Source organism: Oryctolagus cuniculus, chromosome 3 (genome assembly GCF_051225735.1).
Source record: "Oryctolagus cuniculus isolate XC-2025 breed Fujian yellow rabbit chromosome 3, ASM5122573v1, whole genome shotgun sequence".
Classification (NCBI taxonomy): Eukaryota; Metazoa; Chordata; class Mammalia; order Lagomorpha; family Leporidae; genus Oryctolagus; species Oryctolagus cuniculus.
In genome coordinates, this window is record NC_142869.1 from 107,240,473 (window position 1) to 107,361,909 (window position 121,437).

At 41.1% G+C, this 121,437-nt stretch overlaps 1 protein-coding gene, 2 long non-coding RNA genes and 2 pseudogenes across 4 annotated transcripts; 4 read left to right on the plus strand and 1 right to left on the minus strand.

Moving 5' to 3' along the window:
- Positions 1-4,907: 4,907 nt before the first annotated feature.
- On the plus strand, positions 4,908-4,997 carry LOC127491948 (U2 spliceosomal RNA; annotated as a pseudogene).
- A 323-nt stretch (positions 4,998-5,320) lies between these two features.
- Positions 5,321-10,827, plus strand: LOC138849005 (uncharacterized). The gene is made up of 2 exons (XR_011387307.2): positions 5,321-5,731; positions 10,580-10,827. It is a non-coding gene; the product is annotated as an uncharacterized LOC138849005 (long non-coding RNA).
- A 9,994-nt stretch (positions 10,828-20,821) lies between these two features.
- Positions 20,822-94,840, plus strand: DARS1 (aspartyl-tRNA synthetase 1). Of its 2 annotated transcripts, none has more exons than XM_089329252.1 (16): positions 20,822-21,115; positions 23,046-23,103; positions 27,944-28,036; positions 39,052-39,154; positions 61,427-61,529; positions 65,781-65,861; positions 66,814-66,873; positions 76,606-76,717; positions 77,479-77,613; positions 80,690-80,837; positions 81,992-82,138; positions 83,419-83,461; positions 84,726-84,806; positions 86,910-87,021; positions 87,168-87,239; positions 94,194-94,840. In XM_089329252.1, exons 1-16 carry the CDS (start codon positions 21,050-21,052, stop codon positions 94,283-94,285), a joined length of 1,506 nt encoding a protein of 501 aa, XP_089185378.1. In that variant the 5' UTR covers positions 20,822-21,049; the 3' UTR covers positions 94,286-94,840. The 2 variants fall into 2 exon arrangements, with proteins under 2 accessions (XP_089185378.1, XP_089185379.1); XM_089329253.1 differs by having other exon boundaries at positions 20,899-21,186.
- LOC108176835 (small ribosomal subunit protein eS27 pseudogene) lies at positions 57,123-57,528 on the plus strand (annotated as a pseudogene).
- Positions 90,595-97,612, minus strand: LOC149127455 (uncharacterized). The gene is made up of 2 exons (XR_016231590.1): positions 93,875-97,612; positions 90,595-93,500 (listed from the first exon to the last, which is right to left on the minus strand). It is a non-coding gene; the product is annotated as an uncharacterized LOC149127455 (long non-coding RNA).
- Between the last annotated feature and the right edge of the window lie 23,825 nt (positions 97,613-121,437).

The window sequence follows — 121,437 nt, forward strand, 5'->3', positions numbered from 1 at the left end:
AAGCAGAAGAAAAGTACCCACAGCAGCAGGTAAAGGATTGTGGGAGTGGGACAAAAAGAAACAATGCCTTGCAACAATCCCTGCATCACAACCACACAGACCCTGCCAAACCTTAGCTGATGTCCATTTCATTAAGTCCATAAAAACCACAAGTAAATTATATATAAAACCAGCCGCCTGTCTCATGGAATTGGACTCTAGTAGCAAATAGGGTTAGGAGCAAATAAAGGTGGAGAATTACTGAGAGTTTGGTTTAATTGTTTTCACTAAAGATCAGTACCATTTGTACTTACCCTTAGGCTCTCCAAGAATATGCTTTAGGAGTGAGTGGCTATGAACTCTAATTCCCATTTTGCTGTTTTCTATCATAATTGGTTCTCAAATATTGGAAGCTTCAGAATCCCCTAGGGAGTTTTTCTTTCTTTTTTAAATCTGGAATTTTAGCGCCCCAGTCCTGGTGATTTAGCAGGTCCAGGGTAGAATTTTAACAAGAATGTGACATGGTTATGATAAAAAATTGTGTGACCATCAGCAAATAGAATCATTTCTCAGGACTCAATTTCTTCATCCATAAAAGGGGAATAATGACACCTGCCTTGCTTATCTTTCACTACTCTCTTGAAGTCCGGAACAACAGTGATACACGTAAAATGGCTTAGAGGCAAGATGTTGATGTACTGGGGGCAGTGCATCAGACAGCTTGGAAAAACTCCTTAAAGAACAGATTGCTGGAACTCATCATCAGGATTTCTGATTGGGCAGGCCAGGGGTGGGGCACTGGACTATGCCTTTTGGTCAAGTTCCCAAGGCATCAGGTTTTGAGAGCCACTGATCTGAAAGCTCAAAAGCATTGCTCTTAGGTCAGTTAACTGAAAGATGTTGGATTGGTTCAGAAAATGACAGGTTTTTATCTTAGAATTGTTTGGGCTTATGTTCTTACAGTTCATGATCATCAAAAGTTTTTCATTCACCCAATAAATAGTTACCGAGCACCTGGAACATGTCAAGCACTGCTTTGGGCACTGAAAATACAACCCTGAATAAGGCAAACCTAAATGTGAATTAATAAAATCATTTCAGATGACAATACATGCCATAAAAAACGTAAAACAGAATGGAATAGAGGGTGGCTGGGCTGGAGATGGTTCTCCAAACATAAAGGTCAGGGAAGCCTCCTCTGAGGAGGTGGGGTTTAAGCTGAAAATGCAGTGAAGCAGAGGAGCTGGCCACACAAAGATGGGCAAGAGCACTCTACTCAGAGGGAACAGTGAGACGAAGGCTTGGGGGCTGGAACAAGCAGATGAGTGGGACTGAAACTACAGAATGAGGTAGAGTTATGTGGGATGAGACTGGAGAAGGGGCAGGGTCAGAGGCTATAGGATCTCGTAAGCCCTGGGAGTGCAGCTCAGGAGTCAGTCTGTAGAGCAGGTCTGGGTAGATCAGCCCCTCCCAAGCTTTAATGTGCATGCAAATTACCACAGATCCTGCTAAAAGGCTGATTCTGACTCAGTAGGCATAGCATGGGGCCCAAGAGTCTTCATTTTTCTCCAGCAAGAAGCTGGGATCCAGACCACACTTTACGCAGCCAGAGTTCTAGAAGAAAATACTAGGAAGTAAGTAGGTACTACCCTCCATCAACTGGGGTAAAGTATGAATAAAAGTTAAGGGAAATAGGAGAAGATAGAGACTGAGAAAAAATCATGATGTTGGAGAAATGTGGACACTTCCAAAATTACTGTTCGGGAGGACCCATAATATTTCCTTTGGCAAACAGATGGAAGGATTAAAAGATGGCCACAAAATTGAGGAATCCAAATGATTATAATCTCTTGGCAGTTTATGTAGAAGCAGCCAGAATAGATTTTAAAAAAAGATGTATTTATTATTTGAAAGGCAAAGTTACAGAGAGGCAGAGAGAGAGAGAGAGAGAGAGAGGTCTTCTATCCATTTGTTCACTCCCCAGATGGGCACAATGACCGGAGCTGCGCCAACTGGAAGCCAGGAACTAGGAGCCTCCTCCCGGTCTCCCACTCAGGCTCAGGGGCACAAGCACTTGGGCCATCTTCCACTGCTTTTCCAGGCCATAGCAGGCGAGCCGGATTGGAAGTGGAGCAGCTGGGTCTCAAACACATGGGATGATGGCACTGTAGGCAGTGGCCTCACTCACAATGCCCGAATAGATTTGCAAAGTAAGTGTGTTCACAGATTGGTGTTGCTGCTTTATCTTTGTACTACATCAGCCCTACTTGCGGAAGTAATTTTTTCCACAACTCTTTAACGTTTTGTGGCTCCCTGTGGCTACTCCTGCCACTGACCCCCACCCACATCTCTCCAGTGCTTTTAATCAATATTGCTGGCCCTTCTCCCTCCATCTCCCAAGTTAGTTACTTGGATGGGATGAAGGGGAAAACAGAGACCTAAGGACAGCAGGGAGAAGAGGACATTTTAGAAATCTGTCTGTTGCTTCTACATGACTGCCTGGAATGCAGCCATAAAAATACAGCCACAATCTATTTCCCCTCCTCCATGCTCTTCTGGGGGGTGGGGTGGGAACTGAGTAGTCCTACGTTATAAGCCATATGGCTTTTTCTTTTAAGGAATGATCTTCCTAGAGTGCATCCAGCAGCCTAGCACAAAGGAAAAAAAAAAAAACTTAACATCAGATGCCTATTTGTGTTAACTTCTGTATCACAGAATTGATCCCTTGTTTGTTATCATAAGCACGTGTTTCCCAGAAATTTCCTGTTTTTTAGGTGATTTGTGAATTGAAAATTTTGTCTGTGGAAGGAAAAGCACATTATTGAAGCCATAAACAATAGAATGACTGCAGCTTTAATCCTTTGAATAAGGCTTTGTTTCTCATTGACTGAAAACTTCCTCAAGGAAGGAAAGCTAGGAACATTCAGGAAGGATTTGTATTTTATGTTACAACAGCTTTGTGAAAGGAGAACATCACTGAGAAGCCTTAGAGTCCCTTTCCAGTTGATGGGCATCAGAACACTCAGCGGGGCTGGGCACAGGCTGCATACGGTGGTACCGCCCACCAAAGCCTTCCCCGTGCACTGCCAACTTGGTTTTGTTATTGTTATACTGACACCAACAGACGTTCATCCTGTACTGGAGTTCCACATATTCCCAGGACATAACTAGGAACAGGTGCACCCTCAGTTTCTCTCCGTTTATTTGCGTGGATCAAACGTTTTCCTAATATATTCCATGAGGCATATACTGGATATGCCTTAATTCCGATTACTCATTAATTAAACAGATGTAATTACAATTGCAAAGATAGCCATCATCCATTGATCTCTTAAATTGTTTTACATTACACTTCTATCTCTTACTCCAACAGCATTTTCACTTATTTTGTATAACAATAATAATTTTCTAAAAATCATGTGAAGTCAATGAATTGAATCTTTCTTACAATGTGTGTGTTGGGGGGGGGGGGGGCGGGTGAGCTCTATGGATAAAAGAAGCCGGTTTTAAATCCCAAAATGCTGATGTGGCCATTTCTGCTTTGTGCAGATTCTGTGCCGCAGGCATAAATTATGGAGCTCAGTGCACAGGCTGTCAGGCCCCGTTGCAGAAGTCAAAAGGGTCTCATGGACACCTGCCCCTTCCAACCCTCTGAGTGATATCATCCTCATTGATTAATCCCCACTGAGTGAAGAATACTACACGCACCCCTGATGGCCGTCAGCCCTTAGGATTTTGCCTCAGGTGTGTGTCTGGGGACGTAATTTAGATATTCAGCATCCTGAGAATTACATTTCAGGTAGCAAATCCTAATTACAGGTCTCCTCCATCAGTGACTTTCCAGAGACAGAAGGTGCACCTGAGGTTAGGCTTTGGTCTTTGTTAGCCTTAATTAGGGAAGGCAACACCTCTTCATTACGCGTCCCTCTCTCTAGCACTACCTGTGCCAGCGGAAGCAGTCAGTCTCATTGTACCCTGTAAGACACGGTGGGGAAAAGAGACCAGTTCTTGGCTGGGAAAATCAGGATCTGTTTCCAGCACTTTCCAAAGCTGTGCCTGCTTTGTCTTAAGTCAGGGAAGGCCTCCAAGTTACTTTCAGTAGAAGATTTAAAAGGATATTTCTATATTAAGGTTTTCAAGTCTTTTGTCCAAGCATGGACCCCCTTGAGAGTCTGTTGATAATTATGAGTCATCTCCCCTCAAAAATGCATGTGCGTGTGGACATGAACAGTGCTGCAGATAATCTCAAGGGCTTCATGGACCTCAGAAACGTGACAAGCTCAGAGCCTCTGGTGGAGACTTAGACACTTTGTGAACTTACAGATGTCAGTTTCGTACTACATAGCTCTGAAGCATCTAGAGGATGAAACTAAAATAAGAAAGAACATTTCTAAAATAGATGGTGGTAGTTGTCTTTTCCCTGAGCAAATATAGGTTGCTTCAAATATAGGTCTGCAGAAATATGGAACGGACAGATGAGTTTATTTTGGTGCAAAAAATTTTTGAAATTTTTTCTTACTACACATTTTCCCTGAAATTTTTTTTAAGAGCTCTGCCCTTTGCAGCTTACATTCTAAGCCCACATGGTGAGTTCATGGCCTTCTAGATACTAACATACACTGTGTATGTAAATAATGCTACCCTGGGCAGGCGCTGTGGTGCAACGGGTTCAGCCGCTGGGTAGGATGCTTGCATCCCATATTACAGTGCCAGGTTCGAGTCCTGCCTGCTCTGTGCTTTCATTGCAACTTCCTGGGAGGCAGCAGATGGCCCAAGTACTTGTGTTCCTGAAACCCACGTGGAAAACCTGGATGGAGGTTCTGGCTCCTGGCTTTGGCTCAGCCTGTTCCAGGGACAGTGAACCAGAGGATGGAAGAGGAATTCTCCCTGCTGCCCTAAAACTCTGCCTTTCAAATAAATAAATAATAATCTCTTCTCAGCCTTTTGGCTAAGATCAAGAGTTGTGTCTGTTCTTAACAAATAAATAAATAAATCTGTTTTAAAGATTGCTACCCAGATGGTTGCTTGATATATATGAGGCCAATAAGACTGACATATTTCTTACAAAAAAGTACTCGAGACTATTCCAATCCACATCTAATGACACGGAGTCTCAGAGAAGAAAGCAACTTTCTCATAGCCATGCAGCAAATAAGCGGCAGCGATGGGACTCTGACCCAAGCCGTCTGGCTCCAAAGGCCTTGCTCTGAACACACCGTGAGAATACAGGCACTCCTAAAGCTTATAATTAACTTTTTCGTTTCCTTCGGAGGCTCCGGGTTTGTTATCAAGCAGGCAGGAAGCAGGCGGACTTCAAGGGCCACTTGAAGTAAAATGACACCCCGTTTGCAGTGACAGCTCCAACTCTGCCCAGGAGGGAGCTGAGGGCGGCAGCGCCGTTGGGAATGGCGCTGGGGAGCGTGCCCTTCCTGCGCTTCCAGCCTGACGGGCACAGGGCTGGCTACCCCGGTCACGGTGTGCCGCAGGCCGTGCTGATGGGGACTGAGGCCGGCAGCGAGGTGGCTGCACACCGCCTCTGCCCAGCCTGGCGCCGGTCCAGCTACTCCACTGCTCCAGGCCCCTCGTCGCCTGGCTGTCGCTCTGCTGCCCTCTGCGGTGACCGCAGGGAGTGAGGGCCCGGGAAAACAGACGCGCTCTGTCCTGCCTGGAACTGTGAACGCAGGAAGAGGCCGACGTGGAGACCCTTCTACCTAAGGGTGGTGGTAGCCTGGGACGCAGCCCTCCATCTACAGTAAGTGAACCCAGGGCTCCAGGGACTTTCTTAATCAAAGTAGGATCAAGTAACATTTAGATGTCATACTTTGGAACCAGCGCTGTGGGGAAAGGGTGAAAAGGTTACCTGCAGCGCCAGCATCCCATTTGGGCACCATGGAGTGGCACCTGGCTGCTCCACTTCCATCCAGCTCCCTGCTGAGCACCTGGGAAAGCAATGGAAAGGTGGTCCAAGCCCTTGGGCCCCTACACCCACATGGGAGATCGAAAGGAAGCTCCTGGCTCCTGGCATCTGCCTGGCAGGGCCATTTGGAGAGTATACCAGCAGATGAAGGGTCTCTCTCTCTCTCTCTTTCTCTCTTTGTCTTTCCTTCTCTCTGTGTGTAACTTTATCTTTCAAATAAATAAAATCTTAAAAACAAAACACAAAAAACAAGGGTGTAATACTTGAGGATCCGTTTGATGAACTTGAGGCCTTGTTTAGGAGAGGCAGGCATCATAGTGGCTGAGCATGGGGCTTTGGGGTTTGATGCTTAGGTTCTGATGGTGATTCCAGCACTTCCAATCGCCTTGGCCTATCTGGGTCTTCACTTTCCCATCTGTAAAATAGAATGATAACCTGACAATTTTTAGCTTCTTGACTAATTTCTTCTTCACTTTCTAAGCTTTCAGATGCAGATGCCAAAAGTTAGATTGGCTCTGAATTCACTTTTATTCAAATACTTTAAAAATCTCTTTTAAATAGTTACTGAAAAATTAACATATAGTATATATTTCTCTAATCTGTAGGTGCCCTGGTCTACTTGTGCTATTATAATAAAATATTTGAGCCTGGGTAAATTTTAAAAAAATAAAATAAAATGGGATGATAATGGTACCTAGCTCAATAACCTGTTCTAAAATTTAAACATACAGAGAAATATACGACACTTCAAACAGTGCCTGGCCTATAGTGATTATTCAAAAAGTGTTAAATACTCTTGTAATTATTACTTGGGCATTGTCATCATCACTGAATGATGGGCCCCTTTGTTCATAAAGCCTGAAGGTGTTGTGAAGACTCAAGCGCTCTGTGGCAGTGGAAACAGCAAGTCTCACCACTCAGTTGGAAAATGGTGAGAACAGCCAGTAGGTGGCTGGTTGCAGCCATCTATGGGAACAAGCCTGCCCACAGCTAGGGGAATAGTGACGAGCTGGTTTTTCTTGACAACATTTGGACTGAGTGACACAGGAAAATCACAGTTTCCTGCTACAGTGAAGAAGTAAATGGAACCAAATGTTTTAAGTTTAGCACAACTTGCGCGTACGTGACTTAGATAGGGTTATTTCTTAGAATAAGGCAAAATAATTTCTTCATGGGCAAAATCAGATTCACAACCATGAATAAAAATAGATAAAAGGGGGACAGCATTGTGGTGCAGTGGGTTAAGCTGCCATCTGTGATGCCGGCATCCCATATGAGCACTGGTTTGAGTTCCAGCCATTGCAATTCCAATCAAGCTCTGTGCTGATGTTCCTGGGAAAGCAATGGAAAGTGGCCCAAGTACTTGGGCCCTGGACACCCACGTGAGAGACCCAAAATGAATTTCCTGGCTCTCAGATTTAACCTGGCCCATCCCTGGATGTTGTGGCCATCTGGGGAGAAAACCAACAGAAGGAAAACATATCTCTCTCTCTCTCTCTCTCTCTCTCTCTCTCTCTCTCTCTCTCTCCCCCTCTCCCCCCCTCTCTGGGTCACTCTGCATTTAAATAAATAAGCAAATATTTTTAAAAAATCTTTTAAAAGACACTAGGTTAGAGAAAATAAATAGCCATAAAAATCCATCTCTAAAAGAACCTTTCCTTTAAAAAAAAAAAAAGGTAGATGATAAAACCACAAAACCACATACTTTCTAAATAGTGACAATGGTGAACTTATAGTGAAAACCTGAAGGGTACTAAGTTAAGGTGAGCAAAGCAAAAAACAATAAAAGGGAACCTGGGTAATGACTAGAGAGAATCAGACAAGAGCCCGTGAGAGTCTTGTAATTGCAGTTCCAAGGTTTTGGCTTTGTTAGGAAAATGGTGCAGTCTTATCTATGGCGCAGGCCTAGGCTCTAGCCCCTGCAGCCCTTGCTGGAAGCCAGGTGGCCACATGGCCCAACCACCAGTATCAAGCTCCACCCCCATCCTAATGGGATTCGCTGCTCCTGCTTCCCTGCCCACCCTCCAGCAAAGTTTTAAAAGGACCTGTTCCTGAACAAGTGGCTCCCTCTTGTCTTCTCTTCTCTCATCTCCTCCTCTCTCTTCTCTCTCTCTCGTCTCGCTCACTCTTGCTCACTCAATCTTCTCTCTGCTCTCTCTCGGCTCCTCTCTCCTCTCACTCTCCTCTTCTCCTCTCCCTCCTCCCCTCTCTCCTCTCTCTCTTACTCTCTTTTTCCTTCTTTGCCCCTTCCCTCCAGTCTGCTGGGTTTTCCCCTTAAACCCTTTCCCTTACTACAGTGTTTGAGGCGTTTTGTGATGATCTTACAGACGTTCCCTCACCTCTTCTCTCATGTATAGGTAGTCTTTTAATACGTATCACATGCTTTACCTTTGCTTTGTATTTTACTTTGCAGTTCACTGGGGACAGGAGTTTTTAAGGCTTTATAGAATTTCTAGCTATAACTGCAGTGATATATGGAATTACAAAATAAGACTGAAGATAATCTAACCAAATGAATTATTATTTACCTTGGACTCTCCAGTTCTCCACAATTATAGAAAGTCTGGTCTTTGAGATAAGTTAGAGATGGATAATGTTACAAAGGGAAAAATGGAAAAGATTGTGGTTGATTTTTGAATGTTAGGGAGAAGACAAGGCAGTAAGAAATGACACCAAGGTTTGGGGCCTAGGTGATAAATGAATGGTTATGTTTCCTAGAGTGATTAAGGAGGTGAGTGGAAGGGAAGGAGAGCTGTGTATTGCAAAGGAGGATTACAAAAACAAGTTTGAGCCTGATAGAATATATTAAGGGAAAATAGCAGCATCCAGCATTTTCAGAATATCCTGATATCCCTGGCCTACTTCTATTTGGGAGAGGGTCCCACTCATTCTCACTTTATGAGACTATAACTTTTTATTATTCATTTTACTGTTTGTCATTTATTGAGTTGTTTCTACCCAGTGTGTTTACAACTCACATAAAATACTGAACACATTCAAATATACAGAAACAAGGCTGGGAAATGCAACTTGCCCAGCGAAAATGTCATTAGTGTCTGGTGACAGCTGCATACTGTAAAACAATTGGAATTGCCTCAGATGGAAGGCAGATGAAAAACAAGGGAAATGAGTATCTCGATGCCTTGATGGAAAGTTTTTTTTTAAGAGGAGGTGGTTTTAAATGGGCCATCAGGGAAGGAGGATAAGTTGTCCAACTGAGAAACGAGACAATCCATCAAGAACAGAATGCAGAGCAGAAAAAAGTCAAGTTCTCATGGGAACAGGATATAAAATTGATGACAATAGGCCATGGTAGAGGATGAAGAGCAACATAACAATGTGTATGATGTATTATTTGCATAAACACCAAAGAACTTGGCACCATCTATATTTTCCACATCACAATCATAAACCAGGAAGTAAGGGATAAAGGGATTTCAAGCAGCCAAAACCGGGATTGGAATATTCAGCTTTACTCCAGGGAGTCCTCAGGTCCTCACTTTAGAAGTAATACCAGTAAGCTTGGCTATCTGTTTTTCCAAATTCAACCACTTAAAATGAGATGTGGAGTCAGGATTTGCATGCTATCTGCTGTAATAGCTCCCACTATTGCTGGATGAGAGCCCTGTATGAAGCACTGTTCCAGATTCCATCCAGACTCATTCACCACCATGGCAGCCTGAGAGGCAGGAAGTGGACTTACTTCCATTTTATAGATGAGGAAATTGAAACATAGCAGGGTTTTCAAAGTATTTCAGAGTACACAGCTGATTAAATGGTAATGTCAGGATGTGAACCCAGCGCAATCAGGGTCCTACGTCATTAACAAGCAGACCAACTTTTTGGAAATGTATAGAAGGGCTTTTAAAATGCAAATTTCTGGGTTTTACCCTCAGAATATCAAATCTTGTAGGTCTGGGCTGGGGCAAAAGATCACATTCTGACAAGCCCCTAGGTGTATTAGTTCACTACAGCTGCTGCTGCTGCTGCTGCTTCTTCTTGTTTTTAAGATTTATTTATTTGAGAGGCAGAGTCACAGATAGCGAAAGGCAGAGAGAGAGAGGTCTCCCATCCGCTGGTTCACTCCCCTGATGACAGCAACCGCCGGAGCTGCGTCGATCCAAAGCCAGAAGCCAAGAGCTTCTTCCAGGTATCACACATGGGATGCAAGGGCCCAGATAGTTGGACCATCTTCCACTGCTTTCCTAGGCACACCAGCAGAGAGCTGGACTGGAAGTGGAAATTGTACTCAATTTGTACTCTATTGCTCAAATTGTAATGCGATTTACAACCTACAAACTATTTCTAGATTTTTCCATGTAGTATTTTTAGACTCTTGTTGACTATGAGTAACTGAAATCTTGGAAAGCAAATCTATGCATGGGGGACTACTGTATCATTTTCCTGTGGGTCCTGCAGAAACCGACAACTGGATTACAAGTTGTTGTGGTTTGTCATCACCTGGTTTAGACCAATAGATTAAGGTTATATAGATGGCAACACTGTGAGAAATTGCTGAAAGTTATGTGAAAACTGTCTGTATGCTTTTATTGTATAATCTTGGTTTGTTAAGATCTCTTGGAGGGGCCGGTGCCGTGGCATAGCGGGTAAAGCCGCCACCTGCAGTGCTGGCATCCCATATGGGCGCCGGTTTGAGTCCCAGCTGCTCCACTTCCCATTCAGCTCTCTGCTATGGCCTGGGAAAGCAGTAGAAGATGGCCCCTGCACCTGCATGAGAGACCCAGAAGAATTTCCTGGCTCCTGGCTTCGGATTGGCACAGCTCTGTCCATTACAGCCAATTGGGAAGTGAACCAGTGCATGGAAGACATCTCTCTCTCTCTCTCTCACCCTCTCTCTCTCTCTCTCTCCCTCTCCTCTCTCTTTGTAACTCTGACTTTCAAGTAAATAAATAAATAACTCTTTAAAAAAAGAGATATTTTTTAACTTTATTGTGTCCCTTTAAGTCTATCAGCTCTTACATTGGCACCATGATCTTTTAATCCAATGGGGCTTTACATTTTATTTTGAAAAATTTTAAAATGTATTTATTTGAGAGGCAGAGTTACAGAGAGAGAGAGATGGAAAGACAGAGAGGAAGAGAGAGGGAGAGACAGAGAGAGAGGTCTTCCATCCATTGGTTCACTCCCTAAATGGCCACAAGGGCTCAAGGACTTGGAATAATCTTTCACTGATTTCCCAGGCACATTAGCAGGGAGCTGGATTGGAAGTAGAGCAGTTGGGACTTGAACCGTTGCCCATATGGCCACAGGCAGAGGCTTAACCTAGTACACCACAGTGCTGGCCCTTACAGCTTCATCCGTAGCAAGGCATCACACACTGAATGGCTTAACCAGCAGTAATTTATTTTCTCACAATCCTGGAAACTAAAAGTCCAAAACCAAGATTTTGTTTTTTTTTTCTAAGGCCTCTCTCTTGGGCTTGTAGATAGCTGCCTTCTCCTTGTCTTCATGAAGTCTTCCCTCTGTGTGTTTTGTCTAATTTCATATTCTATTAAGGACACCAGTCATATTGGATTGGAGCCCTCCCCAATTATCTCATTTTACCTCAATTACCTCTTCCAAGACCCTATCTCCAGGTATTGAACACATGGATTGGGAAGGTAGAGATGGAAGACTGGGGGAGACACCACATTTCAACCCATAACACGGTGCTAATGTTGATATTGTAGGCCTGGAGACCACAACTGAGAACCACTGGACTAAGCACTATCATGTACTGGGGACTATCCTGGGCGTTTTTATGTTTGTTTTCTCATTTCAATTATTATGTCACTTAATCCTTATACAAGTAAAATACTATAATTCTCATTTTCTTGAGAGAACTGAGGATCCAAGACATTAAGTGAGTTTTCTGAACTTGTGCAGCCAATGCAATGGACACTGTTGGCTGTCTACTCAGTGCCCAGTCTCCCTTTCCCCCTTACTAACAGAACTTGATTTTGTTTATGTTCCCCCCTACCATGCATCCATGTGTTTCAGTGGAGACAACACCCCCATGTCACCCCTGAAATCCTGTTGCATACCTGGTTAGTATGTTGATCCCATTTCTCTTGCCAATAAATTGTTCAAACATAGGCATGTAGTCCTTCCTGACCAAAGAGGCATCACAGAAAGCTTGCTGCATGGATCTGGTGGAAGGATTTCCATGTTTAAGAAAGGGGCAGACGCAGGTAGGGAGTCTCTCCCCTTCTCTGACGTTTTTGTGACTGGATGTGATGCCTGAATCAATGGAAATCATTTTTCTACCAACTGACAATGAAGCCTATAGAGCTGAAAGAAGGGAAGGGCTGCGTGGTCCGTGATGTCTTTGCTGAAAGTCTGCATTAGTCAAACCTGGATTCTCCCTGGTTTCAAATTTCCTACCCACATAAGCAGTGTATTCCTTTACTTTTTGAAGCGACTGAGTCAGGGTTTTTCTTCCTCACAGCCAAAGGCATTCTATTTGATTCAGCTGGTAGGAAAGTTATGATTTAAATTAATGCTGACAAGAAAGAAGTAATAGCTATATTCAGTGTGATGGCAAGGCTGGAGCCAGAATGCATTTGCAATACAAAAACTCAAAAACCTTGGCCACTTACAACAGGGTAAATATAATTCCTTTTATGTGAGTTATCCAGACTAGTCAAATCAAGAAAACAGAAAGGAGAATGATGATGGGAGAGACTGGGAAAAGGAGAAATGAGTTATTGTTACATGGTATCTTAGTCTCTGTTCTGAAGCTATAACAAAATACTTGAGGCTTGTTGCTTTATAAAGAAAGGAGGTCTCTTTGGTTCCTGATTTTGGTAGGTGTGAAGTCCAAACAGCACAGCGTCTGCCATCTGGCTATATCTCAATATAGCAGAGAAGTGGAAGTGGAACATTCCAAAGGGGCATGTGTCGCTCCCCCTCTTCGTGGAGGAGCAACACAGGACCCTGCGCTGTTCTTTCGTCTGCTCGGCCCTCCCCGGGTTTGCTGCTGGTTCTTCCCGGGTTGGCTACTATCCCTTCCACCTCCGTGGAAGGGCAGTTCCCCCTGGCCGCATTCCCCACTTCCGCAGGGGAGCGGCACACCGTCGGCCGGCTCTTCTCGGGGGCTGCACGGGTGTTCCCTCAGCTAGATGTTCCCCATAGATGTTCCTGGTGCATGCCGTCTCTCTCCTCCTTTATAGTCCTCCTCCGCCAATCCCAACTCGGCTGCCCACACGCCGAGTACGCTGCTCTCCTCCAATCAGGAGCAAGTCCTACAGTTAATTGGTTGAACTGGAGGCAGCTGTGCGGAAGCTGTTTACTTCTCTCCCAGCGCCATATTGTGGGAGAGCAGATGCATAGAATAAGTCTTAATTCCAGTAACAGTCTAGTCCGAGCTGCTCCCCACAGATCCCCCTTTCTTTTTATTTTTTTGGCGTTGATACGCGCCTGTCTTCGGTGTCCCACAGCACACACTCTGCTCTACTTGCTAGAGTTGCCACAGGCTCTTACAAGTCCTATCCATCAGGCAAACCGAATCCGGGTCCTCTCTTCGCCATGTTGTGAGGAGGTTTTTAGGCGCTGATGCGTGCCTGTGTTCGGTGCCCTGCAGCGCATGCTCTGGTCGAGCCTGCAGGGGCTTACAAGCTCTATCAGGCAAACCGAATCCAAGCCTTCTCATTGCCGTATTGTGGGGGAGACTTATTAGTGTTGGTTCGTGCCTATCTTCGGTGACCTGCAGCTCATACTCTGGTCGAGCTTTGCTGGCGCTTACCGCCTTAAATCAGGCAGACCGAATCCAAGCCTCCTAATTGTTGCATTGTGGGGAAGCTTTACTGATGTTAATTCGTGCCTGTCTTCGGTGACCTGCGGCTAGCCGCCCAGGTGCTCATCGCCTCACTAATCGGGCAGACCGAATCCAAGCCTTCTAATTGGCATGTTGAGGGGAGGCCTTATTTTTCTCTATTTCTCTATCTCCGGGCATTCCTACCTCTCCCATTTCACTTCTATCTGCCAACATTCCCATTTCTCTCACTCCACTTCCAAACTTCTGTTTCTCTTATCCCCGCGGCTTTCCGGCACCTCGCCCCGCCGGCGGGTTCCCGGCTCTGCGCCGCTTCAGCCCGCGCGCCTCTCTCATCTGCGCAGCTTCCCGGCTTTGCGCGGCTCGGCTTCGCGCGCTCCGCGGTCTCCACGCTTAACCCTTTCGCGTCTGAACCACGGCCTACGCCAGCGTTCCCTATCTATTCACGCCCCGTGCTCTCTCTGCACGCGGCGGCTTCCGCGAGTAACACAGCGTAGCTTGCGTCTCCACCACTAGCATTCAATCCAAGTCCCCCGGGCTAGCCTGGCGAATTCAACCCAGCGTACGTCTCCGCCCCACGATTTGGCTTCCCGTCCTTTGCTCCCCGGGCTAATCAGACGGATCCCAACCTGGCTCACGTTTCAGCTTCTGGTTTCAACTTTTCGCCCCCTATTCCCGGGCTAACTTGAGAACCCCAAAGTGGCTTCCGTTTCCGCCTCGGCCTGCCCCCCGCGGCTTCAATTTCCCTAACATTTTTCTCTACCCGGTATGTTTCCCCAAGCTTTCCTCCAACGATATTCCTCCCTCATTTCTCCTGGCCTCTCCCCACAGTCTGCGTCCGAGTCTGTCTGTTCTAGCTTTCACTTTCGCTTTCGACCTTAGAGATTTCTCCCAGCTTCCCCCCGTAGTCCGTATCCGAGTCTATGCCTAGGCTTTCAATAGCTTCTTCCGGCTCCTTTTTCGTCCGGCTTTTCCCTAGGCTGTTTGCTAGTCTCTCCCTCCGATATTTTCCCTAGGCTGTTTGCTAGTTTCTCTCTCCGATATTTTCCCAGTTCTTCCCGTTTCTTCCCTCCTAGGTTTCCTATCCGTCCTAAGTTTCCTATCCGTCCTAGGTTTTCTATCCGAGTCAGGTTTCCTATCCGAGTCACGGCACCACTATGTCGCTCCCCCTCTTCGTGGAGGAGCAACACAAAACCCTGCCTAGGCTTCATATCCGAGTCACGGCACCATTATGTCGCTCCCCCTCTTCATGGAGGAACGACACAGGACCCTGCGCTGTTCTTTCGTCTGCTCGGCCCTCCCCGGGTTTGCTGCTGGTTCTTCCCGGGTTGGCTACTATCCCTTCCACCTCCGTGGAAGGGCAGTTCCCCCTGGCCGCATTCCCCACTTCCGCAGGGGAGCGGCACACCGTCGGCCGGCTCTTCTCGGGGGCTGCACGGGTGTTCCCTCAGCTAGATGTTCCCCATAGATGTTCCTGGTGCATGCCGTCTCTCTCCTCCTTTATAGTCCTCCTCTGCCAATCCCAACTCGGCTGCCCACACGCCGAGTACGCTGCTCTCCTCCAATCAGGAGCAAGTCCTACAGTTAATTGGTTGAACTGGAGGCAGCTGTGCGGAAGCTGTTTACTTCTCTCCCAGCGCCATATTGTGGGAGAGCAGATGCATAGAATAAGTCTTAATTCCAGTAACAGTCTAGTCCGAGCTGCTCCCCACAGGCATGTGTGTGAGTAAGGGAACATGAGAATGGGGAGGGACCAAGCTTACTCTTTCATAAAAACTGCTCTCATGGGAACTAATCTGGTCCCGTGAGAACTATATTAATCCCTTTTGAGAGTGGTGCCCCATGATCTAATCACTTTTCATTGGGCCCCTGCACCTCAACACCATTATATTGAAGACCAAGATTTGAACACATGAACTTTTCAGGTACAAACCAGATATAAACCAAAGCACATGAGTATGGACTTTCACTTTTGCAAGATGATAAAGCTCTAGAGATTTGCTATACAATAATGGGAATATAGTCAATATTTTTGAACCATACATTTACAAAGTTTAAGAAAATAAATTTTATGTGTTTTTTTAACCACAATTTGTTTAAAAGGCTTGGCAAAATGAAGTCATTCAGGATAGAGACAAAGAAACCTATGACTTCAGACACCTTGAAGACTTTACTAGTCATTTTTGTAGAGCACTGGCCTCTTTGTTCTTCCACTTTAACACCTTTGCACTTACTATATCTCTGCCTGGGATGCTCTCCTCCATCCTACCCTGGCCCCCAGATTCACTCATGGTCACAACTCTCACTGCATTCAACTCTTCAAATGTCAATTTCTCAATGAGGGCCCCCCTGACCACTGTATTGATGTTGCAACTCATTGTCCCTCCACCCAGCACTTTTCCATTCCCTTTACCTCGATCTATTTTTTCTTTCTTTGTTATTATCACTAATGTTATATAACCTGTTTCATTTATTATTTATTTTCTTCCTCCATCCTCTAAAGTTCCACAAGGACAAGGATCCTTTGAAAAAGTCTATCTTTGCTTTCATTTATTTGAAAGGCAGAGATACAGAGAATAACCGACAAACAGAAAGATCTTCCATTCACTGCTTCATTCCGCAAATACCTGCAACAGCCAAGGCTGGGCCAGAAGCTTCAGACTCAATCTGGGTCTCTTTCATGGGTGTCAGGAACCTAGGTACTTAAGCTGTTACCACTGCCTCCCAGAGCGCACCTTGGGAGGAAGCTGAAATTGGAAGTGGAGCTGGAATTTGAATCCAAGTACTCCAATAAGGGATGCCACAAGCATCCTAACCACTGTACCAAATGCCTATCCTGAGAACAAGGATCCTTATCTACTTTGTTCTTTCATATATCCCAAATGCCCAGACTAATGCCTGGCATAGTCAGCTCTCAATGAACACTTGTTGAAAGAATCAGTGAGTGTTAGTGTTTGTTATGGTAACTACAAATTATCTACTAGAAAGTTCATATATACAAAAAGTGACTTCTGTGCTAAAATGGCAAATCTAATTTTGTTCCCACCCCTAATGCCATAAACTATAATCAAGACAACGGGAGAACAGGAGACAACATTCCCCAAATGTGGGATGCTAGAAAGAAACAAGTGAGTGGTAACCTATCTCACAGATATGACACCTGAGAAATGACCTAATTTGTGCTACAGAAACCTCAAAAGACTCAGGACAAGCAGCACCAAGTACCTCTGGAAATGAAGGTGAGGAGTGAGTGTTCTTAAGAAGGAATATTCAGGGAAATGCATATGAGAGGACTGAGCCCTGATTCTTCCCTAATCCACCCTTTTGGCAAAGATTGTCTCCCACCCCAAAAAGATGTCAGGAAAGGGTACAAGCATGGGTCCTTGACTTCAGGAACTGGGTACTGTACCAAACCTAGAGAGATTCAGTAACCACATGCAAATTGCTGCTAGGTATTCCCACAGGACATTGGTAGTCAGACCTTTATTCTTCAGGCAGAAAATCAGATGAGTTTTTTGCCGAACAACCTACTAGCCAAAAGGAAAAGATCTACAGGTACCAACGTCTGGGGCAGCCCATCAGATGAGCCAAGCAGATCATGGTACAGTGAAACTCAAACTTGACAAACCCTATGCAAGGGCTCGGAGCTTCTAATCAGCTTTTCGGTCCCCTCTTTTTTTTTTTATAATTGTTGATCAAACACTATTTTATTTATTTATTTACTTATTTGACAGGCAGAGTGGACAGTGAGAGAGAGAGAGAGACAGAGAGCAAGGTCTTCCTTTTCCGTTGGTTCACCCCCCAATGGCTGCTGCACCAGCTGGTCCCCTTTCTAATGCAAGCAGACTATTAGAGATCCACAGAGAGCTGTGGTAGGTCTCTAATACAGAAGACAGAGAAGAAAAACAAAAAACTAAACAAATACAAACAATTTGTAAGGAATTGGCTATGTAGGTAGAACATTTTTAAAAAAGATTCATTTATTATTTATTTGAAAGACAGAGTTACAGCGAGAAAAGGAGAGGCAGCAAGAGAGAGAGAGAGAGATCTTCCATCTGCTGGTTCACTCCCCAGATGGCTGTAATGGCCATGGCTGGGCCAGGCCAGAGACAGGAGCCACGAGCTTCATCCAGGTCTCCCATGTGGGTGGCAAGGGCCCAGGTATTTCTGCTGCTTTCTCAGGTGAATTAGCAGCAAACTGGATCAGAAGTGGGGCATGGCCGGCCCCGCGGCTCACTAGGCTAATCCTCTGCCTTGCGGCGCCGGCATACCGGGTTCTAGTCCCAGTCGGGGTGCCGGATTCTGTCCCGGTTGCCCCTCTTCCAGGCCAGCTCTCTGCTGTGGCCCGGGAGTGCAGTGGAGGATGGCCCAAGTGCTTGGGCCTTGCACCAGGAGAAGCACCTGGCTCCTGGCTTCGGATCAGCGTGATGCGCTGGCCACAGTGAGCCAGCCGCGGCGGCCATTGGAGGGTGAACCAGCGGCAAAGGAAGACCTTTCTCTCTGTCTCTCTCTCTCACTGTCCACTCTGCCTGTCAAAAAAAAAAAAAAGAAGTGGAGCAGCTGGAATTCCAACTGGGGCCCATAGTGGATGCCAGTGTCACACGCAACAGCTTTACCTCCTACGTCACAATACCGATTCTGAGAGAACATTGTTAATTACCAAAAAACCCACCTTATTAATATGCTCATTAAAATGAAAAGATATTATATGTACATTAAAAGATCAGGACCATTTGAAGAGCAATTAGGAAATTATAAACATGATGTCAAAAATGAGAAAATCTCAACTGAAAGATTAGAAGATAAAGTTTGAAGAACTATCCCAAAAGCAGATTTTGAAAAAGGTAATGAGATGGGAAATGGAGAGAAATGATAAGAAAATTAGAAGACCAGCTGAGAAAGACCAATAATAAGAATTCAAAAAAGACAAAAGGAAATGGAAGGGAAAGAAACATGAAAAATTTTTTCAAGAAAACAGCCGAGAACTAAGTAAGTTTTCAGATGGAAAGACTCTTTGAATGTCCAGCACAAATTTAGACCTGAAGGATGGCACACGCAAATTTCCAGAGCATTCAAAAGGTCAGGACCAGTTTAACTGACTTAGCAGATAGCCAGTGAGTTTCTTTTTACTAGGATGGAAAGAATCACATTCAAAGGATCACGAATCACAATGGTGTTTCAAACCTCTTAATAGCATCACCCTGAATGGGCTTAGTAAGCCTATGGGTCTACCTGTATGTGATTTAGATCATAGCATTTCTGTGGTCTAAATGCAGGGTTTGGAATGGACTTCTTGGTAGTTGGCAGAACACCCATTGGTTCCTATCAAGACAGGAACACACAGACAAGGAAGGGCAAGCTCAAGGCTAATTTAATTGGTAAAGCTATAAAAGTCAGTTTTAGACAATGTATTACTTATGTAAGGCCACCACAAAACACACCAAACACCAGAGTAAGGGAAAGTGTTTATTGGTGGGGAAACCCGACAGACTGGAGGGAAGGGGTGAAGAAGGAACAGTGGGAGAAGAAGAGGGTAAGAGAGAGATCATGAGAGAGAGGGAGATAGAGGGAAAGAAAGAGGGAGAGAGAGAGCGCCACGTGTTCAAGAGCAGGTCCTGTTAAACCTTTGCGGGGGGGGGGGGGAGGGAAATAGGAGTAGAGAATCCCATTAGGATGGAGGTGGAGCTGACACTGGTGGTTGGGCCATGGGGTCACCAGGCTTCCAGCCATGACGGTGGGGGCTAGAGCCTAGGATGGTGTCCAGGGTGTAGATGGCACCATAGAATAATCTGTCAGAAAAAGTGCATGGAGAAACTACATGGACAGATGGGAAGATGAGATCTCTAACCTGACAAAGGGACACCAGGTAGGATCTGTATTCAGATTTCTGGCAATTCCTATGTTAGGATTGTTCCCAACTGAGGGAATAAAAGCTTTTTAAAAAATCTGAAGATGCAACAACTTTACCCATTAGCATAATAGAAAAAATATATTTTAATGGAATGTATTTTGATCACATTCATTGTTGCTCCCTGAGAAATGAATAAATTGTCCTAACCCCTTAAATTTGGGAATGGTCATATGACTTGTTTTGGCTAATGAAATAGAATAATGTGTGTCACTTCCAGGCAGCCACTTCCAAGCTAGGTTCTCTTTCTGCCTCCAAGATCAGGAAAGCATATATCAAGACAGAGCATCCATCAGCCAGGGTCCCTGTGTAGTATTAAAAACAGAAACCACGGCTTATCTGTTTTATTGGTAGTGCCTAATATAACACCTAGGACAAAGTAGATGCTTATAAATACTCACTGATCAATTAAGCGAGGCTAAATTTTATTCCACCCACTGTCAGACGGTAAGCTACACAAGGGTAGGGACCATGTCTGTCTCATCTCTACCGTATCCCAAGACCTAAAGGAGGGAGCTTGGGGAGAGCTTTCACTGGCGTTGGGGTCTATATGAACCCCCTGACAAGTACTGGCTGTGCCACTTTGTGTCGACCTAAGGCAATAATACAGACAGCTGAAACTCGATGGAGGGCAAAGATTGGCAGAGTAAACAGTATTTAATCAAGTCTCCCAAGTTACTACCCATTTCGATAAAAGGTTCATTAGCGACAGTGTTTTTCAGAAAAAGGTTAACTTGGTAGATTCATTCATGGAATAATCAACGCTATGCATTGACTAAGGACGCCAACAGGTACAGGCAACCAGTACAATTGTGCGGGTACTGGTTATTGCTGCCATTGTATTTACACCCGTCTGATGATTAGATGCCGGGACCCCATCCGGCCTCAGAGGCCAACCCATCACTCTTCTGGGTCCCAATACGTAGATCAACAAGTTTTCGAAGAGGCCTTTGACCCCAGGCAGAGTGAAATTGGGGAAGCGCAAGAGGAAAAACCGAGACCGGACCTTGGGTGGATGTTTTAGTGACCAGTCTGAGGTGAACGCCAACGCCGAGGGGAATTGGAAGGGTTGGAAAACAAAGCCGAGCTGCTACAGGGCTGAAGACACCAACAGCGCACAGGCTACCCTGGGACCCCACCCTCCAAGCCAATCCCGCGAGATTCTAACGAATTCCCGAGGATTCCCTTCAACTCCGGAGAGAGCCCCCGCGGGGAAGGGGCAAAAAGGCGGGGCAAGGGGCGGGGGCAGGCGGCGGCGCACGGTCGTTCGCGTCTCGGGCCTCTGGGATCTCGCGAGAGCTTTAATCTCGCGATCTTTTCGGAGCTGACCCTCCACGCGGAGTGCGGGCGAACGTGCTGAGACCGCCGGGCCGGGAGGGCGGAGACTGAGCGGGGAGGGAGAAGCCCGTTTAGCCTGCCCTACGGAAGCCTGCGAGGGAGAGTAGTGTCCACTGCCCCGTTTGCTGTCGCGATGCCCAGTGCCAACGCCAGCCGCAAGAGTCAGGAGAAGCCGCGGGAGATCATGGACGCGGCGGAAGTGGGTTTCCTCCTTCGCGGGGCCTGGGAGGACAGACCCCTGGGCCAGTCCGCGCCGAGGGAGGGAGTAGGGTGAGCGGGGCCCTGCCCTCTGGGTCCTTGTCAGTTCTTTTCCGACAGGCCGCGGGTCAGGGGTGCCGGCGCCCAGAGCCCCTGCAGGGCCCTTGCGCGAGCATCGCGGCCAGCCCCGCTCGGGCCCGCATCTCTTACAGGGTACTTGGGGGTCCTGGCCTGCGAGAAGCGTGTCCTCGGGGTGGGGTGGGCGTGCAGCCCCACTGCCCCGGAAGTAGGAGCGGCGCTGCCACTCTCAGCGCCCCTCTGGGTTAGGCACGTCCTGCACGTAATACCCCCTCCGCCGGGAAACATTTCCATAACCACCAGTAAGCGACAGGGCGATTTTGCTAATGTTTTGGCAGGTCATGACGGCCCTCCCCCGAACCATCTGTTTAATGACCAATGTTCCATGTGACAGCGTTAAAGAACCTGTCATTCCTTTTTCCCTTCAGTCACTCAGGGAAGTTTAGTAGTTAAGGTTGCAAGAGAACGCATCTGAGATCAAGTGTCCCAAAATCACATGGGTAATGCATAACACCCAGTGATCTTTTCATTGCTTTTTCAGAAATGAACGTTTGAAGCCAAACAGTGAATTATGTGTGCTATGGTAATACTGAGCCTTTATCCCTATGAGGCTCCTGATTTTTCTACTAAGGAGTTAGGAATTTTTGGTAAACTACACAAGAAATAGTTCATCTCAGAATACTAAAAGGAATATATATATATATATATATATATGAATAGTACTAATTAGAATGGTTGGGATCTTTTTTTCTTCACAAATTTTGGCCTGTTTGTGCTGCTTTCAGGCTTCATTATGTGACTGTATCTCTTTACTGTGGCTCAGGTTATCCTTGTTCTTAAAGAGTGTTTTATATTTGGAAAAAAAAATCCAGTAAGCACCAAAATGTTTTCTGGATTATTTTAATATAGACATAAAACCCAGTGTCTTCCAGATCTAAAGGAAAGGATTCCAACAGGCTATGAAGTAACAGAACCTAGTTTTGTCTTAACAGAGCTTGTTACCTTGTAAAAAATCTGAGGAGATTATTGTTTATTCTTGACCTTTTGAATTACATAAACTAGCAGTGCGTCCTTGCACATAACCTAAGTCTAGATATAAGAAAAAAACTGTGGCAGAGTTACATGAAGGATCTTAAGAGATGGTTTTAGTGGTTCAGTATGCCTAAAGGCCACTTACATATTGAATAAATATAGTTTATTAATAGTCTAGACTCTGGGTTTCTAGTTTCCTGTTCCTAATTTTAAATCTAACAAGAAATTTGATATTATTAGGTTGTCATTTTGAGCTCTTGTAACCTGGTATCCTGAAGCTGGTTTTTGGGTACAGGAAGCTGGTGAATTTTTTGATGATATTTTACAGAAGGAAAGTTGCTATTAATATCCAGCATCCCCAATTTTTAAAAACTGTGGACATCTGGTGCTCAGAAAACTTAACTCAAAACGTTGGGTCTCTTTAAAAATCTCTTCCTGGGAGATAGGAAGTTAATAAAATGGTGGTATTTCATCCTACTCCCTTCATAGAGGAAATTTATATGCTTGCTTTGAAGTATTTTGATCTCCTTTCTGAAGAAGATAGTTAAGATGTGTTGTACATGTGTATAAACTTCATGAGAATCGCTGTTATGTATGATCTATCCATTTAGGAGTGGTGATCTTCAAAAGTAACCAGAAACTGGATGATTTTTTTTCATTGAGTATTTATGTAAATAAATGGCAGATTTCCACATTTTAAAACTACTGGCACTGGAATAATGCTGAAAGTTAAATCCAATTCAGTTTATCTTCTGTTACCGATTATGTGTTTACTATGTTATTAGTGTTTAAATAAAGTCATATGCAAACTTTTTTTGTAGGATTATGCTAAAGAGAGATATGGAATATGTTCAATGATACAGTCACAAGAAAAACCAGGTTAGTAGCTATGCAATAAAAAATAAACGCTTTTTTCTAATTCTAAGCTTTTCATGAAATTTTATGTAAGGGGGCTAGTGTTGAGGTTCAGCAGGTTAAGCCACTGCCTATAATACAGACATCCCACATGGATGCTGGTTCATGTCCTGGCTGCTGCACTAATGCACCTGGGAAAGCAGCAGAAGATGGCCCAAGTACATGGGAGACCTGGCTGGAGTTATAGGCCCCCGGCTTCAGCTTGACCCAGCTCCAGCCGTTGCAGCCATTTAGGGAGTGAATCCATGGATGGAAGATCTCTTTCTGCTTCTCCCTGTATCGCTGTAACTCTGCCTTTCACAAATAAGTAAGTAAATTTTTAAAAAGAAATTTTAAGTAAGGTTGAGATCATTAAAAATACTTGAAAAGCTTAAATGATATTAATAATTCAACTAGATACCATACCCCTTGTAAACATCAGTTTAGACGATCTAGAAAAGGAATAAGATAGGTTAAATGGATATTGTAGATTCAGTGATACATTTCAAAGTGTAGGTCATTATTAAAATATTCCTAAATAATTAGGAAGATTGGCCTGCGCCGCGGCTCACTAGGCTAATCCTCTGCCTTGCGGTGCCAGCACACCGGGTTCTAGTCCCGGTCAGGGCGCCTGATTCTGTCCCGGTTGCCCCTCTTCCAGGCCAGCTCTGCTGTGGCCAGGGAGTACAGTGGAGGATGGCTCAAGTCCTTGGGCCCTGCACCCCATGGGAGACCAGGATAAGTACCTGACTCCTGCCATCGGATCAGCGCGGTGCGCCGGCCACAGCATGCTGGCCGCGGCGGCCATTGGAGGGTGAACCAATGACAAAGGAAGACCTTTCTCTCTGTCTCTCTTTCTCTCACTGTCCACTCTGCCTGTCAAAAAAAAAAAAAAATTAGGAAAATTTAATTCTGGTGTAGGGGATAAAATTCTGGTTAGTTGTTAATAATAACTGCCTTCGACCGGCATCGCGGCTCACTAGGCTAATCCTCCGCCTGCAGTGCCAGCACCCCAGGTTCTTCTCCTGGCTGGGGCACCGGATTCTGTCCCAGTTGCTCCTCTTCCACTCCAGCTCTCTGCTGTGGCCGGGGAAGGCAGTGGAGGATGGCCCAGGTCCTTGGGCCCTGCACCCGCATGGGAGACCAGGAGGAAGCACCTGGCTCCTGGCTTTGGATCGGTGCAGCGCGCCGGCCGTAGTGGCCACTTGGAGGGTGAACCAATAGAAAAAGGAAGACCTTTCTCTCTCTCTCTCTCTCTCACTCTCTCACTGTCTAAACTCTGCCTGTCAAAAAAAATAAAATAACTGCCTTCATCACATGCAGCCTTTCTGCTTGCTTTATTGACCTTATCACCCTTACTTTACCCTAAATCTCTGACTAGTTTTGGTTATTATTTATTAAACTTCCATTCCGCTTGAGTCTTTCTAAAAATCTATTTTCCCACTCAATTCCTACAACATCCTTTAAAATTCTCAAAAGTTGAAACACAAGAAACTACCCCATACAACCAGAAAGAATATGCCAGACCTGGAATACTGGAACCAAGTTTGTCTGATCCCAGAGCCTGTAGGTCTTTCCACCCCTCTGTCTTCTTAGCCCAAGTTGTAATTTTTTTTTTTTTTTTAGACAGATTTAGACAGAAAGGTCTTCCTTCCATTGGTTCACCCCCCAAATGGCCGCTATGGCGGCACGCTGCGGACGGCGTGCTGCGCCTATCTAAAACCAGGAGCCAGGTGCTTTCTCCTGGTCTCCCATGTGGGTGCAGGTCCTAAGCACTTGGGCCATCCTCCACTGCCTTCCCGGGCCACAGCAGAGAGCTGGACTGGAAAAGGACCAACCAGGACAGAATCTAGAGCCCCGACCGGGACTAGAACCCCGGGGTGCCAGCGCCATAGGCTGAGGATTAGCCTAGTAAGCCGTGGCGCCAGCCGCCAAGCTGTAATTTGAAACTCAGTCCCCTCTCTCCACAAAATTTTTTTTAAACTTTTATTTAGTAAATACAAATTTCCAAAGTACAGTTTATGGATTACAATGGCTTTTTCCCCCCCATAACTTCCCTCCCACCCACACCTCTCCCGTCTCCTGTTCCCTTTCCCATTCCATTCACATCAAGATTCATTTTTAATTATTTTATATACAGAAGATCAATTTAGTATATATTAAGTAAAGATTTCATCAGTTTGCACCCACACAGAACATTAAGTGTAAAATACTGTTTCATATTAGTTATAACTGTTCTTGAACTTTATCTTATTACAGCTATCTTTAAAAAAAAGTTTGTATGTATCTTTATATTTCTTTGAAATTGATTTGACTCACATTAATTGTTTCAGATCTGTAGGTTTTGTTTTTGGAGGGAGAGGAGGACATTAGATTTATTTATTTGAAAAGCATAGTGGCAGAGAGAGGGTGAGACAGGGAAAGAGAGCTTCCATCTGCTGGTTCACTTCACAAATGACTGTGACATTTGGGGCTGGGCCAGGCCTAAGCCACAGTCAGGAAGTCCATCCTGGTTTCCCATGAGGGTGGCAGGGGCCCAACTATTTGGACTGCTTCCACTATCTTTCTAGGCACATTAGCCAAAAGAGCTGGATCAGAAGCTGAGCAGCTGGGACTTGAACCAGTGCTCCATTATGGGATGTCAGCATTACAATCAGCCACCCTACAGGTTTTTTTTTATTTGTAAATATTTGCTTTTTATTTGTCTTAGAGATTTATCTTACTCAACTGTTTAGTAATCTTTTTTCTTTGTAGACATCCAAATATGTCTTTTATCCTTAGTATTACTGCAGACCTTTAAGTTTGTTTTTTAAGATTTATTTTATTTATTTGAAAGAGTTACAGAGAGAGGTAGGGCCAGAGAGAGAGAGAGAGTTCATCCATCTGCTGGTTTATTCCCCAGATGACCACAATGGTCAGAGCTGAGCTAATCTGAAGCCAGGAGCCAGGAGCTTCTTCTGGGTCTCCCACATGGGTACAGGGGCCCAAGGACTTGGGCCATCTTCTGCTTTCCCACGCTATAGCAGAGAGCTGGATCAGAAGTGGAGTAGCCTGGACTCGAGTTGGCGCTGCAGGCCAGGGCTTTAACCTGTTGCGCCACAGCACCCGCCCCTTAAGTTCTAGGCCATTCAGAGTACTACTTCTAATTTAGAGGGCTGGCTGTGAATTTACGTTTTGGGATTAATATACTGTCATGTGAGTTTTACTGTTGTTTTAAATTTGATTTGCCTTATGGTTACAAAATCACTTTTACTTCTTTAACTTTGTTGGGAAAATGTACACAATAAAAAAATTGAATTAGTTTTCTAAAAATAAACCCAGGTTTTTGAGTCATCTACCAGCATGATTGGATGTAGAGGTTCAAGCAGCATCTTCAGGCTTTCTTTCTCTACCTCTTGACTGCTGCTTTTAGGATGTTGGCCTCATTTTCTTGTCTTGCAAACTCATGCTAAATGGGAAAGAAGATGGCTGCAACCCTGAGCTTACATTATCTCACCTAAATGAAGGGAACGTTGAGAGCCTCACTCCCACATCTGTGTATTAACTCCTAGAGAGAAAGACTTTGTATATCTCTGATATAGCATGCTCTTACAGTGTCCTGGAGAATGTGGTGCTGTGATACCTGTCCAGGCTAGCTGATTATATTCTATAGCAGGCAAGCAAAAACAGTGTGTCCTCGTAGGCATAGGTAGATGAGGACAGACTGTGTTTGGCCTCAAAAGTCATTCAACTGTTCAGCAAATTTTACATTTTTAAACTGTCTCCGGCTGCATTATAACTGATACAGAAGAGGTCCAGGAGTTTGCCAGTTAGGATATTATTTCCTATAGTTTAAGCAAAAGGTAATAATAGCTTGATTTGGGATGGTGGTAGTAAAGATAGAAAATTGGATTAATTTTTTTCTTAGATTTTTTTCTTTTTTAAAGATTTATTTATTAATTTGAAAGAGGCACAGAGAGAGAGAGGTCTTCCATCCACTGATTCACTCCCCAAATGACTGCAACAACCGGAGCTGCGCTGATTAGAAGCCAGGAGCCAGGAACTTCTCCTGGGTTTTCCACACTGGTGCAGAAGCCCAAGGACTTGAGCCATCTTCTACTGCTTTCCCAGGCCATAGCAGAGAGCTGGATTGGAAGTGGAGCGGCCAGGACTCAAAACTGGCGCCCATGTGGGATACTGGCACTGCAGTGGCTTTACCCACTACACCACAGCAGCGGCCCCTGGATTAATTTTAGAAATGTTTATTTTTAAGAAGATGTGACTTAGTCCTTCTTTAAATTTTTTTTTTTAATATTTTAAGATTTTATTTTTAAGATTTTAAAAATTTAAGATTTTATTAATTTGGGAGGTAGAGTTACAGACAGAGAGGGAGAGAGAGAACGGTCTTCCATCTGCTGGTTCACTCTCCAAATGACCTCAGTGGCCAGAGCTGAGCTGATGTGAAGCCAGGAGCTTCTTCCAGATGTCCCATATGGGTACAGGGGCCCAAGGATTTGGGCCATCCTCCCCTGCTTTCCCAGGTACATTAGCAGGGGGTTGGATCAGAAGTGGAGCAGCCAGGACTCGAACCTGTGCCCAAATGGGATGCTAACACCACAGGCAGAAGCTTAGCCTGCTCTGCCACAACGCCAGCCCACTAAAATATATTTAGAAAGTATTATTCACAAAATTTGAGGAGAATTGCATATGGAAAGGATAGAGAAGTGTTACCAAGGATTGAGAATTATTTAGAATGATACCAAGTACACACAGAGCTACTAGACAGAAACAATTATGATCTCTTTGTAAATTCTGAATGGAAAAATTGTTTCACTGTTTTTCACAGATCGAGTTTTGGTTTGGGTTAAAGACTTGACAGTACAAAAAGCTGATGAAGTTGTTTGGGTCCGTGGGAGAGTTCACACAAGCAGAGCTAAAGGTAAGATTGACTTAATGTATTTTTGTCTTGCAAATTCCTCACAGGTCAAAGTAAGTCTTTAAAAACAGAACAAAGCAAAAACACATAACTTTTTTTTTCTTAAATTGCTGTACCATGGTTAATTAGTTTTAAATTCCTTTAAGGTTAAAGATAGTTTGACCCTGAAGACTTAAATCTAAAACTTCAAGATACTTTTCTAGCATCTCTTAAAAGTTTAATTATTTAAACTTGAGTTTTTGGAAAAACTTGTCAATTTGTAATGATTAGATGAGTAGGGAGGTAGCAGAGAGATAAGGCTAAGACACTAGGCTGTCGAGTACAGAAGGCACTGGCCACACATGGCTATTTAAGTTTAAATGGAAATTCAGTAGGTTGGTCCCACCAACTGTTATTTTGAGTGCTTAACCATATGTGGTTAGTGGCTCCCACTATGGAATGACAGCAAATAGAGTATTTTTATCATTTTTAAAGGTCCTTTTGATCAATGCTAAGGATTTAATGTAAACAACAGAGAAGAAATATTAGGATAGTTTAGACAAACCTTGGGTTCTTGTGGAAAATTGGTCCAACCTAAAATTTGAAATTTTCTAAAGATAATAATGGCATTTATGTACTTTATAATTTAATATTTTCACACTTTCACATTTGGTTGTCCATACAAATTTATAAAGTAGGCAGAACAGGTATTGATATTCTGCTTTATAAATGAAAAGACAGGTTCAGAATGATGTCAACCCAAGTGTCATGGTAATTGTGGTATGAACAGAATTCAGAAGCTTTCTGATAATTATATCTTTATTAGAGTTCTTTCCTGCTATAGTAATTAATATATACTATGTCATAGTGTTTCTTAATTGTAATTTAGAATAATTTGTATTGTAGAATTAATACAAATCTACTTCACAAAGTTGTGGGGAAAATGGAATTAAAAGTTACTTAAAGTAGCTAATAAAAAAGAAAAACTGATGTCCATGATAGGTTTTTCAGAATATACATTTTTCATGAACTTTTTGAAGATTCTTTTTGTGCATGTATTTACAAATTATTTTGTACCAAAATAAAATTTTTCATTCCACTTTCCATGAACTTTTGGAAATATCCCCGTATGTGCTCATGATTTTTAAATTTCCAACATTTATGTATCAGTCTCTCAAGATCACTACTAATATCAATGCTTCCAGTATCCTGCCTGCAAATAGATGAATACAGATGGACTTTGAAAAGAGTAAAAGAGTGCTGGTAGTGTTTTAAAACTTTTGAATAATACTAATATCCCTTCCTGAGAGGCTGACACTTATTCTTTCAGCAGATAATCACAATGTGTTGTAATCCTTCATTTACTTTGGGAGCCTTTGCTTTCCAAAGTGAGCACTGTGTTTCCTAAACAGAACACATGCTACATGTAAACCTGAACTAAAAATACCCACTACTTCATACCCACTGCTTCATTTTATCACTTATATTTATCTTTCGTAATATTTAAAACACAAAAGTGAGTGATATTTCCCAAAGGTTATGTTATGGATGTATGTATGTCAATTTTTATTCCAAATTCTTGCCCCCACAGAGATAAGAATTCAAAGTAGAGGCATAAACATAGTGGACAAGTGAGAATAGGACTTCTTTACAAGAGAGGGAGTGAATATACATTCATGTGTGAGTGTGAGCCACCCCACATAGATCCCCATCATGAGTGCACCTGAGAGTTGCCTACTAGGCGAAAGTGAGGGGAGGCCTGAGGACCCATAAGCATCATCTGGAAGCCAAAAGGGTGTTTCCACCTGTATAAGTCCCTTTTTATGAGGTAGGGATGGTGCCCTAATTGAATGTACAAACATAATGGAGTTCAGTATGTATGAGGCTGTTTGAGAGTTTCATGATGCTTCCAAATAGAGCTTAATGTCCCGACGTTCATCATGGCATCTCTGGTCCTGGATGAGAGACAGGTGCTTCAAGCAAAATGGGCATACTGGATTGACAGGTTACGGGGTGAGGTTACAAAGCAGGGCTATGCAGAAATTGTGAGAAAATACTGCAGGTCAACCTTTCCTACCTAAACTTCCTGCTTAGTTCCACCATGTCAGTTATGATAATGAACTTTTGAGTGAGACTAATCTATGTTTGAATACTGGATTTGTACTAATGAGTATACTTACTTACTTGCATTTCATGGTAGTTTTTTTGTGTATTTTATTTCCTATTGTAGACTCATAGAAGGTACTATTGCTTATTTTATTTCTTTGTTTGATACACAGCACTCAATAAAAACCCTAGTAAATAATTGATGAATAAATTAAATACTAAATGGGAGTTGCTTTATACACAAAGCATTGTCATCTGGATCTTATACTTGGTCTTGGAGTAGCTTACTCTGACTGAGATGATCCAGCAAGTATTTTAAGAAACTAGAAGACAATTACAAAGCGTCACAAAAGTGAAAAAATTTTATCTGCTAGTGGTTTATTCTGCTTGTGATAAATAATTTTAGTCTCCTAAGTGACAGTGCTTGCCTAAAAATATGAAAAAAGTTGCAAGGAATTTATCATGGTGATGCAAGCTGATGAAGGGAGAAAGTCTTTCTGTGAATATGATCTAGTAAAAATATAATTAAATAAATTAATGGGTTGTAGGAATTTTGGTAAGATTAAATGGAAACACCTTTTTTCTTTTAATTGAAAACTAACACACATGTGGTATTTTTAAATTGGAACAGTTTAAAGAATAAAGCAGTAAGTAACTCGTTATTCTACTCTCAAGAGATCAAAAAGTAACTCACTTATTACTCAAAGACAACTATGAAAAGTTGAAATATATAGAGATTGCTTTAAACTAAATTACAAAAGTGAGTTCCTACGCTATACCTGTATTTTATATGACTGTGTCATCATTTACAGTATAATTTTAAAAAAGAAATGTTTGTTATTCTAGATTATAAAATAGTTTTTTGAAATAATACAGAAATAAGTGATGTATAAAGGTGAAAAATCAATTATTAATCTCCTTTTCAGGTTTGTTTTTATGAATAGGAGAATGTATGTGTTTGAACCCAAAGTTTTATAATAATGGGGCCAGCGCCATGGCTCACTTGGTTAATCCGCCGCCGCCTGTGGTGCCGGCATCCCATATGGGCACTGAGTTCTAGTCCCAGTTGCTCCTCTTCCAGTCCAGCTCTCTGCTGTGGCCCGGGAGGGCAGTGGAGGGTGGCCCAAGTACTTGGGCCCCTGCACCCACGTGGGAGACCAGGAAGAAGTACCTGGCTCCTGGCTTCGGATCGGTGCAGCACTGGCCGTAGCAGCCATTTGGGGAGTGAAGCAACGGAAGGAAGACCTTTCTGTCTCTCTCTTACTGTCTAACTCTATCTGAAAAAAAAAAAAAAAAAAAAGTTTTATAATACGGTAGTTTCTTGACCTGCATTTTCTCTTGGACATTTTTCCTATCTGTATGTATAGTCCTGCTTCATTTATTTTTTAATGGTTTCATAGTATTCTGTAGTATGGCTGTACTTAGTATTTTCCCATTTTCAGAAAATTTGAGTTTACTCATTCTTGTTTAATTTGCATTTCAATCATTGGTTAGATTAAACTTTTAATTATATGTTAGCTTTTTAAATGTCTTGGGTATGTTCTTGCCCTTTCATTTTTTTATTGTATAAGAACAAATAAATATTTTTCTCCAAGTCTATCTGTATTTCAGTATTTTGAGGGTAAGAGAGGTTTGATATTGCCTGCTTTAGATACTCATATAACTAAATTATATAGTATATATTCTTTTGTACAAATTGCATGTATTAGGTGTTTGCTCATTTTAATTGTTGAATAGTATTCCATTGTATGATCATACTACAATCTGTTTATTAGGTATGTGTTGATGGACATTCTGTTAGAATGTTTCCTATTTTTGGCTGTTCTGAATAAAGCTGGTATTAACATTGATGTAAAAATTTTTGCATATATGCTTTTATTTCTCTTGAGTGGAATTGTAAGATCACAGAGTAGGTATATGTTTATCTTCATTTAAAAAAAAAACTGCCAAACTTTTCCAGAGTGCTTGTATCATATTGTGATTTTTGAAATGCCATCATCTCCTAAAAGAAACTAAAGCTACTTGGAAAAATAGCAAATTTTAAGTACTGGGCGGGAATTGTATACGACAGATCTAGAATATCCTTTTGTAACAGGTAGGAAAGAAGGTGGACAAGACTGTATGGTTCCATGAATAAGGAACTCATGGACTAACTTGAAGAGGTTACCACAGGCCAAAAACCAGTGAAACAAAGTCATTATATAGAAAACCAGTAAATAAAGGGAATTTCTGTATGGATTATATATCACCTGCAAACTAAATGATAGATATGAGGAAGTGTCTGTTTAGAGAAATATGCTAGCCAATAAAATGAAAAAAGAATGTTAGAACATTACCATTTTGCCCCTAGTAAGTAAACCAGGCATTGATCATCATTGCTTGCTAACATCACAAAGGAAAGACAACCGGCCGGCGCCGCGGCTCACTAGGCTAATCCTCCGCCTAGCGGCGCCGGCACACCGGGTTCTAGTCCCGGTCGGGGCGCCGGATTCTGTCCCGGTTGCCCCTCTTCCAGGCCAGCCCTCTGCTGTGGCCAGGGAGTGCAGTGGAGGATGGCCCAGGTGCTTGGGCCCTGCACCCCATGGGAGACCAGGAAAAGCACCTGGCTCCTGGCTCCTGCCATCGGATCAGCGCGGTGCGCCGGCCGTGGCGGCCATTGGAGGGTGAACCAACGGCAAAGGAAGACCTTTCTCTCTGTCTCTCTCTCACTGTCCACTCTGCCTGTCAAAAAAAAAAAAAAAAAAAAAAAAAAAAAAAGGAAAGACAACCAAAAATAGTTTCTGCTCATGAAAAAACACAACAAAATAAAGTAGTCTATGAAGTAGTCTTAGCCAAAATATTGCTGAATTAAGCCTTTAGATATGTTTGTCAGCTTACAGGAAAAATAAGACAAAGGAACATGTTAAATGAAAATGAAATAGAATCAGTGTAACCTGGTAGGAAAATACTGAGCAAAACAGCCTAGTTTCTTCAATAATTAAATTGGAAAGAGAGGGAATTTATGGATTAAACCTTAAGACGGCCCCTTAATCTGTCCTGATTAAAGTGCATAGTTTTTTTTTTTTCCTAAAAGGACGTTTGGACTGTTGGATATTTGAACATTAACTGAATATTTGATGTTTAAGAAATTTTTTTCTTTTTTTTGACAGGCAGAGTGGACAGTGAGAAAGAGAGACAAAGAGAAAGGTCTTCCTTTTTGCCGTTGGTTCACCCTCCAATGGCCGCCGCAGCCGGCACACCACGCTTATTCAAAGGCAGGAGCCAGGTGCTTATCCTGGTCTCCCATGGGGTGCAGGGTCCAAGCACTTGGGCCATCCTCCACTGCACTCCCTGGCCACAGCAGAGAGCTGGCCTGGAAGAGGGGCAACCGGGACAGAATCCGGCGCCCCGACCTGGACTAGAACCCAGTGTGCCGGCACCACAAGGTGGAGGATTAGCCTATTGAGCCGCGGCGCTGGCCTGATGTTTAAGAATTTTAAAAAATCATCCAGATATCTTTACTAAAAGATGTATAGATAAAATAATATGGCTGGGGTTTGCTTTGGAATAATACAGGAATTAAAAGAAATATGTCTTGGTGAAGCTAAAGTAAGAATGGCTGTAGCTGATATTTATTAAAGTGCATGAGGCTGTAGGTAAACAGTGGTATTGTTGATAAATAATTGTCATCTTATTCTTTTATATATTTGTGTCTTATTACTTGTTTTTACAATACATACATACAGGATTTTTACAATGAAGAATTTTTTCAAACAGTGGAAATTTAAGCTCCTGATGAATTATTTGAAAACTTCAGGGTTTCTGCATAAAATATCATTAGAAAACAATGCCAAAGTTTAAAAAGTAGTTTAAGAGTTGTTTTCATCTAGTCTAAGTTTTTTGGTTGTTAAGAACAGATGTTGAATTTGATCTTTTCTCTTCAAAATATAATTGTGTTGAGTGTGTGTGCATTGAAGTTCATTATATTATACACTGTTTTTGTTTCTTTGATATTTCCCATACAATGAAAATTTAGAAATACTATTGATTCTCATTATTTATGGATTATATATTTGTAAATTCAAAAACTGGCCAAAGTGTGTTTGTGGCTCCCAGATTAATACTTAGTGCATCTCCATGGTCATTTTCAAACATGCCAGATTTGCACATGTGCAGATATGCAGAATTTGAGTTGCTTAGTACATGCATTCCCAGCTAAAAAGCAGTGTGATATTCTGCCTCCTTATTTCAGCTCTCATTCTATAGACAGGTGTTCTTTCTGCAGTCTCTCTTTTTTTTTTTTTTTTTACAGGCAAGGTGAGCAGTGAGAGAGAGAGACCTTTTGCCGTTGGTTCACCCTCCAATGGCCACCGCAGCCGGCACGCTGCGGCTGGCACATCGCGCTGATCCGAAGCCAGGAGCCAGGAGCCAGGTGCTTCTCCTGGTCTCCCATGCAGGTGCAGGGCCCAAGCACTTGGGCCATCCTCCACTGCACTCCCTGGCCACAGCAGAGAGCTGGCTTGGAAGAGGGGCAACCGGGACAGAATCTGGCGCCCTGACCGGGACTAGAATCCAGTGTGCCGGCGCTGCAGGCGGAGGATTAGCCTATTGAGCCGCGGCACCGGCCTCTGCAGTCTCTTTTAATCTCAGGTTTTTCACATTTTTGTGTTGATTTTACTATTTTTTTTAAAAGAAAAAGATTTACTTATTTATTTGAAAGTCAGAGTTAGAGAAAGAGACAGAGAGATCTGTCTGTCATTTATTTGCCAGATATCTGCAGCAGCCAGGGCTGAGCCAAGCTGGAGTCAGCAACTTTATCTGGTTCTCCCACTTGGGTGACAGGAGCCCAAGCGCTTGGGCCATGTTCTACTACTGTTCTCATACCATTAGCAGGAAGCTAAATTAAATTGTAAACGAAGCAGCCAAGACATGAACCAGTATGGGATGTCGGTTTTGCAGGTGGCCACTTAACCAATTGTACCACAACATTGGCCCCCAATTTTGCTATTTAAAATGACCTCCAAGTATAATGCTTAGTATTTTTCTAGCATTCCTCAGCACAAGAAGACTATACTGTGCCTTATGTTGAAGATACTTGCTACGTCATGGCACAGCAGGTTAAGCCTCCACTTTGAGATCCAGTTGTTCCACTTCTAATCCAGTTCCTTGCTAATGTGCCTGGGAAAGCAGAGGAAGATGGCCCAAGTGCTTGTGTCCTGCACCCAGTGGGAGACCTGGAAGAAGCTGCTAGCTCCTGGCTTTAGCTTGGCCCAGCCCCAGCTGTTGGTGGCCATTTGGTATGAACTAGCTGACGGAAGATCTCTCTCTTTCTGTCTCTCCCCTGTCTCTGTAACTCTGCCTTTCAAATAAATAAATCTTAAAAACTGCGTTAGATAACTGCATTAGATACTTGGTTCCAGCGGGAAGTACAGTGCTTGTGGCCCTGAGTTAAATGTTAAAAAAGTAAATCATATATACCAGCTGTTTTTAAACAAAAACGCACAAAGTGAGATTGTATTTCCTAATCAGTTAATGAAAATGTGATTGTGGGTTGTGAGGAACCCAACCCTGTATTTCCCAAAGAAGCCATGATAATTCACTAATTCATTTTCATGGTAACTTTATGGGACAGAACCACCAGAAATATCAGTCAGCTATATGTAATTGTGGTGGTTTATAATAATGAGTTATATAATGTTAAACTATTTTGGGATTCTTGGAACTCAGCTTAGTAAAGCTGTAATTTTTGTTTTTTAACTAAGTTACCCAAGTAGCACATTAATACTTTTAGGTGAATTTTTCAAAGAATAGAAATATAGCGATATTTATTTTTTTCTTTGCTGCTGCCTACATTCTGTCCCAATTCTTTCTATTCATATTTAATTTATATACTCCCAAATCTGTTTTGTAGTACGTGTATGCATGTACACAATTTTGTGTGTGAACATTTAGTTTGTCTTACTATACATGCTAATTTTTTTTTAAGATTTATTTATTTATTTGAAAGTCAGAGTTGCACAGAGAGAGCGAGCTTCCATCTGCTGGTTCACTCCCCAGATGGCCGCAACCGCCAGAGTTGTGCCAATCAGAAGCCAGGAGCTTCCTCCGGGTCTTCCCACGTGGGTGCAGAGGCCCAAGAACTTGGGCCATCTACTGCTTTCCCAGGCCATAGCAGAGAGCTAGATCAAAAGTGGAGCAGCTGGGACTTGAACCAGTGCCCATATGGGAAGTTGGCACTGCAGGCAGTTCCTTACCGGCTACACCACACAGCACTGTCCCCTTTACATTGTATTTTAACTTTTTTTTTTTTTTTTGACAGGCAGAGTTAAGAGACAGAGAGAAAGGTCTTCCTTTCCTTTGGTTCACCACCCAAATGGCCGCTATGGCTGATGCGCTGCGGCTAGCGCAGTGTGCCAATTTGAAGCCAGGAGCCAGGTGCTTCCTCCTGGTCTCCCTATGCGGGTGCAGGCCCCAAACACTTGGGCCATCCTCCACTGCCTTCCCGGGCCACAGCAGAGAGCTGGACTGGAAGAGGAGCAACCAGGACAGAATCCAACACCCCAGCCGGGACTGGAACCCGGGGTGCCGGCGCCGCAGGCAAAGGATTAGCCAAGTGAGCCATGGTGCCAGCAAATGTATTTTAACTTTTAAAATATTAATTTAATGATGCTCTTGGAAATTCTTCCATGATGCTAGTTATAGATCTATAAGGGTCAGTATTTCTCCAAGATAAATATCTAAAAATGAAATTGCTAGATTGAAGGGTATGTATATTCATTTTTTAGCTTTTATTTAATAAATACAGATTTCATAGGTACAGCTTTAGGACCTTTGGAATCAAAACTTTTACCCTTTACCAAACCTAGACACTAAATGTTACTCCTAGTGCTGACCCATAATCAGTTTTCTGTATTCACCCTTTGTAAGCACTTATTTTAGTGCTCTTCATTCTGTCAAGGTCTTTTGTGTAGCATTAAAGTTCATTACTGGACACTTTGTAATGCAGCTAAGTGTTGGCTGCCTCTCTCTGCACTGTTAGAGGGACTAAAATACTCTGGTTAAATAATGGCTTAGGCTAGCACCATTGTATGGACATTATCTTCCATTTCTCACTAAGTAGGGAATGTCTGGTTGTGACTTCAGTTGTAGTTCCTAGGCTAATGTCATTTTGATCCATCAAAAGTTTTCTCTGGGGTATTGACCTTTGTCCATGTGGTATCTTAAAAATCCCTCTAAGTTTGTATAATAGCACATTTCTTCTTTTTTAAGATATACTTTGTGAGTCATTAATACTCTAAAGGAAAAAGAAAAATTACTGTCTGTTTAGTGATAAAAGCCTCTCAGTCACATGACTCCAAGTCAGTAGATCGTGTCTGAGTTGCTGCTGTGCAGCCTTTTTAACAAATCATGATTGTTATCTGATTTGTATTTGAAAATGCCATATATTGAAAGAAGCAACTATAGTATGCATGCATTTTGCTTTATGGGGGGAGCAGGGTAAGGATAGTTAACATAAAAGCTAATTCCTAATTTGAAAATTAAAATCTTTTGATGTTTTCTAAAACAATCTAAAAAGTGGTATTGAAGAAATTTAACTTGTTTTTATGGGGAAGTAGTTTCCCAGGATTTGATCAGAGACTTTAGAAGGATTTGCTTTGCAAGAAAAATGATGTCAAAAGGATATATTATGACCAAAGTCTATTATGAGTAATAGTTTTCAGAAGGTTAAGAATAAGGAGTGACAGTTCTTTATGAAAAGAAGTGATATTCAAGAGGCTTAGGGTATGTAAAAATAAAAGTGGCTCCAGAGCTTATAGTGATTTTTTAAAAAAAAATAATTAGACAAAGTAAATATCTGGAGTTAAAAAAATGTGAAAAGTGAGCATTCAGCCCAGTGGTTAAGACACTTGCATCCCATGTTAGAGTACCTGGCTCTGTTCCTGATTCCAATTTCCTGCCAGCACAGACCCTGGGAGGTAGCAGTGGATAGGTCAAGTAATTGGGTTCTTGCCACCCATGTAGGAGTCATGAATTGAGTTCCTGGCCCCCAGCTTTGGCTGGTCACTGAAAGACCCTTATACTCAGTGCAAGACCTTAATAAAGCTGAAAAATTAGGAACATGATAAAGGGAACATAGAACACGAAAGGAACTAGCCTGTCAATGTAAATGCTCTTCAAATTGCACTTTGTTAGGAAGAACTCTGTACGTGGACCACCCCATAAAACGCTGTGTTCTTGTTTTTGAGTACTTTGTTAGCACTTTTGTGGTGGCATCAGTGAAGCTTCCTTAGCAGTCAGGTTTTGTTGCCTATAGGATCTACTGGTTAATGAATGTTGAAAGTCATCTGAAGTTACTTGAAATTGTTTTTGATGAATCAGTGCAGTGATGAGGGTGGGGGTGGTGGGAGCAGGGGCGGCATTTTGGAGAAAGCAGAAGATGGCCCAAGTCCCAGGGCCCTTGTCGTCGCTGTGGGAGACCCACATAAAGCTGGCTCAGCTGGCTCCTGGCTTTGGCCTGGCTCAGTCCTGGCCATTGCAGCCATTGGGGAGTGAACCAGTGGATGGAAGATCTTTTTCTGTTTCTCCCTCTCTCCATAACTCTGACTTTCAAATAAATAAATACGTATTTTAAAAAAATGTAAAAAAATTCAACTCAATGGCAAACTGTTTTCTTAGTTTATAATTTTTTTGAAGTTGGTGATTTGCCTGTATTCTCATAACAAAAATCTTACAAGCATTTTTGTTATTCATAGTAGGAATTTGGGTTTCTTTAAAACCCATCAATGTGAATATCTTGGCTATGGAAGCTGGATGGATACACACACACACATACACACACGTGTCTGATGAATAAAATAAATTTTGACCTAATTTTAAAGTCGAGAAACATTTTCCTTTGTAAAACCTGAAGAGGCATGTCCTTAACGCACTTGTGTAATTTCTGTCTTATTCAGGAAAGCAGTGCTTCTTAGTCCTACGTCAGCAGCAGTTTAACGTCCAGGCTCTTGTGGCAGTGGGAGACCATGCAAGCAAGCAGATGGTTAAATTCGCTGCCAAGTAAGTAAGCAATTATATCCTGTTGTCAGAGTCAACAATGGTGGGAACGAAGACTCCCAGGGGTTTGGACCATTTTCATACATTAACATCAATGCTTCGTTTGTTTGAAAATGTAGTTATTTAAATTGTCAGTTCAGTGTTGCTGAATACATTAAACTTACAAAAGAGAAAATATGGAGCACAGGCTTAAAATTCATTTGGAATTGCTGAAGCAGCACTCTGTACAGACAAGTCACATTTACTTTCAAGTAGAGTAACAAAAAGCTTGGCAGTCTCAACTCAGCAGAGCAACTTTATTTGTTGTGTTTGTTGAGCTTCATTTCCTCCTACCCTCCCTCCCCCAGTTTGAGATTTGCATGCTGAGCAACAGGTTCTCTAGCTGAATAATAAAAGTGTATAAAGTAAAAGAATGTAGTCTTGTAAAGTATTTCCTCTGGAAGGAAGTAAGACGTATGTTATAATATGTTACAACTGAGCTTTGACGCCTGAAGGTTTAGGGGAAAAAAAAGATAAAACTTGGCTTTTCTCTTACAGTCTTGCTATCTAGCTCTGAGTTCCTATAGAAGCACATTGTTTTGTTCGGCTTGCAAGAGGCAGGATGTTGAAGTAGAAAAAAAAGGTGGTTATACATGCTGTGGCTCTGAGTTAGTTGGTAGTTGTTTATGTGGCTAGTTTTGTTGGCCTGTATGAGAATACTTCAAAAAAAATCTTTGGAAAAATGGAATTAAAAGGTAAGTTTATTTTGGTGCCCAAGTTTTTGAAATCCATGTATAGTCTTTCATAATACACATTTTCCATGAGTTTTTGAAAGTCCCCTTGTATGTTTTTCTCAATTTGAGTTTTTATTTCCATGTTGATGATCAAAGGAAACCTGAGAAAACAATTTTACATTTATAAGTAATACAATACTTTATTTGTGTAAATGGTTCTTAAAAAAGAAATTGGCGACCGGTGTTGTGGCCTAGCAGATAAAGCCACCGCCTGCAGTGCCTGTATTCCATGTGGGCACTGGTTTGAGTCCCAGCTGCTCCACTTCCAATCCAGCTCTCTACTATGGCCTGGGAAAGCTACTGGCTCCTGGCTTCAGATAGGCACAGCTCTGGCCATTGCCACCAATTGGGAAGAGAACCAACGACTGGAAGATCTCTCTTTCTCTCTCTCTCTCTCTCTTTCTCTCTCTCTCTCTGTGTAACTCTGACTTTCAAATAAAAAAATCTTAAAAAAAAAAAAAAAGAAACGGAATCTAGAGTAAATACTATATTCTTCTATTCATTTTTAAGTCTCTTCTTTAAATGTATATTTTCAAAGATGGATTGATACAGGTGGAATTATGAATTTTAGCATTAGAAAAGTTGATCCAATTTAATATCCTAATTTATGTTTGGGCCCATTTTGACACCCCCAAGCACAGTTTTTACATATAGTGTGTGCTCAGTAACTGGTTTTGGTTTAGAGATATATTTATCAAATTGAATTTCGTTGTATCATAGTAAGACATGCTCTTCTGTTTAAAAACTTAAGTGTCATGAAAAAAATCAATTCGTTGATGAATTCAGTAGTATTAGTGCTACTGTTTCTATAGCCCTCTGCTCTCTACTTCACAGTTCTGCATTCAGACACTGCCACCTTCATGTCTTCTTCCTGTCTCTCCTGGTAGTTTCACCTCATAGTCAGTGAGGAGGTCTGCTTGGAGGATGCTTTTTGTCACCCAGCATTTTAAGATCAGTGTGTATGCTGTGAAGTGTGACATAAATGAGCTTGATTACCAGAAGTAAAGTACCTGGAAACCACAAACATGATAAATTACATTTAATCTCCTGGAAAAAAGCAATCTCAAATCAATAAATCTTCATGTTTTTATTTTTTATATATCAACTTTGTTCTTAAAACTAATATATGAAGCTGATCGTTTTATAGAGGATACATTTCTTCCACTAAACTGCATTATAACTGCAGTGTTATTTTCCAAAAGATGAAATTGTAGCCTAAAACTCTTTTGAAAACCCCTCTCACCCATACTATTCACTGAGAGACATTCTGCTCACAAGTGGGCAGTCAATCCATAAGAAGTAAACATCTTAAAGTAATCTACAAGTAAGTTATTCTTATTATTTTGGGTCTTCAGAATCTGGGACTTAGTAACAGAATTGACTTTATCAGATTTAACCAGAGATTACCAGCTGGAAGAGATACTTGGAAGTGGTCTCCTAAGCAGAACTTAGTTAATTGTACTTTCATGGTGCTTAAAGAAAGGCCTTCATCCAATTCAGATGGTATAAGGATGATCTTTCTTCCAGTCATGAGAAAAATAATTTAGCTTGGTTTAATAATTTCTGAAATGGAACTTAATCAAGGACTAGATGTAATTCAGGTTTAACAATTAATTTATGACTTGGAATTTTGTTTTAACAAAGAACATGTGGCTATTTTTGGTCCCCTAGAAAACCAGACTTCATATAATTAGCAATGTGTGGGAAAAGGTTGAGCTGTTACAAATTATAAAGCCTTTGACTGGTTATATACAAGCAGATAGAGCCAATTTTATACAATAGGGTTAACATGTGGTACTCAAATTATAATTATTGAACTTTTGGCACTAGTGTGTTAAGGAATCAAGCTTGAGTAATAGTAGATGTGTAATGACTTTTGCTACTTTATAAAAAAGAAAATTCTCATGACTAAGATCCTAGTGATAAAAATAAGGTTTATTCTAGTGACTTTTTTGTTTTTTTCTGGTGGGTTGATAATGTAATTTCCTAGAAATATGACCTCATGCTCCAGATAGGCCAGTCACCTTGTCCTTTTTGTGTGATTTTAGTCTGTGCTTCTGAGGTAGTTCAGAAATCTTGATCCTTGTTGGTAATAGAAATCTAAGTCACATCTCCTTTCGGACAGAAAGTTAGCAGTATGATAGGTTCAAAGTACTAATTTTTAGTATCTCCTAAAATGTTATTTACTTATTTTTTAAAGATTTTTTTTTTATTTACTTGAAAGACAGGGTTACAGAGAGAGATAGGGACAGAGAGAGAGGTCTTTCTGCTCGTTCACTTCTCAAATGGCTGCAACAGCCAGTCCTGAGCCAGTCCAGAGCCAGGTGCTTCTTCCTCATCTCCCACACGGGTACTGGGGCCCAAGGACTTGGGTCATCCTTCTCTGCTTTCCCAGGTGCATCAGCAGGGAGCTGGATCAGAAATGAAGCAGCCAGAACTCAAACTGGCACCCAGATGGGATGCCAGCACTGCAGGCTTTACCCGCGATGCCACAGTGGCTATCCCTTATTTTTTTATTCACTGCCCACATGCCTACAACATCCTGGTGGGAGCAGGGAACTTCTGTGTGGGCGGCAAAAATTCAATTACTTGAGCTATCCCACTACTTCCCAGGGTCTGGATTAGTAGGTGGTAGGTATGGAATCCAAGAACTTCAGTATGGGATACAGGTCAAGTGCATGTCCACAAAGTACTAACTTTTAAAGAAAATTAAGAACAGAAAGCTTTACTTTGAAAATTATTGCTTGCTCTGTCAGTAATCAATCAAGTGAAATCGTATGTAAACTCTAAAAGCTTTTTAGAACTTATTAAGGGAAACAGTATATGGATTTTTTTTCTTTATCCTTCGAGATCCTTTTCCTGGAAATTATCATTATTGGCTAGGTATAACAAACTGTTTTATTTTCTTATTTTTAGTTTTTATTTATTTTCATTTTATTTGAAAAGCAGAGAGAAAGTTATCTCATCCAGTGGTTCATTCCCCAATATGACTGCAACAGCCAGGGCTGGGATAGGCCAAAGCCGAGAGCCTAGCACTCAATTCCAAGTCTCCCACATAAGTAGCAGGGACCCAGTCCCTGGAGCCCTCATCTCTGCCGTGCGTGTCTGTTACCAGGAAACTGGAAGCAGAGCCAGAACTCAAACTCAAGCACTCCAATACAGGATGCAGGTGTCTCAGGCAGCATCCTAACTGCTGAGGGTCAGATGCTCACCCCACAAACGGTTTTATTTAAAACAGATGTTTATTGGCTCCACTGTGAAAACAAAAAGTTTATTCATGTTTCTTTGCCTCTAATATAAATACATAAATTTTAAAATATTCCTCTATTTGATTTTAACTATGATAAGTAAGAATTTTTATCACATGCACTTCCATATTTATAAGCATGAAGGATAATCCTGTTTTTAGATAGGGCCCTAAAATGAAAGTAATACTTTAATTATTTATTAAAAAATATTTGAGATTAAAGTCTTCTGTGTATCTCTCAAATGATTTTTTTAGATACTTGGCTTCAAATTGTTTTCATCTCTGTTTAGTCTTGTTCTTTATAATTTCTTTTTTTTTTTTTTTAAGATTTATTTATTTATTTGAAAGGCAGAGAGCCAGAGAGAGAATAGTCTTCCATCCACTGGTTTACTCATCAAATGGTTGCAACAGCCGGAGCTGGGCTGATCCAAAGCCAGGAGCCTGGAGCCTCCTCCTCCGGATCTCCCATGTGGGTACAGGGGCCCAAGGAGTTGGGCCATCTTCTACTGCTTTCCCAGGCCACAGCAGAGAACTGATTGGAGTAGAGCAGCCAGGACAAGAATCATTACCCATATCGGATACCAGTACCACAGGCAACAGCTTTACCCACCATGCCACAGTGCCGGCCCCTCTTTATAATTTCTACCACGTGTAATTGGTTAGAGCAAAATAGTCCAATCACTTATTAAACTAAAATTTATTGGGGATACCTGTTCTTCCTGATCCCTCCTTAGGTCTATACTTGTCATAAGTTTCTTTTTTCAATGCCAGTTTTATCTAAAATTTAATGGCTTCCTATTTCCAACCATGTGCAGTATTCTGCCTGCTGGTTCCGTCATTACAGTGTTACTTCCCACTTCAGACTGGACAGACTCTGTGCCAACAATGACCTCTTTTTTTTGTTTTAAGGTTTTATTTATTTTTATTTGAGAGGTAAAGTTATAGACAGTGAGAAGGAGAGACAGAGAGAAAGATCTTCCTTCCGTTGGTTCACTCCCCAAATGGCCACTATAGTCAGAGCTGAGCTGATCCGAAGCCAGGAGCCAGGCATTTCCTCTCGGTCTCCCATGCGGGTGCAGGGGCCCAAGGACTTGGGCCATCTTCCACTGCTTTCCCAGGCAACAGCATAAAGCTGGATGGGAAGAGGGGCAGCCAGACTAGAACCGGTGCCCATATGGGATCTCGGCACTGCAGTTGGAGGATTAACCTATACCACAGTGCCAGCTTTATTCATTATATCTTCATTAATACTTATTGATTGGTTTCTTTCCATTCATTTCTTAGGGGTCTACATATATATTTTTAAAAGGCTGGGTATTTTCCATATATATTAAATATATAAAATATAAATAAATATATCAAATATATTTAATTTTAGGATAGTTTTATTTTTAATAACCTTAAGATGTCGTTCTATAGCATCTTAAAGGCCAGTTTGCATTTGAGAGCTGCTCTGTGAATGTAGTGCCTCTATTAGCATTTACTATCACATTTACAATTGCATTCATCTGTAACTGAATGATATCTGTGTTCTGTGGAGATGATTTCACAGTAGTTTGAATAGAAACACATGCTGACTGGCTTGGTTTCCATGTGGTACCTGGTAGTGGAGACTTTCTGAACTCAAAAAAACCTTTACCATTTGAGCAGTTGTACTGAATCCTATTTTGTCTGTACTGAATCCTATTTTTGTCAGATAACTGATAGAACAATAGTTCTCATGCAAGGAAAAATGTTTCTATTTCCAGTTTCAATATTTAGCAGATTAGATGTTCAATAACCCATTTTATGCATATTTCTAATAATACCACATTAACTTTCACATCAACAAGGAGTTTTATAAAATTATTAGCTGATACTTTATTTAAATTGTTATTGTTGGACTGTGCTCTGCAAAATTTTGGTTAATTTTGAGGCCCAAATATCCTGAACCAAACTCTGAGTTAATGTTTTATGTAATTGTGAACAGGCTTTCTTCACATTATTAGCATTGAAATCATATGCAGAAACAGATTAAATATAGAATTAGTGCTGAGGCTACAGCTTTATACAGTAAACCAAATGTCAGCAGTTTTGTTTTAGTAAATTAATATTGTTTTTATTCTGTTATTCTCTTTAAAAATTCATTTTGATTGTAAACTTAAAGCATCAGCATTTATACTAATTTTATACTTGTTAGGTATTAAAGTAACATAATAAAACTAGTTTCTTTGATTACTGAGAGTCCCTGACTTTTTTTGTTCTACTAAAGAAAGCCTGTATTGTAGTTTCAGAATCCCTGGTCTGTGCCTTATTGAATAGTGTATACTTTTCACCTAGATTATTTTAGACTCCGAATTCTTGGGTTTTGATGAAGAAGAATGAGTTCATAAAATAAGTCTTCATAGAACTACTAGGATGACTTACACCTTTTATTTTTGCAAAGCACTAGTGGACAGCTGGGCCTTAAAGAGGGCCAGAGAACCCAGAGATTTGATTCCCAGTCAACTGGTGACAAAGGGTTTCTCATTGACCAAACTCTTCTCAATCTCCTTCTGAAGTCTCTATTCAACTAAGCTTTAACTTTTGGACTTTGGTATTTTTATTGCATGTGAGATATTTTTAATATTTAAAAACACCTAATTTGTTATTAAAATTCAGTATAGTGACTGTTCTCGCTTTATCTTGACAAGATAACTAGCATGAATTTGTATATTTATTTGTGTTCCTTTTACTAGTCCTATACCAGGTCTGGAAAGTACATTGCAATGGTCACCAGAATCTTCCCCAATATGGCATAGAGGGAAAGTAATAAGTTGGCTTATTATAATAGCAATAATAGGGGCAAGATTTTAGTGCCACAGTCAGGATCGAGCCCCAGTTCTGCTTCCCTTTCCAGCTTCCTGCTTATACCCTGGGAGGTAACAGATGATGGCTCAAGTAGCTGGCTCCCTGCCCCCTACGTGGGAGACCTGGAATGAGTTCTAGGCTCTTGACTTCAGTCTGGCCCAGCCATGACTGTTAGAGGCAATTGGATAGTGAACCAGCAGACAGGAGATCAATCTCTTTCTATCTCACTCTCACTGTCTCTGTTTTTCAAACAAAGAAAAATACATATATTTTCAAAATAAAGGCAGTAATAATGGACATATATTGGGGTCCTGGCCTGAAGCGCCGGCATCCCATATGGGCACCGGTTCAAGACCTGGCTGCTCCACTTCCTCTCCAGCTCTCTGCTATAGCCTAGGATAGCAGTAGAAGATGGCCTAAGTCCTTGGACTCCTGCACCCGCATGGAAGACCCGGAAGAAGCTCCTGGTTCCTGGCTTTGGATCAGCACAGCTCTGGCCGTTGCAGCCAATTGGGGAGTGAACCATCAGATAGAAGACCTCTCTCTCTGTTTCTACCTCTCCTCTGTCTGTGTGACTCTTTCAAATAAATAAATAAATCTTTAAAAAAAATTGACATATACTAAGTATGGAGATGTAAAGTGTTTTACTTGGATTTTCTTGTTTCATCTTCACGGCAGCCCTAAAATGTGTAGATATTCTTTTGAAAGAGTTACAGAGGGACCGGTGCCGTGGCTTACTTGGTTAATCCTCTGCCTGCAGCACTGGCATCCCATATGGGTGCCGGGTTCTAGTCCCGGTTGCTCCTCTTCCAGTCCAGCTCTCTGCTGTGGCCCGGGAAGGCATTGGAGAATGGCCCAAGTGCTTGGGCCCCTGCACCCACATGGGAGACCAGGAAGAAGCACCTGGCTCCTGGCTTTGGATCAGCGCAGTGCTGGCCGTGGCAGCCATTTTGGGAGTGAACCAACAGAAGGAAGACCTTGCTCTCTGTCTCTCTCTCTCACTGTCTAACTCTGTCTGTCAAATAAAAAAAAAAAAAAAGTGTTACAGAGAGAGGTAGAGCTGGTTCCACTCTCCCACAACAGCCAGAGCTGAGTTGATCCGAAGCTGGGAGCCAAGAGCTTCCAGGTCTCCCACGTGGGTGCAGTTGCCCAAGGACCTGGGCCACCACAGCACTGTCTCCCTTTAGTTTGTTCTTTTTCACAAATGAGGAAAGTGAGATTTGAAATATTATTTTAAAAGATTAATTTATTTATTTGAAAGAATTAACAGAGAATCTTCCATCCACTGGTTCACTGCACAGATGGCCACAATGGCCAGAGCTGGGGTGATCTGAAGCCGGAAGCTTCTTCTAGGTCTCCCACATGGGTTCAGGGACTGGAAGACTTGGGCCATCTTCTACTGCTTACCCATGTGTATCAGCAGGGAGCTGGATGGGAAGTGGAGCAGCCAAGACTCAAACCGGTGGATGTATGGGATGTCAGCATTGCAGGCAACGGCTTCACCCACTACACCACAGTGTAGTGTTAAATGTTAAATGTAGTGTTAAATGTTTTGACTAAGGTCTTTTTTTTTTCTTTTTCTAAGGTCTTTTTGACTGCAGGGTTCACACTGTAGCCTCCGTATATTCCTTCCTCTGTTTGATAATATATTAATTCAAAGCCCTTCACAATAGAAGTCTCTTTAGAATATAGTCTATTAGACCCTGTTCCGAAGTTATTGAGAATCAAAATGGTAGGGAGAAAAATTCGTTTAGAAAGTATAACCTGGGGCCGGTGCTGTGGCATTGTGGGTGGAGCCTCTGCCTTTAGTGCCAGCATCCCATGTGGGCGCCAATTTGGGTCTCAGCTGCTCCACTTCCAATCCAGCTCTCTGCTGTGGCCTGGGGGAGCCGTGGAGGATGGCCCGGGTACTTGGGCCCCTGCACCCGTGTTGGAGACCCTGAGGAGGCTCCTGGCTCCTAGCTTCGGATCTGGCTGTTGTGGCCGGATGGGGAGTGGGCCAGCAGATGGGAGACTTCTCTCTCTCTCTCTCTCTCTGCTTCTCATCTCTCAGTATAACTGTGACTTCAAAATAAATAAATAAATCTTAAAAAAGAAAAAAGGTATAACTGAGGGGCTGGCATTTGGCCTAGCACTTAAGACACCACTTGGCATGCCTGCGTCCCATATCAGAGAGCCTGCCTGGATTCAAGTCCTGGATCCAGTTCCCATTTCACCTTCCTGCTCATGTTTACCCTGGGTCTGTGAGGATGAGCGCAAATGCTTAGGTCTCTTCCACTCACATGAGAGATTTAGACTGATTTTCTAGCTCCTAGCTTCAGCCTGTCCCTGCTCCAGCTGTTGCAGTCATTTAGGGAATGAGTCAACTGATAGAAGAATTCTCTCTCATTCTCTCTCTCTCTGCCTTTCAAATAAATACTTGAAAAGCTTTTAGGGGCCTGTGTCTGCAGTTCTGGCATCCCATATGGGTGCCGATTCAAGTTCAGCTGCTTTACTTCTAATCTAGCGCTCTGCTATGGCCTGGGAAAGCAGTAGAAGACGGCCCAAGTCCTTGGGGCCCTGCACCTGCATGGGAGACCGGGAAGAAGCTCCTGGCTCCTTCCCGGCTTCGGATCAGCATAGCTCCAGCTGTTGCGGCCATTTGGGGAGTGAAGCAGCAGATGGAAGACCTCTCTCTCTTTCTTTCTTTTTCTTTCTCCCTCCCTCCCTCCCTCCCTCTCTTTCCCCCTCTGTGTCTCTCTCTGCCTCTGTGTAACTCTGCCTTTCAAATAAGTAAAATCTTAAAAAAAAAAAAAAAAGTAATGGAAGGAAAACTGTTTGAAATTGGAGGAAAAGTTCTAACACCAGATGTGGAGGGGTGGGCCTAATCACGTAGGTCACACGTAGATGTTTGCTGTGGGTTTTTAACTTTTGTTTTGTAAAAAAGATTTATTTATTTGAAAGGTAGAGTGATAGAGAAAAAGAGAAATTTTCTGCCATCCTCTGGTTTACTCCACGAATTGTGGCTACAACCAGGGGCTGGGCCAGGTGAAATCAGAAGCCAGAAACTCCATCTGGGTCACCCAGGTGGGTGGTAGCAGGAACTCAAGTACTTGAGCTGCCATCCACTGTTTCCCAGGCACATTAGCAGGGAAATGGGTCAGAAGCAGAGCAACCAGGACTGGAACCAGCAGTTCTAATGAGGAGTGTGGGTGTCCCATGCAGCAGCTACTTGACGTGCTATGCCACAATACCCACCCACATGTTTGTGTATTATATGTGTCTGTGTGCTAAGTTTACCTGAACACTTTTGTTTGCATTAACCAAACTCTTATTTGCACTAACCAAGTGTTCTCACTGTTGGAGTCTGGCATAGGCAAATATAAAAACTCTCATTGTGCTCAAATTGTTCCCTAATATGACTGCATCCATATTATTGGAACAATTTCACATTTCCAAAACAAGTGTTATGGCAAAACCAGCTGTCTTCTTGAAACAGATTGTGATGTTTGCCCAATCAGTTGATAAAAACATGAGTCTTACCTTTTTGCTTACTGCTTATGGGTGGGGTGAGGAAAATAACCAAATAGAAGATGACTTAAAAGTATCTAATTTGAGAAACGAGACACTAGAACTGAAATGATAACCTTTAATCTATAGCAGGTGGTCTGTATGAGCTGAGACTAAACATGACCCTCTCTCTAGAGCTAGGATAAGCTCACCTTCCTTTAGCACATGTGAGAAATAAAGGGTGGTTACTGAACAAAAGTTGCCTCTTAGCAAAGAAAATGGCAGTGCTATTGGTTAGGCAGCTAATCTCCTCAACTTATTTGTGTTCAGTAAATTAAAGTTCCAGCCTTTTGAGTTCATGAAAAACCCAAAGACTGAAATAGGTTTCTTCTCCAAAAAACATCTTATTTTTTGGCTAATAGTAGTCTACTCCTCCCCTTTCAAGCCTTCTTTTCATTTTGAGTGTCATTATGAAATACCCTGGCCTTACTGGTCCTTTTTTCTCCACTGTCTTCATCATTACTCCTTTTTAACAACTCACTCCTATGGTCACAGCTTGGATTTTTGCCCCTGAGAACTTCACCATTTTATTTTATTTTATTTTTTAAAAGACTTATTTATTTATTTGAAAATCAGAGTTACACAGAGAGAAGAGCCAGGCAGGGAGGGAAGGAGGGAGGGAGAGAGAGAGAGAGAGAGAAAGAAAGGATTTCCATCCAGTGGTTCACTCCCCAGATGGCTGCAACTGCTGGAGCTACACCGATCCGAAGCCAGGAGCCAGGAAATTCCTCTGGGTCTCCCACGTGGGTGCAGGGGCCCAAGGACTTGGGCCATCCTCTACTGCTTTCCCAGGCCATAGCAGAGAACTGGATCAGAAGCAGCCAGGTCTCGAGCCAGCACCCATATGGGATGCTGGCTTTTCAGGCCAGGGCTTTAACCCACTGTGCCACAGCACCGGCCCCAACTTCAGCATTTTAAACTGCAGTCACCATTCTGTCAGACCATAATTTCCACTAGTCTGCTTCTCCCATGCCTCCTAATCTTCTGTTGGACCTCTTCAAGACTTTTAGTCTTTTTTTTATCAGTCTCTGTTTTTTCTCCATTCTTTTCAATCTCCTTCTCACCTTATAGAACCCCATGTTCTGTTCCAAGAACTGCTCTCACTGCATCCTTATCCTCTGTTCCCTTCTTTTTATCTTGCCAGAAGCTCCCCTGTCTCACAGATTCCTGATTCCATTATCTAATGTGGAGATTTGAATGTATTGTATAGTATTTGTCGGTATAACGGTTGATTTCCATTCCTAAACTGGACCCTTGGATATATCATACTTTCTAATGAAAACTGAGTTTTCTAGGCTGCCTGTATTTTCATTGTTTTGCTGAACTCTTCAGGATCTCATTCCTGTTTATCATTTAGTTTCTAATGACAAAGGAAATATTTGGAAAATACTTTGAGTTCCATTCCTTCATATTCTATCAGCTTTCAATCTTGATTTAAAAAGCACATAACCAACAGCATGTAAACCAATCCTGGTGAATTCTTTTGCTTAAATAAAACAAAACATCCTTATTTATAAATGTTCCAGCTTATATTAAATTTTAGAACCAATGCAGCATGAGATCATTCAACAGAATATTTAGTAACACATTCTCTTTGGGTAGCTTTTGTTGATGGGCCAACCAGCCATTCTGCTGGAATCTGATTTAGAAAATAGTGTGTATAGAAATATGTCTGAGAGAGAAAGGGCGATTTAGTCTCCATTTAATTTTCATTCTTAGATCAGTTTTTGTGTATGAAATGCTTGCAGTTATTTTTAGTACTGTGGGAGTGGCTAAAGACTATTTACTTACTTTCAAGATGTTTCCATTTTGAATTTACCATCCAGAGATACCAGACATTAAAACATGAACTCACACACAGCGAAGTGAGAGAAATAATGGTATTTATATGTTAATTCCACAAGGCCTTACATTTACTCTATTCCCTCTGGCCATATACCAGGTGGAAAAAAGCAAGGACTCCACTATTAAAAATATCAACTGAGATAGTTCCAGCTGGGGTTTTGTAATCATTTAAAAGGCAAAATATGGGGTCACTTTTAATATCTTAAGTAGATAACCATCTTAGCATTTACTTTAGATATTAAATCTGAAGTAAATTATCTTTAGCATTATTGACTAAATTGAACCTGCTAGCAATTTCTAGTTTTTGAGTATTTTCCTTAAAAGAAGCATTGTAGTTCAGTTTCTAGTCAACTATTTTCCCAAAATTATCTGTCCTAGGAATATCCAATTAATCAATATAGTAATCAAAAAAGTTGACTCACTAATTGGATTTAAGTGCCACAAGAGTCTTCACCACATTATTTTAATCAATTTGTTGGAAAATCAATTTTCTCATGGCTGAATGTGTATAAAAATGAGACAGTTTGAATGAGTTACATAGAGATGTTTGTACATGTAATTCCCTCGAGATTTTAAGAACAGATTCCTAATTGTATATCTGAATAGTTTAAAGCCTTTAAATGAAATTTGGAAGCAAGAAGATGCTCTCCCTGTCTAGGCCAGTGTTTCTGGATCCTCATCTTATGTGCACATTAGTTATATAATAGTTAGTAGCCAATACTGGAGTTGAGGCAAAAAATTATCCTCTTTTGTCTTTTAATTTATTATTTTATTTTAGTGCCTTTTTATTTAAGGTGATTAACAGACCAGTTTGTGTTGATCAAGGTTGAGTCTTATAAAGTTCAAGTTTTTAGAAGGTAGCCCTGATGGCCTTGTATATATAAGTATTTTATTTTTCTTTGTATTAGTCATTGTGGTTGAATGATTTATTGGTAGCTGGTGAGTCACAGCAGTGTTTCCTATTCTCTAATGAATCACCTAGCAACACACAAGTTTGTTTATTTTCTTTCCTTTCTAGATCTTTCACCTAAAAAAGATGTTTTACTAGTTGGTAGGTTAAAATTTCAGTTTGCCACTTTAACTGTTAGATCTGGAAAATATCAAAACGCTACTCAGAAAAAGTATATTGATTTAGAAAACTTCTGTTTAGCACCTAGTGTGGTCCTGGTACTCTGGTGGATGTGGGAATTTGAAGATGTATATATGACAGGCTGGACTGGAGGTGATCCTGTGGTATACTCCTAAAGGACTAGGCCAAAGTCAGTACCCTAAAGTGGGACCCAATCAGGAAGAGATAAAGGAACTACTTTTTCCCCGGAGTTTTTTGTCTGTCATTTACATGAAAAGTGTACATTTCATTTATATGAAAACTTTTGAATAAAGTTGTGTGCTGTCAAATATTTTTTCACTTTAGATCCTCCACCAGTAACTTCCAAACCACCTACTGCAACAACTACCTTTTCTCAGTGTTTATGATTATTTTTATCTACTCCAGGCCTACCCCACTAGTCTTCAAAATGTGATTTGCTTGAGTCTGTTGTTTTAAAGGGGGAGAAAATAATGAAGCAATCTTTGTTCCTCTCTTTTTCCTTCCCTCGCTTCTTTCATACTTCCTTCTTTTCCTTAAAAGGATGAGAGAGCATTTGAGTTTTTTAGTAGCTAATTTATCAGTAAACTCAGGGCCCATCACTGGATTTTGTCTCAGGTCACATGTTACCTAAAGCATGGGAGGTTTCTGAAGGAGGATCGCAGTATCATAACAAAAAAGAGCACTCACTGGCACCCATACTCTCAGGTTCAGTGTCAGTGTGTTATAGCCAATTTCCATGTACAGTACCTAGATAATTGGTTTATGGGGATTATATATATATATATATTTAATAAGCTGGCCCTCAGAGGCTTTAAATGGATTTCTACAAAGAAACCATAGAGGGCGGGTGCTGTGGCAAAGCAGATAAAGCCACTGCCTGCAGTGCAGTTCGAGACCAGGCTTCTCCACTTCCGATCCAGCTCTCTGCTATGGCCTGGGAAAGCAGTAGAAGATGGCCCAAGTCCTTTGGGTCCCTGCAGCCGTGTGGGAGACCTGGAAGAAGCTCCTGGCTCCTGGTTTCAAATCAGCACAGCTCTAGCTGTTGCGGCCATCTGAGGAGTAAACCAACAGATGGAAGGTCTCTTTTTCTGTCTCTGCCTCTGCCTCTGCCTCTACCACTCTATAACTCTGACCTTCAAATAAATAAATTTAAAAGAAAGAAAAAAACATAGATTGAAGGTAAAACTAAAAATGTAAGTTCAACCAAGATGTTATTGCTGATACTACTACACTTAGATTTTGTGTAGTTTTTTTTTTTTTAAGATTGATTATTTTGCCGGCGCCGCGGCTCACTAGGCTGATCCTCCACCTGTGGCGCCGGCACCCCGGGTTCTAGTCCCGGTTGGGGCGCCGGATTCTGTCCCGGTTGCCCCTCTTCCAGTCCAGCTCTCTGCTGTGGCCCAGGAAGGCAGTGGAAGATGGCCCAAGTGCTTGGGCCCTGCACCCACATGGGAGACCAGGAGGAAGCACCTGGCTCCTGGCTTCAGATCGGTGCAGTGTGCCAACTGTGGCGGCCATTTTGGGGGTGAACCAATGGAAAAGGAAGACCTTTCTCTCTGTCTCTCTCTCTCTCACTAACTCTGCCTGTCAAAAAAAAAAAAAAAGATTGATTTATTTGACAGTTAGAGGGAGAGACAAAGGGAGATTTCCATCTACTGGTTCACTCTCCTAGATGGCCACAACAGCCAGTGTTGGGGCCAGGACAAAGCCAACAACTTCTTCCAAGTCTCCCACGAGGGTAGCAAGGGCCCAAGCATTTGGGGGCCATCTTCTGCTACTTTTTTTCCAGGCCATTAGCTGGAAGCTGGATTGGAAATGGAGCAGCCAGGACACAAAACAGCGCCAATATGGGATGCTGGCATTGCAAGCTGCAGCTTTACCCACTACACCACAATGCCTGCCCCGTATTATATAGTTTTGTTTTGTTTTTAAAGGTTTATTTATTTATTTGAAAGAGTTAACAAAGAAAGAGGGAGAGACAAAGGGAGAGAGCAAGAAATGATAGTCTAATCAATTCTAGCAAGATGTCAGTAACTCCCAAATTAAAAATTATCAGGAAAATTATTTGGATTTGCATCCATTCATTATTGCTAAATTATCAAAAATATTTGGAGATATGTAGCTACTCAGTCCTTTTCGATCCATTGATACTATTCTCTCTGTTTTGAAACTTGTTGCTTTCTTGGCTGCTCAAGCACGTTTCTCTTAATTTCTTTTTTCTTTGTTACTTCTTCTCCCTATTGCAGAGTTCTATTATGATCTTCGGCATTTCTGAAGGATAGTAATTGAGAGGCATAAATAAGCCTGCCCGAAAGAAAACAGACTTGTATGATAAGTCATTCCAGATGTATTTCAAAGCCTTTGTAGCCAGATCATATCTGGGAACTCGAGAATTTTATTTTTTATGACTTTATTAAGATTGTGTGAGTCAAAAAGAAAAAAAGTAGCAGATGAACTCAAAACTCAGTATCATGACAACTGTCCAAACCAATCTACAGATTTAATATAATCATTCAAGATACCAAAAGCATTTTTTTTTACAAAAATTTTAAAAACCTGTCCTAAAATATGTACTTGAATCTTAAAGGACTTCACATAGCCAAAATGATCTTTTAAAAAAGCAACGAAGTTGGAGGACTCACACTTTGGATTTTATACCTTGCTATGGGTAGAAAGCATCCTTACTCTGAAAATCCAAAATCTGAAACTTTGAGCATCAACATGACATCACAAGTAGAAAACTCTGCATGTAACCTCATATGAAAGGTCTGAATCAAAATGCAGGATCACTAAAACTGTTGTCTAAAATTACCCTCAGGCTCTGTGCTTTAGGTATATATGAAACAAATGAATTTTATGTTTAGACTTGGATCCCATCCCTAAGATATCTTATTATATATATGGAAATATTCAAAATCTGAGAAAATTTGAAATCTGAAACACTTATAATCTCAAGCATTACTAAAAAGGGAAACTCAACCATTCTAGGCTACAGTAATCAAAACTATGTTGTACTGGCATAAAGATGGACATACAGGCCGTTGCCGCAGCTCACTTGGCTAATCCTCCGCCTGTGGCGCCGGCACCCCGGGTTCTAGTCCCGGTCAGGGCACCGGATTCTGTCCCGGTTGCTCTTCTTCCAGTCCAGCTCTCTGCTCTGGCCCCGGAAGGCAGTAGAGGATGGCCCAAGTGCTTGGGCCCTTCACCTGCGTGGAGACCAGGAAGAAGCACCTGGCTCCTGGCTTCGGATTGGCGCAGCACACCAGCCTTAGCGGCCATTTGGGGGGGGTGAACCAACAGAAAAGGAAGACCTTTCTCTCTGTCTCTCTCTCTGTCTCTCTCTCACACTGTTGAACTCTGCCTGTAAAAAAAAAAAAAAAAGATGGACCTATAGACTAGTGGTGTAAACAGCCTCATGTATGTGGTCAATTGATTTCTGAGAAGGGTACCAAGTAAGTCACACGGCCAAACTCAAAGGAGCAAGTACTTTCTGCTTATATGAAGCCATGGCAAGAGTGTGGGTGAATACTACTACCATAGGACAATCAAGACATGAGATGAGTATTTAACTTTTTCTCAATGATAGAAGGGTATCTGTGGCTCTTTTCCATTTCCTGGTTTTGGTGTGTTTATACTTGTGTATGCATAAACTTCAGTTGACTTCAGCAATATCCAATAATTGTTCCTACTTCTAGTTGTTCCGTCAGACTTTTTTAGTTTCTTTCTTTTTTTTAAGATTTACTTTGTTTATTTGAAAGGCAGAGTGATAAGGAGAGACACAGAGAGATGATCTGTCCACTGGTTCACTCCCCAAATGGTGGCAACTGCTCGACCAGCAGAAGCCAGAAGCCAGGAGATTCTTCCTGGTCTCCCATGTGGGTGCAAGGGTCCAAGTACTTGGTCTCTCTTCTGCTGCTTACCCAAGCACACTAGCAGGGAGCTAGATTGGAAGTAGAGCAGCTGGGACTCAAACAGGCACCCATATGAGGTGTCCACAGCTTTACCCACCACAATACAATGCTGGCTTCCAGTTTCTTGCTTTTTATGTAATACAGATATGATAACTGATAATAAAGATTGATAGAACTATAGATAATGAAAGTGTCCCTCAAGTGAGGCACAAGTGAGGGCCCAAGTAGTAAAGTGTATGTTACTAATGTTCTTTCAAATAACTGGGTACTGTTTGTTTTTTCCAAGTTACCTATTTCATAATTGTTTGAATTAGTCATGTATTGTATATATTTGTTTCTAAAAAAGCTTGAGGGGCTGATGCTCTGATGTAGTAGACTAAGCCTCTGCCTGTGACATTGGCATCCTGTATGGGCACCAGTTTGTGTCTCAGCCACTTCTCTTCCAATCCCACTGCCTGGGAAGTGGAAGATGGCCCAAGTGCTTGGGCTCCTGCGCCCACATGGAAGACCCGAAGAAGCCCCTGGCTCCTGGCTTTGAATCGGCCCAGTTCCAGCCATTTGGGGAGTGAACCAGCAGATGAAAGACCTTTCTGTCTGTCCCTCTCTCTGTAATTCTGCCTCTCAAGTAAATAAGTAAATCTTTAAAAAAAAAAAAAAAAAAAGAAGAATCTTGAGCAAGGAGTATTTAGAATAGTGGTTAAGGCATCCAGTTCTCGCCTTTCCGGCCTACCCACGGGAATATGCCTCTCACAAAGGATCTCCTCCATCCCTCTCCAGAAGAGGAGAAGAGGAAACACAAGAAGAAGCACCTGGTGCAGAGCCCCAATTCCTATTTCATGGATGTGAAGTGCCCAGAATGCTATAAAATCACCACGGTTTTCAGCCATGCACAAATGGTAGTTTTGTGTGTTGGCTGCTCCACTGTTCTCTGCCAGCCTACAGGAGGAAAAGCAAGGCTTACAGAAGGATGTTCCTTAAAAAGGAAGCAGCACTAAAAGCACCCTGAATCAAGATGAGTGGGAAACCTTCCCAATAAACACATTTTGCATTTAAAAAAAAAAATCCAGTTCTCTTATCAGAGTTCCTGGATTCAATTCCCTACTCTGGCTCCTGACTCAAGTTTTCTGCTAGTACAGACCCTAGGATGAAGTAGTGATGGCTCAACTGTTTGGGTCCCTGCTACTCATGTGGAAACCTTGGATTGAGTTCCCAGCTCTCAGCTGTTGCCATGGCTGTTGTAAACATTTAGGGAGTGGATGGGCACATGGAGCTCTCTGTCTCTGTCTCTCTACCTCTCAAATAAATTTTTTAAAAATTCAAAATATTTGTATAGAACAGTTTTCATAAAGATGGGTGCTTTTTATGATTTTCTTTTATAAAGACAGTTTTAGTTAGAACTGAGCTATTTATTGATGGTTGACAGTTCCTAATGGATGGCATGAAATCAGTTATGCCTATTAGCTAGAGCATTTTAATATCAAGACCAGGCTAATGTATCTTATTTGAAGAGTGATTAATTATAGGGAGGGTCAGAAGGATGGTTAGAAAATGAAAGGGGTATAAAACACAATACAGTGATAGTGTGAGGGGATAGTAATAATAAAAATAGCTGACTTAGCTCTTAGAAGATGTGTTTAATTTACTTGATTCATTTCTCTAGCAATAAAATAGTGCCCAGGAGTTTCTCTGCCTTGCACCATCTTTTTTCTTTTTTCTTTTTTTTTTCCCACCCTTACTATATCTGCTGTAAAAATTAAGGCTTTTAGTTGCTGTTAGATCCAACCCTTTTTCAAAACATAGATGTAGTAGTATATTAGTTTCAAAATGTAAACCTAAAATCTTAATAGAGTCACTAATTCTAAATATCAAGTGTAGTCTGACCCCTTTTCATAAATTTTTTTGTTTTAATTTTTTCCTCCTGAATTTGCTATTATCAAAAATATGTAGGAATAGGTTTAGAAGTAGCTATATAGAAATACTTGAGATAAATTATCCAAAGTTCAAAAAATCAGAATGTTTTTTTTTTTTTTTTTTGGCAGAGTGGACAGTGAGAGAGAAAGAGACAGAGAGAAAGGTCTTCCTTTTGCCGTTGGTTCACCCTCCAATGTGGTGCGCTGCGGCTGGCGCATCGCTGATCCGAAGCCAGGAGCCAGGTGCTTCTCCTGGTCTCCCATGCAGGTGCAGGGCCGAAGCACTTGGGCCATCCTCCACCGCACTCCTGGGCCATAGCAGAGAGCTGGCCTGGAAGAGGGGCAACCGGGACAGAATCCGGCACCCCGACCGGGACTAGAACCCGGTGTGCCAGAGCCGCAAGGTGGAGGATTAGCCTATTGAGCCACGGCACCGGCGATTTTATTGATATCTAAATAGGCTGGGGTTTTGTGTGTACGTATGTTTATTTTCATTTCCTTGAAAGGCAGACTTGACAAATAAATGTTTCAGTACACTCCCCAAATTGCCCAGCCATGGCTGGGCAGGCCAAAATTGGGAGTCTAGAACTCCTTCTGGGTTTTCCGTGTGGGTGGGAAGTAAAATGAAGCCTCTTAATCCTTCTGGTCTCAGAGGAACCTTATGTTCGTTCAATAACTACTTCTTTGCTGTAATAAAGTCTGAGTTTCTTCAGTACACAAGATTGTTTTGTTTTGTTTGAGAGGTAGAGTTACAGAGAGGAAGACACAGAGAAAGGTCTTTCATCCTCTGGTTCACTCCCCAATTGGCCGCAAGGGCCCAATAACATGGGCCATCCTCTACTGCTTTCCCAGGCCATAGCAGAGAGCTGGGTCAGAAGAGGAGCAGCTGGGAGACGAACTGGTGCCCATATGGGATGCCAGCGCTGCAAGCAAAGGCTTAGCCCACTGTGCCACAGCACCAGCCCCTAGTACACAAGATTTTAACTAGGTATTAAGTGATAGTTCTAGTTCAGCTGACTTAAGAGAATACAAGAGATGTGTTCATTGGGCGGGCATAGGTTAAGCCTCCGCCTGTTTTGCCAGCGTCCCATATGGACACCAGTTCAAGTCCCAGTTGCTCTATTTTGATCCAGCTCCCTTCTAATGGCCTGGGAAAGCAATGGAAGCTAGACTAAGTGCTTGGGCCCCTGTAGCCATGTGGGAGTCCCAGAAGAGGCTCCTGGTTCCCAGCTTCGGAGCAGTCCAGCTCTGCCTATTGTGGCCATTTGGGGAGTGATGCAGCAGATGGAAGATGTCTTTCTCTGTCTCTTCTTTTTATCTATAACTCTACCTCTCAAATAAATAAATAAATCTTTAAAAAAAAGATGTGTACTACTGATTTTTTAAAAAAGGTAATTGGTAACAAAAATGCAGAATTCTAGGCAATGTAACAGGTTCTTACTTCACAACTCTTCAGCTCTTTGTTTTAATCCCTTTCCAACCTAGAACAAATTCATTGTATAGGATTGTGGTGGTGTTCCTGGTGTAAAATAAGTTGAGTTTCTGAAATGCCTGAGAGTACCACAATGACTAAGGATCCTGTTCCTCATCAGAATGAATAGAACCTTCCATGAAAGTTAAATCTTGTCCTTTTCACCAAATATTTTGTGACATTCTATCAATATAAAGCTACATAAAACTGGTGAATTTTGTATGAGATCACCATTTTGGAAAATATCTTTTCTTCCTTGGTTGTGTACTAGAGATAAAATAATTGTGTTTAATAAGCTACTTCATATGTTTTATATTTCAGAATTTGAGGATCCAGTATTCAGAATTTAAGTTTTTTATAGAATAAGCTGCCCCAGATAGCCATTTGTTTTACATTTATCATGCATTAAGGATCATATATGCATTCTTTGAGAGTACACAGTCTGGGAGGCTGTTATAAATCAATGACAAAGGGGCCAACGCTGTGGCATAGTGGGTAAAGCTGCCACTTGCAGTGCTGGTATCCCATATTGGCGCCTGTTTGAGTCCCGGCTGCTCCACTTCCAATCCAGCTTTCTGCTATGGCCTGGGAAAGCAGAAGATGGCCCAAGTCCTTGGACCTGTGCACCTATATGGGAGACCTGGAAGAAGCTTCTGGCTCCTAAGTTTGGATCAGCCCAGCTCTGGCCATTGGGGCCATTTGGAGAGTGTATCAGCGGATGGAAGACCTCTCTCTCTCTCTCTCTGCCTCAGCCTCTGTAACTCTGCTTTTCAAATAAATAAATAAATCTTAAAAAAAATCAGTGACAAAGTATTCTCAAACTATAGGTAATGCAAATTTAATTGCAAAATAATACTCTTATGTCCTCTTATTACCTTGAAATCTTTTCAGTCAATGTTCTTGTATTGTTTAATTCCATTTTGTATCAGTAATTGCATTTATTAAAAGCATTGTTTGTTATAAGAAATGCTGATCTTAGTGAATCTCAAATATAGCAATGGAAATGTTCTTTAATAAATAATTGAAAGAGTTTTTTTTTTGTTTGTTTAAGATTTTATTTATTTGAGAGGTCAAGTTAAAGACAGTGAGGGGGAGAGACAGAGAGGTCTTCCATCTTCTAGTTCACTCCCCAACGGCCACAACAGCTGCAGCTGGATTGATCCGAAGCCAGGAGCTTCCTCCAGTTCTCCCATGTGGGTGCAGGGGCCATCTTCCACTGCTTTCCCAGACCATAGCATAGGTCTGGATCAGAAGTGGAGCAGCCAGGACTAGAATTGGTGCCCATATGAGGTGCTGGTGCCATAAGCAGAGGATTAACCCACTGCACCACAGTGTCAACCCCATTTTTTAAATTAATTTATTTATTTATTTTACTACTTTTCACAGTCCAGTACTGGTCTGATTGGCTTTTGTGTCCAGAATATTGTATAAATGATAACTAAATTATGGCATAAAAAATATCTCTTCAAAAAATCTCACAAAGTGTGCTGCATAATAGCTTATTATAAGTAGGTTAAATAAACCGGTTTTATCTCAAGTGGCTTACTGTATTAAAAGAATTTAATATATTCAGCTTTACTGCTGAAACACCAAATGAATTCTGACACCTCTGATGAGATGATTAAAGTAGGGAATTTCTTCTTTTGACAGCATCAACAAAGAGAGCATCGTAGATGTGGAAGGCGTTGTGAGAAAAGTGAATCAGAAAATTGGAAGCTGTACACAACAAGATGTTGAGTTACATGTTCAGAAGGTAACTCTTTTCAGAATATAAAAGTATGTGTAGAAATAGATTTGAGTAGTTTTTAAAACTTTTCATGTCAAATCCATGTGCTGTTAATTAGAGTTGATGTAAAATATTGAGATTTATAAGTTGATTCCTGAATCAGATCTGCTCCTGTGGCATTGACTATATGGTACCATGAGGGTTCCCAGGGGAGAGAGACAGCAGCACTAGTACACATACATTTTTCAAGCTTCTTTTTATTTAATGTGTGCTGAATATTCCATTTGTCAAAGTCACATGGAAAAACAGATTTATGGGATGGAAAAATTGATTCCAGCTCTTGGTGGGAAGACAGGGAATATCATTGCAAAGGAACATCTTTGCAGGAGGAATTATTGCAGCTCTTTTTACACAGTCTACCACAGTCATGTAGGAAAAAGTATAGACCACATCTAAAAAGCTTATTCAATATTAGGAACCTACCTCATGAATTTTCTTCTGCGGTAATAACCTTTTGAAGGTTTATTAATGATTCTTAATAATTATATTTCATTATAGTTCTGTGATTTTTATGGCATAGAGTCGTCAAAAGAGAGAGTATAAGACTTATTGATCCTTCATCAGTTTTTTTTTCTTCAGGCATACAAATACGAGTGTTCATTGTCACTGAAAAGAAAGTACCATGTGTAAATACATGCATATTTAGTACTATTGAAGTAACCCCACAGTGTTGAACCTGTGGCTCAGATTTAGATCTAGATTGTGTCTATAACATGAATCATTAAATTTCTCTTAAGGAATAGTCTTTAAGACAAACTGGTAGGCCGGCGCCGCGGCTCACTAGGCTAATCCTCCGCCTGCGGCGCTTGCACCCCAGGTTCTAGTCCCGGTTGGGGCGCCGGATTCTGTCCCAGTTGCTCCTCTTCCACTCCAGCTCTCTGCTGTGGCCTGGGAGTGCAGTGGAGAATAGCCCAGGTCCTTGGATCCTGCACCTGCATGGGAGACCAGGAGGAAGCACCTGGCTCCTGGCTTTGGATTGGTGCAGTGCGCCGGCCGTAGTGGCCACTTGGGAGGTGAACCAACGGAAAAAAGGAAGACCTTTCTCTCTGTCTCTCTCTCTCTTTCACTGTCTAACTCTACTGCCCAAAAAAAAAAAAAAGACAAACTGGACTGGTTTCTTCTTAACCCCCACCTCCACTCCTGTGGAAGTATGTGTGTACATGAGCATATGTAAGAGAGACAAACAGTCTGACAGGCAGACAGATTCAGAGACATGGCACCATATGTACTCCGTAATTTGAGTGTATGGTGGTATTTAACTGAACTGATTGTTACAGAAAGTCCAGAGGTGCATGTTTAGACTAGTGGTTAGCATAACAGTTAAGATGACTGCATCCCATATTGGAATACCTGGTTTAGATACCCTGCTGTGGCTGCTGACTCCAGCTTTCTGCTAATGCAGACTTTGGGGAGCAGCAGTGACAGCTTAAGTTGATTAGGTCTTTGCCACTAACATGGGAGACCCGAATTGAGTTCCTGGCTCTGCTTGCTTACTTTCTTTCTTTCTTTCTTTCTGTCCTTTTTTTTTTTTCTTTTCTTTTTTTTTAATTATTTGACAGGTAGAGTTATAGACGGTGAGAGAGAGAGACAGAGATAAAGCTCTTCCTTCCATTGGTTCACTCCCAAAGTAGCCACTACAGCCAGCGCTATGCCAATCCGAAGCTAGGAACTAGGTGCTTCTTCCTGGTCTCCCATGTGGGTGCAGGCACCCAAGCACTTGGGCCATCCTCCACTGCCCTCCCGGGCCACAGCAGAGAGCTGGACCGGAAGAGGAGCAACTGGGACTAGAACCCAGCGCCCATATGGGATGCCAGCACTGCAGATGGAGGATTAACCAAGTGAGCCACAGCGCCGGCCCCCCTGGCTCTGCTTTCAGCCCTCACCCAGCCTGAAACATTGCACAGATTTGGAGAGTGAACTACTGGATGTGCTCTCTCGCTCGCTCTCTCTCTCTCTCTCTGTCTTTTTCTGTCTATTTCTCTCTCGCGCTCTCTCTTTCCTTCTCACACACACACACAAATAAAAGTTTATTTACTTGAAAGGCAGAGGTACAGAGAGGGAAAGACAGAGGGAGAGGTCTTCCATCTGTTGGCTTACTCCCTAAATGGCTGCAACTGCCAGAGGTGCACCAGGCTGAAGCCTGGAATGTGGAACTCCACAGGAGGGTAGCAGGGGCCCAAGATTGGGCCATCCTCTGCTGCTTTTTCCAGGCCATTAGCAGGGAGCTGGATTGGAAGTGGAGCAGCCGGAACTTGAACCCGCGCCCATATAGGATGCCTGCATCACAAGCAGCAGTTTTACCTGCTATAGCACAATGCCAACCCTAATAAATAATTTTTTAATTAAGATGTCCACATACACTGGCCAAGAAACATAGCATGCCTCATCTTTCTTATAATCTTATAATGCTTTAATAAAATGTTTTGACTAGGGCAAGGAAATGCAATTTTAAGGTATTCTGCCATAAAAAAGAAAAAGAGATGAAATCTTGTCATTTACAACAGGAAGGATGGAACTGGAGGTCATTATATTAAGTGAAATAAGCTAAGCACAGAAAGACAGGTATCATGTCATATCACTCATATGTGGAGTCTAAAACAAATGTGATTTCTTAGGAGTTAAAAGCATAATAGTGGTTAACAGGCTGGGGAAGGGGAGGAAACGAAAGGAAAAGGTTAATGGGCACTAAGTTATGGTTAGGTAAAAATAAGACTTTCTGGGGTTCTGTTCCATAGTGACCATAGATAATGTTAATGTATTACATTTCTGTATTTAAAAAGAATTTGAAGATGGGATTTTGGATGTGTATGCTGTAAAGGAATGGTCAGTGCTTGTGGAGATAGATCTGTTTACCCTAAATATATATTACACATTGTATACATACATTGAAATATTACATGCTCTTCCATAAATATGTATACTTTCTATGTGTCTGTTAAAATGTGTTATTAACAAAGCCTTTAAAGATACTATCTAGAATGCAAGACAACCTTAATAATAAAGAATAAGGAGCTTGCAAATTTTGCCACAAAACATAAAGTGTTATTTATTAAATAGGATTTTATAAAAAGCAATGACTTTCAGTCAGCAATTGCTGAATGTATATACATTGTGCCAAGCATGATGTGTGGTTCTGGGAATCAAAATACAACCTAGTGAAGGACATCAATTTCCACTTGTCAAAGTGGAAGATGCCTTGTGTTCTCCAACTTGGGATTGGAGGTCAAGTTTTCCTGTTAATTCATCAAAGGTGAACCCTACACTTTGTGTGAAGAGAATGGTGATAAATAATTTTATTTTACTAAAGGGGGACTGAAGTATCCTTCTGACATTTTTTTCTTGAAGTGTCTGAGCTGAATGCTAAATATGATCTGCAAACTCGTAAGGGTGTAATTTTCTTTTCCTGAATTAACTAAATAATATCTGTTTCCCTTTTGTGCTTTAGCAGATTTTCCAGGTGTAGTCAGGGCTAAGTAATATGGTAATATGTTTTTTAGTGGTAGCCAAAAAACCCTAGCGGAGTTTTTATGACCAAATTGCTTTTTATCACTAAAATGTGAAATTGGTATTAGTGGATATTGAGGGAAATTTAGCAACATAACCCATAAAGGAACATCCTTTAAGGCAGCTCCCAATTAGAACAGCAGCAAATAATCAGATGTAATGTATTTGATGAGAGGAGGCAATGAAGGGATAATTGGGGAAAAAAATGAACGAAAGAAGGAAGAGGAGTTTTAACAGATGGACGAATTTGGACCTAGTGTAAGCACTGACCCAGTGCTGTTAACAGCAGTAACAACTCATATGTTAATAAACCCATCCTGTGAGTAAACTGTTTTCACATCCCTTACTCTGTTTTATTCTTTCAGTAGACCTCCTTTTAATTGAAGCCCTGAGATGGAGCTTTTTTATGATAAAGCTAGGCCTTAGGCTCAGTCCCATGTATTCCAGTCATTACTTACTTATTACAATGATATGCATCTTAGGGTTTACTAAGTGTTTGTTGGCCTAGCAACCCATAGAATAAGGCAAGAAACATTATTATCCACATTTTATAGGTGAAAAATATTCTTCACTTTTTTTATTTCAGCAGGTAGTTTCAGTTAAAGATGTATGCAAACACTACATCATGTTAAGTCAGTGGTAGATTATTGTTTTAACCAAAAGATACCAGTTTTTTTGTGCTTCCTGTTATTTTTGGCAATCTCTCACTTTCAGATTTATGTGATCAGTTTGGCTGAACCCCGCCTGCCCCTGCAGCTGGATGATGCCATTCGGCCTGAGATAGAAGGAGAAGAGGTAAAAATTACAAAGTATTGTGCTTCCTCTGTGTGTTTAGTCTGTAAAACACTGAAAACCTGGTGCCCTACTTTTGTATTAAGGGTGATGGTAAATTGATTTGAAATCTATTTTTATTTATATTTGCTCTTACATCAGCAAATCTCAAACTTTTTGGTCTTAAAAATAAGTGAAGACTCTAAAAGCTTTTATTTTTGTTATCTATCAACACTTACAGTATTAGAACTTAAAGCAAGTTTTAAAATAGTAATGTAAATGTATTATGTGTATATATTATATAAATAACAAAAACATTTTATGAAAAATAACTTTTCCAAAACAAAAAATAATTTTATATCAACAGTGAAATTTTGGTATACATCTATAAATTTTGATCACATTGGAATTAGTGAAAGACAACTTGATTCTCATATTGCCTCTACATTTATTTTGTTATGATAGTACACATCATGTAGTCTTTGGAAAACTCACTATACTCATGAAAAATGAGTGAAAAAGCATTTTTATGGAAAAAGAAGTTTAACTTCATGGACTCCCCAAAAGAAATCACTTTGAGAACTACTACTTTATGTCAGTTTTTGTCTGTTCCTTGAATTTAGGACTAGCAAGTAAATCCGGGAATCAATGAAGGTACAGGTTGTTAATTCTTCTGTTGTCTCAATAGTGAGGCAAGGCTTTTGGAGCTGGAGGAGGGAAAGAGGGGGAAAAAAAGCTTTAGCATCTATCTATTCATTCTCATTTCTCCACTTCCCCCTTCCCCCTCTCTCTCTAACATTAACTTTTCTCTCATTTCAGTTGTTTTAACCATTATTTTGGATCCCTGATTTTGAGGCATAAAATTAACATGCACATATCCATTCTCACTTAAAAATAAATATAGCTCCTAAACATGTTTTTTGTGTTCTTCAAAAAATTAGTAAAATCTGTTTTTTCGTCTTTTTTTTTTTTTTAGGAGGGAAGAGCTACTGTTAACCAAGATACAAGACTAGACAACAGAGTCATTGATCTTAGGGTATGCCTCATTTATTTTTTTAAGTGACCTGATTATTACCAAAGTTGAGATGGACGGGAATACCATACCTGTCCCAAGCATTTAGAACTAAGTTGTATTTGCTTATGTATGATAATACTTAATTATGTAAGTATGATAATACAGGAAACAGTTTACCTTTCTCATTGACCCTTCCCCTAAAAAGAACTGCAGGCACTCCAATATGAGAGTGCCAGTTCAAGTCCTGGCTGCTCCTATTCTGATCCAGTTCCTACTAATGTAGCTGAGAAGGCAGCAGGTGGTGGATGGCCAAAGTACTTAGGCCCCTGCCACCCTTGAGGGAAATCCAGATGGAGTTACTACCTCCTGGCTTGGGTTTGGCCCAACCCTGCATTTTGTAGTCATTTGGGAAGTCAGTCAGCAGATGAAAATTCTCTGTATTTCTGTTGCTATGCCTTTCAGATAGATAAATAAATTTTTCTTTTTTTTAACTACAGGCAGCAGGGTCAGATACCATTTTATGGGATATTGACTCAATTTGTTTCCGAATCCCAAATGAGCTTAAAGCCAATAAATAGACTTGCTTCCAGGTGATACCTGTTTTGTACAAGTTAGATAGCAAGTTGAAACATAACCACTAAAATCACTGCAAAATTGTGAAAGAAATTATGTTCACATTTTAGAAAGACCAGGTAGAGATAAGTAATTAATAGCTTATTCCTTTGAATTTGAACTGAGTATAGAATGAATGAAAAAATAGTTCACCCTGATGGCTTAAACTGGAGTCTTAGGGGTTTTCCGTTTCTGTTTCCCTTTCTGATTTGGTTGCAAGTGAAAGAGTTCAGTGGTTTCATCATCGTGGTAAAACCATTATCTTTCTTAATGTTTTGACCACATCTTCCTCCTTACTTAAATATTCTACCTAAAGCTCAAATTCTTTGTCACCTTTAGAGTTCTTTCAAACTCTTCACAGTCACATGAGCCTACCCTTATTGTGCACTCATGTGATATTACTACTTATTTGCTTTTTGTCTGCTTATACCCTCTTCATTTTAATTTATAGAAAAGTGAACAGTAATCAGAAGTCCCCTTGATACTACTAGAAACCTCAGGTTTTTCATATATTTCGGCCACAGGAGTTAAGCATCATATTATACATGACCATGCTGTTCACAAGAGTTGTTACTGGTTTGTGCCTCTGTTTTGGCCCTGGGTTTTTGCTGTTTTGTTTTGTTAAATTCATTGCCACTGTTGAAAAATGGGAGCTTTGGGGCTGACACTATTGCGTAGTGGGTAAAGCTGCCGCCTGCAGTGCCGGCATCCCATACGGGCACCGGTTTAAGTCCTGGCTGCTCCACTTCTGATCCAGCTCTGCTGTGGCCTGGGAAAGCAGTGGAAGATGGCCCAAGTCCTTGGGCCCCTGCATCTGTGTGGGAAACCTGGAGGAAGCTCCTATCTTTGGATCTGCACAGCTTCAGGCATTGCAACCATCTGGAGAGTGAACCAGCAGATGGAAGACCTCTCTCTCTCTCTCTCACTCACTCACTCGGCCTCCCTATAACTGCCTTTCAAATAAAATAAATATTTTTAAAAAAAGGAAAATAGGAGCTTTAATGATAAAACAGATGCCTTTTAAAAAAGCTGGAGGAAGAGCAGATGTAGCTTAGCATTTAAGACACCTATGTCCCACATCAGAATTCCCAAGTTTGGTTCCTGCCTTCAGCTCCTGAACCAGTGGATGGAAGCACTGTTTGTTGTTTCTTGCCATTCCTTCCTCTCCCTCCTCCCTCCTCCCTCCTCCCTCCTCCCTCTTCCCTCTTCCCTCTTCCTCTCCCCGTTTCTCCCGTTTCTCTCCCTCTCCCCGTTTCTCTCCCTCTCTCTCCCTCTTTCCTTCTCTCCTCTTCCTTCTCCTTTTCCCTCCCCCCCTCTGCCCCTCTCCCCTTCCCTGCCTCTCAAGTTAAAAACCACTGAAGAAGGGTCTGGTATTCTGGGCCCACATAGCCTAACATGTTACAAGAATCCAGTGTCCTTTGCTTTGCCCTGTACCACTCAGAAAATGTCATTCATATTATTTGGTCATTTCAAGCTTTCACATTTTTAACCTCTACTTTGACTTTACATTTTGGGAAACATTGTATATATTAATAGCTTTAAATCTTTAAGCTCTTACTTTCTGTCTATACTGTTATCTAAAACCAACTCTTCTATAGATTCTTGGTGAAGTCAAGGGTTGGAGAAGTTGCCAATAAAAGAAAAAGATGCTTTTCTCTTCTCTCTTTTTTTTAAGATTTATTTTGCTTATTTGAAAGACATAGTTAGAGAGAGGGAGAGACAGCGAGAGAGAGAGAGAGAGATCTTCCATTTGCTGGTTCGCTCCCCAAATGGCCACAACAGCCAAGACTGAGCTAGACTGAAGCCAGGAGCCAGCACCTTCTTCCTAGTCTTCTATGTGGATGCAGGGGCCCAAGAATTTGGGCCTTCCTCCGTTGCTTTCCCAGGCCCATTAGTAGGGAGCTAGATCAGAAGTGGAGCAGCTGGAACTTGAACCAGAGCCTATATGGGATGCACAGTGCTGGCCCCACTATTCTTTTATGAAACATTCCAAGATATCTTTCCATGTTTGTTCTAGAGCAACCTAACGCTGTTTTTCATGTAATAAATTACTTTTTCCATAAACTATTCTAGGCAGGTGTTCTGATAAAAAAAAAATACTGTCTCCTGGCTTGCTTTTTTTTTTTTTTTTTTTTTTTTTTTGACAGGCAGAGTTAGAGAGAAAGGTCTTCCTTTTTCCATTGGTTCACTCCCCAAGTGGCCGCTACAGCGCGTTGTGGCTGGCGCCGATCCAAGAGAGAGGTCTTCCATCCTTTGGTTGGTTCACCCCCCAAATGGCAGCTACGGCCGGCATGCTGCACCAGTCCGAAGCCAAGAGCCTGGTGCTTCCACCTGGTCTCCCATGCGGGTGCAGGGCCCAAGCACTTGGGCCATCCTCCACTGCCTTCCCAGGCCACGGCAGAGAGCTGGACTGGAAGTGGAGCAACCAGGATAGAACCGGCACCCCAAGGTGCCCCAACTGGGACTAGAACCCTGAGTACTGGTGCCACAGGCGGAGGATTAGCCTAGTGAGCCGCAGCGCCGGCCTTGTCTCCTGGATTTTAAGAATGTTAAAATGTTAAGGAAATTCTCATTGCTGGAAAAACCTGAATTCAAATGTTCGTATCTTGTGCTATTTTTTTCTTTTTGTACACAGCACTCACTAGATCATATTAAAAATTTAGGGATTTTATTGTAAAGATTTGTTCATTTATTTATTTATTTGAAAGGCAGAGTGACAGAGGAATAGATCTTACATCTGCTGGTTCACTCCCCAAAATGCCCACAACAACGGGGGTTGGGCCATACAGTAGCCAGGAGCCTTGAACTCCATCCAGGTATGTCATGTGGGTGGCAGGAACTAAAGTAATTGAGCCATCATCTGCTTCCCTGGTGCATTACCAGGAATCTGGAATGGAAGCAGAGTAGCCAGGACTCTTAACTGGCCCTCCAGTGTAGGTTGCAGGCATCCCAAGCAGCACCACAATGCTTGCCCCAAAATTCAGGCATTTTACAAGTATCATTTTAGCTCTTTTTTATCTTTGTATTGGCAAAGGGAATAGGTAATTCAGAACTTAAAAGCATCCCATATGGGCACTGATTTGAATTCCAGCTGCTCCACTTCCAATCCACCTCCCTGCTAATGTGCCTGGGAAAGCAGTGGAAGATGGCCCAAGTCCTTGGGCCCCTGCACCCACGTGGGAGACCCAGAAGAAGCTTCAGGCTCCTGGATTCAAATCTGCTTAGCTTGGGCTGTTGCAGCCATTAGGAAAGTAAACCAGCAGATGGAAGACCTCTCTGTCTCTCTCTGTCCCTCCTTTCTCTGTAACTCTGCCTTTCAAATAAATAAGTAAATCTTAAAAAAAAAAAGAAAAAAGAAGCAATCTTACCCTTAAACGATCCTATTATAGGATACCCCAAGTTCCCTTTCTTGACCAGTATACCACATTACCCTTAATGCTACCACTTGAACCACAGTACCAGCAATAGCCCATAATAGGGATCTTCAAAAAGTTCGTGGAAAATGTATATTATTAAAAAAAAACTATGCATAGAATTTGAAATTTTTTGTACCAAAATAAACTTACCTTTTAATTCCATTTGTCTATATACATTTTGAGGTACACTCAGACTATGTATTTGTGTAGCACATTCTGTATGATCAGGTATATTCTGGGAAAAAGAGTATGTGTATTACTGCTCAATAATGAACCTCAGTTTGAGTCTGGGGATTAATGAATGCATATGACTTTATGGTTATAGTTTCTTACTATATGGATCTTCTGATTTGAAATGTGTCATCTTTGTCTTCATCTACCCTCTCCCCAGCCGCCTTTTCTCCTTTACAAACTGTTAATCCTTTAAGTCAAGGCAAGTACATGAGCTGTTTATCCCCAGCATCCACAGCGAATATCCCCCAGTCAGTCACAACATACTACATACTAGTTTCTGATGAGTTTAGAGTAGCCACACAGCATTCATTGCAGCCTCTGCTAACTGATGGGAAATAAGCCCATTTCCCATCCTTTCCTGAAACCATTATGACAAAAATTATAGCAGAAGGCTGCTTTATGTCAGCAGCAGATAGAATATTGGGAACTTTGGACTGCAGTGAAAATCATATGGGTGTATTCACCACAGCTGTAGGAGTTCTGTGACTAGATCTGGATAGTCTGAAATAGACAGGGGAGGTATCCTGGGGGATGCTGTAACTGTTGACCTTAGGACCAACATACCAAGCAGGATAATCTTTTGGGAATGCTTAGCACTGCAGTGTATATTACAAGGTCTATCCATGGGAAAAACATATTTGATCTACTAGCATTTTTGTCTTACATTAGAATGTCTTGGCACAGAGTTAACCTTGATACTGCTGGAAATGCCTCATTACAGTAATATAATAAAAATTGCAAGCAGTTCAGATTATTTCTCACAGAGATTACTTTTGCTTGACCAAAATTCTATATCATTCTGATTTTTTTTACAGTACTTCCCTGGAAAATTAAACCAGATATCATTTTATCAATGTCTTTCTACCTTCTTTTCTATGACAGGTAGAATATGCCTTATTGTGAATGCATGAGACCAGAAGTGTTTCATATTTTGGATTTGGAGTGGAGGGAGGATTTTTGGAATATTTACATATATATATAATGAGATATCTTAGGGGTGAGACCCAAATCTAAAGCACAAAATTCATTATGTTTCATATGTAATTTGGTACATGAAACAAAGTTTCATGATTTATAATTTTTCATTTATGGTGTCAGTAGTTAAGAAGCTTAGATTTTAGAACATTTTAGTTTTCTTATTTTCATATTGGGGTGCTCAGCCCCTACTAACTTCCAATTACTACTTACCTTTCCCTTAAGATACATAAATGAGGGGCCAGCGCAGTGGGTGAAAGCCCTGGCCTGAAGCACTGGCACCCCATATGGGCACCGGTTCTGGTCCCTGCTGCTCGCCTTCTGATCCAGCTCTCTGCTATGGCCTAGGATAGCAGTAGTAGACAGCCCAAGTCCTTGGGCCCCTGCCACCCGCATGGGAGACCCGAAAGAAGCTCCTGGCTTCTGGCTTTGGATTGGCACAGCTCTGGCTGTTGCAGCCATCTGGGGATGAACCAGCAGATGGAAGACCTCTCTCTCTCTGTAACTCTGTCTTTCAAATAAATAAAATAAATCTTAAAAAAAAAAAAAAGATACATAAATGAGGGGCTAGCATTGTGGCATAGCAGGTTAAGCCTCCGCCTGTGATGTTGGCATCCCATATGGGTGCTGGTTCAAGACCCAGCTGTTCCACTTCCTATCCAGTTCTATGCTAATGCACCTAGGGAAGCAGCAGAAGATGGCCTAAGTCCTTGAGCCCCTGCACCCACGTTGGAATCCCAGAAGACACTCCGAGCTCCTAGCTTCAGCCTGGCCCAGCCCCTGTGGCCATTTGGGGAGTGAACCAGCAGATGGAAGACTGACCTCTTGCTCTGTCCTCCTCTCTCAATAACTCTGCCTTTCAAATATAAAAAAGTAAATAATGTATTTTTTAAAAACATACATAAATGAAAGAGGAAAAAGCTTTCTTTAACATTAAAGTGATAAACCATACTAATGATGATACTGATTTCTGTGATGTTTCAATCTGAAAATTGTCTTGGGTCAAATAAATACTTCAGTTATATATGGAAAAATAATACTCCTCATCATTCATTAAATAAATATTAATTATATGCCAACTTTTTGTTTGGCCCTGGGGTAGATGTTATAATAGAGATGGTCACAGTAGACATGAGGTAGAAGACAACAGTTAACAGAAAGCAGAAAACAAATTTTTCTGTACTTAAAAAAAATTATTTTTAGAAAAATAAAACCCAGTCCTTGAACTCCAGTTCTGAAAAGGTTTAATAGTCCTTGTACTGAGATAGTTTTTTTCTCTTTTTTTAAAGATTTATTTATTTACTTGAAAGAGTTAGAAGGGAAATACTTTATTGAACATGTATTTCTTTTGTTATACATTCCACTATCTGGGTGTGAATTTGGAAAATTGTTAGTTTTTGCCTTAACCTCAAATTACTATACTGTCTTTTTTTTTTTTTTTTTTTTTTTTTTTTTTTTTTTTTTGACAGGCAGAGTGGACAGTGAGAGAGAGAGACAGAGAGAAAGGTCTTCCTTTGCCGTTGGTTCACCCTCCAATGGCCGCCATGGACGGCGTGCTGCAGCCGGCACACTGCACTGATCCGATGGCAGGAGCCAGGTACTTCTCCTGGTCTCCCATGGGGTGCAGGGCCCAAGCACTTGGGCCATCCTCCAATGCACTCCCTGGCCACAGCAAAGAGCTGGCCTGGAAGAGGGGCAACCGGGACAGAATCTGGTGCCCCGACCGGGACTAGAACCCGGTGTGCTGGCACCGCAAGGTGGAGGATTAGCCTAGTGAGCCGCGGCGCCGGCCTTGGAGTACATTTCTGATCTATCTCCCTGCTTAATGTATCTGGAAAAGCAGTGGGTGATGGCTCAAGAACATAAGTTCCTGCTACTCATATTTGAGATAAGGCTCCTGACTTCAGCCTGGCCCAACACCAACTGTTTCATCCATTTGGAGTCATGAACCAGCAAATGGAAGCTCTCTATCACTCTGCCTTTTAGATAAATTGGTAGATTTTTTTTTTTTTTAAAGACATTCGTTACGACTACCCATGTTTCAGATTGGAATACTTCAGTTCACTACTAGCCGTCACGGTGCCTGACTCCATCTTTCTGCTGTTGCAGACTCCAGACAGCAGCAGTGATGACCCAAGTAATTGGGTTCCTGGCTCTGGTTCAGCCAAGACTAATCCAAGCCATTGCAGGCATTTGAGGAGTGAAGCGGTGGATAGGAGCTCTCTGTCTCACAGATGATTTTTTTTTAATTTAAATCGAGGTATTAAAAAACTACGGTTTTTCTCTTTAGATATATTCTGTAGATATATTCTGTATTCTTTTTTTTGACAGGCAGAGACAGTGAGAGAGAGAGAGAAAGGTCTTCCTTTTTTGCATTGGTTCACCCCTCAATGGCCACTGCGGCCAGCGCACCACGCTGATCCGAAGCCAGGAGCCAGGTGCTTCTCCTGGTCTCCCATGCGGGTGCAGGGCCCAAGGACCTGGGCCATCCTCCACTGTACTCCCCGGCCACAGCAGAGAGCTGGACTGGAAGAGGAGCAACCAGGACAGAATCCGGCGCCCTAACTGGGACAAGAACCCGGTGTGGTGGCGCCAGCCTCGATATATTCTATATTCTTTAGATATATTCTAATATATCTTTAGATATATTATTGAATAAATTCTATATTCAAGTCAAATATATATAATATATATTATATATTAATATATGATGTATAGTTATTAATATAATATATTTATATATTATATGTAGTATAATATATAATGTATATGAATATTATATATATTTATATATAATTTGACTTGACCAAAAGAGGGAAAACTACCTTTACTCTTTCTTAGATTTTAACTACTTTGTTTCCCTCTAGTGTAGGAATGATAATGTCTTTTGAAGAAGGAATAAAAGTTGAAAGATAATCTCAAAAGTAGGTAATCTCAGACTGTGATAGAATCTGCTGAGCACTGTTCCTCTGCTGGACCAGCTGCCCAGCCTGGGTTGATGGACAATTTTTTACTTTCCTCTGGGCAAAGGTTTACAGAGATACTCAAACTTAATACTGACTTTGTCTTCTCATTATCAGAGGTAGCTGGTCTGAATTCAGTAGCAAGAATGTAATTCTCTTTTCAGTAAAGAATTTTTTTTGTATAATAAGTAATCAAAATAGTTAAGGATTTATTTTGAAAAACTTTATTTTTCTTCCTCATTATTTACTTTAAAGAACATCTTATATTTAATATTTCTTTTTTGCTTAACTCTTTTCCCCATCCTCATTCTTTACTCTCTTGGCAATTCTCTGATTAAACCTTTAAAACAGAATGTACTTGGGAATATTCTCCAGCAGGTAAATGCTTGAGGAAAATTGGGATTTACTAGAATCTGAGTAACTAATCACTAATCAAGTAGTTGCCTGTTTTCTAACAGTTAGCAGGAGCCTTAAAGAATCTAATGAATGCTGACACTGTGACAGAGCAAGTTAAGCTCTGCCTGTAGTGCTGGCATCCCACATGGGTGCCGGTTCTAGTTCCACCTGCTCCACTTCTGGTCAAACTTCCTGCTAATGTGCCTAGAAAGCAATGGGGGATGGCCCAAGTCCTTGGACTCCTGCACTTACATGGGATGGAGTTCCAACTCCTAACTTCAGCCAGGGCCATTGCTGTCATTTGTGAAGTGAACTGACCTTTTAGGGAGTAAACCAGTGGATGGAAGGTACTGTCTCTCTCTCTCTCTTTCAAATAAATAAATAAATAAGTAAATAAATCTGTTTAAAAAATAGTAAGAAAAAAGTACTTTTTCTTATATATATATCATAGATATGTTTTCCTAATAAATATTACATACTAATGTGCTTGTTTATGCAGTCAGGAAATAAAGAATATGCGCACAGGATGGTCTTTATAATACTTAATTAGTGAAATTTCTATTAATACATAGGTGATAATAAAGGTTATAGTTAGTCAGGTAAGTAAAAGAGAGAAGTGGCAGTAAAATGTATTCAGTGACTGCTTTTTTTTTTTTTTTTTTTTTTTAAGAAAGATTTATTTATCTGAGAGAGTTACCGAGACAAAGAGATAGATTTCCATCTGCTGGTTCACTCCCCAAATGGCCACAACAGCCAGAGCTGGGCCAGTCAGGAGCCAGGAGCTTCTTCTGGGTCTCCCACATGGGTGCAGGGGCAAAACACACTAAGAGAATTCACAAGTACAATGTTCCATTAATTGTTAACAAATACTATCTTTAGTGGAGTTCTTAGAAATTAAGACATCTGCTCACTGAGCATTTGTAGTAAGAATAGCTTTATATGATCTTACATAGTCATTACATGCCATCAGGCCTTATCATCTTGGCCTTGTCTTAGATTTATGTGCTTTTTGTCTTCTCCCCCATTGTTAAGACATTTAACATGTTGACAGCGAGAATAATTTTACTTACCTTTAGGTTTCCATCGTTTGGTACATGTAGTGAGTGCTCAGTAAACGTGTCAAATTGATCTAATTTGATTGTATTATTCTCTTACAGACATCAACTAGTCAGGCAGTCTTCCGTCTCCAATCTGGAATCTGCCATCTCTTCCGAGAAACTTTAATTAACAAAGGTTTTGTGGAAATCCAGACTCCTAAAATTATTTCAGGTATGCTTCAAAATATTCACCTTGATTTTTAAAACTGAATTTGCTTTTCCCAAAGTTGTTTATATTTTTGTAATTTGAGAATCCTAAGTGTCTTTTAAGGTTAATTGCTGCATGGCAGCAGTCAACATGTCAGCGACATCAGTAATATATCTCCTGAGGCAATAACACACAAAGCAAGACTCTTCTTATTCTCGTCATATTAGGCCAGGAACTATTTCTATTATATAGGTTTCTTTCAGAACAGGTAGTCTAGTTATGTTTTCTACAAACTGTAGTCTAAAAACAACTAAATACTATTAATGGAAAAATCACATTGATTTTCATTCTTGTGTGAATATCTTTTAAATCATTTTACCCATTCTTAGAGTTGTTTAATTAACTTTAAAGAAATGTACATGATGGGCATTTAGTTACAAATACAAAATTGAACATTGCCTCTTTTCCTTATTTTTTTTTTAAATTTTACAACTCCAAAGTAGCTTTAATATATTTGAAATTGAAGCAAAATGAAAACACGTAAGTCCAAAGAAGTAAACCTGGCTTAAATATAAATTGTGTAGACTCACATAAATAAAGGCATACGTAGATAGACAGACTATGATTTATCTACAATTCTTGATTTTCCATTTTTGTTTTTAGAATGATCTTGGATCAAAAATATAAACTGAAAAGAAATTTTAAACTATACTATCTTTATTAGACATTGTATTGCATTGATATTCTTACAATTAATTGTAATAATATAAATGTTTATATTTCAGCTGCCAGTGAAGGAGGAGCCAATGTGTTTACTGTGTCATATTTTAAAAATAATGCATACCTGGCCCAGTCCCCACAGCTGTACAAGCAAATGTGCATCTGTGCTGATTTTGAGAAGGTTTTCTGTATTGGACCAGGTAAGATCTTCTCAGTAAAGACTTTTTCCAAATTCATTAAATGCACAGTAGTTATAGTTAATAGACATTTTGAAAAATTAAATTCTTTTATATGCAGGCTGAACAAAAACAAGACTTTGAGGCAGAAGCAACAGTATGTGCCTCAGTAATTCTTTAAGTAACTGGGCATCATTCAAATGGGTAGCATCATAAGCATTATATATTCCTACAGAAGAATGCAGAAGAAACTTTTTATCTTAGGAGTATCTTATTGTAAAAATGAGTGCTTTTGGCCGGTGCCGCGGCTCACTAGGCTAATCCTCCGCCTTGCGGCACCAGCACACCGGGTTCTAGTCCCGGTCAGGGCGCCGGATTCTGTCCCGGTTGCCCCTCTTCCAGGCCAGCTCTCTGCTGTGGCCCGGGAGTGCAGTGGAGGATGGCGCAAGTTCTTGGGCCCTGCACCCGTATGGGAGACCAGGAGAAGCACCTGGCTCTTGCCATCGGATCAGCGTGGTGCGCCGGCCGCAGCGCGCTGCCCGCGGCGGCCATTGGAGGGTGAACCAATGGCAAAGGAAGACCTTTCTCTCTCTCTCACTGTCCACTCTGCCTGTCAAAAAAATTAAAAAAAAAAAAAAAAAAATGAATGCTTTGAGAAGCCAGAGCTCTGGCATAGCTGGTAAAGCCGCAACCTGCAGAAGTATATTATTTATTATTCTTAAGTGCAACTAGAATAGAATTAGCTGCCGCTTGGCCTATGCTTTCAGCTCCCTATCAATGTTACAGGACAGTCTTTCAATTATTATATCTTACTGTCTTTTTATAGCCTTGTACAGTTGAAAGTTTGTGGTGTACCTCTGTGTTCTTGCTACCAATTTTATTCCAGAATTTTTTTACCTACTATTATTTGTACTTTAGTAATATGCTAAAATCCATTAGAAACTACTAACAAATGTCTTATATTTAAGAGATTATGTTAACTTGGTTTTAAAGATACATTTAGTAAAAATCCACATAATCATGTGGCAGTTTTTTTATGAAGCTAATTATAAGAAAAAGACAGCTTTACGTCATTCTTTTTTTTTAAGATTTATTTATTTATTTATTTATTTGAAAGTCAGAGTTACACAGAGAGAGAAGAGGAGAGAGAGAGAGAGAGAGAGAAAGGGAGGGAGGAGGGGGGTGAGGGGTCTTCCATCCGATGGTTCACTCCCAATTGGCCACAACAGTAGGAGCTGCACTGATCCAAAGGCAGGGGCCAGGAGCTTCTACTAGGTCTGCCACATGGGTGCAGGGGCCCAAGGACTTAGGCCATCTTCCACTGCTTTCCCAGGCCACAGCAGAGAGCTGGATCAGAAGTGGAGCAGCTAGGACTTGAACTGGTGTCCACATGGGATGCTGGCACCAAAGGTGGCGGCCTCACCTGCTATGCCACAGTGCCAGCCCTACTTCATTCTTTAAAACTGAGCGAGTTTTATTATTTGATAGCTTAATAAAAATTAAATACTTTTCAATAAACTGGCAGGGTCGTTAACTAATGTCTTCGTTTTTATAATTAATTAACCAGTTACTTAGTGAGCGTCTGCTGCCTGTGTAGCCTTGTGCTAGAGAGCATGTACGTGAAGAAAGAATCAATTGGCACTTCTCAAATGTTAATAAACACGGATCTTGTTAAAATGCAGATTCTGACCAGTAGATATGGGATTCCAGAATTCTGTGGTTCTCACAACAGTCCAGGTTACTATTGATGGTGTTGATATGCAGAACATGCTTTTGAGTGAAAGGGGAATAAACATTGTTCAGCTCCCGAGACTGAATAAGACATGTATACATATAGCAGTCACAAGGAATAATCAAATTATTTTCATGACATAATCAGGTTGTGCTGTACAGTCAGTATATTAGTATTAATTATGTAGTAAGTATAAAAAGAGTAAAAAGAGGGTGAAGATGAAGTTTGTTAGAGTGACCATAAAAATTCAAATTAAAATGAGCTTTAAAGACAGTAGCATATACAGACAATGGAGATGCCATTCTAATCAGAGAAAGCAGGATAAGTAAAATAATGGGGAAAAACAAAAATATAAGATCAGTTATTATTAGGAAATGAGAAATATAGGTTAGGATGAAATTGTGAAAGCATAAAGGTTTTTGACATTTTATATCTTAGAACAGCAGTCATTTATGAACCATTGTAACCGGCTATTACAGGAATATTGAGCTGAGCTAGAGTCGGGAAAACTGGAAAGGAAGAAAATGCAGTGAGAATATGATAGCTGGACTAAGCTGATGGCTAGAATATCTGTAATGTTCCTTCTTTGTATATTTTCATTTAGCTTGAGTCAGGTTTTGTTTTTTTTTTAATTTTTAAAATTTTATTTAAGGTATACAAATATCATGCATTTCATATATACAGATTTAGGAGCATAGTGATACTTCCCACCCCACCCTCCTACCCACTCATGCGCCCACCCTACCTCTTCCTTCCTCCCTCCCTTATTCTCTCTCAATTTTTACAGTGATCAACTTTCAGTTTACTTTCTCCTCATAAGATTAACCCTACACTAAGTAAAGAGTTCAACAAATAGCAGAAAAAAAACAGTTCTGCAACAGTAGAGACAAGGGCTGTAAACAATCATCAAATCTTAAAATGTCATTTTCATTCTTTTACATACACTCAGTGAAATAAAACAGTTCCCAAAAAGATTAATACCATATGTTTTCCCTAATCAATGGTAACTAATAGAGTACCAAAAAATGTAATGTATAGGAGGAGTTGAATCAGGTTTTAATGAAATTGAGAACTCACTGTATTGGTCAAAATTGAATCTATTTTTAATTATTGAAAACATCTCAGGAGCTTAAATTCCCTTGCAGTTTTCGGGAGCCTCAATTATTAATTTACATTTGGTACAGCTATTACTGTGTGACTATAGGAGTTTTTAATGTACTTGCCATGCAGAAGAATGCTGAACAGATGGTTTGTCAGAGGTCCTTCCAGCACTACAATGCTATCACTTGAGTACTGCTAAATTGAATTTTGTATTTAAATTCCAATTTATCCAAAATTTAAAGTAACATTGGCTATTTAACTTCACAGTGTTCAGAGCTGAAGATTCAAATACTCACAGACATCTTACTGAATTTGTTGGTTTGGACATTGAAATGGCTTTTAATTACCATTATCATGAAGTTATGGAAGAAATTGCTGATACTTTGGTGCAGATATTCAAAGGACTTCAAGAAAGGTAAAAGACATATTACATCTTAGATGGACCTAATTTCAAATCAGTTTGGTTCCTTTTTAAACAAAAGAATTCTTAAGTTGAAACAGTTTTTGTTTGATATTGATTGATTGATCGACAGGTAGGTATGCCAGTTCGATGATGCATTTAATTAGTCCTGTGCTTCAGAAGGACATTTTGGAAAAGGCCTCAAATTTACAATGATGGTCCCATAAGATTATGTCACGAGTCCCAGCTGCTCCACTTGTGATCCAGTTGCCTGCTGATGGGTGTGGAAAAGCAGCAGGTGATGGCCCAAGTCCTTGGTCCCCTGCACCCATGTGGGAGACCTGAAAGAAGCTCCTGACTCCTGGCTTCAGATCAGCTCACTTCTGGCTGTTGCAGCCACATGGGGAGTGAACCAGCGGATGGAAGATCTCTTCTGCCGCTACCTCTCTCTCTGTAACCCTTTGAAATGAATAAAATAAAAATCTTAAAAAAGATTGCCAAGATTCTAATGGGGTAAAAAAAAAATCTGGCCTTTAATTTAAAAATGTTCATCATAAAGATTTAGGAGATAAAATCTCAGATAAGAATTTTTTATTTTTTAAAAAAGGTTAATTTATTTGAAACGCAGAGTGTGTCAGAGACAGAGGTAGAGACAAAAAATGTGTGTGAGAGAGAGAGTGCACGTTTCCATCCACTGGTTTACTTCCCAAATGACTGTGATGGCCAAGGCTGCACCAGGCCAAAGCCACAAGCCAGGAACTCCATCTGAGTCTCGTACATGGGTGGCAGAAGCCCAGGTACTTGTGCTATCATTCATTGCCTTTCCAGGCTTATTAGCAGGTAGCTGACTTGGAAATGGAGCAGCCAAGACTCAAACTGGTACTCCAATAAATGATGCTGGCATCACAAATTTGGGCTTAATTCATTGCACTACAATACTGTCTCCATAAAGGAATTTTTAACTCATTTAATGCCCTTGTGGTTACAAAAACATGGGACTGTGAAGCGACATTAAATATTCTAAATATTTAAATTTCATTTCATAATAATTTTTTAACATTCTTCATGGTGCATATGCTGATTCAGAGAGTGATTTAGTATATTGCTACAATGACCTCTTGTGGAGGAACCATTTATCTCACATTTTAACTAAATCATTGTACAAATAGGTTCCAGACTGAAATCCAAATGGTGAATAAACAATTCCCCTGTGAGCCATTCAAATTTTTGGAGCCAACTTTAAGACTAGAGTATTGTGAAGCATTGGCTATGCTTAGAGAAGCTGGAGTTGAAATGGGAGATGAAGACGATCTGAGGTTTGTCTTTGTGGGTTTTGGTTTTTTATTTTTTTTAAAGTTTGGTAATTAGGCTTAAGAGATGAAAGAGTAGCCTTATTAGATGATTAGAGTACATGATTTTTATGTAGCTAATAAATTTAAATCCCGTTAATTTGGTATATAGTATGATGCCACTTTATATAATGAGTGTTCTGAAATAGAAATGTTTAATTTGATTTATGTAGGTTTCAATAACTTTGTTTCTAAGCACAATTTTTTCATTTTTCCCCCTCATATTTATAATCCTTGAAAGAAAACAGGAGTTTTCCTGTGATTTTTATCATCGAATATGTTTGTTCACTTTCTAATCAATGATATTATTTATAAAGAGTAAGCAGCAAACCAAATCCATCTCCACCCAGGATTAGGGCATAAAACTGTCAGTATCTCCAAAAGACTGAAAAATCACTGTTCTTTACTTGATATATAGTACAGTCTAAATTCAGTTCATATATATAACATATAATTTTGAAACAAGTTACATAATATAGTAAAGATTGAAAATTACTATCAAGTTATATTTCATTCAGGGATTTGTAGTGAAAATATTTAAGTCATCATATATATCATATATCTATATCATATATCTATATAAAAGGAGAAAAGGAGATTTTTCTCATTTTTTAGGATTCTTAAACAGATATTTCACTCATAACCCCTTATTTTTGTTAAACGGTGTATGTCCAAACACACATTTAAGCATCCCCTATATTGATAGATGACATTTTAAAACAAACAGTAAGTTTTGAAATTATTTTAAGTTGGACAATATTTTCTTAAATATTTTGAAAATCATTCTTAAAAAGTACAGGCTACCTCTTGGCTGCAGAAATTTAACATGTTTACATAAACACTATCACATTTTGAAAACTTAGAAATACAGATTTTTACTTTATAAACCTTTGATAAAGAGTAGCAAAAAGGAGAGACTGTTAGACTAGCCCAGATTGGTGTAGTGAACTTGAATTATGTGTAATAGTCAGAAATTATTTCATCTATGATATTTCTGAATCAATGAATTGCTAAATTTTATTTATGATTTTAAATATTTGGGTACAACCTACTCAGCACTAAGTCACTTTACTAGGAACATTTATAAGTGGTTTTCAGTAGTATTTGCCTTTTAAAAAGGGAATGAGATAGACACTGATGTGTTATGGCCAAATTTTTTATCTTTTGAGAACTTCAAGTGGAAGGGTTGCCATATTAAACTTAAAAGTCTTTAATCTTCAAACACATGATTCATGTTTCTTTTTCAGCACGCCAAATGAAAAACTGTTGGGTCGTTTGGTAAAGGAGAAGGTAGGACTCTTTTGTACATGTTGAGTTTCTTTTTCTGTATTTGAAATGTAACCTGGTGTTAAAGAACAGTTACAGGGGGAACTAATCTGAGAAATAATGTGATTCCAGAATAAATAAAAAACAAAGGGACAATATTTTAAAAGTTCTTAGAAAAACATTCAGACGGGCTCTACTTACTTTCACTCAATATTTGGTAGTTGTACTAAGTTATACAAGAGGTGTCTCAAAGTGATACTTGTGTCAGATTAGTTAAAAAGATATCAAAAATATTTGAAATTATTTAGATATAACTTCCCTGAGCACTCCTGCTATCTCATGAGATTTGAAGATGAGTGAGTTTCCTTTCTGCCTCATATGAAAGCTACTTTCCTGTCCTATTTTCTAATGGTGTAACTCCAAAGAGGATAAAAGGTAAAGTTGGTGTGGTAGTCTTTAAAAAACTGAGAATAATGTAAGGAATTGAAAAAGTCCTCGAGCTCCTCCTGCTGGTTGCACTTGAAATGGTTAAGGCAAATCTGAAACCAAACAGTAATGATTTTTTTATACCTTTAAAATGTTGTTTCAGCACATCCAATTCCAGTTTGTCTACCCTGTTCACATTCTCTCTAATCTCCAATTTTAGAAAAAAGATTTAGACTCAAGAAGAGTTAAAATATATTGAACTTTTTCATTAAATCTGGGTCTCAGTAGGTTTATCAAACATGTCATAATTTCATGTGATTGTTATTTCTATAGTGTTATTTTGGAAAAACACTACCCAATTTCATTTAAATATGTAAGCAAAGATTTAAACTGTTGCAAAAATATTTGTATTTTTAAAATATTAATACTATAAAGGATGTCATTTTTTCCCAAAAATATTTTATAGATTTAACATAGTTTCTATGAAACTCTAATGGATTTCAGATAACAGAACAATCATAAAATGCATCTGAAAGACTGGATGAGCTAGTATATAAAAAAATTAAAAGTATTTACCACAGCATAATTGACAGTAGGAGAGAAACTGGAACGAGATTACATGCCTAGAAAAATAAATATATGAATGAACTATGATTGAAAGTAAACAGCTCTTAAGATATTGGAAGAACTTGTAACATGGCAAAATACCATAGGATCAGTTGTTATTTGACAAAATATACTAATTATATATATAGTAACTATAGTAACTTTGATGAATAAAATGTAAATAAAAATAATTATCAAAATATTAGCCTTTTTATGTATTTTAAATGTATTTTAATTGCCTCTGTTCTTTTTATAGTATGATACGGATTTTTATATTCTTGATAAGTATCCATTGGCTGTAAGACCTTTTTATACAATGCCTGACCCAAGAAACCCTGTAAGTAATTTAATTTTAAATAACCTTTTTGGGGGAAGAAGAAAGATTTCCTTGTCACTACATCAGATTGTACAATGGGAATAATGGTTTTCATTAGTAATTTGCATTTCACTACTAACTTTGTTGTACATATTACTACTGTTGTCTGTCAGTACAGATCAAAGGATTTGTGGAGTTTTTATATTCTAGCAAATTAGTCCTGAAAATCTAAATAAAAATTAATTTTCCTGGGTCACTTTTTTGATTCATAAGGTAGAAAGATGATATAAAAGATAAATAGCACTACCAGATTTGCAGACTTTAGCAAATCATCCTGTCATTGATCTTCCACTAGGAATTCATTTTATGTCCTGGAAGTTAATATGAATAGTCTTTTGGCCTTTTACTATTTTTTCATCTTGCAGTGGCTCCCAAACTTTAGTGTGTGTCAGGATCACTTGGAGGACTTTCATAAAATTTTATATGTGTATTTATTCACCTATGTTTTTTATTTGAGAAGCAGAAAGAAAAAGAGAGCTCTCCCATCCCCTGCTTCACTCACCAAATGCCCACAGTGGCCTGAGCTGGGCCAAACCAAAGCTGGAGACAGAAACTCTTCCAGGTCTACCGTGTGGTTGACAGGGACTCACCTACTTGAGCCATTACCTGCTCTTTCCCAGAGTACTCATAAGCAGGGAAGTGAAATCCAAAGCAAAGACAGGACTTGTGGCATGTGGGTATCCAGACCAGTGTCTTAGCTACTGAGCCAGATACCTTCCCCACCTCTGGAGAACTTTTAAAACAAAACTTGCTAAACCTCATCTTCAAAGCTTCTGGTTGTTCTGGGGTAAGGACTGATAATTTGTATTTCTTACAAGTTCCAGGTACTACTGAAGCTTCTGGTCTAGGAATTATGCTTTGAGACCAGTGGAATTATTCAAAAACTAGGGAAGTAAGATAAAACTGCTATTATTAGGTACCTGATAGAGAACAGGTTAAGATTTGGTAAATCAATTTTCAGTTTACTTTGCTTAAATTTTTTTTAAATTTTATTAAAATGACAATTTAGGGGTGAGTTGGGCCTCTACCTGTGACACAGGCACCCCATATGAGTGCCCATTTAAGTCCCATCTACTCCACTTCCTACCCAGCTCCTTTCTAAAGTGCATGGGAAAGCAGCAGATGATGGCCAAGTGCTTGGGCCTCTGCCAACCACATGGAAGACTCCCAGATGTAGTTCCAAGTTCTTAGCACTAGGCTCTTGGCTTTGGCCTGGCCCAGTCCTAGCCATTGGAGCCATCTGAGGAGTAAACAAGCAGGTGGAAGATTTCTGTCTTTCCCACTCTCTCTGTAACTCTGCTTTTCAAGTAAATATACTTTTTAAAAATGACAGTTTGGAATCCCAAAAATCATAACGCAGTTAAAAACACTTCATGAGGCTGGTGCTGCGGCATAGCAGGTAAAGCTGCCTCCTACAGTGCTGGCATCCTATATGGGTGCCAGTTCGAGTCCGGGCTGCTCCTCTTCCAGTCCAGCTTTCTGCTATGGCCTGGGAAAGTAGTAGAAGATGGCCCAAACCCTTGGGCCCCTGCACTTGTGTGGGAGTCCCAGAAAGAAGTTCCTGGCTCCTGGCTTCGCATCAGCATAGCTCTAGCCATTGCGGCCAACTGGGGAGTGAACCAGTGGATGGAAGACTTCTCTCTCTCTCTCTCTCTCTCTCTCTCTCTGCCTCTCCTTCTCTCTGTGTAACTCTTTCAAATAAATAAATAAATAAATAAAAAAAACACTTAAGGCAGGCTTGCAAAAAAAAAACACTTCGTATGATAAAATAAGGATCAGCACTACTTCTTTACAAGTCAGATGTGTTACTTTTGTTATTGAAGGATATGAGAAAATGAGAGCACAAAATCTCTGACATGCGAGAAAGAAATTATGCAAGCTTTAGTAATTTCATTCTACTTTAGAGAAATAAATTATGTTCATTAAAGCAGGTTGCATCACTAATCCATGGAATAAATAGACTTGCTCTTCACTTAAGGTATTGTTTTCCCTATATATGTGTATAATGGAAATAGGATGATAGGCACTTGAAAAACGGTGTTCTTTTGTTTGTTTTTCCTGTAGAAACAGTCGAACTCTTACGATATGTTCATGAGAGGAGAAGAAATATTATCAGGAGCCCAAAGAATACATGATCCTCAGCTGCTGACAGAGAGAGCCTTGCATCATGGAATTGGTAACTACTTAAAATATATTTAGGAGCATGTGTCTTATGAAAATAACACATTATAAAAATTTTAAGGATTTCTCAAACAGTATTTTAACTTTCATTGAATTTTTTAAATAAAGTAATAAATTTTGTTCTGGATTGCTCTTTTGTAGATTTGGAGAAAATTAAGGCTTACATTGATTCCTTTCGCTTTGGAGCCCCTCCTCATGCTGGTGGAGGCATTGGTAAAATCCTTTTATTACTTATAAATAAGTCTTTAAGTGCTAAGTATAACACAAATTTGAAGTTTAAGAATTCTTTAAATAAAATAAGTTATGACTAAGGGAACGTTTGATTTTTGCAGGGATAGTTAACAACCAAAGTTGCATGTTCTAAAATATTACAAAATTCTAGCCATTGTTTTTGCTCAAGAGTTCAAAAACCAAAAGTCTTAAAAGTTGAGCATCCTGTTTCCTTTCTGCTACTATGAACTCACTTAGTATATCCCAGATTAAAACTGTGCCTCAAGTTAGCCCAAAGAGCTAAATGTTTTTGTTGAAACAACATTTCATTGGCTTTTAGCACCACATCTAGAGTGTATACAATACACTGCTCTGATGTAAAAAAAACTGGTAAATATTTATCTTACCAATGTGTACATAGCAAAGAATCAAAGAGAATTTTGCAGTTTTGTTGCAGTTTTTGCTTATAGTTTGTTAGAGGTTTTTTGTTGAATAGGTAATATACTTTAAAATTTTTCAAAATTAACAAGTATGGGAAAGTCTTTTATTCAAGTAGTACTGAGAAAACTGATACCACATGCAAGAAAAGTAAAATTGGATCCCTACCTCAAAAGATGGTCCAAGTCCTTTGGGCCTCTGTCACCCATGTGGGAGACCCCAGAAAAGCTCCTGGCTCAGCCCTTGCCATTGTAGCACGTTGGACAGTGAACCAGCAGATGAAAGTTTAAAAAAATTTACTCAAAATGGATCAAATACCTAAATATAAGATATAAAACAATGAACCTCTTCTTTTTTTTTTTTTTAAACAGGCAGAGTAGACAGTGAGAGAGACAGACAGAGAGAAGGGTCTTCCTTTGCCATTGTGAACCTCTTCTTAAAAGAGAACAGGGCAGAAGCTTCATAACATTTGATCTAGCAATGATTTATCAGATATGACATCAAAAGCACAGACAACACAAAAAGCAATTTGAATATTACATTTTTTTAAGTTTTGTGTATCAGAAGACAATGACAGTTACCAACAGACTGAGGAGGCAACAAATAGAATGGGAGAAAACATTTGCAAATGATGCATCTGAGAAGGGATTAATATCCACAATATAGAGAGAAATCCTAAAACAACAAAAATAATTTAATTTAAAAATGAGCAAAGAGTTGCAATAGACATTTCTTCAAAGAAGATACACCAGTGGCCAATAAGCACATGAAAAGATAGTCAACATCACCAGTTATTAAGGAAATACAAATTAAAACTACAATGATATAGCACCTCAAATCCAGTAAGATAGCTACTGTTTAACACACACAGAGATACAGTATTATTGACAATATGGAAAAATTGGAACCTTGGTATACTTTTAGTGGGGATATAAAATGTACAGCAGCAGTATGAACATTCCTCATAGAGTTAAAAATAGAATTAGTATATGATGCAGGAGTTCCACTTATGTGTATATACACAGAAGAAATGAAAACAGGGTCTCAGAAAAATATTTGTACAACTGTGTTCATAGAAGCATTCATTTCAGTAGCTAAAGCATGGAAAAAGTAACCCGACTGTTGATCAACACATGCATAGATAAGCAAAATGTGTTTCAATCTCCCTTATCTGAACTGTTTGAAACCAGAAATATTTTAGATTTTAGAGTTTTGGGAATTTTCGAACACCTCATAGACTTTACTGGACTAACATTCTTAATCCAAAAACCACAAATCCAAAACTTTTGGGTTTTTTTTAGATTTATTTATTTATTTGAAAGGCAGAGTTAGAAGCAGAGGCAGAGAGAGAGAGAGGACTTCCATCTGCTGGTTCACTCCCCAAATGGCTGCAATAGCCAAAGCTGGGCTGATCCAAAGCCAGGAGCCTGGAGCTTCTTCCAGGTCTCCCACATTGATATAGGGGCCCAAGGACTTAGGCCATCTTCTAGTGCTTTCCCAGGCAATGTCAGAGCTGCATTGTAAATTGAGCAGCCAGGACTCAAAACAGCACCCCTATGGGATGCCAGCACTACAGGTGGTAGCTTTAACTGCCACGCCACAGCACCGGCCCCAAAAAATCCAAAACTTTTGAACATCAACATGATATTCAAAAAGTATCAGATTGTGGAACATTTTTGGATTAGGATTAGGAATGTTCAAGCTATATTTTGGTGCAATGAAATGTTATTCAGCCTTTACAAAGGAAGGAGATTCTGACATATGCTACAATATGGATACACCTTTAGGACATTATGCTAAGTGAAATTAGCCAGTCACAAAAAAGCAAAATAATATAATTCTACTTATGGGAGGTACTTGTAGAAGCTGAGAGCTGTATGGTGGTTGTCAGGGCATGGAGAGAAGAGTAAGTGAAGTTATTGTTTAGTGAATATAGAATTTCAGTTCTGCAGTTGAAAAAGTTATGGCCTACCAAAAAACTGTTAGAACTAATAAATGAATTCAATAAAATTATAGGATGTAAAGTCAACATACAAATGTCAGTAACATTTCTATACATTAACAACAAACTATCCAAAAAGTAAATCAAGAAAATAATTCGGTATACAATAATATCAGTAAAATAAAATATTTAAGATTAAATTTAACCAGGGAAGTGAAAGCTCTTTCACTTCAGTGTACAGATATGTACACTGAAAAATGTTGATAAAAGAAGTTTAAATAAATGGAAAGAAGACATAAATAAATGGAAAGGTATCCTGTGTTTATGGATTAGAAAAATTAATATTGCTCAACTGGCCAAAGCATTCCACAGATTATTATATCCCTATCAAAATTTCAGTGAAATTTTTCATGGAAACAGGAAATCTTAAAATTCATATGGAACCACAACAGCTAAAGCAATCTTGAGCAAAAATAACAAATCATACCATCTGATTTCAAAATGTATCACAAAGGTATAGTAATGAAAACAGCATGGTACTAGCATAAAAAGAGACACATAGACCAGTGAGATGGAACAGAGATGCGAAATAAATCTATGTGTTTTTAGTCATTTGATCTTCAATAAAAGGTACCAACATCAAACATGGGAAAATGACAATCTGTTCAATAAATGATGTTGAGAAAACTGGAATAGCAGAAGAATGAAATTGAACCTTTAATTTATACCATATATAAAAAATGGTCTCAACACAGATTAAAGAACTAAATGTAAGACCTGAAACTGCAAAAGCAATAGAAGGAAATGTAAAGAAAAAGCCTCTTGAGTCTGTGTACTGTGGTGTAGCCAGTAAAAGTTGCCGTCTGCAGCACTGGCATCCCATCTGGGCACCGGTTCAAGTCCTGGCTGCTCCACTTCTGATCCAGCTCCCTGCTAATGCACCTGGGAAGGCAGTGAAACATGGCCCAAGTACTTGGGCCCCTGCACCCATTTGGAAGACCCAGAGGAAGCTCCTGGCTCCTGGCTTCAGGCTTCAGACAAGCCCAACTCTAGCTCTTACAGCCATTTGGGGAGTAAACCAGCAGATGGAAACTCACTCACTCTTGCCCTATAACTCTGCCTTTCACATAAATAAATTAATTTAAAAAAGAAAGAAGAAGAAACAGCTTCTTGACACCTGAGTAGACAAAGATTTGTTGCCTAGGCAACAAAAGCAGAAGTAGACAAATTGCATCAAAGTAAAAATCTATACAGCAAAGGAAACAATAGAATAAAGATACATTTTAGAGAATAGGAGAGATTATTTGCAAACCATATTTCTTATATGAGGTTAAGATCTAAACTATTATAAGGCACCTGTATAACTCAATAGCAAGAAAACAAATCACTCAATTAAAAAATGGACAGAGAACCTGATTAAATATTTCTCAAAATAAGACATATACAAGGTGACCAACAAGTAGTATATATATGAAAAAATGGTCAACATCACTAATCACCAGAAATGTAAATGAAAGCCATAACAAGATGTCACTTCACACCTGTTAGAATGTCTGTCATCAAAAAGACGAAATGTATAGTGGTGAGGTTGTGAGAAAAGGAACCTTTGAAAACAATTGGTGGAAATATAAGTGGTAGAGCCAATACAGAAAACAGTGTGGAAATTCCTCAAACATTTAAAAATAGAACTACCATATTATCTAGCAATCCCACTTCTGTGTATAAATCCAGAGGAAACAAAATCACTACCTTGTAAAGATAACAACCCCATTTCATTGTAGCATATGCCTACAATAGCCAGGACTGGGATGGTCTGAAATCAGGAGCTGAGGTCTCTCACATGGGTGGCAGGAACTCGATTGAGCACTGCTGCCTTCCAAAGTCTACATTAGCTGGAAGCAGGAAGCAGGAGCCAGGGTTCGGAATTAGACCCACTCACTCTGATATGTGATACATGCATCTTCACCACTAGGCTAAACTAACCTGTGCCCATAAGTTGTTGTAAAAAGTTGTAGAGGCTGGGGCCAGTGCTATGGTTCAATAGGTTAATTCGCCTGCGGCGCTGGCATCCCATTTGGGTGCTGGTTCAAGTCCCAGCTGCTCCTCTTCTCATCCAGCTCTTTGCTATGGCCTGGGAAAACAGCAAAAGATGGCCCAAGTGTTTTTGGGCCCCTGCACCTGTGTGGGAGGCCTGGAAGAAGCTTCTGTCTCCTGGCTATGGATTGGCTCAGTTCTGGCCATTGTGGCCATCTGGGGAGTGAACCAGTGGATGAAAGACCTCTCTCTCTCTCTCTCTCTGCCTCTCTTACTCTCTCTCTCTGTAACTCTACCTCTCAATAAATAAAAATATTTAAAAATAAAAATATTATAGATTTATCAAGATGGATAATAGTGACAGTTGTACAGTATTACAAATATATTTAATACCACCAATCTGTGTATCTAAAAATGGCTAGAATGGTAACTTTTAACAGTATTTTATCAGATCAAAATTTTTGAAGGAAAAATATGCAGAACAGTGTGCATTTACTTCATAACAGAAAACTTTCTAGTTTTCTGCTTTTATGAAAATAATCTTTGCATATACAAAACGATGTACACATATGCTTTTTAAAATATTGTAACACAAATTATAGAGTGTTACATAAACTATTCATTACTTTTAACCTAGTTAATAATTTATTGCTTATCAATAAAGAGCCTTCTTTCTTTTTTAGTCTATAAATAGAATCCACCATAATCTTGTTAACTAGCTTCCTGTTAGTGGATGTCTAGGTTTCTATTAGTCTTGGGTTATATTATAAAGGATGCTACATTGACTATAGAGTTTAAATTTTAATGGGAAAGTTAGAGCTATTTTCTCTTAGAGTATTGAGTAATGTGCAGTTTGAATAAACATTTTATAAACTTCTGTGATTTGATTGTGAAGAAGGAAGCTTTAATGATTATCAAAATAGAACCTATTTTTGATTAACATTTGAATGGAAGATGGGATTTTTTTTTTAATTTGTCTTAGGTCACTGTTATACAGGGCTCAAATTTTCATCTGATATCTTGATAAAGAGAGCAGTAGTGATGTTCTCTTTTAAAAGTCAGTACTATATAAAAACATTTTTGGAACTTGCCATCTTCGTGTGATGTAAGTTTTCTAAAATTTGAGTAAAGTAAATAGATAAAAATGCACATAAGAAGTTTCACTTGGTAGTTCTGCTTCTTGAGTAGTTTAATTCTTGTCAGTAGTACAGTATTTAAAAAAAAAAGATTTATTTATTTATTTGAAAGGCAGTGTTAGAGAGTCTATGGTCATACCACCCCAGTCTCATCTGATATCAGAAGCTAAGCAGGGTCAGGCTTGGTTAGTACTTGGATGGGAGAGAAATGGAGAGAGAGAGATCGAGATCTTCCACCTGCTGGTTCACTCCCCAAATGGCCGCCAAAGGCCAGAGCTGAGCCGATCCAAAGCGAGGAGCCAGGTGCCCCTTCCAGGCCTCCCATAATGAGGGCAGGGGCTCAAGCATTTGGGCCATCATCTGCTGCTTTCCCATGCCATAACAGAAAGCTGGATCAGTAGTGGAGCAGCCAGGACTCTAACCAGTGTCTGTATGGGATGCCAGCGCCACAGATGAAGGCTTAACGTATTATGCCACTGTGCCAGCCCCAATAGTCCAGTATTTAAATCACATGACAAAATTAGTTGCTTTTCTATACTCAAAACACTTACCTAGTATGATAATTAATCTGGAGCCCTTTATGCCAGGGACTACCTTGTGAAATGTCTTTAGAATCACAATAATATTTTGGTACTTCTATTAATAAACTTCCTCAAACATGGTTTTCATGGTTTTCACCTGGACTACATAATCACAGTCTGGTATCATTTAAAACTTACATGTTTACGCCGGCGCCGTGGCTCAATAGGCTAATCCTCCACCTTGCGGCGCCGGCACACCGGGTTCTAGTCCCGGTTGGGGCGCCGGATTCTGTCCCGGTTGCCCCTCTTCCAGGCCAGCTCTCTGCTATGGCCAGGGAGTGCAGTGGAGGATGGCCCAGGTGCTTGGGCCCTGCACCCCATGGGAGACCAGGAAAAGCACCTGGCTCCTGGCTCCTGCCAGGATCAGCGCGGTGCGCCGGCTGCAGCGGCGGCCATTGGAGGGTGAACCAACGGCAAAAGGAAGACCTTTCTCTCTCTGTCTCTCTCTCTCACTGTCCACTCTGCCTGTCAAAAAAAAAAAAAAAAAAAAAAAAAAAAAAAAAAAACCTTACATGTTTATGAAGTACTTTGATTCGACTTTCATTGTTTCATAGATTTTGTTCATTTATGTAGGATTTTGTCGTTCACATTTATGACTCCATGCCCCTTAAGGATATCCATTTAGTCTTTCCCATAGAGAACAGTATCTCTCTTTTTTAAGTCAATTCCCAAAACATTGCATTCTAAATAAACTCCAGTTACAGAAGATATTTTCCCTCCTAATAAGGAAATGTATTATCAAACAATGATATTGCGTTAGTTCTAAATACATAAAAATCCTGAGAGGTTTTCAGAAAAGAAATTGATGATCATTTTGTTTCCCCAGGGTTGGAACGAGTGACCATGCTGTTCTTGGGATTGCATAATGTTCGTCAGACATCCATGTTCCCTCGTGACCCAAAACGACTCACTCCTTAAAGAAAGTTATGCTTTTTATTCTTCTCAGTAACCTGCTACTGATCAGGCTATATCTTAGGTACTTGAAATACACCTTATAAAAATGTCTTATCTAAGTGCCAAGGGTTTTTTTGGATTAAATCAGTGTAAGTTAGTTTAAAAGAAAAGATTTTTTTATAACTTTTGACATTCTTTGGTAGGAAATGCTGGAACATTTTTAACAAGAAATTCATATGATTATGTTTAAAATTCATATTCTGTTACTATAGTAAACATTAACAAGAGTTTTAAGCAGTTAAAGTTTCTGCAAATTTTTTAATTTTTTATATTATGTTGGCCACAGCATTGTCTTACATTTTAAACATTTTAACTTATTTTTTAAAATTCTGACATTGAGATAAGAACAGTTGGAGAAGTATCTGATATTTTAATGTATTGACAGTCTCGTGAAAAATTAGGCCGAAAGTATGCTCAGAAATCATGTGAAGTAGGTGAAAATATTAGTTAGAAAATATTCAGTATGTTGTATTAATTGTTAAATTCTAAAACTGAATTTCAATAAAATTTTAAAGCTAATTATAGTTTGTGTAACTTTTGGCAGTCTGATTTTATAACTGGTTCTTGGGATTAATAATTTGGGAAAAGAAAATACATAACTGGTTTATGGAAGTACCTAAAAATAAATGAAAATTCACAGATTTTTAACATGTATTCATAGAAGATAAAAGTTAAAATGGGTGTAAGGATAGAGCTCTTAAAGCTCATGGCTTGGGTTGGTTAATAAAGTTCATTTCACATAGATTAAAAAATAGTGTCAAGCCGGCGCCGCAGCTCACTAGACTAATCCTCCACCTTGAGGCGCTGGCACACCGGGTTCTAGTCCCAGTCGGGGCACCGGATTCTGTCCCGGTTGCCCCTCTTCCAGGCCAGCTCTCTGCTGTGGCCAGGGAGTACAGTGGAGGATGGCCCAAGTCCTTGGGCCCTGCACCCCATGGGAGACCAGGATAAGTACCTGGCTCCTGCCATCAGATCAGTGCAGTGCACCAGCCACAGCGCACCAGCTGTGGCGGCCTTTGGAGGGTGAACCAACAGCAAAGGAAGACCTTTCTCTCTGTCTCTCTCTCTCTCTCACTGTCCACTCTGCCTGTCAAAAAAAATAGTGTCAGATGGGGCCAGTGTTGTGGCATGGCAGGTAAAGCCACCACCTGTGACACTGGTATCCCATGTGGATGCCAGTCTGAGTACTGGCTGCTCCACTTCCAGTCCAGCTCTCTGCTAATGTGCCTGTAAAAGCAATGGAGGATGGCCCTGGAGCTTGGGCCCTTTGGGAGGAAACTCCTAGCTCATGGCTTCAAAACACCTCTGGCCATGCAACCATCTGGGGAGTGAACCAGCGGGTGGAAGATCTCTCTGTCTCTGTCACTCCCTCTCTCTCTCGGTAAACTCTGCCTTTCAAATAAATAAATAAATCTTTAAAAAAATAGTGTTAGATTTTCTGTTTCATTCTGGTACTGGTACTTAGTGAATGCCACTAAAATGCATTTCCATCTTCCTCACCAAAAGGATTATAATTTTTTCCTCTGTGTTGTTGAATATATTGGTGCTAATTTTACAATGAACTACAAGTAATGGGCAGGAACACAACAATGTAATGCAGTTTTTTTCCTCTAAGAAAAGAAAAAATGACATCAGAAAAATAGGAGGATCTAGAAGGTAGGAAATTTACTTACCCTTGGACCATAAACATTTACCCATTTTTTTTTAATTCAAGTAAATATTATTATTTCAACATCTAGATTGTGAGCTCCTTGAAAATAAAGATTCAATTTTTCTTTCTTTTGTATCCTTCTGAGTATATTGAATAGATACCCCAGAAATACTTGATGAATTTAATCTACTCAAGAATAAAATGCACTCCACCTTATATTTTTATGTTTCTGTGTAATTCTCCGGCCCTGAAGTATTCAATTAGTGGCTCCAGAGCTACTCTTTTTTTTTTTTTTTAGAAAGCTTTTATTTAATAAATAAAATTTCATAGGTACAGCTTTAGGAATATAGTGGTTCTTTCCCCCATACCCTTCGTCCCACATCCTACTCCCTCTCCCATCCTTTTATTTATTTGAGTTACAGAGAGGGGGAGAGGTCTTTATCCTCTGGTTCACCCTCCAAATGGCTCCCAACAGCTGGGGCTGGGCCAGGACAAAGCCAGGAGCTTCTTCTGGGCTTCCTACTCAAGTGCAGGGACCCAAGGACTTGGACCATTTTCCACTGTTTTCCCAGGCGCATTAGCAGGGAGCTGGATCAGAAGTGGAGCAGCTGGGACATGAATCGGTGCCCATATGGGATGCTGACACTGCAAACAGTGACTTAACCCACCGTACCACAGTGCTGGCCCCTATTGGGTCTTTTTTATTAGCTAATTTTTTTGCTCATGGGATTTTCCTTTCTTCTACTTCCTTGGGTATTGTTTTTGTTTTTGAAAGACAGAGATCTTCCATGTGATGGTTCTCTCCCCAAATATCCATACCTGCTGGAGCTAGGCTAGGCCAAAGCCAGGAGCCTGGAACTTCATCCTGGGCTCCCCCATACACTGGCCAGGAACCAACTACTTGAGCTATTACCTGCTTCCTCCCAGGGTGTGTGCTATCAATAAGATGGATCCAAAGTAGAACCATGACATCATCCCAGGTATTCTGACGTGGGATTAGGCATCCCAAGCAGTAATTCAACCTCTGAGCCAAATACCTGCCTGTATTTCAGGCTTCTTCCCTAGTTTACTAAGTTTTAGTTTTCTTCTTTCCCATTTTTTCTATATATTCATAAATTTAAACTGCTAAATTTAATCTAAGATACAGTTTGATTCATGTGACCTGAATCTCTGTATCAGATGTTTTAAGTTTGTTGGTAGAAACTAAAAACGTTTTTATATGCTTGTGCTTGAATTTGCTGGTTAAACAGGCCATACCATGTTACATATTTAAGAAATGTTTCCGGCCGGCGCCGCGGCTCACTAGGCTAATCCTCCGCCTTGCGGCGCCGGCACACCGGGTTCTAGTCCCGGTTGGGGCGCCGGATTCTGTCCCGGTTGCCCCTCTTCCAGGCCAGCTCTCTGCTGTGGCCAGGGAGTGCAGTGGAGGATGGCCCAGGTGCTTGGGCCCTGCACCCCATGGGAGACCAGGAAAAAGCACTTGGCTCCTGGCTCCTGCCATCGGATCAGCGCGGTGTGCCGGCCGCAGCGCGCCAGCTGCGGCGGCCATTGGAGGGTGAACCAACGGCAAAAGGAAGACCTTTCTCTCTGTCTCTCTCTCTCACTGTCCACTCTGCCTGTCAAAAAAATTAAAAAAAAAAGTTTCCAAATACATGTATTCTTAAAATTTATAGAAGGCATTGGACCTTCTGGTAAATGTTTTCCTAAATTGTTATCTAGTGGTTGAAATTATTTGCTAAGTTTTCATTTGCTATTGCTATTGTCAGTAAGCGATCTGAGACTTGCTCCCTCATTTCTCTATTCTAAGCCCGACTTTTCCCCTCATTTCTCTGTTCTCTTCGAGGTAGGAAACTAATTCTATTCTGAAAGACTCTCCAAGATGCACAATTTGATTTTTAGATCTTAAAAAAGGGATGGCTAACATTTTTCTATAGTATAGCCAAAATGAGAACTTAACTTATAATTTCACAGCTAGATTTACTTTGCTTGTGGGCACAGTAAACAGGCAAAATCTCCCTTTCAGACCAAACAAAAGGAAAGACTGGGCCGCCTCACAGGGCCTTAAAGCCCACCTGATTATTATCAGGCCCCTTCTGTCAGTTTCTATTTGCCTCTCAATCAGAAAACTTAATTGTGGCTTAGATAGCACCTTTCTTAGGTCCTCTAATAATGACTCTTTTGTTCTAGACCCTGTCTAGCCCACTTGGGGCCTCATTCCTTTGTAATCATAGCCTCTACTCATATCAATGGCTCTACTCCTGACCTGTGTGTATTGATGGTCCTCTGCCCCACTTAATGTTGTATGATTGTTCAGAATTTCTCTACAGACAAACCCCTCTGCCTGCAAAAGTTGAGTGGTTGGGATCAGCTTTAAACCACGTCCATCAAACAGTCTTCACAGGGGTCCAGAGATCCTCCTCATTTCCTCTCCTCTATGAAATCCTCTCATTACTTGGTTAATGCTACTCTTAGGATTGTTGGTTGCTATTCTCATGCTGTCTTTTATACTGCAGTGTCTGTTTAAGTATTTACAGGAGTTGATAATGGAATGAACCAAGGCCTTCAGCAACCCGGCGGTCAACCAAATGCTGCTACAGAGATATACTTGGCTTCCCACCCAGGAGACAGAGGCTTGAGACATCGCCCCGTGCCTGCAAAGAGTACCTCGTTGCCCCATATCAATGGAAAGTAGCTCTAAAGACAGAGCATCGTCCCTCTACCCCTCCTGGAATTAATGTAATCCCATACAACTGCTGCTTTAATAAAACAAAAGGGGGGAATGTTAGTAAAATGGCACAGTCTTGTCTATGGCACAATCTATGCCCTGACACCATCCTAGGCTCTAGCCCCTACCACCATTGCTGGAAGCCAGGTGGCCACATGGCCCAACCACCGGTGTCAGTCCCACCCCCATCCTAATGGGATTTGTTGCTCTTATTCCCTGCTTGCCCCCCACCCCCGGCAAAGTTTTAAAAGGACGTGTTCCTGAACACGTGTTTCTCTTTCTCTCCATCTGCTGACCTCTGTCTCTTTCTCTCTTACGCTGTCCTTCTCCCTCTTTTCCTTCTTCGCCCCATCCCTCTAGTCTGTCGGGTTTCCCCCAATAAACTCTTTCCCTTAAAAAAAAATTATTTATTTGAAAGAGTTACACAGAGAGAGGAGGAGAGGCAGAGAGATAGAAAGGTCTCCCATTCCTCTGGTTCACACCCCAAATGACCGCAGCAGCCAGAGCTGAGCTGATCAGGAGCCAGGAGCTTCCTCCAGGTCTCCCATGTGAGCGCAGAGGTCCAAGGAGTTGGTGATCTTTTAGTGCTTTCCCAGGCCATAGCAGAGAGCTGGATTGGAAGAGGAGCAGCCAGGACTCAAACCAGCACCCACAGGGGATGCTGGCGCTGCAGGCTGCAGCTTTAACCTGCTGAGCCACAGCGCTGGCCCCTCCATCTGTTCTTGAAGTTCTATTTGGATAAATATTGGGCCTGCCAACTATTCTCATATTTTTATCTTGGTGCTTGTTCTGGAAGAGTTCCTCAGTACTATCTTCTGATATATTTCTTTTTCAAATATGCATTCTCTAAAATTAATACCAATTGTTATATCTTTTAATTTTTTTGTCTTTAAAGATTTATTTATTTATTTGAAAAGCAATTAGAGAGGAGAGACAGAAAGAGAGAGAGATCTCCCATCTGCTGATTCACTCCCCAAATGGCCACAATGTCTGGGGATGGACCAGGTAGAAGCCAGGAGCCAGGGTCTCCCAGATTGGGGGTGGGGGGGCCCAAGGACCTGGGCCGTCTTATGCTGTTTTCCCAGGCCTTCAGTATGCAACTGGATCCAAAGCAAAGCAGCAGGGACTCAAAATGGCACAACCTGCTGTGCCACAACATTGGCCCAATTTTTTAATTTTAATGATTATATTCTTCATTTCTAATCTAATCAGTTCTTGTCTAATTTATGCCTGTTTTCATATATTCTTTGGTGGCAGTTAGGCCATCATTTATATCTATTCATAAACTCTTTATCAGATCAGACTCTTCTATAAAATGTTTGCCTATATCTTACCTCTTGTCTGTTCTTGCTGTGTGTTCATGTAGAAGGGATTATCACACATAAACTCAATGGGCATTTTGAGGTAGATGGTTATAGTATGAAAGAAAAAAATACCACTTAAACAGGTAGATGCTGTCTCCCACTGTAGTAGTTGTGTAATTGAAATTTGCAGTCACTGGGAGTAGCAGGCTCTATAGGAAGTTTTTTTCTTCAGCTGTTGCATAGATCAGCAAAGGGATCCACTAGGTTAAAGTCAATCCCAGTATCCTACATGGGTAGCAGGGACCCAATTACTTGAGCCATCACTGTTGCCTCCAAAAGTATGGAGGCATTAGCAAGAAACGAATGAAGAGTAAAGCCAGGGTTCAAACCCAGGCGCTCTGAAATGGGATGCAGTGTCCTAGCCAGTGTCTTAAATGCTAGGCCAAATGCCCATGCCCGTAGTTTTCTCTAATACACATTTTCCATGAACTTTTTGAAGTACCTCACATGTGTATTAGTCTTATGATAGAATATTAATTGGCCACTGAAAAGCACTGCAGACCATCCTTGGTTTGCACCGTGTGAGACCTAAAAATGACCATGCAGACCAAAATCATGTGAAGAGTATTAATATTCAAAGAGTAAAGTATGATCGTTCTATGATCTTGAAAATTTTTGTTAAACATTAAAAGCTTTCTGTTATAAAATTAGAAAATTTTAAAAAATAAAACTAATATTTAGTACACTATAATTTAAAACATAAATATTGAAAGTTAAAGTGATTTGTTCCTTTGTAAAAATAATTATCAAGTGGTGTAGAAGGTAAAGCCGCTACCTGCAGTGCCGGCATCCCATATGGGCACCGGTTCAAGTTCCTGCTGCTCCACTTCTGATCCAGCTCTCTGCTGTGGCCTGGGAAAGCAGTAGAAGATGGCCCAAGTCCTTAGGCCCCTGCACCCATGTGGGAGACTGGAGGAAACTCCTGGCTCCCTGGCTTCAGATTCGGCACAGCTCTGGCCATTGCAGCCTCTTGGGGAGTGAACCAGCGGTTGGAAGACCTCTCTCTCTCTCTCTGCCTCTCCTCTTTGTAACTCTGGCTTTCAAATTAATAAATAAACCTTTGAAAAATAAGTTTCAAGACCAATTTGAACAGCACTTCCCTTCTTGTGTACATTTCAATACTGAGTGACTATCTCTTCTATGCTTTGGTGAATTGCCATCCTCCATCCTAAATTCATATCAGTTTCCAACATTTTATCCTTTGTACTTTGAATACCATGAAATATCTCTGAAAGTGCTTTTTTGTAAGATTTATTTATTAATTTGAAAAAGCAGAGCAAGCAAGAGAGATCCTCCATCCACTGGTTTACTCCCCAAATGACTACAACAGCCAGATGTGGGCCAGGCTAGAGCCAGACACTCCATTCAGGTGTTCCATGTGGGTAGCAGGGACCCAAGCACTTGGGCTGTCTTCTGCTGCCTTCCCAAGCACATGATCTGGATCAGAAACAGAGCAGCCAGGACTCTTAACACCTACATAGGATGCCAGAATCATAAGCAACAACCTAAGCTCCTGCGCAACAATGCTGAGTGTGTTTTTAATGTCGTTTTTTTCTGTTGTCACTTCTGAGGCAGCTTCATACTTGGTATAACAACTGCTTTTCTGGGGCTGGCACTGTGGTGCAGTGGGTTAAAACCCTGGCCTGAAGCGCTGGCATCCCACATGGGTGCCAGTTCTAGTCCCAGCTCCTCCTCTTCAAGTCCAGCTCTCTGCTATGGCCTGGGAAAGCAGTAGAAGATGGCTCAAGTCCTTGGGCCCCTGCACCTACATGGGAGACCCAGAAGAAGTTCCTGGCTCCTGGCTTCGGATTGGCACAGCTCCAGCCATTGCGGCCATCTCGGGAGTGAACCAGCGGATGGAAGCCCTCTCTGTGTCTCTGCCTCTCTGTAACTCTGTCTTTCAAATAAATTTAAAAAAAAAAAAAAAAACCACTTTATTAAGTTTATCTTCACCATTTTCCTGTAGGTCATATTTGCAGTTTCTCAGAAGTTGGCACTGTCAACACTTAACAGTTCGCTGTTTCTTCCGTAATTCCCTTTTTTTAAAATTTATTTTATTTATTTGAAAGGCAAAGTTACAGAGAGATGGAGAGGGAGAGAGAGCCTCGACCTGCTGGTTCGCTCCCTGAATGTCCAGAACAGCTGAGGCTGGGCCAGGCTGAATCCGGAAGCCTGGAGCTTCTGGGTCTCCCACAAGGGTTCAGGGACCAAGGACTTGAGCCATCTTCAGCTGTCTGCAGGTGCGTTAGCAGGGAGCTGGATAGAAGTAGAGCATCTAGGACATGAACCGGCATCCGTATGGGATGCCTACACTGCAGGCAGCAGCTTAACCCACTACGCCACAGCTCCAGCCTCCATAACTCTCTTTACATTTGATTAAAATTTCACTTTATTCCTGGAGTTACTATTTAAAAAAAAATTTTTTTAAGTTTTTATTTATTTGAACAAAAAGATCTTCCAGCTGCTTTTTTACTCCCTAGATGTCCTCAACAGCCAGGGCTGGGATACACTCAAGCCAGGAGCCTAGAACTAAATCTGGATCTCCCATATGGGTGGCAGATATCCAAGTACTTGACCCATAACCTGCTGCTTCCTAGGGTATGCGTTAACAAGAAGCTGGAATGGAGAGCAGAACCAGACTCAAACCCAAGCACTTCTATTGGGATATAGGCATCCCAAGCAGCATCCTAGGACTTCAAATACCTGCCTCACTTTCTGTTTCTTTGCTATCCTGACTTTTGTTTTATTTTATTTATTTGAAAGGCAGATAGATCTTCCATCCACTGTCTTAACACCCTAAATGACTACAATAGCTAGGGCTGGCCCAGGCTGAAGCCAGAAGCCAGGAACTCTGAGTCTCCCATATGGGTGACAGAAAGCCAACTTAGGCCTTTATCCACCACCTCTCGGGCATATTTACAGAAATCTGTATCAGAAGCATAGAGTAATTGGGACATGAGCCAGGCACTATGATACGGCATGGTGGGCATCCCAACTTGTACCTTAACTGTGTCTTCCTCTGCAGTGTTATCTTTGTTAGTCAGTTCCCTCTTTTGATTACCTATTTTGTAAAATATTGCATGGGGTCCTCACTGAGAAGCAGAGATGACACACCTACACACTTTGCTGTCTGTATGGGTACTGAATATATGCAGGAACCACTCAAATTTGAAAGAAGTGACAAGGTTGTTCACCAATCATGGTATACATTGTTATTCATGGAGTGATTTGAGACCTAAGAAGATGTGAAATTTGTATAATAGACCATGGTAGCTGATACTCAAACCATGTTGGGGACCAGTATTGTTTAAAATTTGGTAACTGAAAATTTTATATTTCAAAACCACACAACTATGTTATATGTATGTTCACTGCAATTGAAAGCTCTTCCTGCAAGCTAGACATTATCCATGTGTCCCTTCTTCCCCACTCACTGCCCTTTTCCACTCAGCTGTGTGCCTTGGGAGGCAATCTCTAAGGACTATATAACCAGGTACCCGTTCCAATACTTAATTGGGTTTGGTCTTTGTAAGGCACCAACAGGAGATATGCTGGAGGAAAAAGAGCAAGGCCAAGGTATTTAGTTTTCTTTGCTGGACCTAGTTTTGGCCATGGCTGCTTCCCTTTCCTCAAGGCCACAGCTTCCACTGAGCAGCAGATCACAACTTCTTCGATACAACCACAGCTGCTTCTTGGCCATCAGTTGCTGGCTCTGAGGGGCTTCACCATCCCTTCTGATTTCTTTAAAGCTCCCAGATCTTTGTTTAAGGCCTCTTCACAAAACTCTCTTCAAGGATACTCCTTTTGAGTGTGCCATAGTTTCTTACCAGGACCCTGATCAAAATACCATGTCACACTGTTTATGGAAAATTATATGTACAAATCCAACTAGCATATGCACTTAGGTCTGAAGTGATATAAACAATAACAGTTTTAACCATTTGCCTTTTTCTCATCTAATTTTAAAAATAGGTACATTACATATACTCATAGATTATTTGGGCTTCAAAATACATTTTTTTTTCATTTAAATCTATTATAGAAATTTACAAGTTAACCATTCTACTTTTAACATATTTGGTCAGATACATCTTTATATAAATGTTCTTATAAATTATTCTAACAAAGAAGGTTTATAATCCAGCAACTCCCATTAAATATAACTGAATGGAGACAAGTGTTTGGAATTAAATGAGATCAGTTGTCTTCTTTCTTAAGTAACACAGAACCTGCTTTGTCTCAACATACTGCTGCCTCTGGGCTGTTCCTGGATCCAATTTGGGAGAACTAACATTTCTTTGTACAGAAAATAGTTGACACCCATATACAGCTTTTAATACTGCTAACGTGATTGGCCATGGTCTTCACACATCCAACTTAGTATTTCCTTCAGAATCAGACCAAATTGTGAAAAGCATTAAAATGCCAGTTGTTTAATTATTTTGTGTTCTTACTGCTGTCACCAGTATATTTAAAAAAGCAAGGCAACATCGTGGTGCTGAATGTGCAAAGGTACTTCCAAAAGTTCTTGGAAAATGGAATTAAAAGATGTTTCTTTTGGTGCATATGAGCATTCTTCAAAAAGTTTCTTGAAAATGCCTATTATGAAAAAACTATGTATTGGGGCTGGCACTGTGGCATAGTAGGTGAAGATGCCATGTGCAGTCCCAGCATCCGATGTGGGCAAGAATGGCACATGTACTTGGGTCCAGGCACCCACATTGAAGACCCGGATGAAGCTTCTGGATCCTGGCTTCAGCCTGGCCCAGCTCTGGCTGTTGAGACCACTTGGAGACTGAACCAGCAGATAGAAGATTTGTCTCCCTCTCTCTGCCTCTGCCTTTCCCTCTCCATCTCTATAACTCTGTCTTTCAAATAAACAAATCTTTAAAAAAAAAAAAAACTATGTATGGATTTCATTAAGTACTGTTATAAATATAAAATGGATTTTTAAAATGCCTATGTGGCTTTATCATTTGAAATACTGAAGGTTCAGTGCGTGGTGGCAGGGGTGTTCTTTCTTTTTTTCTTTTTATGTGATAGGAAAGTAAATGGATGTTTTTAAAGAAACCTGTTATAGAAGAGCATCGGAAAGGAAGATGTGTTCACTGGAATTCCTTGCTTTTGCCTTGGCAGTTTCTACAGCAATACCTACACAATGCATTGTACTGGGTTAATGTTTGTGGATTAGATAGATTATTTATTTGAAAGAGTTACAGAGAAAGAGGGAGTGACAGAGAAAGAGAGAGAGAGCTTCCATCCACTGGTTCACTCCCCAAATGGCCACAATCACCAGGCCTAGGCCAAGCCAAAGCCAAGAGCCAGGAGCTTCATCCAGGTCTCCCAGTGTGAAAATTAAACATATTCTTATTTTTCCCCTTTTAAATTGACAAGGAGGGGAAAATGGCAGTGGAACTATTATAATGCTGGTGAGAATGTGCAAGTTTTCTGGAAGATGATTTGACAACATGTATTAATTTGACTTACTAATTCCTGATTAAGAAATCATCTAAAGATTTAAATATGGCCGGCGCCACGGCTCACTAGGCTAATCCTCTGCCTGTGGCGCTGGCACCCTGGGTTCTAGTCCCAGTTGGAGTGCCAGATTCTGTCCTGGTTGCTCCTCTTCCAGTCCAGCTCTCTGCTGTGGCCCAGGAAAGCAGTGGAGGATGGCCCAAGTGTTTGGGCCCTGCACCCCCGTGGGAAACTAGGAGGAAGCATCTAGCTCCTGGCTTCCGATCATCACGGTGCACCGGCCGTAGCACGCCAACCGTAGCGGCCATTTGGGGGGTGAACCAACGGAAGGAAGATCTTTCTGTCTGTCTCTCCCTTTCTCACTGTCTAACTCTGCCTGTCAGAAAAAAGATTTAAATATGTGAAGATGTACTACATGGATTATCATTATACTAATATATATATTCATTACAACAGAAATATATCAACTGAAAAGATTTTCATGATATATTGTCAAGTTGTTTTTTTTTTAAGATTTATATATTTATTTGAAAGGCAGAGTTAGAGAGAGGCAGAGAGAGAGAGAGAGAATCATCCATGTACTGGTTCATTCCCCAAATGGCCACAACAGCTGCAGCTGGGCCGATCCGAAGCCAGGAGCCAGGAGCTTTTTCTGGATCTCCCAAGCAAGCGCAGGGGCCCAAGGACTTGGGCCATTTTCTACTGCTTTCCCAGGCCATAGCAGAGAGCTGGATTGGAAGTAGAGCAGCCGGGACTTGAACCAGTGCCCATATGGGATGTCAGCACTGCAGGCGGCAACTTTACCTGCTACACCACAGCGCCAGCCCCTTGTCAAGTTTTTTAAGGAGCTTATACAACAGTGTTTCTGTGGAAGGATGTACTCATGAAAATGTTAACAAATATTTCTGTCATACTATGGAGGTCCTTTTTATTATTTTTGTTTCTCTGTATTTCTGCTTTTCTTCTGTGAATGTATATTACTAGAAATTGGTAAAATTATACTTCACTAAAATAAGGAATCTGATTTTTTTGCCTCCTGGTGTACAGCAAATATCAAAATTAGGAATTCCATTTCCACTTATACTTTAAAAAAAAAAGATTATTTATTTGAAAGACAGTTACAAAGAGGCAGAGATAGACAGCAGGGTCTTCCCTCTACTGGTGCACTCCCCAGATGGCTGCAATGGCTGGAACTATGCCAATTCAAAGCCAGGAGCCAGGAGCCAGGAGCTCCTTGGTCTCCGATGTGGGTGCAGGGGCCCAAGCACTTGGGCCATCTTCTAATGCTTTCCCAAGCCATAGCAGAGAACTAGATAAGAAGAAGAGCAGCCAGGACTCAAACTGGCACCCACATGGAATGCTGGCACTGCAGGCAGTGGCCTTACCCCCTATGCCATAGCACAGGCCCCTCCACTTCATACTTTTATATCACTTTGTGCTTCATGTATTTTGATATCATTGCATGTTACTCTGAAAATTGTATTTGTATTCATGTACTGCCTCCATTATTAGGTTCTAAATTTTTAAAAACCCCATCTGCAGACACAGCTGCCTACTGTAAGATACCCCATAAATAGGATGGACGGAAGGACTGAATGAGCAGGACTGTCACAGAAGGAACCTAGGGCAGCCCAGACCACTACAGTGCTCGGTTCCTATTAGCTAGAAACATAAGAACAAAACCTACACACACCATGCCCTGGGACATTTCTAGCTTAAGTGACACCATGAAGCATACTAACTGTCCTTGTTGTCTCTGCCACATACTGTTCAACTAAATGCTTTCTAAAAAGCTGCAATGGTTCATACAGTCCTCTCTGGAACTGCTGAGACCAGCCTGGGCCCTCTATGTGTGTGTTGGGGGGGAGGGGGAGTTTGTTTTAATTACTACAGAATAACTTGTATATAAGTCAGAAAAATGTTCCACTTGGCTGCAGCTGAACTGCTTGTAAATGCATATTCTGAGATGCTTGTCAACAAAACATTATGCTCTGCCTGGGATGAGTCTCCTGGGGCTGGTAAAAGATGCGATGGTCAACCCACGGGCCTGTGCTGCCTGCCACAACTGCACATGAAGAGTATGAAGGTGTGTTACATCTTCAAGAGTGGGATGTGAAATTTTCTCCTTCAAGCTCAAGCCAAAGAGATGGGTTTTATCCCTCTTTGAAACACAGGGTGATTATTGGACCCTAACAGAGGAAACAATTTATACCTGTTAAGGTTCAAAAGCCTTCTGAAGGAAAGAGTTGTTTCAAAGTCTTCAGCATGCTCCAGTGTGCCTGGTCCCCTAAAATAAAAGTTCCCTGAGAAGCAGGGGGTTTTGTCTGTTTCATTCCCTGAGGTATCACCAGTATCTACTACAGTACCCAACACAGAGTAGGTTTCCAGTACATATTTGTTGCATGATTGGATAAATGAATGAATGACACTAAGTTTGGGGATATCTGAGATTTTAGGGGCACAGGACAATTTATAATGTACAAATAACCCTTCCCTGTAGACTACTGAAGTTTATAATTCTAAGTTCGGAACTTAATCCACTTATCTTAAGGTTCTTATTTTACTTAAAAGGAACATTCCATGTGCATTGGATAAGAGAATAAATCAGTATATTATTGAAATGCAATTTGGCAGTTTCAGAATATGTAAAATGGGGCCAGCACTGTGGCGTAGCAGGCTAAACCTCTGCCTGTGGTGCCAGCATCCCATATGGGAACTGGTTTGTGTCCTGGTTGCTTCTCTTCTGATCTAGCTCTCTGCTATGGCCTGGGAAAGCAGTGGAAGATGGCCCAAGTGTTTGGATCCCTGTACCCACGTGGGAGACCTGAAAGAAGCTCCTGGCTCCTGGCTCCTGGCTTTGGATCGGCCCAGCTCCAACTGTTGCAGCCATTTGAGGAAAATGAACTAGCAGATAGGAGACCTTTCTGTCTCTTCTTTCTGTAACTCTACCTCTCAAATAAATAAATAAAATCTTTTTTAAAAAAATAATATGTAAAATATTCACAGCCTAGGGCAAACCATTACAGAAATTTATCCTCCAGAAACACACACACACACACACACACACAAAGATGTTAATTGCATTGCTGCTTCTAATAAGAAAGGACAAAATAACCTAACCTAATTACCCATGGGTAGGGGATCAGTTAAGGGGAAGAAATTGAACAACTAAGTCTCATCTCCCATTGGTCAAAAACTCTTTGGGGCTTTACCTTCCTCTCTCCAGGGTACTGCTGAGAGGCGTTTAGCTCGTTTCTCAGTAGGGAACACAGGGAAGCCTGAGAGCCACTTGAGACAGAAGATACCATTAGGTAGCTCAGAGCCCAAGTGGATCTGGAAGGAGAAACAGGTGAGCCTGGGAGTATTTTAAGAGATACTCAAGAGCATCTGATGTAATTGTATTTTTTTAAAGAATACTTATCTTTTTGAAAATACTGGAATATATAGGGGAGCCAAATGACTCCACTGAGAAATTATTGGAACTCATAGGAGAGTTTAACAAACTTACAGGATATAAAATCAACACACAAAAATCAATAGCATTTATATATACAAACAATATCATGGCTGAAAAAGAACTTGTAAGGTTAGTCCTATTCACAATAGCTACAAAAAATCTAAATACCTTGGGGTAAATTTAAACAAGGACATGAAAAATCTCTACAATGAAAATTACAAAACATTAAGCAAGTAAATAGAATAAGACACACAAAAAATGCTGAAATGTTCCATGTTCATGGGTTGGAAGAATTAGTATCATTAAAATGTCCATACTACCCAAGGCAATTTAAAGAGTCAATGCAATTCCATTTAAAATACAAAGGCCATTCTCAAATCTAGAAACAAAAATATTGTAAAGTTCATATGTAAACACTAAGACCCTGAAGAGTTACAGCAATTTTAAACAATAAAAGCAAAGATGGAGGCATCACAGTATCAGATTTCAAGACATATTCTAGCATTATGATCAAAATAACCTGGTACTATCACAAAAATAGACATACAGACCAATGGAATAGATTAGACACCCCAGAAATTAATCCACACATCTGTAGCCAACTAATCTTTGACAAATGAGCTAAAATCACTCCCTAGAGAAATAACAGCCTCTTTGACAAATAGTGTTGGAAGAACTGGGTCTCTGCATGTAGAAGTATGAAACAAGACCCCTATTTTACCCCCTATACAAAAATCAGCTCACAATAGATCAAGGGTCTAAACCCAAGATCTGAAACCATCAAATAACTAGAAGAAAACATGGGGAAATTCTGCAAGACATTGGCATAGGGAAGAATGCCTTGGAAAAGACCCCAGAAGCACAGGCAATAATGAAAAAAAAAATAGATAAAAGAGATTACATTTTTAGGAAGCTTCTGAACAGCAAAGAAAATACTCAACAAAGTGAAGAGGCAACTGAGAGAATGGGAGGAAATATTTGCTAACTCTACATCTGATAAAGGATTAATATTCAGAGCATATAAGGAGCTCAAGAAACTCAACAAAACAAACAATCCAGTTAAGAAATGGGCTAAGGCCAGGGCTATGGCATAGTTGGTTAAGTCTCCACCTGCAGTGCCAGCATCCCATAGGTGCACCTGTTTAAGTCCCAGCTGCTCCACTTCTGGTCCAGCTTCGTGCTGATGGCCTGGGAAAGCAGTAGAAGATGGCCCAAGTGCTTGGGCTCCTGGACCTGTATGGGAGACCTGGAAGAAGCACCTGGCTCCTGGATTTGGAATGACTCAGATCCAGCAATTGTGGCTATTTGGGGAAATGAACCAATGGATGGAAGATCTCTCTCTCTCTCTCTCTCTCTCTCTCTCTCTGTAACTTTCTCTGTCTCTCCTTCTCTCTCTAACTTTGTCTCTCAAATAAATAAATCTTTGTTTAAAAAAAAGAGGGGGATGGTGCTATGGCACAGTGGGTTAATGCCCTGGCCTGAGGGGTTGGCATCCCATATGGGTGCTGGTTCTAGTCTTGGCAGCTCCTCTTCCAATCCAGCTCCCTGCTATGGCCTGGGAAAGCAGTCAAAGATGGCTCAAGTCCTTGTGCCCCTGCATCCACGAGGGATACCCAAAGGAGGCTCCTGGCTTCAGATTAGCGCAGCTCTGGCCATTGTGGCCAACTGGGGAGTGAACCAGCAAATGGAAGATCTCTCTCTCTCTCTTTCTGCCTCTCCTTCCCTCTCTGTGTAACTCTGACTTTCAAATAAATCAATAAATCTTTAAAAAAAAGAAAAAGAATGAAATCCTGTCTTCCACAACAAAATAAATGCAATTGGAGACCATTATGCTTAGTCAAATAACCCAGTCCCAAATAGACAAATATCATATTTTCTCTGATTTGTGGTAACTAATATATGGAGTACCAAAAAAGTAATGTATATGAGTGAAATTAATATAAGATTTGACTATTGTTTATAGCCCTTGTCTATAATTCTAAGGAACAGTGGTTTTTCTTTTTTTAAAAAATTTTAATTATTTATTTGAAAAAGTTACACACATAAAGAAAAAGAGGCAGAGAGAGAGAGAGTCTTCTATCCGCTGGTTCACTCCCCAGTTGGCTGCAATGGCGGAGCTGTGCCAATCTGAAGCCAGGCGCCAGGAAGTTCTTCTGGGTATCCCACGCAGGTGTAGGCCCCCAAGCATTCCACCATCTTCTGCTGCTTTCCCAGGCCATAGCAGAGAGCTGGATCAGAAGTAGAGCAGCTGGGACCTGAACCAGCACCCATATGGGATGCCAGCACAGCAGAGGGCAGCTTTACCTGCTATGCCACAGTGCCAGCCCCGGAACAGTGATTTTTCTACTTACTACTTGTTGAGTTTTTTGTTTAGTGGAGAATTAAGCTTATGATTATAAAGTAAACTGAAACTATGTAATTGCAAAAATTAAAAGAAAAATAGGAAATAGGAGAGAGGGTGGAAGCACAGGAGGGAGAGTAAGATGGGAAGTAGCATTATGTTCTTATATAAATATGAATCACATGAAATTTTTCCCTTTATATAAATAAATTAAAGAAAAAGAAATATGGGAGAAGTTGTTTTCCAAATAATTCAGATGGTGGGGTTATACAGCCAACAATATTAAGCATGAGTCAACAATTATTGTACTATGTGGTAGAAACATGGAAGTGCATCATTCTCTACACTTTCTTATATATTTTAAAGTTTTCATATTTTCCCAAGTTTGTTCATTTGTTCCTTAGAACATTTTTAGTCTCCCCAAGGTTCAGTTTTTCTTAAGGTTTTTATTTATTTGAAAGGCAGAGTGAGTGAGAGAGAGAGAGAAACTGATCTTCCATCTGCTGGTTCATACCCTAAGGGACTGCAACAGCCAGGGTTGGGACATGCTGAAGCCAGGAAGCAGAAACTGCATCTAGGTGTCCCATGTGCTTAGCTGTCCCGAGTACTTGAGCTGTCATCTTCTGTATTCCAGGTGCAGCTAGGTTAGAAGTGGAAAAGCTGAGACCTGAACCAGCACTCTGATATGGAATGCAGATGTCCACACCCATCCCCAAGTTCTAATCCGTCAATATAAATTAGAGTAAGCCAAGAGATAGAAGTGTGAAAAGAAACCAACCAAATCAAAGCAGAAAATTGCATGTGTCAACTGGGTGATGTAATATTTCCAGAGTTCAGGAAAAGGAGGGAGAACCACAGGTTGGGCACTCAAAAAGACTCACAGAGGAGGGACAGTAATGAGACAGGTCTAATAACGGATGCATAATTCCATTTTGTTAAAGGGTCTATGAAAATGGGAGTACTGACTGGATCAACACTACTTGGATCCTTGTAGCATATTCCTTAGGAAATGGATTCCTAGTACATTCACATTTGCTGTTTGGGCTTCCTCAAAAACTCTGAAAAAAGACAAGACTCGGGTCACAGTTTCTACCAGCACATAATATTCTGTCTCTCCTGCTATGTGGCAGTTATGATATCGCTGATAATACTCATCTTCCACTACTCTTGAGTGCCAGCCCTGGATACAGCAGAGTTGCAGAACACTTCAGCAGATGGTAGTGCGAGGTTGTACTAGATGGAGGGAGCCTAATCAGCCTTCCCCAGTGCAGAATATATAGTATGGTGGGGTGCAGTGACTCTCATTGGCTGGGCACTCATGAGCATTTGAAGCACTCTGCCTTCTCACCTTTGTTTGCTACCCTGCAATATCCTTCCAACATGTTCACTATTAATTCTGCTTGACTGCCCTGTGGCACTTGCCATTGACAATGATTCATTCTAGAATCTCCTCTTTTGGCTTTTTAGGTTCTATTGCTTTGCCTGTTTTTTTCTCAGTCTCTTCATGGCATTTTCCTCTTCAGCCTCTCCTTAAATGTCTGCATTCCCCTGGGTTCCATGTATGGATCTGTTTTCTTCATCATGTGTTCTTGGGTGATCTCATTTACTTAAAGACTTCCCCAACATCTCTTCTGAGGATTTTTCAATCGGTATTTGCTGCCCAAATCCCTCTTTCCTAAACCTAATGAAGAAAATAAATACTTCTGACTTCAACATATCTTTTTTCACAAAGTTTTTTTTAATAAAATCCTTTTGCTTTATAATGTATTTTAAATATGTTTTGGTTAAAACCTTAAAGCTAAATATCTAGGCCTTAAATGAACAGAAAATATCCAGCATATAATCCCTTTAACAAAGCCTTTCTCATTGTAAATCAGTCAGTCAAATCACACTTTGTGTTTCTTAGAAAAAGTCCAACTTCACTTTTCAATTCAAACAAATGTGGTGATATTTGCTTCAAAAAATAACCTAGTAGCAAGTGTTTGGCACAACAGTAAAGACAGTGCTTGGGACACTGACACCCCATACTGGAGTACATGAATGCAAGCCCCTACTCCACTTCTGATTCTAGCTTCCTGTTAATGTGCACCCTGGGAGGAAGCAGATGATGGCTTAAGTAGTTGGGTGCCTGCTACTCATGTGGGACACCTGGATTGTGTTCTTGGCTCCCAGCTTTAGACTGTCAGCCCTAGCTATTGTAGGCATTTAGAGGCATTAGAAGATCTCTCTCTCTCTCTTTGCCTTTCAAATAAATAAAAAATAAAATTTAAGCAAAAAATGTCTAACAAGAACATCTAAAAATTTAACAAATGGGCTGGTGTCATGTTGTGGTGTAATAGGTTATGCCACCACCACGATACCAGCACCCCATTTCGGTGCCACTTTGTGAGCTGTCTGCTCCATTTCCAATCCAGCTCCCTGCTAATGCACCTGGGAAAACAGTGGAAGATGGCCCAAGTCCCTGGGCCCCTGCAGCACTCACATAGGAGACCTGGATGAAGCTCCTAGCTCCTGGCTTCAGTGTTGCAGTTGATTTCCTCTGAGAGGATTCATTCTGAGAGGTGGGAGCAAGAGGCACGGAGTCACCATACAGACCAGGGCTGAGGCGAGCAACCCGCAGACTCGTTTCAGTTGCTACAGCTGCTTATATAGCCAAGGCAGCCAATCCAATCAAGGGGCAGTCTATGCCCTAACCAATCACAGCCTGTTACCAGGCAGTTTCCAAAGCCATCCAAACACAGCCTGTTGCCAGTCAGGCTGTTGCCAGGCAGTTTCTGAAACCATCCAATCACAGCCTGCCATCAGTCAAGCTCTGTTGCCATGTGGTTTCCGAAGCCATCCAATCATGGCCTGTTGCCAGGCAGTTTCTGTTGTCAGCGGCCATCTTGGCATGACCTTCTCACCTCAATGGCCATCTTGGCATGACCTTTTCACCTTCTCATTCCATCACATTTCCCCCTTTTTGTTTATTTTTGAGCAGCGGGAGGCATGATTCTTGGTCATACCATTGTTGACCCCATTTCCATGTGGTCTCTGCACACGGCTGTGCCTGTCTTAGATTGTCCCCCAGGGGATCTTACCCGTCATTGACTAACCAGCGCTCAAATCGAGAGACCACAGGAGTGCTTGCTCAGATAGGGGTAGGAATGAGGAATAATGGTAATCAGGAATGGCGTGACTGCACACAGGCTGTGGGCCGTTCAAGTGGCTGACCAGAGTTAGTGGGGTATAAAACAGTAACAAATATGGTTATGGGCAGTTTCTCAGGGTAGGATGATAGGGCAGGTGCATATGCTAACAAGGCGGATTCTCAGTCTTGTTCAGCTGGTTCTGGTTGGCTGTCAGTTGCAGGCTTGATGTTTCTGGCTGGTACCCAAATGGGCTGTTCCTCATTCTCTGGAAAGACACAAGCATATCCTTGACCCTTGGTTAGCAGAGGGTGTGGTCCTTTCCATTCTCCTGTCAGGGGGTCTTTCCACCTAACCATAGGGCCTGGGGTCTGGGGTGGAAAGGATCCCCAGTGTTTATAAGCTGGGCTGATCCCTTTGGAATCAAAAGTAAGAAAACTGATAGTGAAAAGGACATCAGTCAAAGCAAGCTGTGGGTCTGGGGGCATATGATTGTTTTTCTGTCTTTGTAAGAGCTCTTTAGTCATCCTATGAGTTCTTTCAATGATTTCCTGCCCCTGTGGGTTGTATGGGATACCTGTGGCAGACTGTATGTTCCAAGATTTCAGGAAGGAATTAAATTCCTGTGATGTATATGCTAGCCCGTTATCAGTCTTTATGGTCCACGGGACACCAAGGACCAGCATGGCTGATTTAACCGCCTTTATCACATTACTAGCCTTTTCTCCGGATTGGGCTGTTGCAAATACAGCCTTTGAATAAGTATCTACCACCACATGGACAAACTTAAGTTTACCAAAGGAGTTAATGTGGGTGACGTCCACTTGCCAGAGCTTATTAGGAGCAAGGCCTCATGGATTCACTCCTGCTTGTTGCAGTGGGCCTAATGGGGTGAGGGGTGCACAATTCTTGCAAGAGTGCACTAGGTGTTTGCATTAGCTCATTGTTAGCTCTGGGAAAAGCAATTTTATGTTGCTTGCTGACATATGAAATTTTTTGTATAAAATACAGGCTTGTTCTAGGTGTCCAATGGAAGCTGTGTTGCAGGAGATAAGATGATCAACCTTTCTGTTGCCTTGGAAAATAAAGCCAGGTAACCCAGTATGTGATCTTACATGTGAGATATACCATGAGTGTTTTCTGTTCTCAGCTCTTTAAGTGTTGTGAACATCTGGTCACTTGGCTTATTGGTTGGGTTAAAGACTGCAAAAGGGATCATCTTTGCTACCTGTACTGAGTATTTGCTGTCTGAAAATATATTTACCGGCCCATCTTGGCTAAGGAGAAGAACCTTAACTATTGCCCTTATTTCTCCCAACTGTACTGATCCCCCGTGGGGTTCTACATGGGTCTTATCTTTTTCTGATAAAGATTTGATCACTATTCCAAACAGTGACTTGTTGGCCAACGTAAACACACATGTTGCCATGGATATAGGTTGATTAGCAGGGAAAGCATGTTTTGGATAGTCTATTTCTAAGGTTTGTAGCATCTGGAGTAGCCTGTCTGCTGGCAGGTGATTGTCAACCTGTCCTAAGAAATTTATCATTAAAGTTTGAAAGAGCGTGTTATTCTGCATCAGTGTCGACAGTTCTAATTGTGATAGTGGTAGGACCACTATGTCTGGCTCTATGTTAAATATCTTATTGGTATAATATCTTAATTTAAGTCCCATCATAAGGATGGCATCTACTGTTGGGCACCAAAAAATATGTTGTGCCCAGATCGTTAGATCCCCACAGAGACCCCCAGAGAGTCGATCACACTGAACTGCAAAAGCAAGGTTTATTCGGGAGTACAAGCCGCGACAGGGACCCCATCCAACCAACCGGTACAGCAGAGGAAGGAGTGAGGCCCCGGTCTTTGTTTGGGAGAGTTTTTAAAGGAAAAAAGGGCTACATCAGCAGGAAAAAAGAGTTACATACAGCACGGAAGCTTTGGGTACAGGGAGTTACAGCGGGGGCTTACAGCATGGAAGCTTTGGGCGCAGGCAGTTACTTTGTTTAGCAATATCTACTGTGCTGTCCTTGGTCTGCCAAGCTAGCTGTCCCTGGTAAGCTTTGCTATCTCCGGAATGCCTGAATGCCTGCTTTTACAAGGACTCGGGTCTGCTATGGGAAACGGAGGCTGCTTTTTTTATTGTTTAAAAATGGAGTCACTTTGGTTCTTCACTACTTTGTTTACTATTTTACGACAATCGCTCCAGGCTATGTGCATCCAAAAAAGTGGTCCCTGTTGTTGCCAAATAACTCCTAAGGGGGCCTTGAGGGTAGATATGGTTATTGCAAATAGAGGCACCTCAGCGGCCATCTTGGCATGACCTCTTCACCTTCTCATTCCACCACACTTCAACTTGCCCCAGCCCCAGCTATTGTGGCCAATTGGGGAGGGAACCAGTGGATAGAAGATTCTCTCTGTCTCCCTCTCTCTCTTTGTAATTCTGCCTTTCAAATAAAATAAATACATCTTTTTAAAAAATGTAACAAACTTAGATAAACAAGTCTAACAGAAAATAATCCAGCCAGCACTGTGTCTGGTACCAGTTTGTGTCCCGGCTGCTCTACTTCCAATCCTGCTCACTCTAATGGCCTGGGAAAAGCAATGGAAGATGGACCAAGTGTTTGTGCCCCTATCACCCAAATGGGAGACCCAGCTGAAGCTCCTTGCCACTGTGGCCATCTGAGTAATAAATCAGTAGATGGAAAATCTCGCTGTCTCTCCCGCTCTCTCTCTATATTTCAAATAAATTAATTAATTTTTTAAAAAATTAGTCTAGCCGGCGCCGCGGCTCACTAGACTAATCCTCCGCCTTGCAGCGCCGGCACACTGGGTTCTAGTCCCAGTCGGGGCGCTGGATTCTGTCCCGGTTGCCCCTCTTCCAGGCCAGCTCTCTGCTGTGGCCAGGGAGTGCAGTGGAGGATGGCCCAAGTGCTTGGGCCCTGCACCCCGTGGGAGATCAGGAGAAGCACCTGGCTCCTGCCATCGGATCAGCACGGTGCGCTGGCTGCAGCACGCTAGCCGCAGCGGCCATTGGAGGGTGAACCAACGGCAAAGGAAGACCTTTCTCTCTGTCTCTCTCTCTCACTATCTACTCTGCCTGTCAAAAAAAAAGTAAATAGATTAGTCAATGTTCTCCAGAGCCAGGCATATTGGAATGGCAGGATAGATAGATGAAGGTAGTGGGGGAGAAAAATTATGAGAAATTGGCTTAATCAACAATGAAGGATGCCATCTACAAGCTGGAGAGCCAGGAAAGCTGCTGGTGTAAAGGCCTGAAGACCAGGGCAACTGATGGTGTAAATACCATCTTAGGATGAGAAGAGATGCCTTAGTTCAAGCAGGCAGGACAAAGGGGCAAATTCCTTGTTCCTCCTTCCTATACCTTTTTTTTTTCTATTCAGTTCCTTAACAGATTTGACTATGTGTGCCCACACTGGGGAGGCATTGTCTACTTGGAAGAGCCTACTGATTTAAAAGTTAATCTCCTCTAGAAAAACAAGACAACCAGAAATAATGTTTAACCTCATCACCCCCATGATTCACAGGAGTTGACACATAATATTAACCATCAGAGAACGTGTGTGTGTAATTCTGGTGTTCAGCTTTTGGGAAAACTTTAGTAAGAATTATATAAAAAATAAAGGGGTGGGCATTTGGCAGAGCAGTGAAGATGTTGCGTGGGATGACCACATCCCACATCAGAGTGCCTAGGCTCAAGTCCTGGCCCTGCTTCTGATTCTAGCTTCCTGCTGATGTGCACGCTGGAAGGCATCTGGTAACAGCTCAAGTAGTTAGATCTCTGCCACCCATATGGATTGAGTTCTGGGCTCCTAAGCTTTGACCTGACCCAGCCCTAGGATACTGTGGGCATTTGGAAAATGAATCAGCAATTGGGAGACCTCTGTCTCTGTCTACCTTTCAAATAAAATGAATAAAAAATTAGAAAAAGTTCCATCATTCTTACTGTTCTCATCACTTATTTTGTTAGACATCATGTTCAAACTTTTCCTGTGTAATTAGAAAGGCCTGTACAGCCAAAAGCCAATCAGCAGCTAGCAAGTAACTAATTTTTGTTAATAAGAAATAGAGGGGTGAGTGTTATGGTAAGCAGGTTAAGCCATCGCTTGGTACCCCCACATCCCATATCAGAATGCCTGAATCCTGGTTCAAGACCTGGCTACTTGGCACTTCTAATCCAATTTATTGCTAATGCATCTGGGAAGCAGTGAATGATAGCCCAAGTACTTGGATTACTACTACCCATATGAGACACCTTATTGGAGTTTCAGGTTCCTGACTTTGGCCTGGCCTAGCTTCTGCTATTGTGGGCATTTGAGGAGTGAACCAACAGACAGAAACGTGCTCTCTCTCTCTCTCTCTCTCGCACACACAGCCTCTCAAATAAATAAATAAATCTTTAAAAAAAATAGGCCGGCGCCGCGGCTCACTAGGCTAATCCTCCACCTAGCGGCGCCGGCACTCCGGGTTCTAGTCCCGGTCGGGGTGCCGGATTCTGTCCCAGTTGCCCCTCTTCCAGGCCAGCTCTCTGCTGTGGCCAGGGAGTGCAGTGGAGGATGGCCCAAGTGCTTGGGCCCTGCACCCCATGGGAGATCAGGATAAGTACCTGGCTCCTGCCATCGGATCAGCGCGGTGTGCCGGCCGTAGGGCGCCGGCCGCGGCAGCCATTGGAGGGTGAACCAACGGCAAAAGGAAGACCTTTCTCTCTGTCTCTCTCTCTCTCTCACTGTCTACTCTGCCTGTCAAAATAATAATAAAAAAAAAAAAATACAGAGAGGGTCAGGTGTTGTGGTACAGCAGATCCAAGCTGCCATTTGGGACAACCACCACTTCTATCAGAGTGCCTGTGTTCAAGTCATGCCTCTGCTTTTTTTTTTTTTTTTTTTTAAGATTTATTTGCCAGCACTTCAGGCCAGGGCATTAACCCACTACGCCACAGAGCCGGCCCTCTGCCTCTGCTTCTGATCCAGCTTACTCCAAATGCACACCCTGGGAGACAGCACACGGTGGCTCAAGTACTTGGGTCCCTGCCACCCACATGGGAGACCCAGATGGGGTTCCAGGCTCCTGGTTTTTGCCTGGCTCAGCCTTGACTGTTGCAGGCATTTGAAGAGTGAACCAGCAGATGGAAGATCTCTCTTTCCGCCATTCAAATAAAAATTTAAAAAAATTTTAAAAACAAGTGGAACCTAGCAGAAATCCTTTAAAAATAAAAAGTATAATATATTAAATATGAGAATTGACTGCATTGGAAGAAACTATTTCATAATATAATTTGCTAGGTATCTTAATGACTATTGCACATTACCCAAAATAATCCTGAAAATGTTTAATCTGCCAGTTTTATTCAATGCAAACTGAAGTGTCAGAAATCCTAGAAACTATTAGTTAGATTTTTAAAATTTATTTGAAAGGCAGAGTTACAGGAGAGAGGAAGAGACAGGAAGATTTTCATTTGCTGGTTCACTCCCTAAATGGCTACAACAGCCTGGGCTGGGCCAGGCCAAGCCAGGAGCTTCTTCCTGGTCCCCCACATGGGTACAAGCACTTGGGCTGTCCTCTGCTGCTTTCCAGCAGAGGGCTGGATCAGAAGTGGAGCAGTCAGGACATAAACCAGCGCCCAAATGGGATGCCAGCCTCACAGAGGGCAGCTTTACCTGCTGCACCACAACACTGGCCCTTAGAATTTTTTTTTTAATTTATTTATTTATTTGAGAGGCAGAGTTACATACAGAGGTAGAGACACAGAGAGGTCTTCAGTCTGCTGGTTCACTCCCCAGATAGCCATTACTGCCAGAGCTGGGCCCATCTGAAGCCAGGAGCCAGGAGCTTCTTCCAGATCTCCCCTGTGGGGACAGGGGCCCAGGCACTTCCCAGGCCACTAGCAGGACAGAGAAGCAGCCAGGACATGAACTGGTGACCATGTGGGATACTGGCAATGCAGGTGGAGGCTTAACCTGCTACACTGTGGTGCTGGCCCTTAGAATTTTTTTAAGAGTTATTTACTTGAAAGAGAGAGAGAGAGAGAGAGAGAGCGAGATCTGCTGGTTTGCTCCCTAAATGAGGTAGGAACTCCATCTGGTCTCCCACATGGGTGGCAGGGACCCAAGCACTTGAGCCATTTTCTGCTGCTTTCAAGGCACATTAGCAGGGAGCTAGATGGGAAGTGGGCAGCTGGGACATGAACCCATGGCATATGGGATGCCAGCATCATAGGCAGCAGATTAACTCATTGTTCTACAATGCCAGCCCCAAATTATTATTATTTTCTTAAAGAATGAGTCTTTTTGAGAAGATGAGGCAGAACCTGGTTAGCAAGCTGTTCCTTTGGGAATTCTTGGTGCACTATAGCTGTGAACATGCAGTAAGCACTACTGAGTCCCTTGTTCCTAAAATACATGCACTGGTTGATGTCCAGGAAGATGGTGGGGCCAAGGAATACACGACTCCAATGTCTATGGGCTTTAAGTAATTCATAGACACACACACACACACACACTACAGTACACTGGTACTGAGCAGTTTCTATACACTGTAAAGATGTTGTGAGTAGACTATTTGTATGTGTTGAAATACTTGAACACCTGTTCACCCTGTCTGGCATTTAAAACTTTTCATATGCTGCAAGCTTCAAAAAAAAAAAAATGCTAGTGGGAGGCTGGCATCTGCAATGCCAACATCTCCTATTGGAGGGTCAGAGGGCTGGTTTGAGTCCCAGCTGCTCTGCTTTGGATCCAGCTTCCTGCTATGGCACCTGGGAAGACAGCAGACCATAGTCCAAGTTCTTGGATCCCTATCACTCATGTAGGAGACCAGGATGGAATTCCAGGCTCGTGGCTTTGGAATGACCCAAACCTGGCTCTTGCCACCATTTGGGAAGTGAACCAGTGGACGGAAGATCTCTCTCCTTCAACTCCTTTCTCTTTCAACCCCCCGCCCATGCCCTCTCTTTCAAAT

Excerpts from the sequence above, each read along its gene's own strand:
- DARS1 (XM_089329252.1), top strand. The coding sequence starts at position 21,050 with ATGCCCAGTGCCAACGCCAGCCGCAAGAGTCAGGAGAAGCCGCGGGAG. Across the intron at positions 21,116-23,045 it reads AGATCATGGACGCGGCGGAA|GATTATGCTAAAGAGAGATA; the intron begins GTGGGTTTCCTC and ends CTTTTTTTGTAG. Across the intron at positions 80,838-81,991 it reads TTCAAAGGACTTCAAGAAAG|GTTCCAGACTGAAATCCAAA; the intron begins GTAAAAGACATA and ends TTGTACAAATAG.